The 144179-nt window shown below is 43.4% G+C and overlaps 6 protein-coding genes, 1 long non-coding RNA gene and 1 pseudogene across 13 annotated transcripts in view; 3 read left to right on the top strand and 5 right to left on the bottom strand.

Moving 5' to 3' along the window:
* The window catches only part of LOC129837297 (zinc finger protein 407-like), a 166702-nt gene extending 121996 nt beyond the window's left edge, over nt 1-44706 (bottom strand). The window contains exons 1-3 of one of the 2 annotated variants that reach the window (XM_055903349.1): nt 44618-44706; nt 38230-41911; nt 33092-33206 (exon numbers count right to left, since the gene is read on the bottom strand). In XM_055903349.1, the coding sequence (XP_055759324.1) occupies nt 33092-33206; nt 38230-41830 (3716 nt within the window). In that variant the 5' untranslated portion in view covers nt 41831-41911; nt 44618-44706. Of the gene's footprint in view, nt 1-33091; nt 33207-38229; nt 41912-44613 lie in introns of both variants that reach the window. The other variant, XM_055903348.1, reaches the window with a different exon arrangement.
* An 8324-nt stretch (nt 44707-53030) lies between these two features.
* On the top strand, nt 53031-55972 carry LOC129837445 (nuclear receptor subfamily 0 group B member 2-like). The gene is made up of 2 exons (XM_055903606.1): nt 53031-54003; nt 54295-55972. The coding sequence occupies exons 1-2, from the start codon at nt 53472-53474 to the stop codon at nt 54534-54536; spliced, it is 774 nt and encodes a 257-aa protein (XP_055759581.1). The 5' UTR covers nt 53031-53471; the 3' UTR covers nt 54537-55972.
* A 5453-nt stretch (nt 55973-61425) lies between these two features.
* LOC129837677 (keratinocyte differentiation factor 1-like) lies at nt 61426-68479 on the bottom strand. Its single transcript, XM_055904028.1, has 4 exons — nt 68182-68479; nt 66527-67647; nt 66100-66177; nt 61426-63306 (listed from the first exon to the last, which is right to left on the bottom strand). Exons 2-4 carry the CDS (start codon nt 67626-67628, stop codon nt 63215-63217), a joined length of 1272 nt encoding a protein of 423 aa, XP_055760003.1. The 5' UTR covers nt 67629-67647; nt 68182-68479; the 3' UTR covers nt 61426-63214.
* A 6097-nt stretch (nt 68480-74576) lies between these two features.
* Nucleotides 74577-82296, bottom strand: LOC129837467 (trophoblast glycoprotein-like). Of its 3 annotated transcripts, XM_055903641.1 has the most exons (6): nt 81871-82296; nt 81511-81595; nt 81376-81407; nt 80967-81255; nt 77415-77617; nt 74577-76668 (listed from the first exon to the last, which is right to left on the bottom strand). In XM_055903641.1, exons 4-6 carry the CDS (start codon nt 81000-81002, stop codon nt 75654-75656), a joined length of 1254 nt encoding a protein of 417 aa, XP_055759616.1. In that variant the 5' UTR covers nt 81003-81255; nt 81376-81407; nt 81511-81595; nt 81871-82296; the 3' UTR covers nt 74577-75653. The 3 variants fall into 3 exon arrangements, with proteins under 3 accessions (XP_055759616.1, XP_055759615.1, XP_055759614.1); XM_055903640.1 differs by having other exon boundaries at nt 77415-81255; nt 81511-81633; nt 81871-82290; XM_055903639.1 differs by having other exon boundaries at nt 77415-81255; nt 81871-82289.
* A 2612-nt stretch (nt 82297-84908) lies between these two features.
* Nucleotides 84909-100027, bottom strand: LOC129837077 (WD and tetratricopeptide repeats protein 1-like). 4 transcript variants are annotated; one of them, XM_055902984.1, is made up of 16 exons: nt 99938-100027; nt 96501-96636; nt 96203-96286; nt 96039-96085; nt 95832-95943; nt 95538-95725; nt 94585-94767; nt 94160-94254; nt 93796-93911; nt 93508-93580; nt 93017-93110; nt 92675-92845; nt 92192-92427; nt 91746-91914; nt 87489-87681; nt 84909-87039 (listed from the first exon to the last, which is right to left on the bottom strand). In XM_055902984.1, the coding sequence occupies exons 2-16, from the start codon at nt 96564-96566 to the stop codon at nt 86836-86838; spliced, it is 2031 nt and encodes a 676-aa protein (XP_055758959.1). In that variant the 5' UTR covers nt 96567-96636; nt 99938-100027; the 3' UTR covers nt 84909-86835. The 4 variants fall into 4 exon arrangements, with proteins under 4 accessions (XP_055758959.1, XP_055758958.1, XP_055758957.1 ...); XM_055902983.1 differs by lacking the exon at nt 99938-100027 and adding an exon at nt 97401-97488; XM_055902982.1 differs by lacking the exon at nt 99938-100027 and adding an exon at nt 97128-97467.
* A 671-nt stretch (nt 100028-100698) lies between these two features.
* Nucleotides 100699-116798, top strand: LOC129837076 (centrosomal protein of 85 kDa-like). Its single transcript, XM_055902981.1, has 13 exons — nt 100699-100869; nt 102763-102894; nt 105976-106778; nt 108432-108565; nt 108985-109102; nt 109243-109428; nt 109636-109788; nt 110072-110226; nt 110432-110549; nt 110684-110734; nt 110845-110952; nt 111280-111523; nt 115312-116798. Exons 2-13 carry the CDS (start codon nt 102777-102779, stop codon nt 115473-115475), a joined length of 2352 nt encoding a protein of 783 aa, XP_055758956.1. The 5' UTR covers nt 100699-100869; nt 102763-102776; the 3' UTR covers nt 115476-116798.
* A 3311-nt stretch (nt 116799-120109) lies between these two features.
* Nucleotides 120110-134873, bottom strand: LOC129837573 (UBX domain-containing protein 11-like; annotated as a pseudogene).
* A 2137-nt stretch (nt 134874-137010) lies between these two features.
* Nucleotides 137011-140561, top strand: LOC129837840 (uncharacterized). The gene is made up of 3 exons (XR_008756768.1): nt 137011-137132; nt 137343-137369; nt 140262-140561. It is a non-coding gene; the product is annotated as an uncharacterized LOC129837840 (long non-coding RNA).
* Nucleotides 140562-144179: the final 3618 nt, after the last annotated feature.

The raw sequence follows: 144179 nt of genomic DNA, 5'->3' as shown, positions 1-144179 counted from the left end.
AGTGTATAGTCCATTAGCGAAGAAAAAAAACCTTTAGTCTGGCGTGAGGTAAAGTAATGTCCAACACTGAAACAGTTATTCACAGTTTCTGACCATGACCATAGTATCAGGTTCCACCTTGTCAAAATGCCTCTCCCATGGCTGCATGGGGTGGATATGAATACTTCCCTTTACTATGTCAGCGCATACGGTAAGCCCACGTCATTTACCCCGGTCTAATGCCACGCTGGGGGGGTATAGGTTACATGTTTTGTTTCTCACCCTCTCGCCTCCATGTTGTGTGTGTGTGTGTGTGTGTGTGTGTGTGTGTGTGTGTGTGTGTGTGTGTGTGTGTGTGTGTGTGTGTGTGTGTGTGTGTGTGTGTGTGTGTGTGTGTGTGTGTGTGTGTGTGTGTGTGTGTGTGTGTGTGTGTGCGTGTGTGTGGAAGCAGTGTGGGGATTTCTCTCAGTGTGTTTGGACAGTGTTTAGACATGGTCCCAGTCGAAGAACTGGAGAGGCCGGCCCCAGTGCAGAAACCAAATCCACCCACACACACACACACACGCACGCACGCACACACACACACACACACACACACACACACTATACAGTCCAACCACCCTGCCTGTTAAAGAGTGTAATGACTTGACCTGACAGAGAGTGGGGATTTTATAGTACCTTTACTGCTGCGATAATTTACACCAGCAGCTAATATCTAATATCTCTCAACGATATTTCCCACCAAATCCAAACTCGAGACGCCCAGTAAGTACTGCACTGAAACCTACTGCTCTGTCTGCAATTAAATCGTTGTGCCAATTTTGATACATTTTCAGCTTCAAATAATGATGCCAAGTTATTAAGAAACACGCTTTTTTTTTAACTTTTCTGTGTCTTTTTCACCTGAGATGCTTGCATCACAGTCCTACTTCACCAGAGGCCCTATACGGGCTACCTTCATCTCTACAGCAGGGTTCAAATACTATTGTAAATCTTTCAAACTATTTTGGCATTGGCTTTAGCCTACCTGGAGTGCCAAATGGGCAACATGTGCATATTTGGCACTATTTTCTGATTTCCTTTGCACCAGGCAACCAAGTCCAGCTAGAGTATTTGAAATGATTTCCAATACCATCTGAACCCAGATCTGCTCCACAGCCACTCAGGAAGAAAAGCATGACCTCACACTGGAATAACCGCGGGAGGAAATCCAAGTGAGGGTGTCAGACAACCAGAAATGCGCCTCCAAAGAAAACACTGAAACAAGTGCCCTGTGATTAATTAGCTATTAATTAAGTCGCACGCGGGGTAATATGCATTCTTCAATTAATTAAAGTCGGGCTCGCACCGTAAATCAAGCAAAACTGTCAATGTTTCCACAAATTAAATATATACTGTACATTTCGGGTATTCGGAGATTAGGAATAATAGTGTTGATTGCATAACTAGAGGGCTCATCAGGAGAGAGCGTGACACGGGCTGTGACAGGCTGCGACTCAGTCCAGTGCCCAAAATACTCAGACAGGGGTCGCCCCCCCCCCCCCCCCCCTCTCTTAATGCTGCAGGTCTCCCACATTCACACAGCAGCACACATCATACATCCCTATATGTCAGAGGACTGATATAATTAAGGTGTCCCAATATTCATCGAAGCCTTGAAGCAAAGGCAATGCGTACATTGCATGTAAATATACACTTTGAGTGAGCCACTGTCCGTCTTCTACGTGTTTAATGTGTCACTGTCATGTGAGACAAATTCCATATGCAGGTATTCAAAGTGACTGCTGTAACGATCACTGTTTCGCTGTGGTTTGTTACGTGGCAATCCGTACCCCGTGTTCATGAATAAAGGAACAATATATGAAATTGCAGTCATCATCCAAAATGTAGCGTTTGTCACGGTTAGCAAATGATAGAGTGTGATTTCTCGGATGGTTCAGACATTAATTTGCGGAAATACATTTGTAAAATGACAAACAAACACACGGGCGCGCACACACACTTATTCAAGCTGCTCTCTGACAACAGCCAGATATATAATGAACCAATGACTGCAATCATTATCCTACACAATGTATTTCTTATCTCGGCACCGATAATGAAGTGTCTATTTGATGGTTGGTACAGTCTTTTTACAGAAGTGCCGTTTTGAAATGAAACACACAGAGACAGGACATGCATACACACACACAAACAGTAATCTAGTTGCAATTTAACCAAATTATTAAACACGTACAGTTGAAGTCGGAAGTTTACATACACTTAGGTTGGAGTCATTAAAACTCGTTTTTCAACCACTCCACAATTTCTTGTTAACAAACTATAGTTTTGGCAAGTCGGTTAGGACATCTTCTTTGTGCATGACACAAGTCATTTTTCAGACAATTGTTTACAGACAGATTATTTCACTTATAATAATTCGCTGTATCACAATTCCAGTGGGTCAGAAGTTTACATACACTAAGTTGACTGTGCCTTAAAAGCTTGGAAAATTCCAGAAAATTATGTCATGGCTTTAGAAGCTTCCGATCAGTTAATTGACATCATTTGAGTCAATTGGAGGTGTACCTGTGGATGTATTTCAAGGCCTATCTTCAAACTCAGTGCCTCTTTGCTTGACATCATGGGAAAATCAAAAGAAATCAGCCAAGACCTCAGAAAAAAAAATTGTAGACCTCCACAAGTCTGGTTCATCCTTGGGAGCAATTTACAAACACCTGAAGGCACCACGTTCATCTGTATAAACGATAGTACGCAGTATAAACACCATGGGACCACGCAGTTGTCATACCGCTCAGGAAGGAGACGCGTTCTTTCTCCTAGAGATGAACGTACTTTGGTAAGAAAGTGCAAATCAATCCCAGAATAACAGCAAAGGACCTTGTGAAGATGCTGGAGAAAACAGGTGCAAAAGTATCGACATAACCTGAAAGGCCGCTCAGCAAGGAAGAATCCACTGCTCCAAAACCGCCATAAAGAAGACAGACTACAGTTTGCAACTGCACATGGGGACAAAGATTGTACTTTTTGGAGACATGTCCTCTGGTCTGATGAAACAAAAATAGAACTGTTTGGTCATAATGACCATCGTTATGTTTGGAGGAAAAAGGGTGAGGCTTGCAAGCCGAAGAACACCATCCCAACCGTGAAACACGGGGGTGGCAGCATCATGTTGTTGGGGTACTTTGCTGTAGGAGGGACTGGTGCACTTCACAAAATAGATGGCATCATGAGGCAGGAAAGAAATGTGTGGATATATTGAAGCAACATCTCAAGACACCAGTCAGGAAGTTAAAGCTTGGTCGCAAATGGGTCTTCCAAATGGACAATGACCCCAAAAATACTTCCAAAGTTGTGGCACAATGGCTTAAGGACAACAAAGTCAAGGAATTTGAGTGGCCATCACAAAGCCCTGACCTCAATCCTACAGAAAATGTGTGGGCAGAACTGAAAAAGTGTGTGCGAGCAAGGAGGCCTACAAACCTGACTACACCAGCTCTGTCAGGAGGAATGGGACAAAATTCACCCAATTTATTGTGGAAAGCTTGTGCAAGGCTACCCGAAACGTTTGACCCAAGTTAACCTTTACAGCCCAGGCGTTCCGCTAGCGGAACTCCTCCCACATTCCACTGAAAAGGCAGTGCGCGAAATTCAAAAAATATTTTTTAGAAATATTTAACTTTCACACATTAACAAGTCCAATACAGCAAATGAAAGATACACATCTTGTGATTCCAGTCAACATGTCCAATTTTTTTTATGTTTTACAGCGAAAACAGCACGTATATTTATGTTAGCTCACCACCAAATACAAAGATGGACAGACATTTTTCACAGCACAGGTAGCATGCACAAAGCCAACCTAACTAACCAAGAACCATCCAAACTAACCAAGAAACAACTTCATCAGATCACAGTCTTATAACATGTTACACAATAAATCTATGTTTTGTTCGAAAAATATGCATATTTGAGGTATAAATCAGTTTTACATTGCAGCTACCATCACAGCTACCGTCAAAAATAGCACCGAAGCAGCCAGAGTAATTATAGAGACCAACGTGGAATACCTAAATACTCATCATAAAACATTTCTGAAAAATGCATCGTGTACAGCAAATGAAAGACAAGCATCTTGTGAATCCAGCCAATATTTCAGATTTTTTAATTTTTTTACAGCGAAAACACAATATAGCATTATATTAGCTTACTACAATAGCCTACACACAACCGCATTCATTCATCAAGGCACGTTAGCGATAGCAATAGGCACATTAGCGTTAGCGAATAAACCAGCAAAAGATATCAATTTTCACTAACCTTCATAAACCTTCCTCAGATGACAGTCATATAACATCAGGTTATACATACACTTATGTTTTGTTCGAAAATGTGCATATTTAGAGCTGAAATTAGTGGTTATCCATTATGCTAACGTAGCTTCCTTTTCCCAGAAAGTGCGGATATTTCTATTAGACTCTCACCTATTCTGACCAAATAGCTATTCATAAACATTACAAAAAAATACATGTTGTATAGGAAATGATAGATCCATTAGTTCTTAAACAATTTAAAGGCAATGATACCAAATACTAATTGAGTGCATGTAAACTTCTGACCCACTGGGAATGTGATGAAAGAAATAAAAGCTGAAATAAATCATTCTCTCTACTATTATTCAGACATTTCACATTCTTGAAATAAAGTGGTGATCCTAACTGACCTAAAACAGGGAATTTTTACTAGGATTAATTGTCAGGAATTGTGAAAAACTGAGTTTAAATGTATTTGGCTAAGGTGTATGTAAACTTCCAACTTCCACTGTACGTACTGTATGTGTGTGCATGTGTGTGTGCGCGAGCATACGTGCAAGCGTGTGTGTATGCTTGTATGCTTATGTGTGTGTGTGTGTGCGCGTCTGTGCAAAACAAAAAAACGCTAAACACTTCTCACCGAATACTAACCGTGTTATTTCTCGTTCTTTCTTTTGAGTCGTGTTTAAGTTTTGAGGGAACTTGGTCTTGTCACAGTCACTTTGCCCCCGGCGAGCATACTAATATGGCCCTGGGTGGGGCTAAATTATAGCTCAGATTAGCAGGAAGGATGAAGTGGAGGTTTTATTTTTAGAAATTAGAATATTTGTTACATTATTAACGGGGGTGCGCGGGCATCCTTTGATTCTTCTTATGTCTTGTTTTCCTTACAGAGCCTAGTCCCCAAACTGCCTACCTGTGTAAAAAAAAATACTCTTTAGTGGGACGTGAACATGCCTTCGGACATAAAAGTCTCTCGCTCTCTCTTTCTCTCTCGCTCAGAATCCTCTGGCGCAGCACATTTCTCCCTCACATCCTCCCAAAGCCTTTTCTCGTATTGTATCAAACCTTTTGTTGTATAGGATTATTGCATTTGTTAATAAAGGCAGCCACACATACTGTAGAATACAGGACATACAAGTAATACACACATGCACATCCTCCCTTGACCAATTGTCACTTTGTGCAATTACATTAACGACTAGGCCTAGTACTTCTGAATTATTTTTTTTACACTCAAACTGATTCATTCAGTCGTTCAATGTATTTGTTTCCCTTCAGTTCACAATTGGTTATAAAGTGAGATCATTTTGAAGAATAGGGCACTCCAATGGATCACAATGGATCACATTGGCAGTATGCTGCGACTGACCACACCACAACACACTAAGTGAGCCTATATGGTCAAACTGCACCCCCCCCAAAAAAAAAACTACAACATTTGTTGTTTTCTTAAATTATTTTATGACAAGGGAGCAACAAGACCTAAACAGGATTAGTCCACTGTGTCCAAACCCATTTGGGAAAATGTACCACGTACTGATTTGTTTGAATCGCAAAAGACAGTTTTAATTATTGGAGTAATTAGTCAAATATATGTGCCTTTACATCTATTGATCTTTATTGTCTGTCCAGTTAGTAAGCAGGGGTCTGAGTATTGACCCCCCCCCCCACCACCACCACCACCACCACCTCCCTTCACCCCCCCTCCGCCCCTCAGGGCTTGGGTCAGACGAGAGGCTGCACTACTGGCTGATGGGGCCTGGAGAAGACAGATGAGCAGCCGAGCAGAAGGAACTGCAGAGCAAAATAGCTCACACGTCTCGGGTGGCGTCGGGGAGAATTGGGCGCTGCGCGAGACTCTGGGCCTAAGTGCTCTGACGCCTAATTACCAGCCCACCACCAAACATCACCCAGTGACGAAAGCACAGCTCTCTCTCTCTTGTCCTCCTGCTCTCTCTTTCTCCCTGTCTCTCTCTCTTTCTCTCTCCCACTCTCTCTTTCTCCCTGTCTCAATCTCTCAACTCAATTCAATTCAAAGGGCTTTATTGGCATGGGAAACATATGTTTACATTGCCAAAGCAAATGGAATAGACAATAAACAAAAATTAAATAAACAAGGTAAACATTAGTAAACATTACACTCACAAAAGTTTTTAAAGAATATAGACATTTCAAATGTTATATTATTGGCTATGTACAGTGTTGTAACACTGTGCAAGTAGTTGAAGTATGAAAGGGAAAGTAAATAAACAGATAGATAAATATAGGTTGAATTTACAAAGTTGTTTGTTCTCCACTGGTTGCCCTTTTCTCATGGCAACGGGCCACAAATCTTGCTGCTCTGACTGCACACTGATGTATTTCGCAGATATGGTATTTTATCAATGTTTGATTTGTTTTCAAATTCTTTGTGGGTCTGTGTGATCTGAGGGAAATATGTGTCTCTAATGTGGTCATTCATTTGGCAGGAGGTTAGGAAGTGTCTCTCTCTCTCTCTCTCTCTCTCTCTCTCTCGCTCGCTCAGTCTCTGTCTCTTATTCCTTTCACGCACAGACCGAAATCCCACAAATGTACCATGCTTGCTTCTTTTTGCCTGCTTTGTTGTACATCTGAAAGGGGTAAAGGGGTAGGCGGTACAAAAATAACATGGAGACATAAAACCCACCCATCAGACATTTCCTGAAGTTCAATACCTCGTGCCAATTGTCCAGGACCCTTTGCTGCCGACACGGAGCCCCGTCGATCCATCACGACTGGTCTGCAGACATAGCCGTTCGAGGGGGTTTCAACAGGCTCTCCCGTTGCGACATCCCCATGAGGCCCATCTGCTAGCCTGCTAGCCCCGGCCTGCTAGCTGTCTGAATCGCCGTGTCTCCAGCTCGCCTAGCTACTCACTGGACCCTATGATCACTCGGCTAAGCATGCCTCTCCCTAGTGTCAATATGCCTTGTCTATTGCTGTTTTGGTTAGTGAGTATTGTCTTATTTCACTGTAGAGCCTCCAGCCCTGCTCAACATGCCTTAGCTAGCTCTTTTGTTCCACCCCCCCACACATGTGGTGACTTCACCTGGCTTAAATGGTGCCTCCAGAGACAAAACCGCTCCCATCGTCACTCAATTCCTAGGCTCACCTCCACTGTACTCACATCCTACCATACCCCTGTCTGTACATTATGCCTTGAATCTATTCTTCCACTCCCAGATACCTGCTCCTTTTACTCTCTGTTCCGAACGCACTAGGCGACCAGTTCTTATAGCCTTTAGCCGTACCCTTATCCTACTCTGTTCCTCTGGCGATGTAGAGGTTAACCCTGCAGCCCCCAGCATCACTCCCATTCCCCAGGCGCTCTCATTTGACTTCTGTAACCGTAAAAGCCTTGGTTTCATGCATGTTAACATTAGAAGCCTCCTCCCTAAGTTTGTTTTATTCACTGCTTACCACACTGCGCCAACCCGGATGTCCTAGCCGTGTCTGAATCCTGGCTTAGGAAGGCCACCAAAAATCCTGAAATGTCCATCCCTAACTATAACATTTTCCAGACAAGATAGAACTGCCAAAGGGAGCGGAGTTGCAATCTACTGCAGGGATAGCCTGCAGAGTTGTCATGCTATCCAGGTCTGTGCCCAAACAATTCAAGATTCTACTATTAAAAATCAACCTTTCCAGAAACAAGTCTCTCACCGTTGCCGCTTGCTACAGACCCCCCTCAGCCCCGGCTGTGCCCTGGGCACCATATGAGAATTGATTGCCCCCCATCTATCTGCAGAGTTCGTACTGTTAGGTGACCTAAACTGGGACATGCTTAACACCCCGGCCGTCGTACAATCTAAACTAGATGCCCTCAATCCCCCCCCCCCACCCCACCCCCCCCCCCCCCCCCCCCCCACTTCTCCTTCACCAAAATCCATACAGCTGATGTTCTGAAAGAGCTGCAAAATCTGGATCCCTACAAATCAGCTGGGCTAGACAATCTGGACCCTCTCTTTCTAAAATGATCCGCCAAAATTGTTGCAACCCCTATTATTCAACCTCACTTTCGTGTCGTCTGAGCTCCCCAAGGATTGGAAAGCTGCCGCGGTCATCCCCCTCTTCAAAAGGTGAGACACTCTAGACCCAAACTATTATAGACCTATATCCATCCTGCCCTTTCAAGTAACAAACAGATCACCGACAATTTCGAATCCTACCGTGACTTCTCCACTATGCAATCTGGTTTCCAAGCTGGTCATGGGTGCACCACAACCATGTTCATAGTCCTAAACGATATCATAACCGCCATCGGTAATAGACAGTACTGTGCAGCTGTCTTCATCGACCTGGCCAATGCTTTCGACTCTGTCAATCACCGCATTCTCATCGGCAGACTCAATAGCCTTGGTTTCTCAAATGACTGCCTCGCCTGGTTCACCAACTACTTCTCAGATAGAGTTCAGTGTGTCAAATCAGAGGGCCTGTTGTCCGGACCTCTGGCAGTCTCTATGGGGGTGCAACAGGGTTCAATTCTCGGGCTGACTCTTTTCTCTGTATATATCAATGATGTCGCTCTTGCTGCTGGTTATTCTCTGATCCACCTCTACGCAGACGACACCATTCTGTATACATCTGTCCCTTCTTTGGACACTGTGCTAACAAACCTACAAACGAGCTTCAACGCCATACAACACTCCTTCCGTGGCCTCCAACTGTTTTTAAATGCTAGTAAAACTAAGTGCATGCTCTTCAACCGATTGCTGCAAGGCACCCTCCTGCCTGACTAGCATCACTACTCTGGACGGTTCTGACCTAGAATATGTGGACAACTACAAATACCTAGGTGTCTGGTTAGACTGTAAACTCTCCTTCCAGACTCACATACAAGCATCTCCAATCCAAAATGAAATCTATAATCGGCTTCCTATTTCGCAAAACAAAGCCTCCTTCACTCATGCTGCCAAACATACCCTCGTAAAACAGACTATCCTGCCCATCCTTGACTTCGGCGATGTCATTTACAAAATAGCCTCCAACACTTTACTCAGCAAACTGGATGTAGTCTATCACAGTGCCATCCGTTTTGTCACCAAAGCCCCATATACTACCCACCCCTGTGACCTGTATGCTCTCGTCGCCAAACCCACTGGCTCCAGGTCATCTATAAGTCTCTGCTAGGTAAAGCCCCACCTTATCTCAGCTCACTGGTCACCATAGCAACACCCACCCGTAGCACACGCTCCAGCAGGTATATTTCACTGGTCATCCCCAAAGTTAACACTTCCTTTGACCGCCTTTCCTTCCAGTTCTCTGCTGACAATGACTGGAACGAATTGCAAAAATCACTGAAGCTGGAGTCTTATATCTCCCTCTCTAACTTTAAGCATCAGCAGTAAGAGCAGCTTACACTGTACCTGTACACAGCCAATCTGTAAATAGCACACCCAACTACCTCATCCCCATATTATTACATACCCTCTTGCTCTTTTGCACCCCAGTATCTCTACTTGCACATCAACATCTGCACATCTATCACTCCAGTGTTAATGTTAATTGTAATTATTTCGCCTCTATGGCCTATTTATTGCCTACCTCCCTACTCTTCTACATTTGCACACACTGTACATAGATTTTTCTATTGCGTAATAGACCGTACGTTTGTTTATGTGTAACTCTGTGTTGTTGTTTTTGTCACACTGCTTTGCTTTATCTTGGCCAGGTCGCAGTTGTAAATGAGAACTTGTTCTCAACTGGCCTACCTGGTTAAATAAAGGTTTTCACAGACCCTGTAACCAAAATACAGGTATCAGGTCTGTGTGAATGGTTTTCTGCTACCATTGTTAAACACCTCTCGAATTTGAAATGCAAACATCCCGATGGTTTAACCACACCTCTACGCCCCCACCCATTCTCTACCAATTTGCCAGTTACCCACTGATATTTATAAAAGGGGTATACCTGCAAGAAAGTGGTAAATAAGGGGCTGTTTGCAAGGGTCTCATATAAACATTGGCGTATATTTTTTTACAGGTAATATACCACGCATTCTGTCTAAAATGGGTATCTCTCTCTCCTTTGTACTTCATACACCGTGGTAAACGTGTGCTGGAGTGGGTGACCAGAATGTGAGGTCTGTTTTAATGTTACTTCATTTTTACTCCCAAATTGATTTTCCTGACTCGTCAAAATTACTATACATTTTTATCCGAAAGAAAATATTTCCGTTAATGTGACATCGTCAAAGTTTCCCTAGACAAAGCACATCTATAATCCCAGGCCCCCGTCCCCGCAGGAGGCCTTTTGCCTTTTGGTAGGCCGCCATTGTAAATAAGAATCGCTTCTTTAACTGACTTGCCCAGTTAAATAAAGGTTAAATAAATAACAAATATATATATATCCTACACTGATACGTGTGTTTGGTGATTGAACGTACAGTGCTTCACGGGCCGGTGTGTGGCCACTCCGGCCAATGTGCGTGTCTCTGTCTACACATGGGGTGCTGGACATCACATACAGCACGCATATGTGCTGTGTAAGCGGTCAGACTAACTGGTCAGTCTGAATTAAATGCGAATGAAGCCTTTTCGCTCTAAGGAGTGTTCTCAGTGCAGTGCAGCCCTATGCCATTAGCTGTACAGTAAATGGGATTACACGGCAGCCATTGAGTCCTTCGCCATGGATTTTCTCTGAAGCATCCAAGCAGGCTTTAACATAGAGAACAGAGAGGCCCATCAACAACCGGTACGTCTAATTGAGCGCTGGTATGTTTAACACAATCACACACACATGCCCACAACCAGGCTCTGTCCATTGTGGAGGGGTCGGGCCAAGCCTGGCATTCCACTACGAGCTAATCGGCCTGACAGAAATAAAATAGAGGAGTCGGACTCCGTCAAAACATGTAAAGGGAAAACTCACGCAAGGACCTAAATCCGTGTCTTTTCAACTGAGCCTAGATCAGATCAGTGAACAGTCACATGATCTTATAAAACAAGGGATTTCTCGAAGTAAGTGTCCTCTTGAGCAATGTGTAAAACTGGGAATAAATGATAAATCGGGGTTTGCATATTCGAGGCAGGGCGAGTGTCTGTACGACAAGAAGCACTGTCTGTTTCAATCAGGGATATACAGTGCAGTATGCAATGTGTATCTCTGTTACAGAAATGCTAAAAATACAAAAGCAGAGTAAGCCACTTCATCCTCTCTGCTGGTCAATACCTGGCGGCGCCACGAGAAGAGCACTGACACCAACAAACACATAGTGACAGACCCCCCCCCCCCCCCCCACACACACACACACACACACACACAGAGCACGGATAAAGGGATGCCTTCACGACCAACCATTTGCCCATCAGACTCCACAGATAAAAGTAAAACAAAAAACATGTTCTTTTTTCCCAAGGAGGTGTTCCTCGGCAGGTTTTTAACCCAACACTCTAACCCGTGTGTTAATGCTCAAAGAGACATCATGTCCATTGATCCACTGGTGCCTGTGTGTCTTTAAATGGCCTAGGGACAACAACACTGGGGGTTTTTTTGTGTTTCTGGACCGGTCGGTGCCTCTGTGGATAGAAATACATGTATATGATACGGAAACTTCTATTAGCCCGCTCGCATATTAAATACGGTTAAATTCGATTTATATCTGATCAATTGATCTACAATTACTACTATTATCATCATCATCTTACAATAACTTTATGAAAAATGATTTACCACGTTGATCTGCCTTGAGACTCTCATACACGTTTAACAACAAACCGTATTTGAGATTCAGCACAAAGTTTGGCCAAATGCACCTGTCTGCAACAGAGAGATAGGATAAAGAAACCACTTCACCCTCTGGTGTTGCATATCCTGTGTGCTAATTATTGTAAAAAAAAATAACAATAATGAATAATACATTAAAGGCGAGGAAAAAAGTCCTAGCCATAAAACATATGTATTTTTAATATGAATCTCCCTGAATCAATACCCTCAATTAGCAACTGCAACCAAATGGCTAGGCGAAGCGTAATTACTGTAAGGTCACTAGGTATTATTCACAGTCACTTTAGTTTACCACATTAGGACAAGACAGGACGCCAGGCTAAAAATTATAAATTCTGTCCCCCATAATCTGTTCTTTTCTGATTTAGATGGATGAAGAATAATTAACTGCTAATTATTCAGATCACTTAAGGCACTTTCTGGATCCACAAAAGCGGATGTAGCCGTGTCTGTCAACCTACTTCGTCTAGCCATCATTTATAACAATCCTACTTGACCAGGGATGAGTCTTTAAAATTAAAACAACTGCCTGATTTCCCACCAACCCCGTTCTACCTCAGAGGGTCTTGGGAAGCACACTTCCTTTAAATTCACCCATATGCAAATTTTGAGACGTGATTTGCATTTTAAAGTATTTAACTCCCCATATTTATTGGGCTCTGAGGCCTTGCTGATCATTGATTTATGTGCTTCCGGCAATCATATTTCCATATTTTGTGTGGTTTTAATGACAGTAATAATTCAAATATGCAAAAAGTTGTTCTTTGAACGATATCTTTAATTATATCCTCAAAGCATCATTCCTTTTTATTTTTTTTCAAACCAGGATTGTCCTGAAAAAGGCATAAACTAATAATAATTGCAGTGAGGTCTCAGACATTGATGGGCCAAACATACAGGCCTAGTCGGTTACCGTATGTGTATGAAGACAACTTCTCATGTTTGCCAGTCTAGAAACCCACAAACAGACCGGGTAGAGGACAAGGCATGGTCTGCTGCAGAAGGACCCGTGCGACCTTGTCCCCAAACCCCTTGATTAATGCTGACATTCTTTCACGACAAATCCAATCTCAGATTCCTGAAATTCATCTCCCTGTTCAAAAAACAAGAACACCTTCCCCCTCTGTTTTGCCGGTAACATACAACTTTCTCTGTCGCGTCTGCTTATTAGAGTTCTCATGGTCGCTGTGGGCTCTTATAAAAAGCCATCATGGTCCCGATTATTAAACGTTTTGGCCCATCAGTGGCATGAAGCAGCCGTCAAACGTGTCCAACGTCCTCGCGCAGCCGGAGAGGGTCCTCGCGCATATTCCCTTTGTCACCCCTGCACGCGGTGGAAACTTTTTTAGAATCATTTCTCACTCGTGTACAAACGCGGGTGACTAATATATTAGATGAGACGCGTTCGGTTGCAAAAGGGGGGGTATATTTTATTATCTTTTCAGCTGGGAGGCTGCATACTGTGTCAGTCGACATAAAAATAAATGAAGAGATCATTTATCTAAAGACTGCAATCGCCTACTATACATTACAGATTTATGATTTATGTCAAATAGTTCATCAAACAGGCTATCAATAGAATTAACAACATTTCATATTGCTCCTCTCCTCTGCATTGATTAAAAGATATTGAATAACTATACATCTCCAAATGATACAGTATATAGATGACACAATTTGAATATGTCAGTATTAATTGGCATTTTCAAGATGCATATATAGCGATTCCTTTCATATAGAAATAAAAAATATATGCTATCTTTCTGGATGTCCATATCACATCGTTCTCGTAGTCAAGATGTCTTGTGTATATACACACATTATGTACATCTAGTTATGTATATATACCCCAAAGACAAAACATGACAAAACAGCCTTATTTGTTAACAAGTTAACTTGTTAACCCAATTACGATAATTTGACATTTAATACTGCCAGCAGAAATATTACTGTTATTAAAATACATGGGTAAACAAATTAACATAAACTGCACCAACACTATTTTGTATTATTATTATTATGAATTATTATTATCATTATTAGTAGTATTATTATAAATCTATCCACAATATGTGTGCCATTCAGCACCATTGGACCCTGTGTTATACATAGGGCATTCAGGTTTTAACTGGTGAGGACCGCAGTGGCTGAGTTTAAAACAAACCCAACACATTAACACACAGCCCCTTAGAGGGTACACTTCACCCTAATGTTTAACTATCACTGCTGAGCCTTGCACTGAGTGCACGCAACATATGTTTCAACCCCCTCTGCCCCTGAGAATGCTGGCCTACCACTCTCTCCCTCTCTCCATGCTCACACTTACCAATGTTTTTCAAAAACATGCATATCTTCATCACGGTAAGAAATTCAAGAACAAAACTAAATGGCAAAACAATTATGGATAAAATACCCTAGCTACTGTATTAAGGTGTAATTTCAGTTGTGATACAGGTGCAAGCCAACATGCATGCCCCCCCACACACACACACACACACACACACACACACACACACACACACACACACACACACACACACACACACACACACACACACACACACACACACACACACACACACACACGAGATAAACCATTTACAAAGCAAATTACAAAAAATCACCAGCACGTCTCAGACAGTGATGCCATACAGGAAAACAAACAATATCAACCATCTAAAACATGACCCCCCCCCCCCCCCCCCCCCCCGTGGTCAACGTGGTAATTCTCAGCAAAAGTTTTAAAAAATCTAAAGAGAAGAAATATGTTAGAGGCTATGAAAACTGTTAATGTATTGCACAACGCACCCACTGTGAATCCCACTCAATCAGATTGTAAACTATTCTCTTCTCCTCTACCGGAAAGGTTATCGCATTGTATCTTATTTCTTTTACCTGGTCCTATTCCCTCTGAACATGCACGGATTTGAATAAGCACTGCACCAGCAGCTCGCTTATCTGATCACAGACCTGTGTGCAAACACAGCAGTATCAAGTGCATCTCTCTCTACTGCATCTGGGATCTGTTGCCCTGATAACGGACTCTGAACATAATCAGAAACAGGCTGGAAATGCAAAGTGACCAAGAAACGGAGAAGAGGATGCCTCTCTCTGAAAATGATTCACTTCACTTTCTTCCAATGATTTGTTCATCGCATTCAACAACAACAAAAAATGTATGAGGCAGTATGTGCAATATGTTACATTTATAATTTAGATTAGAAACATTTAGACGGGACTTGTTCGATTTTAAGGGAGAGACGAGGATTAACGAATCCTCGTTAATTAAATGTGTTCACACATAAAATGCATGTATATTGAGCCACATATATTGGCATATGTAATCCATGGTATCTGTTTTTTTGTAAATCTTGGATTGAGATTTTTTCCCCGGCTACGGTCATGGTCAAATGAGTCCCTAACGATTAGCAGGTTTTGAGTTTAACACTGGCAGTGTTTGGCTTCCCTGTATTATAGGGCATAGATCAGGTTAAGGAGGCAACAGTCAGTGAGGTAGGCCTGAATGGTAACAATACGACCTCTGAAAAACTATCCCCAGGAGGGTTACACACACATACACACACACACACGCACCCACGTACACACGCACACACACAACTGACCAATGCTCATTTCCCCACTCCTTGTAGTTGGCTAACCTGCTCTCTTCATTAGGGTGTCCCCATGGGGACTTATCACTGTGTAGTCTTTGTCCTTGCTGTAATTGCCCTCTCGGTACGTCGCCTCCCACCACCCCCATGCAACCCCACCACCCACCCAACGTCAGCCCCCCCCGCGACAGCCCGGCGCGGCGCTCTAGTCGGGGGGGCTCTCCTGAGACCTGCTGATCGGCCCCTGAGGTCCGCCAGCGTAGAGGAGCGTGTCCTAGTTAAAGCAGTACCAGGAGGGACACCCAGACTGAGACAGATACCACGGCCTGCCTGTGTCCAGCCTCTCACCCGCTCTCTCCACCTACACTCACTTCTGTTTCTGTGTATCAGAAAAGTCCAGGGATTGAGTCCATGACAAATGTACCATATTGAAAGTAGGCCCCCTGTTAAGTATTAACGCGTGTTTTTTTAATGCATTTATTTCTATGTTTTTGCATTTCATTATCTTGGTTGATGATTTTTTTGCTGAATTCAATTGTGTATGAAAGCATACTGATATTATCATGTGGGCGTGATATAAAATGGTATCGTAATTTTGGTGGAAAATAAAATATATATAACTAAAAATTGCACGTAAACCATTCAACTGTACACTTATACTAATTATACTGCTAAATTGTACAGCTATTTTACTTCACGTGACTGCAAAAATGTAACAAACATAGAGCGCTATTTTAGTAATCATAAAATGAAGCAAAATCAAGCCGGTACGCACCTTCTTCAACTTTTAGAGGATACATCACATGTATACCTTAAGACCTACACTTACCACACATTATGCATATGGCACAACTCAGACATAACATTAGAGGCTCTCTTGACGTTCTAAAAAGTAAAATGGCTCCATCTACTGTCCATTACAGACTGCATTACAACTCATCGACAGTTTCTCTCTCCTACTGACTCTCAAGAAAAGGATATTTGAGAACACAAAACTCTCAAAGAAAAAATGTGTACATGCTGTCTTTTATCATCGGTGAAAATACATTTTTGGCGGCTGGTGAAATGAGTTTTACCACGTGGAACTTAATTTGGAATGTAACCGTATGAGACAAATAGTTAACAGTGGTCCACTGTAACACTGACCTATGTTAGTTGACTGAATAAACTGAATGAATAAATAAATGGTTCCTCGCAGAGAGCGTGATCCCCCCTCGTCGCCAACCCCGTGCTGCTGCTTTCCAGTTCTGGTAATCGATGTGGCAGCGTTTTCACGGACGACTGCAGGGTTCAGCCCATAGCCTGCTTGGTAAGGGTTAACGCGGCAGGGAAAGAGGAAGACAGTATGGCAGACTCTCGCTGTGGCGGAACTCTGGCAGAACGCGCCACCTCCCTCTGACCCGTGTCTGCCTCTCCCCTACGAGAAGCCAACCAGGTCCGACACTTGTGGATGTCCGAGGGGGAACGTGCGTCTCGGCCACTGTCGCTGACCAGCACCCTCACAGTCTTGACACATCCCCATGTCCCAAATTTAGCCCCCTCGCCCCTTGTGAGGAGCCGGAGGGCAATCTGGTGGCAGTTGTGATGATGGGGAGATTTTAGAGGGAGCCGTAGACAGAGCCTGTTGTAACCTTTCAGTGACCAGGGTCCTCCAACCCGCTAAACTCCCACATCAGCCTTCAGGCTAGACGGGATACAGCCGGACAACAGGCAGGCAAGCGCATGTATAGGACTAGATTATGCCTTTACCACAAAACATACCAAAACACACACAGGCACATAGGAAAACAATGTGTGTGAGATAGTAGTGATGCTTATACGAGCGTGCACAGAGTACACACATCGCGCACACAAGCACACAAACATAGACACATAGGCTATACAAATACACACATAGTACAAAAACAGACATTTCACTGCTGCATCCACATCTACAAGCCGTGGAGGAGTTTTCCTGGGGGTATTTTAGGTCTTCTGAGGGACCTGGAGTGAGGGGGCTGTAGCTATAGCTCACAGAGGATCCCAGTCAAGGACACAAACAACATCACTCACCCGCCATTACTTCCTCGTGTTTAAAAGACGGAGGCTTTGGGGCCACCTGGGGGGCCATATATACCCGTCCAGGGAGCCGCAGCTGGCAGGGAGGCCCGGTGATTTCAGGCTCCGGGGGTGTGTGGAGAGAGCTAAAGGAGAGCTGGGCGGTGGGAGTGACGGAGGGCTTTCTATGTTAGGCACGGCGTTGCTAGGTTTTATGGCGGAATATTTTTGCTGTCAGAGATGGATAAGAAATCGCCATAAGGAGAGGGGCAGGGATACGAGCCTCGAGAGCCAAGGTGTCTACTGATCGTGTTTACGGTTGACTTTCAATCATTTACTGTAGGTACAGTAGAAATACAATAAATCTAAGACTTTAATGAATCAATTAAGTGGGCAACGGAAAGCACTGGGCTAAGATGGTTGTGTAGTCTACCAGCTCTCACAGTCACAGGTCAGAATTAGACGTTAATCCCTTTATCTCAAACGTCAACATTTCAAAGTTGTTCCAAACGTCGAATTTCTAAGTGTTTGAGGTTACGTTCAGGCATTAACTCTGAATGGTTAAGGTTAGGCATTAACTCTGAATGGTTTGGGATAGACTTAAAACAAATATATATTTTTAAAAACGTTCTAATACTAGATTTGAACTTGCAACCTTTGGAATCAGAGGCAGAGGCTTATGCCCATCCACCATCCCCATCAAATACTGAAACTGACTTGAAGATAACAGCACTCACTGCTGCCCCTAGTGGCCAGTTCCCAAGTCCTATCCCACGTCCTCAGACATTGATAGACGTCCAATCCTGACGTGTATCACGGGCGACCTGGCTGGTGTAGGAAATGCATCTCTGATTGGTTGTTTGAGCTGGCGTGTAATCTTCTAATATCGATCCCATTGATCATTATTGAATATTAACGGCCTTTTCAAAGAAAATGGTGGATATTTCCAAACAAAACTGAGGATCGGCTGGATTTCTTGAATGTAAAATATGACCTGAAGCACGTGTCAAACTCATTCCACGGAGGGCCAAGCGTCTGCGGGTTTTCGTTCCTCCCTTGTACTTGATTGATGATTTACGGGCACCGATTAGTACGGAACTCCCCTCGCCTGGTTGTCTAGGTCTTAATCGAAAGGAAGAAAATAAAAATGTACGCAGACACTCGGCCTTCCGTGGAATGAGTTTGACACCCCTGACCTAAAGAATTTGTGAAAACATTCATGTTAAAAGAGAACTAGGGCCTAATGTGGTCTACTGGACTGTCTGACCAACTACCTAGGTTAAGTCCTGATTCACACACTCACCTAAGCAATACCAGCCGAATCCTAACTTGAGAATAGCACACATAACTCTTGATTTTTATGCAAGGTCCTCAAGTTAGGACACAAAACCTGGGCAAAGACGTCAGTTCAACATCTAGTTCTGATTTACATTTGATGAAGTTGTCAATAACGTGAATTCAATGTGAAATCAACATATATTTGAACCACGTCATTGGATTTAAGTAGAAAAATTCCCCAAATTAATTTTGTTGTTGTTGAAATGACGAGAAAACAACGATTCAACCAGTGGGCCCAGTGGGAACTATTGGATGGTTAGTCAACAAAGCACCAGACCGGCTCACGATAACGACAGACTCACTGAACGTCGGTCTCTCCTCACAGACAACAAACTGACATTATGATTCCTGACGAGACAGTTCACCTTCCCCCAGTCAAATAAAAACACTGCAAGTGTACTTTCTGTGAGGGAGGACGAGTCGATTTAGTAAAACGGAGGTCCGTTCCCGAGTGTGACAGACGCGGGGCCAGAGTGTGTGTGACAGACAGAGTGAGAGGGGATCAGACTCTGTCCCATCCTAACCAGGACTACACTCAGACACAAAGCGCTCCACACACACACACACACACACACACACACACACACACACACACACACACACACACACACACACACACACACACACACACACACACACACACACACACACGTCCCATCCACTCCTCTCCCCTGTCAGGGTAGGGCCACCACAGAGCAGGTACATCAGCTCAATTATGATGATGGCAATGAGTGATTGCATTTAGTCTCTCACCCATTTTAATAAGGCTGGGCCATCACAGAAGGAGGTAGAGATGGAGGGAGAGAAGGAGAGAGAGAAAAGGAGAGAGAATTATGAAAGTCCATGGAGAATAAGAGCACCTCCTCCCAGCTGCCCACTGCACTGAGGCTAGGAAACACTGTCACCACGATAAATCCACGATAATCGAGAATTTCAATGAGCATTTCTCTACGGCTGGCCATGCTTTCCTCCTGGCTACCCCAACCCCGGCCAACAGCTCCGCACCCCCCGCAGCAACTTGCCCAAGCCTCCCCAGCTTTTCCTTCACCCAAATCCAGATAGCAGGTGTTCTGAAAGAGCTGCAAAACCTGGACCCCGTACAAATCAGCTGGGCTAGACAGGATCTGGAAATCCTCTTTCTAAAATTATCCTCCGCCATTGTTGCAACCCCTATTATTGGTCTGTTCAACCTCTCTTTCGTATCGTCCAAGATTCCTAAAGATTGGAAAGCTGCCGCGGTCATCCCGCTCTTCAAAAGGGGGTAACACTCTAGACCAGGGGTGTCAAACATACGGCCCGCGGGCCGGAACCGGCCCCCAAGGAGGTTCGATCAGGCCCGCAGGATAATTTGAAAGTGGAAAAAATGCATAAAAGACATGGAATTAATATTTTTAATTCGCTGCAATTCATGGATTATCTGCTAAGGGGCGCACTCTTTCCATCAGAGTAGAAGACAAGCCGCATCACTGAGACAGACTGAAAACAGCAGACGGTATCAATGCGCCATCTGCTGCTTGTTACGACGTTGTTAATACCTTGGTCTCTACCTCTCCGCTACACCCTCATTAGCCAAAATGTCGTTATCCAAAAGGAGAAAAGTAGATAAGGAGTGTAGAATTTTCAAAGAAAAATGGACCACGTCCTATTTATTTACAGAGATGCACGGAAAACCTTCGTGCTTGGTGTGTTTGCAACAAGTTTCGGTATTGAAGGAATATAATATTCGACGCCACTACGAGACTCATCACAGCGAAAAATATGACGGCTTGCAAGGACAACTGAGAAGAGATAAGATTAACGAATTGCTGGCGGGTCTGAGGAAACAGCAGTCAACTTTCATCCAGAGCCGAGAAGTCAGTGAAGCAGCGGTAAAAGCCAGCTACCTAATTGCTAGCGAAATAGCATTAGCATCGAAGCCGTATTCCGACGGTGACTTTGTTAAACGATGCATGATGAAGGCGGCTGAACTTGTATGTCCCGAGAAGCGACAAGCTTTTGCCAATATTAGCCTGACGAGGAATACTATAGCAGAGAGGATTTCGGAACTATCGGCAGATTTAGACAGTCAATTGAAACAGAGAGTCAAGTCATTTATTGCATTTTCCGTGGCAATTGACGAGAGCACTGACATCACAGACGTGGCCCAACTGGCCATATTTATTCGAGGAGTTGATGAGACATTGACTGTTACTGAAGAGTTTCTTGAGTTGGTGCCAATGATGGACACCACAACAGCCGAGGACATTTTCGGCTCTGTCGTTGCTGCATTGGACAGAGTTGGAGTGGACTGGTCCCGCGCTGTCAGCCTGGCTACAGACGGCGCGCCATCCATGGTCGGAAAGAAAGCAGGTGTCGCGACAAAGTTCAAAGACAAAGTACAAGCCCTTAATGGAGGAGATCGTTTCTGGACATTTCACTGTATTTTGCACCAGGAGGCATTGTGTTGCAAGTCGCTGAAAATGGACCACGTCATGGAGGTGGTTGTTCGCACTGTAAATTTCATCCGGTCCAGAGGTCTGAACCATCGTCAGTTTGACAAACTTCTCAGCGACAGCAACATTACCCACAGCCTGCCATACCACACTGAAGTGAGATGGTTAAGCCGAGGCGCTGTGCTGAGGCATTTCTTTGATCTACGAGAGGAAATCGGACAGTTCATGGAGAAAAAAGGAAAACCGGTGTTGGAATTACAATCTCAGGAATGGCTACGGGACCTTGCATTCTTGGTTGATATTACTGAACACTTGAACAATCTGAACAAAATGTTGCAAGGCCGCAAAAAAGTTGTCACACAGTTTTCTGACAACATACATGCATTTAAGTTGAAGCTGACTTTGTGGGAGATGCAACTGGCAACCCTGCTCATTTCCCCTGTCTGAGAGATGTGTGTGTGACCAGACCTGATGCGGACATGAAACGGTACAAAGACAAAATTGCAGGACTACTGCGGGAGTTTGAGAAACGTTTTCAGGTATTTGGTGAACTTGAGACAGAATTTTCAGTTTTTCGCTCACCTTTCACAGTTAAAGCTTCTGATCTGCCGGTCGAAATTCAGCTAGAGATAATTGATTTGCAGTGTGATGCAGATTTGAAGGGCAAATTTGCCTCTGTAGGTCTGGACAGATTTTATCAGTATCTACTACCAGGGTACCCCAAATTAACAGCCCTGGCTGCTAAAATTTTGTGCATGTTTGGGACAACCTACCTTTGTGAACAAATTTTCTCAGTGATGAATATCAATAAAACAAAAATGCGTTCAAGGCTCACAAACAAGCACTTAAATGACATTCTGAAAGTGACAGCTAGTCAGGACATGACACCTGGTGTTGATGCACTTGTACAGGCCAAAAGATGCCAAGTTTCAGGAACAAATACAAGTCCAGACTAGACTAACACCTTTAAAATGCTGCCTTAGATACTGTTTGCATTGAAAGAATACAGCTCTGTGAAGATGAATCCTTACTGTGGTGATTTAAAAAATGTGCACTTTAATGTTAGTCAGCAGCTTCAAAACAAAAGTTGTGTGATGGAATTCTACTGTTCATACAACTCCATAAATTTTCAGTATGTATTGTATGTGTATGTATGTTTCATGTATGAAGTTTACAGATTTACAGGACAGGCGAACACTTTCTTCATTACACATTTAAAATCACTCTCCTTAGTTTGTAAGGTGTACGCAGGGATTACATTTAGATTTTATATGCGTATGTGTAAGTGGTTTAAAAATTCCTTTCTTTAAAAGTCTCATTTAATCTTAAAGTGCATTACTATATTTTTCAGTACCAATTAAAGTTTTGTGCCTTTGTACAATCAGTGGGATCAGTTGCAATGCATATTTGTGAATGATAAAAGTAAATTGCACATTTGTCTAAGGAAATATGAGGTGTTTCATGAAATGTTTTGTAAAAGGATAGTTCATTAAATTTCAATATTTTCCTAATGTTCTTGTGCTTCTTTACACCAAAACAAAGGAAAGACATGATATTTTGGTTATTTATAGCAGAGTATGGTATAATTTTAATGGTCCGGCCCACTTGACATCTCCCTAGGCCGTATGTGGCCCACGATGCGAAATGAGTTTGACACCCCTGCTCTAGACCCAAACTGTTACAGACCTATATCCATCCTGCCCTGCCTTTCTAATGTCTTCGAAAGCCAAGTAAACAAACAGATCACTGACCATCTCGAATCCCACCGTACCTTATCCACTGTGCAATCCGGTTTCCGAGCTGGTCACGGGTGCACCTCAGCCACGCTCAAGGTCCTAAACGATATCATAACCGCCATCGATAAAAGACAGTACTGTGCAGCCGTCGTCATCGACCTGGCCAAGGCTTTCGACTCTGTCAATCATCACATTCTCATCGGCAGACTCAACAGCCTTGGTTTCTCAAATGACTGCCACGCCTGGTTCACCAACTACTTCTCAGATAGAGTTCAGAGTGAAATCGGAGGGCCTGTTGTCCGGACCCCTGACAGTCTCTATGGGGGTGCCACAAGGTCCAACTCTCGGGCCGACTCTTTTCTCTGTATATATCAATGATGTCGCTCTTGCTTTGGGTGATTCCTTGATCCACCTCTATGCAGACGACACCATTCTGTATACATCTGGTCCTTCTTTGGACACTGTGTTAACAAACCTTCAAACAAGCTTCAATGCCATACATCACTCCTTCCGTGGCCTCCAACTGCTCTTAAACGTTAGTAAAACTCAATGCAAGCTCTTCAACCGATCGCTGCCCGCACCCGCCCGCCAGACTAGCATCACTACTCTGGACAGTTCTGACTTAGAATATGTGGACAACTACAAATACCTAGGTGTCTGGCTAGACTGTAAACTCTCCTTCCAGACTCATATTAAGCATCTCCAATCCAAAATGTAATCTAGAATCGGCTTCCTATTTCGCAACAAAGCCTCCTTCACTCACACTGCCAAACATACCCTCGTAAAACTGACTATCCTACCAATCCTCGACTTCGGCGATGTCATTTACAAAATAGCCTCCAACACTCTACTCAGCAAACTGGATGCAGTCTACCCACCACTGCGATCTGTATGCTCTCGTTGGCTGGCCCTTGCTACATATTCATCACCAGACCCACTGGCTCCAGCTCATCTATAAGTCTTTGCTAGGTAAAGCTCTGCCTTCTGGTCACCATAACAACACCAACCGTAGCACTCGCTCCTCTAGGTATATCTCACTGGTCATCCCCAAAGCCAACACCTCATTTGGCCGCCTTTCCTTCCAGTTCTCTGCTGCCAATGACTGGAACGAATTGCAAAAATCGCTGAAGATGGAGACTTATATCTCCCTCACTAAATTTAAGCATCAGCTATCTGAGCAGCTTACCGATCGCTGCAGCTGTATGTAGCCCATCTGTAAATAGCCCATCCAACTACCTACCTCATCCCCATATTGTTTTTATTTACTTTTTTTCTTTTGCACACCAGTATTTCTACTTGCACATCATCATCTGCACATCTATCACTCCAGTGTTCAATTGCTAAACTGTAGTTACTTCGCTACTATGGCCTATTTATTGCCTTACCTCCTTACTCCATTTGCCCACACTGTATATAGATTTTTCTATTGTGTTACTGACTGTACGTTTGTTTATCCCATGTGTAACTCTGTGTTGTTTTTTGTTGCACTGCTTTGCTTTGTCTTGGCCAGGTTGCAGTTGTGAATGAGAACTTGTTCTCCACTGGCCTACCTGGTTAAATAAAGGTGAAATACATTTTTTCATCGTTTAAAAAAAGAGAGAGAGAGAGGGAGAGAGAAGGTGAAAGACAAAGACATAGGGAGAAAGTGAGAAGGAGAGAGAAATAGGAAGGGGAGGAAGAGACAGGCGATGGATGGGTGGCTCATCACTAGCCAGCTAACAGCATCCCAGATGCCTCCTGGATGGTATCAAACATCTTCACAGTGAACTCGCCATGAAATAATCTATACCTACAGGAAGTCAATTAAAAAGTGTCAGGGGAGATTAAAAGCAGCATGACAAGCTTTTCACTGGGCCACGGGTTCACCTGGTGGCACCATGGTGTGTGTGTGTATATATGTGTGTGTGCGCATGGTAGGGGGACCAACCGCACTCCGGCATCACTGAACCCCCTTTTAAAAGCCCCCTCATGCATATTTAAAAGGCCCTCAGCAGCCGGGCAGCTCCGACACAAGTTTGCAAACCAGCGTAATGTGCCTGTTTGTACTGAGAGGGGGGCTCACTCCGGATATCAATTAACTCAAACGCTGTCACTCTGATTGCCCTCTCAATGGAGGGACATCCCATTCCCCTCTACACTTCAACTCAGCTTTGTGTCAACCCACACAGTGCCATCCATCTCTCACACTTCCGCTCATCCTCCCCTCCTCTCTCTCTCCTCCTGGCCTCCCTCCTCCCGACTCTCACTCCCTCTATCTTTATCAACCCATCTCCTTCTTGCCCGCTTTCCCCTCACTCCCACCGCCCTCATTCTCTCCCCCCCCCACTCCCTCTCTGTCTCTCCGTCTCTCAAGCAGCAGTAACTGAATGCACAAATTACTCTCCCCTCCACCTTTAACTCCCACTAAATCTTTCCCCTTTTCCACTTTGCTGAGCCGGGATATTTTATTCCTCCATCAAATATGCATCCCATTAATTAAGTTAAATTACTCCTGACTGCCAAATATCCCCTGCCCCAATGGGTGTCAACACCGAAATGCACGAATGTGAACCTGCAATGACACGGCCGCACACTTAAACATGAGTTACAGCCTTCCTCAGCTTCTATCTGCAGGCATATTACCAGACACTTCAGGAGTGCTGGAATTAAGCACTGTTCTCTCCTTCCCCTCCCGGCGTTTAATAAGTGCACAGTGGATGACACACACACTTTTGACAAAGAGAGGGACTGATATTTTAATTATACACTTTTTTTCTCTCCGTTCTCTCTCCCTCTCCCTCTCTCCTCCTCATCTTTTAATTGCTGTTGTTAATCACTCATTAACTCCCCCCCCCCCCCCCCCGTTGGTGTGCAACTCCTACATCTACCTACGACAGGATTAGCTCAATGGAATCAACCCGCTTGGCTTTTATCTCTCGAACAAGGGATTTCTTCCTTTTTAAACGAGGAGATTTGTTTCTGAGCCACAGCAGAGATGTTTGTTCTTCCTGTGCATTAACTGCATTTAAGATCTTTGATGGAGTTGCAACTAAAACGCACCTTCGTTCAACTTACAGACATCCCCATAATGCCTAAGGGCATGTGTTATTGTGTGCCATTTGCGGTCCCCTGACACCAACACACAAGGAGAGCAATGCACGGGTGATATCTATCTCTTCCTCTCCCTCTCCTCATATTCCTCTCTCTATCTCTCTCGACCCTCTTCATCTTCCTTCCTTCCTTGCTTCCTCTCTCTCTCTATCTCTCTCTATTTTGTCACCATTCTCACCCCAGACATTGCCATAGGAGCTGTTTTGTTGTGTATAAAACTACGTCGAGACAGCAGGTCCACTCGTCTCTTCTGGTGAGATGGAGGTCCTTGTGTGATTGGGAGTGACGTGTGCCGGACAGGCACCAAGCAGGGGGGTGGGGACGTACTCACAAGGGCATTGAGCCTTTGGGATCTAGCCAAGTCTCCCTTTCACTCAGAGCGAAGGCCAGAAGAGAATGACAATCATGGATTGTCTGGATATTTAAAGGATATCTTGAACAGACTTTTCCAAAATGTCTAAGCGAACCAGTAAAGCATGCCATTTCAGAGGGGAGCATTTTGCGCTTACCGTACAACAAGGCTGCGACCAGACAAAGCCTTCCATCAATCTCTCTCATAATCATAACCCAACGCAGCTTTCTACGCAACTTTTCGTTGTACAACACGGTACAGTGTAGCAGGGCCAATTGACTCCAACAGGCCCATCCAAACTCAGCCGGTGACAATGCAGCCTCTTTTGCTGATGTGATGACCAAGCCAGCCCTCCAGAGTGTATGTGCTGAGTTAGCTGCTTTAGCTAAAACACTGATCTTGCCGTTTATGGCGTCTGGCTTTGTTTGTTTTTGTTTGATTAAAAGGGGAATGTTTTGATGTTAAAGCCCCTCAGCCCCCATTTCGAGGCCACTAAAGAGCGAGCAGGACCTCGACCGTTAAGTGTCTGAGGATCTTACTAAGAAGTGGGCCTAATAGGATGGATAAGCTCAGAAAGAGAGAGTACGTATGCTAGATACAAAAAGTTGGGCCCATTCAGCCAATACAAAAACATACTCACAAATATGAGTCTGACACAGCACTTTCCACCTAAAGTGTCACTTGAAGCATACATCTGGTGTTGGAAAAGAGGTTTGGGGTCACATTACTAAGAGTACCATTACTAAGTTTTGATTAACAGGTCTAGACTGATCCCGGCTCACAGAACAAAGATGCTCATGAAATTAGTGAATATTTCCTCAATAACTGCATGCCGAATACCAGCATATAGGTCAGTGGAATATACTGTAGAATCTAACGCAAACTGACTGTGAAATATATACGAACTGAGTTGCACATTGTATACGACTATTACAGATACTGCCCTGTCGTGGCTTTAGTGTGTGTGTGTTTGTGTGTTTGTGTTCCTTTCTGCGAAAACATTCATTTTACAAACATCAGCCCAAGGCTACTAAACACATCCAATCTATTAGGGTGTGCTTTATCATGTTATAGCGGGCTAACGGGCTGTAAAGCTGTCCCGGTCATAAAGAGCGATGGCGGCGCACACAGTGAAGTCAGAAACAGAACCCCGAGCTCTCCGGGCAGACGGACCCCTCCTCGTTATCATCCAAACAGCTCAGTCACATATTTAACCTTTCCAGACCAGCCTTTCTGCATTCTTTTCCAAATGACCTTTAGCGCTACTTATTTCATTTCCGGATAATGCCGCACTAAATAAAGTTAAGCGAATCAAAGCAAAATGTGTTTGTTTTGGTCGATAAGGATCGCGCACGCTAACTGACGTGATGGTGAAGATGGGTAGCAAAACAGTAAACATTGGTACTTCTTTTAGTGTGGATAAATGCCATGTGTGTTTCTGATGGGGGGGAAGGAATTATTTTTCATATAAAAAGGACAACATGACCTAAAAAAGCACACAAAAAAATCCTGAGTTTGGTACAGGCGATTCAATCAAGATACAAGCTCATTTAGAAGCTTTTTCAGAACGGTCGCAAATGAATTATGCAAACCTAACGCGGCTCGTGGTTTCTGGCTTGTTGAGAGTAAATATTCAATGTTTACATCTGTTGTGTGATAATTAATTCAGTATTTTTGCATTTCCATTTCGCTCCGCGTGCACATGGGTGGGTGATCCTTTTCGTTCACACCAACCTATATAATTTACTAAGGCAATGAGCTTTCAAATGTCGTCTCTTCACATAAGTACAGAGCTATAGCCTGGGTGTTGTACTTTCAGACACAATCCAAAGCCTTAACAGTGAGAGAGACTGCTTCACACCAGAGTGGAAATCCGATGAAGTCGCTAATGCACATGATGATTAAGTGTAACTCCAATACCGACTGTGTTGTTCACCGACCTGACAGGCCGTAATTTCCTGTATTATATTCGCCGGTTTTAATTGCACGCCACCAACACCCCTCTGACACGTTATGAAGCGACGATGTACAATTATTTTGGGGGGCGGCGGGGAGAGATCAGGGGGGATTGACGTTGTAACCCTCCTCATCGGGATCCCAACCATTAACACGGAAAAATAGTCTGAGTTAAAACCAGATTCTGTTTGAGGATTAAAGAGTATCACGTCAGGGAGGAAGAGGGGTGGGAGTGGTGGTGGGGGGGGGGGCACACAATGGAGGGGCTGAGTTAAGTGACGGCTTTCTCTGGATAAGCAGAGCGCTAAGATGCTCCTTTCCTGTCAAGGCCCGGACTCTCACACACACACACACACACACACACACACACACACACACACACACACACACACACACACACACACACACACACACACACACACACACACACACACACACACACACACACACACACACACACTGGTACAGGCCTGGGCATTAAGACATATTACAGAGGATGAACTGGGGAAGGGAGGGGAGGGTGGAACTGAACTGATGGGGCTATTCTGGGACCAGCAGAGACACACTCACAGACGGGGAGACACAAAAGCCTGACACGAGCCAGCCCCATCCTGTTCCATTCAAATCACATGACACCAACATGAAACGATGACTAAATATACTCACTCCGGACTCGGCTACTAAGTCAACGGAGGGAGAGGGGGAAAAAGACCTCTCAGATACCGAAAAGACGGACAACTTTTTGGGGGGGAGATGAAGAGAGAAACCGTTAAAGTTTAAACTAGAGCTAGTTGACAGGTAGTTCCAACTATAGTGGCCGCCTGGCCGATATGATATTATAGAACCAGGTCCAATGGGAAGACCATCCAGGATGTTGGTAATACTTCCAACGACTTGGCCCCCAGATATTAAACCAATGCTTCACAGCGTTTAGACTCCTGATGCATAATTTAACACGTACAAACAGCACTGGCCGGCCATGGCATCTTTGGGGAGGGTGGTGGGGCGATGGGGGGGAAGGGGTACGGGTAAGGGATGCTGAAATGCTGAATTCAGAGCCTTTTGGGAGGAGAGAACATGATGGAGGAGAGGAAGGGAGTGCTCATTAAATGGCCGAGGCCCACTGTGGACCCGACACACACCACACACAGAGATAAGACAAGAACCAGCCTTGTGTTTAAAAGGCTTTTTTTTACCAATTAAATACAGTATGAGGAATCTTGCCGTACTGTATGTGCTAGGGAGGCAATTTGTGGTTTTCTGCTGTTTTTGCAGGTTATGTTTTTATGGCCCGCTTCGGACTACATCAATCAGTTAGGAGATGTCATTGCTGCAAGTATTCAGTATTTTAATTCTTAAAAGTCTAAGCCGGTGGTGGTGGGGGGGGGGGGGGGGGGGTCTGAGTTGACATATGGAATTGTTTTAAGTTGGTCATACCATGGATCATTTAGCGATTTCATTTTGTATTTTAGGGCCCCTTTAGGTATCAAAAAAATATATGTAAAAAAAACGATTTGAAAATATTGAATTTGGTCTTTACTACTATAGCCCATAGAAACGCATTGAATAACACTTTCATAAATGGCAAAAAAGTCAGTTGCAGGGGTCTAAGGCACTGCATCAGAGTGTTTGAGGCGTCACTACAGACCCGAGTTCGATCTGGGGCTGCGTCTCAGCCGGCCGCGACCGGGAGACCCATGAAGCGGCGCACAATTGGCCCAACATCGTCCGGGTAAGTGGAGGGCTTGGCCGGCCGGGATGTCCTTGTCCCATCGTGCTCTAGCGACTCCTTATGGTAGGCTAGGTGCAGTGCACGCTGACTCTGGTCGCCAGTTGTACAGTTCCTCCGGCACATTGGTGCGGCTGGCTTCCGGGTTAAGCGAGCAGTGTGTCAAGAAGCAGTTCGGCTTGGCGGGGTCGTGTTTCGAAGGACGCATGGCTCTCGACCTTCGGCCTCTCCTGAGTCCGCACCGGAGTTGCAGCGATGGGACAAAACTAACTACCAATTGGATACCATGAAATTGGGGAGAAAATGGGGTACAAAATAAATAAAATAAATAAATAAAAACTTGCGGTAAAAAGCAGAGGATATCAGCTAAGAGACATGTCACTCTGAAGGACAAGAAAGACACAACGAAAGAGAGAGGAACCGAAGGAGAAAAGAAGAGAGTAACTGTTAGCTAAAAGAAGGGATAGAGAGAGAGAGAGAGAGAGTGTAAAGGCATGGTGTACACACAACACAGCCTACCTATACTGAACAGCCCTCTCCCAGCCTTCTCACGTTTGATTGGCAGCTGGGTCAGAGGTGCCTATCTGTCCTGGCCTTGATTTGCATTTGTTAATTAAATGCCACAACAATATGATCTTTAACTATCAACAACTTCCCAGAGTCCTCTGCGGAGACGAGCAGCCCTCCGCGGCTCTCGGCTCAGCTAAAGTGAGGTGGACAGCAGAGGGGCACCGCATCCATTTGGGGGCGTCTCAATCGTTAGCGTACAGTGTCAAAAGCGGGTAATATTCGCAGCCACAGAGTTCACCGGGTAGGGGAGGCGCCAATCGATGGCGCAGGGAGAAAAACCACACACGTGTTTAGATTGAGTTAAACAACGCTCCTCCTCAACATTCTAACGAGAGCAGGAGGAGCTCGCTCTGTGACAGCAATGGGAAATGAATAAACAGACTACTGGTTAACGTTACATTGGCTTGTCTCGCAAAGCAGCGAAGCCATGTAGAACCATAGAAATAGAATTACTGATGAATGTTCCAGTCAAATTGCCATGGTCTGAGGGGCTTTGTACGTGCCAGGAATTGTATCTCTGGGTGTAAAACCACCCCATTTTGCTTAAACGTATGAATTTCAATTTTGTAGTGCCAGAAACGTCGGTCGAGTGAACTTAAACGAACGCTTCTGCTATTGTAATCAAGATGATAAATCGTAATAACGAGAAACGATTTCATTAGATAAAGAGGGTTTTGTTTCGCAAAATATCACCTCACCCAGTGGGTGTAACAGAATGCCTAATGGCCAGCCTACATTGTAATCTCACTTTCTAGGTCAGCCCAAACCCGAAAAGGGGAAATTGCATTAACTGAGACATGAACAACCATTAGCAACAGCTCTGCATTCAGATTAACCACCAATACGTAGGCCTATATTATCTCATCTGAATAATTTGGGAAGAGAGAGTGTGGTTACTTTGGCCTTAATGAGGGTGTTTCTGGGCTACTCTTTGTTGCTGCTCTTTAGTCAAGAGGAAAGTTGCCCCGGTGATCAGTCAGTAGTTAGTGCGGGCGCACACGCACACACAGGGCCAATTTGTCACCCGTGTCTGGCTCAGGCGGGAGATAGCTCCTCCATCCGCCATGATTTGTGAAACCAGAAGCTGTATTTAGTAGACTCATTTAAAGGCAGTCAGGCACATTGGAGAACTGCGTTCTCTCTGTGTGTGTGTGTGTGTGTGTGTGTGTGTGTGTGTGTGTGTGTGTGTGTGTGTGTGTGTGTGTGTGTGTGTGTGTGTGTGTGTGTGCGTGCGTGCGTGCGTGCGTGCGTGCGTGCGTGCGTGCGTGCGTGCGTGTGTCTGTGTCTGTGTCTGTGTCTGTGTCTGTGTCTGTGTCTGTGTCTGTGTCTGTGTCTGTGTGTGTATATTATCTTGGTCAAAGCCCAAACACATTTATAGCACTCGGGGATAAGGCTTTAGCTGGAGGGCTTGTGAAACACGAGCCTTTTTCCTCATTAGAGGTAGCTGTGTTTAACAAAATCCGTTTGCCTTTCTGTAAAACGTTTGTGAACGGCGGCGACAAATAAACACGTTCATTCCACTCGACCGTGGCGGAAAGAAGAAGAAAAGAAAAAAACATAGCGACCAAACTAAACTGAACACATTTAAACAAACAGTTTACACAGAAGCATGGAGGGGGACGAAATATCTACACGTCTTCGTCTATGTATCACATAGCCGCAGAGAACGTGGTACAAGCTGAAGATCCTGCTCTTTGGTCCATTTCCAAATGACACAGAAACACTCCTACGTGTCCATTTGAACACAGTAAGATGGTAGGAAGATCAAGCATAGGAACGAAACTGACTGAACTGAACTTGGCCTAAACGCAGTGCTTCTTTGGCCGTTGGAAAGAGAAGCAGAAGCAGAGGCATTTTACGTTGAGTTTATGGGCTTAGCCCTACGCTGTTGCGCTAGAATGTTGACTATGGTGAGATATGACAGATTGTATTGAAACGTATCACAATAAGAGAGGAAATAATGGTTTGCCGAGCAAGAGGGTCTTTTTCTTGTGATCCAACCTAAATGGCAAAAAATGACTTAAAAACCCAATAAGACCGTGGCAACGTAAAAGGAAAACAAGCGTTTCTTCTTAAGTTCTGATAGTACCTTGCCGTTTCATTCCGTTTAGGATCTTTTTTCTTCCGTTTGGAACTTAACGAACACAACCCGGGCATCCCCAGTTAAAAAGGTAGTGACTAGTCACTGACTGTGGTACTCACCCACAGATGTGGCACTTGTACTCTCTCATGCCCAGATGTCTCTTCACGTGGTTCCTGGCGTCACCCAGCTGGGCGGTGGCAAAGCTGCAGATTTTGCACTTGAACGGCTTCGATCCTGCAGAACAATAAGTGAAGTCAATTTATCCTACTTTATGTATTGAAAAAAAGACACAAATGATTATAAACAGTATAATAAAAAGAAAGGAGTGGTTGTAGACGTAGGGGTGAAGGTAGAGACGAGCTATATTGCAGGGGGAGGGGACATTCTTTAATAACATTCAAACAGAAAGATCTTTGCACAATTGCAGAGATGGTGACACTGTGAACGATGACGTGGTGAATTCTTGTTGTTAGTCCGGTTGTTGAAATCTGGAATGCTGTTAACAGCTACTGTACCACTTTACTGCCCAAGATTGACTGTAAAACAACCACACGGCCTGAGTCCAGGACATACATCAAAACTATGAAATAAGATGGTTGAGAGAATGCCAAAAGTGTGCAAAGCTGTCATCAAGGCAAAGGGTGGCTACTTTGAAGAATCTAAAATCTAAAATATGTTTTAGGTTACGACATGATTCCATAAGTGTTATTTTATAGTTTTGATGTCTTCACTATTATTCTACAATGGAGAAAATAGTACAAATAAAGAAATACCCTTGAATGAGTAGGTGTGTCCAAACTTTTGACTGGTACTGTAAAAGAAAACAAGCTCCTACAGTGAGTACATGGCTTTTCTCTCCTTCAATCTCCTCTCTATCTTTCCCCGTCACTCTCTCCATCTCTCTCTTACCTACTCTTCCTTCCTTTGCTTCTGGATGCATAAATTGGATACCAAAGGTCAGGCAGAATACGTAAATCAATTTTGTGTGCACTCACTACCACGTTCCATCATTAAAAGCGTTAATCACTCTGCCTGGCTTTGCACGGAGGTTTCCTTCTAATCATTGTCATTAATAAATGGGGAGGGTGGGGTGGCGCTGGCGTTTGAGAGAGGGGCACAGTCTCTGCCCGCCATTTGTCATTTAAGAGCAGCAGAGTGAGAGAGGGGGCTGCTATGGATCGTCAGCGCCCATGATGGCTAGAAGGGACACCACACCCTAGGCTAATAGAACACACTGACTGGGGAAGGCCTATTCAATCAAACAAGCGCTGCAGCATGCCACAGAATAGTACTGCAGACAGACTAGGGCCAGGTCCCATGCAGACAGACTAGGGCCAGGTCCCATGCAGACAGACTAGGGCCAGGTCCCATGCAGACAGACTAGGTCCAGGTCCCATATAGACAGACAAGGGCCAGGTCCCATGCAGACAGACTAGGGCCAGGTCCCATGCAGACAGACTAGAGCCAGGTCCCATGAAGACAGACTAGGGTCAGGTCTCATGCAGACAGACTAGGGCCAGGTCCCATGCAGACAGACTAGGGCCAGGTTCCATGCAGACAGACTAGGGCCAGGTCCCATGCAGACAGACTAGGGCCAGGTCCCATGCAGACAGACTAGAGCTGCAGTTCTCCAGTATGACAAACCAATCTGACTGGGAACCTCCTATAAAATACTCGCTATGCATTTTTTTTTACAATCCTTTCTCCCAGTGAATATCCCAAGACGCATTGCAATATTTATTTCAGGGGCAGCCGCTGATTTGATTAAGCACTTTGTGTAGATTACTAATTCGTTCATACACGGTTCACTTGCCGCGAGCTGGAAGTACGACACGTTGAATTTTAAGCTTGTAACGAAGATGGAAAGGCAAGCGCGTGCTAACAAGGCCTGCAAACAGGCGAGGGTGGGGCGTTAACACATGAGCGCCGGTGAATCGGGCCTCTTCATTTAGCCTCGACACACACAGCCCTATGATGCGCACCCAAAACAAACATACAAATACACACCCTCCCACACACACAGACACGCGCCCAAGCCGAGGTGAAGCAAGAGACAGGCGTAGAGGGAGAGGATCTGGCCAGATGGCTGTGTGAGTGAGTATGAGACATGGCAGGAGGAGAGAGATGTGGTATTCCTCCCTTCCCACATCTCATCAAATGAATACACCACCACTCCACTTAAACAGCCTCCATGAAACTGAAATTGACCATCAATGCAGTGTCATGTTAAATTAATATTGCCAACCACAATGTGGCTCCCTCATCCCAGATGAGATGGGTAATGACTAATTCATTTCCTTGAGAACCCTCCCAATGTTTAACCCTCTCTCTCTCTCTCTCTCTCTCTCTCTCTCTCTCTCTCTCGCTCTATCCACCCTCATCCTCACCTCTCCCATATCTAAAGCCTTACTTGTTAGCCTAATTTTCGGAATGTTAAAGGGATACTTCAGGATTTTGGCAATGCTAGCAGATACCCAGAGACTTCTAGTCATTGCGTCAACGCTAGTTAGCATTAGCTTGCACAACTACCTCTAACTTCCTTCACACTGGACACTGAGACATAAACATGGTATCCACGAGTTCATCTGACTCTGGGGAATTAGATAAAGGTCATTGTTGCCAAAATCCTGAAATACCGCTTTGAAAACGGAAAACCCCGTTTTAAAACATATTCAAAGGGACATATTTTTTCCCCAGAGTTGAATATTCAATCAAATATCGTGGGAACATAATATCCATGTCTGTCTACCACCCCAAGATAAACTTTTTTTTTATCAAGAGAGGCCCGGTCAGACATCATACAGCCAGACCAACACATACAAACCAAGCTCCTGTAACTAGCTTTTATACACCTTCAGAAGCTCATTTTATTTGTGTGTGTGTGTGTGTGTGTGTGTGTGTGTGTGTGTGTGTGTGTGTGTGTGTGTGTGTGTGTGTGTGTGTGTGTGTGTGTGTGTGTGTGTGTGTGTGTGTGTGTGTGTGTGTGTGTGTGTGTGTGTGTGTGTGTGTGTGTGTGTGTGGTGATTATGTGTGTGTGTGCCCATTACTTCAACCCACCCCAGGCCTCAGAAGGTCAGACAGCTCTCTCAAGTGAAAAAGTGACCAATTTAGCTCAAAATGCAAATCCAGTTGCATCCTCATTGGCAAAAAAATCTCTCTTTTTTTCAGGGGACAAATTGACAAATATGCGTGCAGCCTCCCACCATCTCCTGATTTCACTGATTAATCAAGTAAATAAAATCTTGGCTTAATTAAAACCATCTGGACGTGCTCCCAGTCCAAACACTGGCGGACCCCACAGTCCTGCTCCACAGCACTGGAAGAAATGTACACGATAAATGACCACATACAAATAGAGAATAACTCAATATTATGAGGGAACTTAGCAATAATAATAACTAGCATAAGCTGTCAAAATGCTAAGAAATAGGTGCATTCTACAAATAGGCGACAAAAAAAATGAGAAAACTCGTAAATAAAATAGATAATTCAATCGAAAAAGCCACCTTAAAAAAATAACAACGCCAATACTCGATCGAGACCTCCAAATGTGCCCTTGACTTTGATAAACACGTCTTCTTAAAGTGTCACTGTTTTCATTTGCTTAAGTAACACTTTTCCTCAGCTGGACCCAGAGTAATGGTGTTGTTTACATGGCAACATCAAATGCTGTAGTAGGCTCATAAACGGATATTACAGATTCAACAAATATCCCGCAAAGGATACATCAAAATGTTGATCATTGGGCCTCATAATCCTTCTCTTATTCACATTGTCCGTCCTTTCAGACTACTCGACTGTACAACAAACGGAATTGCAATTCAGTCTTACTGTACAGTGTGTGTGTCTCTCCGCATACCACGTTAACACAAAGTGTGGTTTTGTTGAGCCATAGAGACAATGAGGCGAATGCCAAAGTAAAGACAGTTAGTTGCTCTGCTTGTATGCTTTTATTTTGCGGATATAATCAATAGCAGGACGTATCCCAGCAAAACAGACCATTTGCCAACCTGAACCAGTTTGCAATGGTGAGACCATGGTGACTCTTCCCCTATATTAGAAGTTGAGAGGTCATCACAAACAGAAGTAGTCCTAATCATGTCGTCTCGGTGATGGGTGAGGGCACACACTTAGAGAAAGCAGCAGCAGCAGCAGCCTGAGTATGTGAGTATTCTGACCCACATGACCAGACCACCATAGTGCGTAGTGGCAGCACTCTCATTGACTTTGCTACTGGCAACCTCTCCGTCAACTCTCCACACATCTTAACACTCCTCGGCCATTAGTCAGTCACTCCACACACACAGAGAGAGACACAAGACACACACAACCTCAGACACACAGACACATAATCCACCCAGACCCGACCATAGAGCTCTGTCTGTACTCCAATTAAAGTCCCATTAAAGTTTGGGCTGAAAGGGGGACGGACGGGAGGAAGCAGAGAAGGGCATTTATTGATGGCGCCCTCACTTCTCATTCCTACATTAAGTTGATTTTAAAAGCAATTAATACACATGGTCAGGGAAGAGTAATGGAGCGCCCTCTATTCTTAACCCGCCGGACATTCCCCAGTCATAGACCTGACCAGCCGAACCCTGATTTGCATTATAAATGACAAGATAAATCTTAATGGATTGAGGATAATCAGCTCACCATGTAGGCTGACACACACACTCACACACACACAAATTACACATACAAACACACACACACACACACACACAAGGGAAATTAAGAGCTTTGAATACGCCTGCATTGATTATTTTAAATTATTAGCCCACCTCTCTTTGGGTCTCCAATGCTTTTAGCCTGAGCTTTAACACATTTACAGAGACTTATTGACTATAATTACAACTGAGTCTTGGTAATGGACACATCAATTATGAGTCGCACATGTCTTTGACCAGGCGGTGCACAGGGAATCCTAATCCGTAGTCCATTAGCATCTCTCCTAATGCAGCTCAGTCTTTACCTTCTCCTTTTCTCCAACGCGAACCATGTCTCTCCTCTGATACCTGGCCTGGCCCTAATATAGGCTAGACCCCAGTATCTCAAAACCTGATTTCCAACGCATGCAATGATTGACACTGCTGGTAAATTCTAAGTGGGGAATACACTGTATAATAACACCTATGAATAGTAGTGATGCAGTTATCAATAACTTTATAATAACTCATAAAAAAACGAAACATGTATCATTAAAAAAACTATATCAGTGAAGGTTTTCAAATAAGTGTTTTGGGAGACAACGTACCTGTGTGTGTGCGGATGTGCGCCAGGAAGGCCATGGAGTTGCTGCTCTTACACACCTTGCCGCAGTGCTTGCACACGCTGCCCTGGTTCTCCTCGCGCTCGCGGTTGATCTGCTCCGTGTCCTCCAGGACGTACTTGTTGACCTCGCGCAACAGCTCCTCGTGCTTCTCCTTGATGTGCACGAACAGCTCCTGCTCCGTCTCGAACGGGTCCGTGCACTTCACGCACTTGAAGGTGGCGCCGCCCTCCGGAAGCTCCTCGATGCTGGCCTGCTCGTTGCGCAGGTGAGCGGCGCTGGTCAGATGCTGGTGCAGGTTGCTCTCCGTGTAGAAGGACTTGCCGCACAGCATGCAGTGGAAGTGCTTCTCCTTGGACGGGTGCTTCATGGAGATGTGCACATTGAGGCCGCTCATGCCGTCCGCCATGAAGCCACAGTCCTCGCAGCGGATGCGGGGGTTGGGAGTTAACCCCTTGGACAGACCTGAAGCCCCTACAGGTTTGGTTCTTTTGATCTTCTGAAAACTGCCCGCCACGGCCAGGCCACTTACAGCCGGGCCAGAGTGGCCCTCAACAGAGTGAGCCATCCGTTGTCCATGCAGAACCAGCTCGGCTTCAGTCAAGGACTTGAGAGGTACGATGCAAGCGTCAAACGGCAGCGCCCTGGCGAGCTGTTTCTCTGGGTAAGAGATGTCAGGTTTCTCATCTGCCATCTCAACGTCGTCGTCGGAACAGACTGGCTCTGGCGCCGCCTCGGCCCCTTCCTTCTGGCCTTCCTCAGGCGGTGTTATGGTGATTTCTGCTGGTGCTTCCTGAGGCTCAATTGTACCTGGAGCATCGTTGCTGGCTTGTTCCGAGCCACCACCGGACGCCTCACCAGCCACCTGGATCTCCATGTTTTCCTCAACAACAGTGCCACTAACTTCCACAATTGGAGTTGCACGCTCGTTGCTCAAAACGTCAGAAGTCTGTGTGGGGTTAGTGGTAACATGCTCGGTGTATGTGGGCTGGTCTGTAGCTGGGTCTGTGGGTTGCTCTGTATCGGTGATAGGGGGCTGGTCTGTGTCTGTGATGTTGGGCTGGTCTGTGTCTGTGATGTTGGGCTGGTCTATGTATTTGGATTGGTCTGTATCTGTGTCTGTGGGTTGGTCTGTATCAGTGCAAGGGGGCTGGTCTGTGTCTGTGTTGTTGGGCTGGTCTGTGTCTGTAGGTTGCTCTGCATCTGTGTCTGTGGGCTGCTCTGCATCGATGATAGGAGTCTGGTCTGTGTCTGTGTTGTTGGGCTGGTCTGTGTTTGTGGGTTGGTCTGCATCTGTGTCTGTGGGTTGCTCTGCATCGATGATAGGAGGCTGGTCTGTGTCCGTGTTGTTGGGCTGGTCTGTATCTGTGTCTGTGGGTTGGTCTGTGTCTATAATGTTAGGCTGGTCTGTAGTTGTGTCTGTGTTAGTGGGCTGCTCCATGTCTGTGTCAGGGGGCACTGAAGGGGAAGGATCCTCAGTGCGAGCATTGTTGTCGCCATCAGGGTCAGCTCTGTTCCCCAGCTCGGTGGCCTCCTCCTCCGGCTGCGCCAGGTCTTTCACCACGAAGCTCTCCAGGTTCTCTAGGTAGACCTCACTCTTCTGCTTATGCTTGTCCGTGGAGGCGTGGCGAGACATCTCTCGACGCGTGACCGCATAGTAGCTGCACGCCAGGCACACAAACTCAAAGTCCCGGGTGTGTCTCCTCTTCACGTGGAGGTCGAGGGAGGGAATCGAATGAGCTACGAACTTGCAATGGCTGCAGGAGTTGACCAAGTCGTACTTGCTCTTTTTCGGGCTGCTAACTTGTGCTTTGTCGTCGTCTTGCGACAGCTCTCCCTCTTTGTCCGTGGCCCCTCCCTCTCCTTTGGACCCTCCACTGACTGGACTATTCTGATGTAGAGCCTCAACCTCGCTGGCCTGAGAGCCTGACTCTGTACTCACGACCTGCACTGACGTATCCAGGTCCACTTGGCCATCGCTGCTAGCATCCTCCATGCGTTTAAGGTGCTTCTTTGTGACACAGTGGCGGTCCATGTCGCCTTTCGTCACACAGTTGTAAGAACAAAGCCTGCAGGTGAAGCTGTACTGCCGGCTGTGCTTACGACGAATATGCACGTTTAGATTGGTACTATTGGAGGCGAGAAGTCCACAGTATTCACATGTAGTTGCAGCGGGCCCCTTTGGCCTGCCTCTCCTCCTCTTGGGAGGGATTCTCTCGTCCATGTGCTCTTCCATGTTCTCCAACATGGCTTTCGCAGCCTCAACGGCTTCCTCATTAACATCAGGGTGCAGCTCTCCATCATGTCCGATGACCCCTACAGCCACGTCATCGGTCAGCATGTCGTCACCGACCGCATCTATGCTCACCTTCTCAACGCAGTCCTCAAAGGTGGACCCTGCGTTTTTCTCCCCAGCCACACGCCGGTGGCTCTCCGAGGACACATGTGTGTCCATCCACTCGGATGTCGCGGTGTAGTAGCGGCAGACGTTACAGAGGAAGCGATGCTCGCCGTGGCGCTTAAGCCGAGCGTGGCTCTCCAGCAAAGCAGAGTTGCTGACCCTGAATTCGCAACTCCCGCACTGCAGCTGGAACCTGGCACCGAGCGCACGCTTGGACGCCCGGGTCTGAGTCGTCGTGGAGGCAAAGATTTGAGCCTGTTCGGCTGTCTTCTTGTCCATGGGTGACGAGAGGCCAGAGGATTCCCTGCTTTTCGTGACTCGTTTGTTGTGCTTGTTACTAAGACAGTGCTTTTCGTAGTCGCACTTTGCCACACAGGCGTACAAGCAGAATTCACAGAAGTAATTCATCTCCTTGGTGTGGCTTCTCTTGATGTGTGTATCTAGGCTCGGCTTGTCCTTAAACTCGTGACCACAGTAGCTGCAAGCATGTATAGTCTTTGGCTTGGGGCCCCGTTTACCTACCATCTTCTTACCGGGGGTCTTTTCTTGCTCCTCTTCTGCAATCTCCTCTGTAGCTATTGGAGTCACCTTCCTGTCAAAAGTATCTCTCCCTGTCCCTTGTTTCTCAACAATTTCCTCTTTGGCTATTATTGTAGTCACCTCCCCCTCAGAACCTCCTGCCTCTGTGCCCTGACTCTCTGTGGCGTCCTGCTGTCTCTCACTGCTGCTCACTTTCCACTCAGTGTCTCCACCTGTCTTGTAATTTGAACTCCGTGCTGTTGCTCCGGTTGTGGAGCCATCTATTTCAACAAGTACCTCAGCTGAGCTCACAGCCCTGGTCTTTCCTCTACCAGTGTGCTTCCTCTTGGAGTGAATCTTCAAGGAAGTTGGAGTTTTGGCCACAAAGCCACAGATGGGACAGGCACAGCCGTAACATGTCTCCGGGGTAATGTTCACCTCAGCCCGAGGAGGCTGGTCTGACTCCTTCCCATCAGCCACCTCACCGCCGATGTCCTCCTCAATCTCTCCTGTGCTGTCAGCTGTGACATCATCAGGCCTGGGCCTCTTTGCTAGGGAAGGAATTCCTCCACTCTCCATTTCCTCTGTGGAGACACTTCCTGTGTCACCATGATGAGGCACCTTGTCCTCGTTAATTTCCTTCCCTGACCTTAATTCTCTGTCCATGTTAGACACCTCCTGATGCCTTTACATGAGAAGAGGAAATTGGACTCTGTTCCAGCAATCAATTAAGTTATGATCCTGTTCCTGTGAAGTAACATTTAAGATGGGAAATCTTCATTTAATTGACTGTGAAATTAGCTGAACAAAAATAATAATCACATAACAATACTGTTTCGTATAACAAAACTGTGTTTCAAATTGTATAGATGGAGTAGGCTACTCAGAGATCATTCTGCATGTACAAAAATGAAGTAGGCCAAATGTAGCTATCTCTCGCCATCTAGTGCTTTTAGAATGAAACTGTTCAATGATAAGGTGGTTGATGTTGGATATTTGCATGTGATCAAATAACTAAATCTAGATAAAAAAATAATCTAACCCCCAGGGAAAGACAGTGAGTGGTCAGTAGCATAGATTGAAGTAGGTTACAATTAATTAGGCCTAGATTCTATTTACCTCTCCCTTTTAAATCTATTTAACTTCAAAAGAGACCTAATTTATAAACATTCTACAATAGACTTTGTACAGCTGATGGTTGACACAGACGGGTCTCCTAAAAACAACTTAGCCGGCTTAGATATTTCACTCTCCCTTCCAGTGACCTATCTACTGTAGTCTACATTTAGGCACCATCTCTCTGGATGTGGTGCCAATCACTTGTGAGAATTTTGGTCAAAATCTCATTGCTATGCAATATCTTTTTCAACCTGATGCCAAAAATATAATTCCCAATTACATGGGACTTCGCCCCACCTTGACATTACATTAACTCATTTTTTGTTCCCCATTTTATGACTACTCTCCTCAAACTTTTAGATACTACGTCAAATTAATTATATGCGTGGTCAAGTGTGGTTTAAAAGTAGGCAATGATTTATTTAAAAAAAATCTAAATTAACTAAACCTGACCTGAACCTCTTCCCACCTGTTCCAGTAGCCAGTCTAGCCACCCTCTCACATGCCTTGCCAGGACACGTCTTCAAAGTATTGATTTCTCTCAAGATGGTGTCCAAATTGATGAGAGATTACATGGTATGTATACTAAACAAAAATATAAACACAACATTTTGCTGAGTTACAATTCATATAAGGAAATAAGTGAATAGAAATAAACAAATTAGGCCCTAATCTATGGTTTCACATGACTGGGCAGAGCCGCAGCCATGGTTGGGCATAGGCACACTCACTGGGCGCCAGACCCAGTCAATCAGAATTCGTTTTTCCCCACAAAAGAGCTATATTACAGACATAAATACTCCTCTGCACCAACCAATCCCACAGGTGAAGAAACCAGATGTGGAGTACCTGGGCTGCCGTGGTTACACATGGTCTGCGGTTGAGGTCAGGTGGACATACTACAAAATTCTCTAAAACTATGTTGGAGGTAGCTATGTTAGATAAATTAACATGTAATTATTTAGCAACAGCTCTGGTGGACATTCCTGAAGTCAGCATGCCAATTGCACTCCCTCAACTTGAGACATCTGTGGTTTTGTGTTGTGACAAAACTGCTCAATTTAGTGGCCTGTTATTGTCCCCAGCATAAGGTGCACCTATGTAATTATCATGCTGTTTAATCAGCTTGTGATATGCCACACCTGTCAGATGGATGGATTATCTTGACTAAGGATAAAATGCTCACTAACAGGGACGTAAACATGTTTGTCCACAAAATTTGAGAGAAATAAGCTTTATGTGCATATGGAACATTTCTGGTATCTTTTATTTTAGCTCATGAAACCAGCAATTAACATTGTGTTTATGTTTTTGTTCAGTGTAATTTAAAGACTTGAAGAAAGTCAGGTGGTTACTGGAGTGAGAAAATACCGTACTAAAGTAGAATCATTAAGGGCATGTTTAATCAGTCAGGGAGTACAATTATCTGACGAACTGTGTTTATCACTTGACAGCCAACCAGGTACATTTTACATATTACTACACGAATTCAAACTTTATTTTCCTGCTGAAGACTCGTTGTTCAGTCCCTTTCTCCACGTTACCCTGGACAGCGGAATGTTAAGCAAAGCTAGGCTCTTACAACTGGGAGTCCAGCTTTCCTACCTAGTAGCTAACTAGCTTAGCATTAGCTTGCGTTAGCCAGTTACAGCCACGCGGGTCTAACTAGCTAGCTAGCATGGTTGGTCCGGTGGTTATGCATGTACGAGATAGTTAATGTCGACGGTCTGCATATAAATTGGCAGCAAAATGACTAACGTCAGCTAATTTGACGACACTGCTGGTCGGCTATCACACTGGCTAGTTGCTACCAATTCCAGAGTGCTGCCAAAAGTAGCTAAAGTAACCTTAGGTGCGGCAAAACTTCTCAATTTATGGGTCATCCTTCCAAACGTATTTCTAATAATTTCAGAACAAGGGTATCAAGTAATAATCGACTTTTGGGAAATTAGCGTCAAACTCGGTTTGGATGTAGCTATTTGATTTCGACTGGTTCCTATTTGTGTCAAACATCAATCCGATTTATGTTCAAAATATTCATGACATTTCAGAGGAGCCAGTAATTTAAGTTACGTGAAGCCAGTCCTATCAGATAACAATATTTTCACTGTCGTCCAATGAGTGCGGCATAGAGGTGGGACTTGTTTGCTCTTATGCTCTAAAAACGACGGCAGCACAGAGGCCCAAAAAGGAAGCTAATGTCGACCTTTGAAATATAGGTGTTTGTAAGCTAAACAGTTGCTATACATAAATTGTAAATATCCATAATACTTTAGGAATTACAGACTCGTATTTAAGTAATCTATATGATGGTAGTTTTAACAGCTTACCTACAATTTCCCCAGTATTCTCAATGTCCGCGCTTTTCCCCCTTGGTCACAAGTGGCGTACCGTAGCACGTACCATACGTCACTCTAGCAAACTGATGCCGTGTTCAGGACAACTCGGAAAGTTCCGATTTAGAAGGATGATGGACACTTCATTTTGGCATTTCATTCGTCATTATATCTTCTCCCTTTTTGGTGGATTCAATTTTATGTTACTTTTTAACAATAACATTTATAAGATTCCTACAAAAGGATCTGCTGTTCATAGACAATACTTGTTAGCGTGGTCGTTAATATATAAACCATTTTTCCCCGCATAGGTATTTAATTTGGAACAATAAGGATATTTTGTATAGATACCAGTATTTATTTTTTAAGAATTGGTTTAATAATCATATCCTGCCTGTGAGTCAACGTTTTAATGCAGAAGGATTGTTACTCAATTATGAGTATTTAAAAAAAAATCTCCTTACCATATCCCGGCTACACCTAAAGAGTTCGCCATAGTCTTTGATGCTATTCCATCTGGAACTCTCATGTTGTTTAGAGGTGTAACCAGACCTCACCTTCTTGACCTACCCTCGCTTAATCCAGGTGACTCTCCAATAGGGAAAATATGTTTCTCCTTGCTCCCTCAGAACAACAGATCTATACGTCCTTTATTTCAAAGGGATATTGTATCCATTCCTTATGTCACAAGTTACTGGAATACATTGGTTACTAATATATGCTGGGAAAAAGTCTGGTTATTACCACACAAATACCTGCTTGTTAACAAGGTCAAAGAGGTCTCTTTCAGAATGATCCATAAGTATTACCCTGTGAATCATTACCTGAAGAAACTCAAAAAAGACATTAACATTGATTGTACTTTTTGTGTTGAGCATCCAGAAACAGTTTCGCATTTATTTTGGCATTGTCTACATGTAAAGAAATTATGGCAAGATATTCATAGTTTTATAATTGTTCATATTATTTTTTTATAGGAGAATGTGCTGCTCGGTTTCCTTAACTATAATAAGGATAAAGAAAAACAATTTTACCTCAATCTAATTGTGCTAATGGAAAACTGTAATGTTCATAAATGTAAATTCACTAATAAAAAAACACTCTTCCTTGTTTTCTATAAGGAATTCAAGCAGTACATTAAGACCATTCTACAATATTCTAATAAGAAAGCTGTTAAAACAATCAATACGTTTGTATATTTTCATCTTTGTGTAATTTGTTGTACCCCCTAGCCTAGCATGTGTTATCATTGTCTGTTTGTATTTATCCTGTTTTTTGGGATTAAAAAAGAAAGATGATGGATTGGGGTTTAATGCCGCGTTAATATGCTAGTCGGGAACTAGGATATTCAGAAATGTCTGACTTGCTGAGTCGTTAAACGCAGCACGTGTATAACTTCAACGTGTATACCTATTCAGAGTTTCCTAGTTCCGACTAGCACGTAAACGCGACATTATGGTGGGGACCAAAATTCAAAACAACTGGGAGCTCGAAAATTTGCCCTCAAAGACATGATAGCCTGGGGGAAATATGGAGACTGATAACCAGGCTTTCACTTGTAGACCTACGTTCTTACACATAATTGCAGATGAAAGAAATTAGATGGCAGAAAGGAAACTAGCCTACTTTTTAGACGATTTGAGATGCTCAACAACAGGTATCAAATGATCACACCTGTGATCAGGGGATCAGTTCCAGCAAGGCAAGGAAGGCAGAATCACAATCTCATAGTGAGTAGATTTGGGACGCAAGGTGATTTGTAGATCAGTGATTCTGCACGGTCTGACTGCAACGTTGTTGATCTCAAACATGCACTATTTCTCACTGTAATTCACCTTCGACCCTAGACTTCTTTTGCGCTGTCCCTGTATTCCACTGCTCTGTTTCATTGGCAATTGTATACAGCCCACAAGTGGGAGCATCACTCCAGACAGACACACAATGTATCAATTAACATTGGTCAGTGATTAATCACCGTAGCCACGTGACATCCCTGTTCGTTGGTGAAGTTTGAAAATTGATTAATGCATGCGCCTTAATTGATACGGTAGTCTATCAGGTCAGGAGATGATAAATGATGCCCGTGCATTGAGTACACTGTTTACTTTCTCAGTAATTTTGCTTAATTCATCACAGTCAAAATTATGTGACATGGATGGTTAGAAACGCAGCCCCCGTCTCCAATTTTTCATTAGGTTCATTAGTCATTTGTACCTAGCTGTCTTTACTAAGAGAGGAAGGGTTGGCTATGTTGGACACTGACTGAAACTCTGCCCGTCTTCCTTGCGGGATGCCTCGTCATCATCAATAAATAGATTTCACGCAACAAACCAGCATTTGCTCTTTGGTCTTTTTGATTAGTTATCTCAAAGAAGCATGATATAATTGCAAGTAGAAATGCAAATGGTTATTGATTTTAACAACGACGGCTTGATGTACATTTTCATGTAAACCCATTGCAAATAAAAAAAATTAAACACTGCTTGAAAGGCTGACCATATTTCTCCTAGAAAAACACTAGAGGGCGCTAAAATGTTCCCAGGGTTAGTAATACATGTAATAACACAGAACCCATAATACCTGCATTTAGGTATTTGCCTGGATTAGATACAGAATGGGTGGTGTGCAGTATTGCTACCAGGGTTGTGTCGTCTCGTCATTTCTCATTCCTTTGTACTGAAGAGGCCACCAGCTGATTTGCGATCAAATGTCCAGGTGTTTTAGATCAGTGCAGAAATTGAGATGAGAAGAGGACCCCACTTAGGCTTTTAGGCTGCATCCCAAATTCCCTACCCAGAACCCTGAGCAGTCTTGATGAGATGGTCATATTTTACAGGTTTTGTCCCTCCAACGTAGACTTTGAAACAATAGGTTGCTTACTGTATAATAACACAACTATTACAGATTGGCATATTTCTAATAATCCATAAGGTTATTTGAATCCACGAATCAGAACCTTATTTTCCATACAATGCCGTGAAAATCAATTTCTTTCTGAGTTCCTTTGTTACTACTGTCTTGCCCTAGACACAACTATTGTGGAATACCTGTAGGTTATCACAGTTCAGCAACCTGGAGACGACAAAGAGGAAGGCCTCTCCTTGGCCTTGAACTCTGCTTTTATGGCAGTATTTTTGAGTTGGAGACAATAAAATGAGAAATATAGGTGGCTTCTGGGTGGCGGCACCAAGTGACACAAATCCACTTCAGCCTGGAAAGTATAGATAATTGGGCTGATGAAATGTGCTTTTCACAAGGCTCACTCAACTTTGAATTCAGAACCCTTCAGTAAGAGTTTAGAATACAGATCAAATTCAAATAGAGTTTGAGAAATAGGTCTCCAAATGTCACGATCGTCATATGAGAGAGACCAAGGTGCAGCGTGGTATGCGTACATTCTCTTTAATGAGTGAACACTGAACAAAAACAACTAACGAAACGTGAAGCTATACAAATAGTGCAGACAGGCAACTAAACATAGACAAGATCCCACAAACACAAAAGGGAAATGGCTGCCTAAATATGATCCCCAATCAGAGACAACGATTCCTCTGATTGGGAACCATATCAGGCCACCATAGACATACAAATTCACCTAGATAACCCACCCAAGTCACCATCACGCACCAACAAACACAGAGAAAAAACAGCTTACTATGTTCAGGGCGTGACACCAAAAGGAATTGAAACACATGTTTGTATTTTCCCATAAAGCTGAATTAATAGTGAAAATAAGAAAAAGCCAAAAAAGAGCAGTCATCCAATCAGTAAAGCAATGAAAAATCACATCCTTTTGGCAAGCGTCATGATCTACGAATAGACATACTGACACTAGGCGGTGTCAGAGAAAGACTCCAGTTACCCAAGTCATAGACAGTTCTCTCTGCTACGGCACGGCAAGCGGTACCAGAGCGACAAGTCTAGGTCCAAAAGGTTCCTCATCAGCTTCTATCCCCAGATTCTACCCCCCCCCCCCCCCCCCCCTTTTGTTTTTACACTGCTGTTGATTGCTGTTTACATTGACTCGGTACCAGTGCCCCCTGTATATATCCTAATTATTGTTATTTTATTGTGTTCTTTTTATTTTTTTTGTAAATATTTTCTTAACTCTATTGTCTTAGAACTGTATTGTTGGTAAGGTCTACCTACACCTGTTGTATTCAGCGCATGTGACAAATAAAATGTGATTTGATTTGATATTGGCCCACTGTACACGTTTGAGGGAGCTCCACGTCCATAGACGAGATCCTTCAGATAACTAGAGAGCGTGCCGTGTTGGGAGTTCGACATGCTGTCACGAGGAGGCGATGTCACCGACCGGGTCTGGTGCCCACATGAGCGTTGACTCATGTGAACCTTTGTGACATGTATAGTAGATCAAGGCCAATAAGAGTTGTGCCCGTCACACACAGCGTCAGACAGGATGGTATTTCCCGCTCTCGAACTCAATGACCATGGTAGCAGAGAGGAGAGATGCTGCAGTTTACTATCTATCCCTGTGCTTAATAAGTGATATTGTTCAGGGGAAATTGAATATGACAAAGAAATATACCACGACTATTACAGTTGTGTAGTAAGTTCATGACAATAATTTAATTCTTGGTTGAACAGGGCAATAAACTTCCTCGCTAGAAAACGTTCCAGTAATGATTGCTGTTACTATCAAATGTTTCTGTTTTTCCAACACAGTATAAACAGTGTAACAAGCTGAAAGTAGAGGCATTAGACATTGGCTGGGGTGTATTAAAAGCAGTGGGAAAGCAATAAAAGCATGTCAACAACTTGTTGCAAGGACATTCCGCAGGTGACAGCGATGGCCATTGCGTCATACGCCTCAGAGCAAATGTAGCACTTTAGGCCTTGCAACGTTCTTCCAGAATGAAGGACAGTGTTTGCTTTTTTTTTTTTACTATCTCTGCGGTGATAAGCGTCTGTCCTCCGTGCCCGTCTCAGACTGCTCCTCACCTCAATAAAAAACAAGCCTTATCAAAGGCATTTACGACTGCCAGCATGCCTCGCGAGTTACCTGGATGCTTACCCTGGGGAGTGGAGACCTGCATGTCTGACTATTTCACTGCAGAGAATGTATCTGGCAAAATATACCCATGTTTTCGTTAAACTAGCAAGTTAGGCCTGTGAGAATACAGATACATTACAAAAGAGCCCGAGGAGACGACACAATACGGATCTCACACCTCCCTGTGCAGACCGTAACAGGTTATTGCCAGAGAAATGTTGTCTGTCTTAAATTCAGTTGCCTATTTAGCCAGTTTGCCTCTTCGTCCTTACTCAATGAGGGCTTTATGTCTGAAATGATGGATTTCAAGTCAGACGCACACCAATTATGCACACCACTCCACCATTGTATTTCAGCAAACCACATCTTGCATCAACCACATCTTGCGTGAGCGCTGGCCTCCTGTGAGCTACTCAATTTGTTATGGGGGAGAGGTTGAGGTGTTTGGCCTAGTGCGAGTGGCGGAACCAGGGCGGATCCTCTTTCCACACCTTCCTCTAAAATCCTCCCAGCCAAGTCCATGGGCCAAATCCCCTCCCCTTCTGAAATTCCGGTCTAGGTGTACCCCGACAAAATCGTGACTCGTCCAAATAATCAGTGATGCCAAAAAACAGCACACCGGTAGGATATTTCTTCATAACCCTCATATCCCACAGATGTAGCATGTTGATGTTTTTTCATCTGTTAGGATAAACTACTCAAAATACACCAATGGGCACCGTCTCATGACAGAATTATGTGACTAAAAGTGGAAGTCATGCAAGCATTCAGGGGACTGCTGATGCCATCGGCGACCTGCACTTGCAATCTCTTTCTTGCAGTCGTTCAGCTCATCAGCTTGACCTTGACTCCTATCAGCAGGAAATCTCTGATTTAGACATTTTGATAGCTATGAAGCCGTATTTGACAGTTGAAACAGTGTATCAGAGACTCTAGCTTGATAAAATATGATGAAAGTATAAAAGATAATGAAGCAATAGTGTTGTGGTAACCAGGGTTCCCCTACTACGCCTCCTCACCCAAACACATGCAGTGCATTCGGAAAATATTCAGACCCCTTGACATTTTCCTCATTTTTTTACATAACATTTTTTTACCTACACACAATACCCCATAATGGCAAAGCGAGAAAAAAAGGTTCTTAGAAATGGTTGCTTATTTATTAAAAATTAAAAACAGAAATACCTTATTTACATAAGTGTTCAGACCCTTTGCTATGAGACTCAAAATTGAGCACAGGTGCATCCTGTTTTCGTTTATCATACCGGAGATGTTTCTACAACTTGACTGGGGTCTACCTGTGGTAAATTCAATTGATTGGACGTGATTTGGAAAGGCACACACCTGTCTATATAAGGTCCCACAGTTGACAGTGCATGTCTGAGCAAAAACCAAGCCATGAAGTCGAAGGAATTGTCCGTAGAGCTCCGAGACAGGATTGTGTCGAGGCACAGATCTGGGGAAGGGTACCAAAAAAATGTCTGCAGCATTGAAGGTCCTCAAGAACACAGTGTCCTCCATCATTCTTAAATGGAAGAAGTTTGGAACTAAAGCACTGCATCGTGTCGGGAGGAAATCTGGCAACATCCCTACGGTGAATCACGGCGGTGGCAGCATCATGCTGTGGGGATGTTTTTCAGCTGCAGGGACAGGGAGACTAGTCAGGATCGAGGGAAAGATGAACGGAGCAATGTACAGAGAGATCCTTTATGAAACCTGCTCCAGAGGTCTCAAGACCTGAGACTGGGGCGACGGCTCACCTTCCAACAGGACAACAACCCTAAGCACACAGCCAAGACAATGCAGGAGTGGCTTCGGGACAAGTCTCTGAATGTCCTTGAGTGGTCAGCCAGAGCCCGGACTTCAACCCGATCGAACATCTCTGGAGAGACCTGAAAATAGATGTGCAGCGACGCTCCCCATCCAACCTGACAGAGCTAGAGAGGATCTGTAGAGAAGAATGGGAGAAACTCCCCAAATACAGGTGTGCCAAGCTTGTAGCGTCATACCCAATAAAACTTGTGGCTGTAATCGCTACCAAAGATTCTTCAACAAAGTACTGAGTAAAGGGTTTTGAATTTTTAATACATATGCAAACATTTCTAAAAATCTGTTTTTTCTTTGTCATTATGGGGTGTTGTGTGTAGATTGATAAGGAAAAAACAATTGAATCAATTTTAGAACAAGGCTGTAACGTAACAAAATGTAGAAAAATTCAAGGGGTGTGAATACTTTCCAAATGCACTGTATGACACATGCTCACATCCTGTTAATTTATCAGACTAATAAAGTAATAAGCTTATCTGGTTCAAACCTCTGTGCTAGGCACTGCAAAGATAACAAACCATATCCACCAATTTTACACATTTGTGTTTTTTCACTAATTAAATCATGGCATGGAGTTGTTCAATGACAGACATGTATAAAATCGATCACTTGATTGTTTAAGTTCAGAGAGACAAATTTCCCGCTAATCCAGTTTTTTTGCAAAGCTCTTTAAATATATTTACATACTTTAAATGGTTGGGTTAGTTGGAACCAGAGACGGGATCTTGTTGTCTTGGTCTTGAGATCACACAATGCCACGTACGGTAAATGTGGTCATGGTCTTTTCACTGGGTCTGGGTCCCAGCATCAATGTTCAGGTCTAGGTCGGGATCTCAGCTCATGGTCCCACTCCATAGTTTGTCTCTCAACTCGTGTGGTCAAGATATCTCTTGTCGGAGTTATGTGACTAAAAGTAGCGACGCAACACAAACGTGTCAGAGCACCTTGCTTTTTGAGGAAGCTGGATGGGACGCCTTCAGATCTTTTGCTCTGGGTCTCGTTCTGGTCCTTGTTTTTTCACATTTGCACTGGTCTTGGGCTTGTTAGGCTCTCGATACACTTGGTTTCAGTCTCAAGAGTCTGGTTCTTGGTGTGTGTGTCCCAAAAGGTTGTGTATTGGTTTGGTCGGGGTCTGGTATTAATTTGGGTCTGGGTATTGAGAAGTCTACTGGCCAGATTTGCCCAGAAAACACTTATTGATGAGACAAGCTTCTGAGTCAGTGTGGAATAAATGGTGGGGACACATAGGCTGGGATCAGAGTTTAGGGCAGAAGTGCTGTAGCTTCCAAATCCTCACTGAATTACAATATGTTTCACTATTATTTTCCTTCACTAATTCCGTCTGTCATTCTTAGCATTGTACAAAACACATTTTTAAGCTTTTGTTCAATGTAAGATGTAATGTAACATAATTTTTATCCAAGAAATCCACTCGGTTATGCAGGCCTATTGGTTTAGGAATATTTAGCCCTTGTAAGTCTGAACTAAACTTAGTAAAATAAAAAGTTCAGGTTGGGTACATCGCTCAAGGACTTAGCTGACAGGTCAGTGGTCCCTTACCTGTTTGCGTTGGCCCGTGTTCAACTTAGGTGTGAGCTGGCAATGAACGGAGCTATATACAGTGTGCTTGAGTACTCCCACAGTCCTTGGTAGCTTGGTACAGCCTGGGGTAATGACAGAGTCACACAGATTAGGCTCACCCCGCCCAATATGGATATGCTCTTTCCTTTGGTTTCCATTGAGAAAACCTTATCTGCTCTTTAGGAGGACGCCGTCAGTCGAGTTGTCTGCTCTTTAGGGGCACTTTGTTTTTCACCGAGGGAGTATTGACAGGTCAAGGTGCACAAGTTTAGCTCAGTGGGTTGGCCTTAAAAATAGAAGCATGGTGCAAGGCATCCGCACAACCACACGCCACCTCAACAAGAGCCTGTCTTGGTAGGACAAGAACATTTGAATGTATTTCAGCTTTTCATTTTGTTTTTGAGAGTTTGTTCTGTATCTCATCAAAATGGATAACGTATGTCAATGTACAGACTGCAATGATAGGCAGTCAAATGCTCTCCTTTACAACATCCTCAATCGAGAAAATTACAAGTCAAGCCACAACAGCCTGAAATACAACTTTATGCCTCGTCGATGCAACTGTGAGACGCGACGGACAGTGTGCTTGAAAAGTCCGGCAGACATTTGCCAAGGGGCATCGGGAGTGCTGGTGAAAACAATTCACTTCATGAAGAACTTACCTGCTTTCAACCAACTCCCACTGAACGATCAACTGTCGCTCCTTCAAAGTTGCTGGGTGCCACTCTTTATTTTGGGTCTGGCCCAGGAAGGCATGAACTTTGACGTCATCGACACCCCTGTCGATAGCATGCTGAAAAGAATCCTCTTGAACTCTCAAGAGAGCTCAGAGACGGAAAGAGAGCAGCCCACCTTGGCTGGTGTGAACAAACTCAAGTCATGCCTCAAAAAGTTCTGGAGTCTGGATTTAAGTCCAAAGGAGTACGCATACCTCAAGGGCACCATGATATTTAACCCAGGTAAGGTTTGCCTTAAAGCTTCCATATTTCAACCAGTCAATGGAAGTGCATGTTCGGTAGGGATTTTACCTACAAACAGATTTCAAACATTAAATAAGACTTGTTAAGGGCTTGTCCACAATGTCGACTCAACGCAACAAAACATAAAATATCTTCAGTGAATCCAGCTGATCAGTAGCGTTACAAAAAAATCTATTGCAATGTCATAAACAACTGAAAAGTACTGTGCTGTACAACTGGGCATAAAATGTAGCTTGTCCACTCATGATACATGTCTGTCCTCCTCAACAGATGTGAAAGACCTAAAGGCAGCTCTATTCGTGGAGGACTTACAGCAGGAGGCTCAGCATGCTCTGAGGGAGGTGGTCCAATCACTCCACCCTGGGGACCGGAGCCGCTTCGCTGGCATCCTGCTCGCGGCCTCCATGCTCAAGACCATCACACCCAACCTCATCACCGAGCTCTTCTTCCGTCCTGTCATTGGCCAAGCAGATCTACTGGACTTCCTGGTCGATATGCTCTTCAGTAGGTAGCTTACTGTCGAGCTGATGTACAGAGACCTGATATAATTTCCTGCTGTGAGGGATATTGAGCCCCCAGGACTGAGTTGGAGTGCCTGGTCATGTGGTGAAGAGATTGACAAATAAGTGCTCGTCATAAGGGGAATGTGTATTCTTTATTCACAGTAACACTATCCCTGATAGGTTTTCATGTCTGACCAAATAGGAAAATATTTTTCTTCTCAAATATATGAGAACAGTTTGCTATTGTTTACATCCAACTATGAATGAGCAACATTTACTGTATATTAGCAACATTTTTGGTAGAAAATTGAGGTCACAATGGCTGGTAGTTATAACAGACATTTTACTGGTTATATCAGACAGGCTCCAGTCTACAATACACATTCCTTAAAACCATGGATATTGTGCAGAATACTGTTTAGATACATTGTTTGTTTTGTGTAATGTTTGCATGAGTAATGTAAATCATTTCTGGGACTGCCTCCAGAATATCTTTTCGAAATATATTTTTATACAATTACTGTGTTATGTGTCTTTACAATTTGGAATATGGTTTGCGAGATAAGAATACAAACAGCATTAGCCAAGCCAAAGTAGATTAAACGTCCCCGTTCAAGAGGTCTATATTACAGCAGGCATTGCCATTCAAGGAGCCCTTCAAGCTCAATTTAAACACATCTCTTCTAAAGTAACTACTAATATGCAGAGCACTGGGAAAATATGTGTAGAATTTAAAAGCCCACATTCTCCCCCCTAACCATTGGGTTAGAGTGAATCTGTGTTGGGAATTGGGAATGAGTGAAGCATCAGTGATGTTTTCATACATAGACAAGGCTATCACAGTAGTGTGAGAGTGCTCCTCGAGTTTATAACTTCCTGTTGAAGTTCCTGTTGATTCGTAATGTGTTTGAACAGTAAGCTTTATCTGTAGTACCTCACCGGTACAGAGGGCACTTTGGAAGGTGGTTTACCAGCTGGGTACCCTGTTCCCGTCATCTTGCTGCCTCTCTCCTCTCACGAGTGGCTCACAGCAGCAACGAGAGACAGCCTCAATGGAACTGCATAGTGACTGTCTCGACGGTCGATAACAGTCACTAAGCTCCCCTTATCATACCAATAAGATATGAGGAATAATATTTTCAGTCTAATGAAGCCAAGGTCGGGCTTGAATGTAAAATGTCACGGTGTTCTACATATCTAAATAAAGAATACAATATCTACATATGTAGAGTGTCCCACCGTCTAACATTAGGTTGTATTTTAGTTTCCCTAGACTGGACACGTGAACAACTTTTCACAACAACAACAAAAATAAAGGTGAAAATGTGTGATTAAATGTTTTATTTTTTATTCAGACTTTTTTTGTATTTAGGTAAAGTGTTACCGAAAAATAAGTCTCTTACTGCTCTTCGAATACACAGTACAGAGTGTTTATTTATGCTGCAATAAAGACAGATCTATCAGATGTCAAATATACATTCTGCATGGTTTTATTCCTTTGTATTCACAAATTAGTATAGACATTTTTACAGAGCAATTCACAAAAGAAAAACTTTATGTCGAAACCAAGAAAAAGGCTTTGGAGCCTAGGGATACGTCTCCAGAAAACATTTAAAATATATATAATACATGCATGTTCAAATCTTCCTAACATCATTTAATGTAGCTAACAGTAAAAGTAATACAATCAGTAAAGGACTTACACAATCAATACATTGACAGTGGAAAACATGGCATCTTTAAGAGAGAACTGAGAGTGAGGAGGAGCAGGACATCAGCCCAAGACTTGGTGCTCTGTCGCCTCCATGGCTGAAGAAACCTCTGCTTTTAGGAGGTCCCTCATCTTGGTGTAAACACCAACTATGACAACCATTAAGGGCAGTGCCACACAGAGCCCTATGCAACGGATTGACATCACAGAGAGGCGACTTTGGTCTGAGAATGTTGGGGTGAAGTCAAGGAAGGTCGGGAGAGCCTGTAGATCTGCGCTGGTGTTAATGAAGAGATCGAAACGACAAATAGATAAACCAGACCATCCCCATATTCTGGGTCATATTCCATAGGGTAATGTTGACCGGTGTAGCGTCCAGCATCCTCAGCTTTGATATTATGACCAACCAGAGCGCAGCCAGGCCCTACTCAGTCTCTCTGCTCTTTCTGTATTTTCAACATTGATCTTCCCGTAGGAGTCCACTTCAATAACACTCTGAGATCCAGCTCTGTGGAACAGCCACATAGTTGAGGAACGGTCACCTTTAGGATGCAAAGTGGCACATGGCAGACTGACCTTACCTCCCACACTGGAGCGATATTGGGTGTTCCACTCTATACCCAAAGTCACATGTAGGATCAGTCCAAAGAAGAGCAGCGCTGATCAGAAGCACAGTATGTGAAATGTATCCCCGGCCGTGATCTGTCTGTGCTCTGTGAGTGTAGTTGTACCACAGGTCTCTCTCTACAGCCCCCTGGTGTCTTCTAATTAAAGATTGGCATGTGAACTCTTTTGCTTTGACCAATGCAATCTCAACTGGCTAAACACAAACCACATTAACGCATTGTGCTTCATGGACTTAACGCAGCTGTAATTTCGACAGCTCTTGGTGTTGCACGGGGCGGAGCAGGTGAACCCAAGTGCAATCTCAGACGAGTAGACAGGGATAAGATAAGGTGTTTATTGAAAAGCAGGGGGGGTCCAGGGCAGGGAAGCAGGTCTGACGAGACGAGGGACTGGAGACAGGGACCCGAGTCAGAGCGGAGAGAAAAGCAGTGTCAGGCTAGGGAGAAACAGGCACAACAGGATAACAAGCTCTATGCAGGAACAAACACAGACTGACTGAGGAGAGGCTATGAACTGGCAGTGTGAAAGTGGCAGGGCTGAGTATTTGTAGAGGCCTTGATTATGGAACTGGTTGCAGCTGGTGGGGATCTGTTACACCTCCAGCACACCTGTCTCCACTCACACAATCACATATACACAGAGAGAGAGAGGGAGAGAGTACTGGGGGGAGTGGCGGCAGGTTAGGGAGACAGGACGAGAAGTAGAGGGCGTGGCAGGAGCAGATGTAACACTTGGCTGGTGGGCAGTGACATATTTCAAACCTTACTTATTTGAGTCTGATGTTCATGCCATCCATTGTGTGGATCATGCTCAATGCGTTCGGAGGCCACAATTCCAAATGAATGGGAAAGATTGGCAGCATCACTCATTCATTTTGGATTTAGGCCTGCAGATTTCTCCTGCTGCAATAGAGGGATCTATTAAACGAATGGTATGGACTCCGGGTAACTTTTGACTATTAAAACCTGAGCATTATTGAGGTACTACAAGGTTTTCCACAATATAAACTGAAGAAAAATATAAACGCAACATGCAACAATTTCAAAGATATTACTGAGTTACAGTTCATATAAGGAAATCAGTCAATTGAAATAAATTCATTAGGCCCTAATGTATGTATTTCACATGACTGAGAATACAGATATGCATCTGTTGGTCACAGACATCCTTAAAAAAAGGTAGGGGTGTGGATTTGGAAACCAGTCAGTATCTGGTGTGATCACCATTTGCCTCATGCAGTGCGACACATCTCCTTCGCATAGAGTTGATCAGGTTGTTGATTGTGGCCTGTGTAATGTTGTCCCACTCCTCTTCAATGGCTGTGCGAGGTTGGTTAATAATGTATGCTGAAACATGAGGTGATGGTGGCAGATGAATGGCACGACATTGGGCCTTAGGATCTCGTCATGGTATCTCTGTACATTCAAATTGCCATTGATAAAATGCAATTGTGTTTGATGTCCGTAGCTTATGCCTGCCCATACCATAACCCCACCGCCACCATAGGGCACTCTGTTCACAACATTGACATCAGCAAACCGCTCGCCCACACGATGATATACACACTGTCATCTACCCGGTACAGTTGAAAACCGGATTCATCCATGAAGAGCACACTTCTCCAATGTGCCAGGAGCCATTGAAGGTGAGCATTTGCCCACTGAAGTTGGTTACGACGCCAAACTGCAGTCAGGTCAAGACCCTGGTGAGGACGATGAACACACAGATGAGCTTCCCTGAGACGGTTTCTGACAGTTTGTGCAGACATTCTTCAGTTGTGCAAACCCACAGTTTCATCAGGTGTCCGGGTGGCTGGTCTCAGACCATCCCGCAGGTGAAGAAACGGGATGTGGAGGTCCTGGGCTGGCGTGTTTATATGGGGTCTGCAGTTGTGAAGCCAGTTGGACTTACTGATAAATTCTTATTGTCCATTGCACAAGGTGCACCTGTGTAATGATCACACTCTTTAAGCAGCTTCTTGATATGTCACAACTGTCAGGTGGATGGATTATCTCGGCAAAGGAGAAATGCTCACTAACAGGGATGTAAGCAAATTTCTGCACAGAATTTTAGATAAATAAGCTTTTTGTCAGTATGGAACATTTTGAGACATTTTATTTCAGCTCATGAAACATGGGACCAACACTTTACATGTTGCATTTTTATTTTTGTTCAGTGTAATTTTACACACTGATGCCCAAATCCTATGATACAAAATCAACTATTTCATTGACATCAATGTATGATTTTATACAAAATTAAGTTAATGTAGCTTCCTGAGCCCTAGACGTAAAATTACCCCAGACTCAGAAAAGACCTTATCTTCACTGGGTCAGTGGAATTTCCATGCAATCCCACTTGTGGATCTCAAGTTCAGATTTCACCCTGAACAACAGAGCGCTTGAAATAGCCCATTCCCCCATACATAATCTTTCCAGAACCTTGATATCCTCGTCTGCGCTTATGGATTGCCCTCTTCAATTCAAACCACAGGTTTTCAATGGGGTTCAAGTCCAGACACTGAGATGGCCAATGCCAAATGTTGATTTTTGTGGTCAAATAATCATTTCTTTGTGGATTTTGATGTGTGCTTGGGGTTATTTTCTTTCTGGAAGATCCACTTGCTGCCAAATTCCAGCCTCCTGGCCGAGGCAACCAGCTTTTTAGCAGAAATGTCCTGGTACTAAGTAAAGTTCATGATGCCGTTGACCTTAAAAAGAGACCCAGGACCAGTGGAAGCAAAATAGCCCCCCGAAAAACATTGAAGATCCAACACCATATTTTACAGTAGGTATGAGGTTATTTTCTGCATATGCATCTTTCTTTCAATGTCAAATCCACCACTGGTGTGCGTGGCCACGGAGCTCTATTGTCATGTCATCTGAGCATAGCACTGGTTCCAATGTCGTTTAGCAAACTCCAAGCGTTTACATTTGTTGTTTTACCTGAAAGTAGAGCTCTTTGGCCACGCACACCAGTGGTGGGTTTGGCGTCAAAAGAAAGGACGTCACGCTGCCTACTTAGCGAGTACCACTTCCTCCTGATTTGGCTCAAACCGAAGCTCGAACCCAGGACCTCTGATAAAGACCTCACCTCCAGCCTCACCTCTTTTAAAAAAAACTTTTTAAAAATGATAGATTAGATGCATTTATTAGTCACATGCACAGGGTGGCAGATGTAATTGCAACAGTGCAGGTCAAAATGAGAAGTGAATGAAACAATAGTACAAATAATAATATATACACTGAGTATACCAAACATTAGGAACACCTTCCTAATATTGCGTTGCACTGTGTTGTCAAGATATTACCTATCCTAACTGTCATTTTGTATTTATTACGGACCTCTTTTTGGGGTCCATCAAAATGAAGCAGGTTATATACAATTAAAAACATTACATTTCACAGCACATTGGTAATAGAAGTGACTGTGTGTGTGTGTGTTCACAGAAACATCCATGGAGGCAGCACATGGAGACGTCTAAGAGGATTTGACTGACACGCATGTACGGGCGAGACCTGGCATAAACATTTTACTAGACACAACTTTTAATTGTATTGTCTTGTTTTTATTATGGAATTGAATGGTATCAGTCAATATGGGGAGGGAGAAACCCTGTGTGTTCTGCACCAGGATCAGGAAATTCCTGTTGTATATGGGATACCACACAGGAAGGTATGACCACTCCGACATGGTTGCCAAGATAGCCCCATTACCACCTGCCAAAATTGTCGATAGGCACAGTACCTGTAGTGGCTGGGAATGACAACGAAAGATGCACACTTATATTAGCAGAACACTGCTTCTACGGTAATATGTAAAGGGTTGTTATTCTACATGGACCTGTTAATACAGTTGAAAGTTATCAAAACACTTATGTTTAGAATATCGACCTAAATTCAGCAATTGCATTCTTCTCATATTACCCTGTAAGCTACTGACCTCTCCAAAGCTTCCTCCAGCACCTCACCATACATCTGTCTGTATTTATTCAACTCAACCTGCAGGTTTGTTTGCGGTTGCGTGGGGAGAAACGGCTACGGGCAAGGTTCTGACAGATAAGTGTGTCTCGGTGTAGCAAGGACAGACCCGAGAAACACTCACACCAACTGGCGTTTGGCTTGGGTCACGGCCGCCACCACTTCTTGAGGAGCAAGCCAAAAACAAGGCCAGATCAGCAGGTGCATTTCCCCTTTAAGCTGGAGCAGGGAAACGATTTTCAATGATTGTGGTACGCTGCTCCCTCCTGTGGTGGTCATTTAAACTGACACCAGGGCAAGAAGGGTTCGGCTGTAACCTGCATTAGGTTAATGTTAACACAATTCTTCCAAACAATCATGCGCACATGAATCAAGATGATAAACTCCATGACACATAAAATCTGTTGTCCACTGCAAACATGGGCTTTTTGTACGCTTATTGAAATATGTCAACATGGAAGACTTTATTGAAATATGTCAACATGGAAGTCTTTATTGAAATATGTCAACATGGAAGTCTTTATTGAAATATGTCAACATAGAAGTCTTTATTGAAATATGTCAACATAGAAGTCTTTATTGAAATATGTCAACATGGAAGTCTTTATTGAAATATGTCAACATGGAAGTATTTATTGAAATATGTCACCATGCATGTCAACATCCAAGAGAAGAGACATTCTCTGTGCCATTCGGTTTAGAGAAGGTACATATGTCATGTGACCGGGTGTGAGGTGTTAGTTGTGAAACAACTAATTTCACGATGCCTCACACAGGTAGAACTGGAATGCAGAGGGGGCAGAGAGCCAGGGGAAACAGAAATGAATCTCAACAGAGCGTGGGGATACAGAGGAATTCTCAAAAGCAGGTTTTCATAGTGCTCCCCTCTGCGAAGAACTACTCAGGACAGGCAGCAGGATTTGATATCCTTTCTTTTGTCAAAACCAGTCAAACGAGTTCCTCCTTTTTCGCTGAGGGCGGAAATAGACTGACAACACATTGACCGGGGTGGGGGGGGGGCTGATGACAGTAATTTGAGAGACGGGGAGAGAGGGAGAGAGAGAGGTGCTGATAAAGTAGCCCAACAACATTGCACAAACATGTTGCTGTGACAGTGAGAGCAGGCAAAAGAGTGTAGGACTAGTTAGTGTTGAAAGAATATACAGCGATGCCCATTAACATATTACATGGTGAAGGAAAGATTGAAAGCTTGACAATAAATTAACAGTACAGGCTTTTTAAAAATGTAGACTACATTAGATATTTTCCCCCCTTCTGCTGCATAGCTGACCATTAACGTAAATCTGATCAAATGACAAATTAGAGACTAACCCAACATCACAAACACATCATCCCTAGTGTTCCCAAATAACACACATCTGTGTAAACATAAGCAGCACAAAGTAATTGAAAGCTCAATGGACTGAATCCATCCTTGAGATCTGTGTTTAACTCAAGCATTGGTGTCAATGGAAATCGCATGCACAGACCAAGTTAAGATGCAATCCAATGTGCCGAATCCATACTCTATTAGATTTAACTATATTTTAGATCAACAGAGTTGAATTAAAACAGTAGCAAGTTGGCATAAACAGGCAAGGAGATTCATTGCTTTTTAATTTTTTTTATAAAAATGTACCTATACATTGACAAAATGCCACAATTGCAATTTAGAAAGAGATGTTTAGACAAACCAAAAAGCAACGTTCACTTGGGAAAAAAAGTTTTGTACAAAGTAACTCCTTTGACACTGAAAGTAAAGTATGAAGCTAAACCTGCTACTGGGTCCAAATGGTAGGATGTCAAACACAGTCACACGCGCACACACACACACTAAAATAAGGACGGTTATGCGTTAGGGTTCAGTCACTTTACTGAGAACCGAGTTAAAAATGCATGGAGTGATTTTTTAGTGTCTCTGCTAGGAGTGGCAAGGCAACAACATAACTGGTATAAAAACAACTTACAATATAGCATGCAAATACACAATAAAAGTCCATAGTTTTCTTCCCGTAAAAAAAAAATCCTGTTGTTCTTCCAATGTTCAGATATGTGCCAATTGGGCACCCGTAGACTGGTGCCACCATCTCGCACTTCCAAGCAGGCCTCCCTCACAGACGGATCCGTGGTTTGGAAGGACATGCTGAATCCACACCAGAGAGAAGAGCTGGATTCAATAGTCCCACACTTAAGATCCTCTCTGTCATTACAGGATGTCCTATTAGTTCCTGGGAAGCATGACAGTGTTGGAGGAACAATAGGCTGATCAACAAAAACATGTCCCACTACCACACAACAGCCAGCCCCAGTTCGGTTGAGGCCCTTGAGAACGTTGTGCCATGGACGTTGCGTTGACCTTGTCATGGCGTTCAGAGGACGTGCAGCAGTGGGGCCCCTGACGAGTCAGTCTCTGTGTCATGCTGGTAGTGAGAGTAGGCTGTAGCTGAGCTGGAGGAGACAGCTAGAAGGGCCAGAATAGAGAGAGACATTTACCAGCCAGTATTTAAAATGGACAGAGACTATAAGGTATAGAAATATTTGAAGTTACCACTTTAAATGGTTACTGAACCACTCCATACCTTACGGAACAGGTTTCCTGGACACTGGTTAAGCTTAATCGTGGATTTAAAAGCTACAGATTCTCCATTGAGCATTTTTATTTACAGGACTAGGCTTAAGATCTGTGTCCATTAAACTGTCCCTTCATCAAATAAAGAATGTAATTTTTCTTTCGGACAGCTGATATCCTGGCACACTCCCACAGATGTATATGGTGTGAAAACATCGCAATGTTCCTCTATTGAAAAGGCATTGTAACAAGACTCCCCCTCGCCTTCCATTCTCACCACCGTACAACAACAAGCTGTAATCAGGGTTACTACCCAAATTTCATCAAATTTCAATGTCACCTGATATGCTGCCTGAGGGGGGGGGGGGGGTTATGCACCGCCACTACCACCTACCCAGAGCAAATAGGGAAACTGAGATGGGATGCAAGGGGTGTATAGGGTGGCAGAGAGGGGGAGGTGGTATAATAGCCAGCAGAAAACAGCACACAGAAAAAGTCACATCAAAACACAGTATGCCACTGGTGATCAGAGAGAAGGTTACAAAACGCCTGCAGCTGCGTTGAACAGAGCCCCTCAGTTACCATGACTTACCGGAACAGTCAGCCAAGCCCAGAGGTTATGCCTACTACCTCTGCTGCCGCATAGAACCCAGGGTTGTGTTCATTAGGCCACGCAGATAGAAACGTTTTGCAACGGAAAATGAGCGTTTCTAAATTGGACAAGTCTAGCTAGTCCTTCCCTGTTCCAGTCAGTTTTCTGCTGTTTGGTGCCTAAATGAAGACTGCCCAGGACAAGTAAAGAACCATTCCATGAGCCACAACAAGGAAACAATGTGTTATGGTTCTGAAAACATGTATCGGATCAGATATGGGAGAGTATTTCCAGTGTAGAACAATTACACTGAAACGCTACAGAACCCACCAAACTGTAAATAGATGCTGGCTCAGATTCAAGATATACAGTGCATTCAGAAAGTATTCAGACCCCTTGACTTTCCACATTTTGTTACGTTGCAGCCTTATTCTAAAATCGATTTGATTGTTCCCCCTCAATCTACACACAATACTCCAAAAATGACAAAGAAAACAGTTTTTTTTAGAAATGTTTGCCAATTAATTTTTTTACAACTAATCACATTCACATAAGTATTCAGACCTTTTACTCAGTACTGTGTTGAAGCAACTTTGGCAGTGATTACAGATTCGAGTCTTCTAGGGTACGACGCTGAAAGATTGGCACACCTTTATTTGGAGAATAACTCCCATTCCTCTCCGCAGATCCTCTCAAGCTTTGTCAGGTTGGACGGGGAGCGTCGCTGCACAGCTATTTTAAGATCTCTCCAGAGTTGTTCGATCGTGTTGAAGTCCGGGCTCTGGCTGGACCACTCAAGGGCCACTCAAGGACATTCAGAGACTTGTCCCAAAGCTAGTCCTGCGATGTCTTGGCTGTGTGCATAGGGTCGTTTTCCTATTGGAAGGTGAACCGTTGCCCCAGTCTGAGGTCCTAAGCACTCTGGAGCAGGTTTTCATCAAGGATCTCTCTATACTTTACTCCATCTTTCCGTCAAGCCCGACTAGTCTCCCAGTCCCTGCAGCTGAAAAACATCCCCACAGCATTATGCTGCCACCACCATGCTTCACCGTAGGGATGGTGCCACGTTTCCTCCAGATATGACTTGGCATTCAGGCCAAAGAGTTCAATCTTGGATTCATCAGACCACAGAATCTCGTTTTTCATGGTCTGAGAGTCTTCAGATGCCTTTTGGCAAACGCCAAGCGGGCTGTCATGTGCCTTTTACTGAGGAGTAGCTTCTGTCTTGCCAACCTACCATAAAGGCCTGATAGGTGGAGTGCTGCAGAGATGGTTGTCCTTCTGGAAGGTTCTCCCATCTCCACAGAGGAACTCTGGAGCTCTCTCACCTTCACCTTCCTGAGCAAGGCCCTTCACCCCCGATTGCTCAGTTTGGCCAGATCTAGGAAGAGTCTTGGTGATTCCAAACTTCTTCAATTTAGGAATGATGGAGGCCACTGTGTTCTTGGGGACCTTCAATGCTGCAGATATTTTTTGGTACCCTTCCCCAGATCTGTACCTCGACACAATCCTGTCTCATATAGAGGTGTGAGCCTTTTCAAATCATGTCCACAGGTGGACTCCAATCAAGTTGAAGAAACATCTTAAGGATGATCAATCGAAACAGGATGCACCCGAGCTCAATTTTGAGTCAAATAGCAAACGGTCGGAATACTTATGTAAATAAGGTATGTTTTTTGTTTTAATACATTTGCAAAAATGTCTAAAATCGTGTTTTTGCTTCGTCATTGTGGGGTATTGTGTGTAGATTGATGAGGAAAAACATTGTATTTAATCCATTTTAGAACAAGGCCGTAAGGTAACAAAATGTGGAGAAAGGGAAGGGGTCTGAATACTTTCCAAATGCACTGCATCTTATACAGTACAACATCTATGGTATGGGGAAGTACAGGGTCTAGATATAGTTCTAGTCTAATTACTGTAAAATAAGTGTCAAACAATGTTACTGTAGGTGCAGGTTTGGCCAAGACTAGGGCACGTTTTCAAAAAGCATCTCAGAGGAGTGCTGATCTAGGATCAGGTACCCCATGTCCATATAATCTCATTCATTACTCCTACTGTGAGACAGTGAATTCAAGTCCAGAAGTACTTACTTCTTCCACTGTAGTACCTCATCTTCCTGGCTAGTTCGTCCGACTGTGTCAGCTCTGACACTTTCACCTCAGGCTCCACTGTGGTAAAAACACAACTTACAGTTACTCAAACATAGATGTATATGAATGAATAGAAAATGGAGACTCAATGATACCGAAGAGGTGAGACAACAAACACTAACTAGCGCACCAAAAGCATTTTCAGCAGAGTAATCTATGGTTTTGGTATGCGACATAAACAAGAAGTAAGAATAGGGGAAAACTGGGAGGTTAAATGGGAAAGTAATGTGGAATAGAATTCATTGTTGGATTTTCTGACTTAAATTGAAAGACAAAACTGTGTCACCCTTATTCGCTCAAGACCCTCAATACCTGAAATGCACTAGTTATTTTGAATGGATACATAAATGTAGTAACCCTCTCTTACTCTCACTGCTGTTAAAGGTGTACGTCATTGTCTCATTGCCACTGTCAGGAAGGAGGGTCCCTCGGTCGTTCCCCCCGTTTGCTCGCGGCTGCTGGTGCACTGGCTCCTGGGCCTGGGAGTTGGAGTTTTTGTTCTTCTTGCCTTTGCGCGTGCTGATGCGGATGACGCCATGCACCAGCCTGCACTCTGCCTCCCGCTGCTCCAGGTTGTAGTCCTGAGCAATACTGCAGATCAGCTCGCTGATCTCATTGGTCTTCCTTGAGAACGACGAGTCAGACGTGCACTTGGCCAGTTGGTCGATCTGGTGCAGCGCGTAGAGCTCTAGAAGTTTCTTAGTGATGAGCGAGTCAATGTCCGTGCCGCTGTCGCTCAGGTCGTCCAGATCCAGGTCCTCCCGGGAGTAGATGGTGCTGGTGTTGCTGACGGGACGCTGGCTGTCGCCCTTGCCGCCCGTACGCGTCCGTTTGGGGCCCGACGACGAGGTGGGATAGACCACCGTCTGGCCACCGATGCGGACGTCCTTGTAGCGGAAGCTGTCACTGGGAGGCAGCTTGGAGGGCTGTTTGGAAGGCTTGATGCTGGGCTCCAGAGGGATGCCGCAGGTGGGCTTGGACACGGACACGCCGTTGGGGGGGTGGGGCTGCTCAGGGTCGGCCTTGCTGGGGTGGTCCGTGGAGCTCTCGTTGTTGACAGGCAGACAGAGATCCCGGCTGCCACAGAAGCCACAGGTGATGACACAGCAAAGGAGTGCCTTGCAGCCACTCCAGCCCATAGAGGTACAGGAACCACATGCATTTGTGCTCTGGGGAGAGTCTGCTGAGCCAGGGATGAAGCCCAGTGTCTCTGCCCCCCGCCCGTTGACGTGTCGTGTCGAGGGTGCTCCTCTGCGGCCTTGCTGGCCTTCAGAGTGACGGGTGTGGTCGCCATTGTACTGTTCCCGCGTGTTGTGGTCGGCATGAGGGTCCTTGTAGGACTCTTGGCTGGCGGTGCTGTCTCTAGAGATGGTGCGGCCCTGCTTGTAGCCGTCAGCCCTGGTGCTGTGTCCCCTGTGCTGTTTGTCGTGGCGGGACTTCTGAGGAGCCCCTGTGCTGTGGCCAGGCATGGCTCAAACCTCCCGGGACCTTTCAATGTGATGGGAACATGAACACTTTATAATAGTCATATCTAAAACACAGTAATTATTATGCTTACTAATCATCTCTTTGCCAGTCACAGTCACATTAATAATTTCCTGTTGCAACAAGTAGACTATTGACGCCAAACATTGAACTAATACTGTATTTTGAGATACAGCCCATAGTTTGTTGTAGGCTACTTTGCAGATACACGTTTTAACAATCATGCAATTGGAGAGAATGCCATAGGAAAAAGTCAAATTCTGATATCTTTCAAGTCAATCTAAATCGCTTATCAATTTGGCCGGTGGAACTGTCACAAGGACTTTGTTTTGGATACATTTTCCGTGCGTGCATTCGGTCTATTTTGATCGGGTAGGCTACCTTTTTAAGGGTAAAGAAATTGGGAAGTTTTAAATATGACTTTTCAAAACACAAATAACATGTCAACTATAAGATCACTTTGTCAGGCTAGAGTCAAGCTTGTTCGAAATTAGGATAAGCTTCTTCATATGGTGAACACTTGAGAAGTTAACTTACCGCATAAATCGTTTGAATTACTTTTGTTAACTCTTGACGCCGATAAAATTACGGAAGTCCGTACGGAAAACTTTCTTTCTTTGGGTCGAGTTTGTGTGTATCGGTTTCTCAACTCTCCAATTGTGTTTTCTTCACGACAAAGTCAACCGATTTCAAGACAAATAGCTAGCTACCAACCCTAGCCACTGAAGACTAAACTCCTTTTGGTAAATTCCGCAGTGTTCTGTTCCTCCGTCTTCCCGTGTAGGTTATTACCTGCGGCTACAGGTAAATCCAAATTCTACAACACCCACACGCAGGGAAGACGTGACGATCAGAAATGTTCAAAATAAAAGTCCCCACGTAATAATAGAAAAGTGTCAATAACCTGTATTTCTTCATAATATATGAAAAGAATTGACTAAACATGAACAATATTCATAGTGGTTCATATGTAAGTGACATTTGCAATACACGTGTGTTTTAAAACATGTTCCAAGGTCAAATAAAGGTAAATAAATAAAGGTGAAATAAATAAAAAATAAAACCCCAATGCAAAACACTGTGCATGAAATATTATTGCCGTATAAAACAAACTATTCAGTGTGCCACAGTAATAAAATGTTGTAGGGAATACTCAGTAGGGTCTGTAGAATGTAGGCTATATATGGTGTCTTTTCATGGGGCGCTAGATAATACAGAATGTTGCTGGCCTTTTACTCCAGCCATTCCATTGCCCACAATAAGAATCCCTCTGCCCTCAAACTCAACTCTGGACCTCGAAGCCAGTTCCACTGCTTGTTTTCATTGTCCCTCTCTAATCAGGGAACGATTTAGACCTGGTAACAACAGGTGGGTGCAATTAATTATCAGGTAGAACAGAAAACCAGAGCAAAAACTGTTTCTAGATGTCGCAATAAAAGTATTGTAGAGAATACTCCGTAGGGTCTGTAGAATCTATATGTGCTATCATTTCATGGGGAACTGAATAATATGCAGTGTTGCTGGACTTTTACTGTGGTCAAACATTTTAAAATGGGTTGCCTGAACGCTATACGGTACAAATAAAGCGCTGTACGGGAAAAACTATTATTTGTGCCGATGTTTCATTTTTAAGTTTTTATTTCACTAATTGTAGTGACTTAATTTCACCAGAATCCCAAAAGTTATTTGTGCGTTGTTCAGATGTTATGTTTCTCAACACTGGTGTATCTACCACTTTTGTTCTGGGTGGCCAAACAGCGGAGGTGTGCACCTTATATGAGCAGTATTATGAAATGACAACGCAAGTTTCTCCCTCTATGGAGCTAAAATATATGTATATATATATATATATGCCTGAAAATGTATGATTTCGAAAATGTACTACACAGTAAGGATTCTAGTCTTTAATCTTTCCTGCCAATAGGCCTACCCATGAGAACGTTTTGAAATACCTATACCACTTCTCTCCGAATGGACCCTCTCCCATTCACGAGTCAATGTAAACACACCATTATTTGGAGTGGTATGCCTGAACCCTCCATCTGACAAAACACATTTCAGTGTATCCTCGTCTATCTCGACGTCAACCTCTCCAGTTACATGCTGCTCATCTAATTAAGTTTTGTCTTAGAGCTTAATATTTCTTCATCTGATAAACCTCTACCACAACTTTCTGGGTGGGTTGCACCAACATGGATTAACTCTTAAACTGGGTTAAATCAAGATTTATCTATTCATCTTGCTGCACCAAATGTTAAACCTAGTTTTAAATGAATCCTAGTTAAATTAAATCCTTCCACTAATCTAAGTTTAGTTTTCACTTTAAACCTAGATACATTTTAAGCCTGTTGCTCAATGAGTCAAAAAATATATATAAACTTAGATAGGCGATTAATTCTAAACTGCCACTTGAGGTGGTTTAAGCAGCATATCTGCTGTGGAGAGTTCATCGGAGAATAATTAGAGAAAGGTTTATTCCTGTTGAGTTTTATGATAATTAACTCATTATTAATAGGCTATTTACGTGTCCATTTTGTATAACAATTGCATTTTAGTTCATGATATGCCCAGCCTTGGTACGAATTATGATTTTATGCAACATGCTGTAACGGGCCTGATAACGGTAAGATTGTAGTGAAGTAGCATTAACGTGGAATTTTCATTGTTGGACATAGCAGACTGTAAAAACACCACGAAATCTGCTCCAAGTGATTTTAGCATTTGTAAACGCGTGATTGTCTTCAAATGTAAGCTAGGGTTTTCTTCAAATGTAAGCTAGGGTTTGAAATCATGATGTTCTTGCTGTCAATTTGCAGTCTCAAATCAAATATTATTTGTCACATGTGTCGAATACAACAGGTGTTTCACCTTACATTGAAATGCTTACTTACAAGCCCTTAACCAACAATGCAGTTTTAAGAAAAAGAAGTGTTAAGTAAAAAATAGATTTAAAAATATATATATATATATATAATAACAAAAGAGCAGCAGTAAAATAACAATAGCGAGGCTATATACCGGGGGTACCGGGTACAGAGTCAATGTGCGGGGGGCACCGGTTAGTGGAGGTAATTAAGGTAATATGTACATGTAGGTAGAGTTAAAGTGACAATGCATAGATAATAACAACAGAGAGCAGCAGCAGCATAAAAGAGGGGGGTGGGGTCAATGCAAATAGTCTGGGTAGCCATTTGATTAGCTGTTCAGGAGTCTTATGGCTTGGGGGTAGAAGCTGTTAAGAAGACTTTTGGACCTAGACTTGGAGCTGCGGTACCGCTTGCCTTGCGGTAGTTACAAACATATTTGTAATTATGTTCTGGGCCCCCGACCTTCGCTCCAGAAAAAGTCGGCCCGCTCCTGAATCTAGACTATCCCTGACCTACAATATTATGTTTTTCTAAGTAGTGAGAACACTAGGGAGCAGGCAATGTTGGAAAGTCCTCTTTAGACATGTTATACTTTTCTTAAATGTATACTGAACAAAAATATAAACGCAACATACAACAATTTCAAAGATTTCATAAAAGGAAATCAGTCAATTGAAATAAATTCATTAGGACCTAATCTATGGATTTCAATTGACGGGGCAGAGGTGCAGCCATGGATGGGCCTGGGAGGGCATGGGTCCACACACTGGGGAGCCAGGCCCAGCCAATCAGAATTAGTTTTACCCAACAAACGGGCTTTATTACAGAATAAAATACTCCTCATCACCCCCCCCCCCCACCCCACCCCCTCCACTAACAGGAATGTAAACAAATTTGTGCACACAGATTCACTAAGTTGGGATGTCTTGTTTACCCCCAAAACGCATTCCTACTAGATACGATGAGGTATCTGCAGCACTAAAGACATTTACCACAACAACATTGCTCCCCTTTCCATTCTTTTGGACAAAAGTCCACTCATCCTTTTTTCCACCGCCCTCGTATTCAAGCTCCACATCCATTTCCGCCGTGTGTCGGCCACCAGGCGGATATCTATTCATATGACATATTTATCATCCAGTAGTTGGCGCAATTTGCAAAGTATCTGACCAGAGATCTACTGATATGAGTAGCATCAGAGATATGGAATGCCCAGTGTCACTTGAAATAAATACATATCAGTCGAGAAATAATTAAATGTGGAAATAGATAAAAATAGATGAAATAGATAAATAGAAAATGCAACACAAAAATAAATAAATATCCTAGACTGATCAACTGGAAAATAAATGCTGAAATAGAAAATAAAATACTCAAATACATTTATATTTTGAGGATTATACATGGAAATAGACAGTTCAATCATTTTATTAATTTGTATTTTATTATATTGAAGGTTTTCCTTATACTATTCTAATCCTAATGCCTCAAACTATGTTTTTTTTAAAGTAATTTAAAACCTAAAATTTTGCACACAATTTAGTGCAAACAAAAAGTATATTTTTATTATCAAAAGTTGTATTAAAAAAATGTCAAATAAGAATGAATGATGCCCCATATTGGTAATCTGGATAAAATGCTGTCTAGTATAAAAGGTCTTGAAATTCTGACCCTCAATATCTAAGGGTTTTCAATCATCAGTAGTTTGGTGAGTGCCTCCCCTTCTTTGTGGGGCCCATCTTCTTTATGGAGCAATGGGAGGTTGATGCTGGTTTGACTTCCCACTCAACTCTATCCTGCTTCTCCTGTCCATCAAACTCTGACAAGTCCAATATCTTAGGAAGTGAAGAAAAATGCATGGCTTAAGTCTTGGTAGACAACAAAACTATACATAAAGTGCAGTTTTTAATTTATCTTGTTGCCTTTCCACTAATTGAAATTAAGTAGAAACCATGTTGATTCAACCAGTGTGTCCCCAGTGGGTTGCTACCAAAGTATTGTGCTAGCTTATAGCCTTTCGAAGACTTCCTCATACCCCCAGTGCCCTTCACATCACTGTACCTGTAGAAGCCATCTGAAGCTGGTCAGGCCTATGCCACCCAACACACAGAAGATCTGTCCAAACGTATGAACAGAGAGGCCCAAAATACACATCTTTCAGCCTCCTTCCTTCTTTCAGCACTCCCATTGGCCTCTCCAACCTTCCTCCTCCAGACAGGTCTGCTGGATCCTGCGCTCTCCCCACTCCCAAGCTCAGTTAGTCGGGTAAGAGGTTCTCCAAACATGGCTCCAAACCTGGGTGTATTAGCATCTCTGATGGTATGGTGAGATTTTTGTCCGGTGGTGGCCTGTGTCATTGTCCAGTGTTGGTAGATATTTCTCAGAGCTGGCTGTGTGTCTATGTTAATAGGAGGGGTGCTGGCCATTGCTTCAGGATCAAGGGGGGCATCAGGGTATCACAAACTGCCTAAACATCTGTAACGAAAAAAACAACCATCCAGATAACAATACTGACAAACTTCATTTCGGAGGCAAACGTCAAAGTAATTTGTCAATAGCGAAGTACAAATTGAAAAAGTAACCTCCCGTCAGGTGATTTGTGATGTTCCTTTTGTTTGATTGGACTCTTGGAATTGGGTTGTTGTGGCGCTGCAATACAGTGTCACAGAAGGCAACATGCCATCCCTTTGTTAGATATGTCCATAGAATTAGTCATGTCTAACAGAGACACAGTAGACTCGTGCCAGTAGAGGGCACCCTCATACATTTGACTGATTTGACCCAAATGGGTTGGTTTCCTGAAGAGTACATTTTTTAAACCCACTATAGGAGCGAGTCACACAATAATAGCAATGCCTCAGCCTAAAAGTAGCATAACTTCTGTATACTTTTCACTTTACTGCATTAAATAACTGATGAGAGTGGAGCTTGCTGGTGTAAAACAGCTGCCCGGCAATTGTAGTTGGTGTGGTGAGGCGATCTTATTCCTTGGTAAAAGGGTGAAAAGGAACTGTTTATATCACATTCAGTGTCTATGTCATATATTTCTGTTTTCAATTAAAAAAGCATAGAGCAAAACATGGGCTCATCAGTCACGTAAAACCATTGAAACGCTTCCAGGTAGGTCACGTTTGTTTCGAGCATACGAACCTTATATCTCCTCTCCTTTTTTTTGTGCTGACTTTCTGTAGGTTATGCCCCTCTCTTCCAACAAATAATGAGTGAGCCGGGAGGAATGCGCTGCCTCTTCTGCTCCAAGTGCATGTAATCAGAGGACTGGCTTTGACCTTACTCGGTGCATGGTGAATCCCAGCCCATTTACTCTCTTCAGTAGAGTGCATGTAGACCTTGCTGGGGTTATTGATGATAGCCAGCGTTTCCAGGTGTTTTAGAAATTCTGCCCGTGCGCACCACGTCCTCCGTACACCTCCATCATTTTGACAGCAACCGAGGCCTGTGTCACTAGTGTATCAGTGCAATACGTCACCTGCCTTGGGATGACTGAGCATGTGTACTTTTAGCTGAAGATACCACTTCATAAATGACTAATTAAAAGATGGACTTGACATCTTTGAAAAATATGATCATTCTTTACCGGTGTGTAGCACGCAATCAATCTGTAAAACGATTTGCGCTTTACGTTACTCCAACATATCAGGCATCATTTAGTGCTATATCATAAGATCATTCAAATACTGAATAGATAAACTCACACAGACCAGAGCCAGTTGCATTGTAGTGGGGATGAATATCTACTGTCAGTGCTGCTTCGATCAATAGCGATCATTAGTTAGACAATCCTGCAACTAAACTCGCACACGGGATAGAAAGATGCACCGCTGCCTGCAGAGCCAGCAGGTGCAACTCTGTCTAGCATCCTTCATCTTGTCCCACTTTCCCCCTACAGACACACTTAATCATCTCCCTTTCCTCCATCTGCGATAAGCAGGAGAATCACACTAGCCCTACACTTAGTAACAGAACAACGGAGCAGTGGTCATTCCCAAGAGTACCCTGTAGATTTGTAAAGTTAATTTAAGATTAAATGGAAACTTACTGCAAATGTGATTTGGTTAACATTTTGAAAACATTTTTTTATTGAGCAGCACAAAGGGGTTTTACAATTGTTTCATTTCAATTATCTTACATAGCACTGGTAAGTTATGCACATTAGTTTATACACCACACTAGATCCTGTTTTATCACTTCAATACCATATCATTTCTGCACTCTGGAAATATGTGCCCTTTCTTTCTTGCCTGGTCACAACTGGTTACAAAGTCAGTTAAGGACGAAAAGATGACCTAGTGCAGTGTGGAATCATTCAATCTTCCCAAAAGAGTAGACATTCAAGGTTAGTTTTGCAGTCAAGACCCTTCGGATAGGTAATATTGCTTTGGTTCCATCTAGATATGTCAATAAGACCCACAAAGTATAATATAATAATACATACAACACCAAAGACAGATGGCAACTTGGTTAAATCTATGCAAGTCAGTTAAAATGTGGCCACAGTAAAAGAGGTATCAAGGCTATGCAGGTACAACGAGCCCGGCTGTTCACACTTAAAATAGGCTCTCCATTAAATAGCATAACTGTTCTGCAGTTTTATGCTTACATAAGTGATGTAATTATATTCAACACATTGTACAGGAATGTATGATACAGATAAGTCCCTCACAAATGTGAGCAGGGTTGGGCAGAAACTGATATGTAATCTGATTTTTTTAAATGTACTTGTAATCAGTTATGTTACCAGCAAAAAAATATTGTAATCAGATTACAGAAAAAAAAACTAGATGATTACTTGTTGGATTACTTTCAAATTCAGAAAGGATGTTTGCTGTTTTCTCAATGACATTTAATTCAGCATTGATAAAAGCACAGGTTTAAGTTTGTTCCAACTGAGCGAGTGTGACCACAAGTCAGAGACCACGTGTGTGTGTTGATCCTTTTTTGTCTACTTCTAATAATGGGGAAGTAATCCGATTACATTACTGAGTTTGGGTAATCCAAAAGTTACATTACTGATTACAATTTTGGACAGGTAACTAAACTGTAACAGATTACATTTAGAAAGTAACCAACCCAACCCTGAATGCAAGTTCACTCCAGTCCAGTTCCATTCCAGGGAATGAGGAATCACAAATCCACCGAGATGGAGCCTGGCTTGACCTGTGTGTCTGAGGAGATCTGAACTAAACAGGTGTCAGTGGGTAGCTGTGATAAGCGGTTATCGGAGTGAGCCTGTCCAAAACTACCGTTTGTCGGTGGCATCTCTTCGACTCTGACGTCTTTTGAGAGGTATTCCCGGCGTGGGTCAGTGTCGGTCTCATAGCGGTGTTGATACCCCTCCAACACTTCATGGCAGGCATCTCGCGTCTCCACCACCCACTTTTTAATACCTTGCCGGTTGAGGTAGAGCACAAAGAGGAAGACCATGCCCACAAAGCCCAGCACCAGACCCAGGAGGACATAGGAGGTCTGCAGGGAGAGGTTGTCCACCTCGTCTCTGATTCCGACCAGAGGTGGTGAAGTGACATGGCATCCGATAACTTGGACCCCAAGCCCTTGCAGGGGCCTGTCCTGAAACTCCCAGGGTGAGGCGCAGGTCAGGGCTTCTGCATCCCCCACCTGAGCCCGGGAGCTCTTGAGCCACACGGCAAAGTCTTGGATCTCACATGTGCAGACATAGGGGTTGTGGCTCAGCAGGATGCGGGGGGCTTGCACCAGCCTCTCCAGCTCACCCAGAGCATCGCTTCCGAACATCCCGAAAGAGTTGCGGGTCAGGTCGAGCAGCTCCAGGCGGCGCAGGCCAAAGAAGGTGCCGTTGTAGACTGACGCTAGGGAGTTGTTACCCAGGAGGAGGTGCTGCAGGCTGGGGAGGTGGGAGAACATCCCTGGGGGTAGGAAGACCAGGCGGTTCCCGGAGAGGTCTAGGCTGAGCAGCCCACCTAGGCCTCCCCAGCGCAGTGCGGTGGTGAGATCAGTCAGTGAGGTGTAGTTATACAGGGAGCGGCTGAGGTTAAGCTCCTTTAGAGGACTCCCTGGGATGTTGAGGGCTTCAGGGTGGATGAGAGCCAGATTGTTGCAGCTCATGTCCAGGGAGCGCAGGTAAGAAAGGGTAGAGAAGCTGTGGGACGCAACCTCTGTGATCCTGGGAAGACAGATGGACCATGTTTACAGTCCCCAAACCGATTATTGGACTCAGAAGTAATGTTTGCGTAATTATTGTCATGCTCAAATAGAGGTCTCTAAATATTTCATAAGTTGGTGTGATAGCATTCAGGAGAACATGGAATAATCATTTTGTTGTAGTTTAGAATCTTAACTCAAAGCTTCAGAAATGTATAGGCAAGTAAATACAAATGCATATGTCTCAATGGTTGAAAATGTTGAATCTCTGCAATGGCAAGAACACAGTTCTCTTTATTTTATTTATATATATTTTTTCTACCGCTTTTTCTCCCCAATTTTGTGATATCCAATTGGTAGTTACAGTCTTGTCCCATCGCTGCAACTCCCGTACGGACTCGGGAGAGGCTAAGGTCGAGAGCCATGCGTCCTCCAAAACACGACCCTGATAAGCCACACTGCTTCTTGACACACTGCTCGCTTCACCCGGAAGCCAGCCGCACCAATGTGTCGGAGGAAACACTGTACAACTGGCGACCAGAGTCAGCTTGCAGACGCCAGGCCTGCCACCAGCAGTCACTAGAGCGCGATGGGACAAGGATATCCCGGCCCGGCCAAACCCTCCCCTAACCCGGATGACGCTGGGCCAATTGTGCGCCGCCTCATGGTACTCCCGGTAACGGCCGGCTGTGACACAGCCCGGGATTGAATCCGGATCTGTAGTGACGCCTCAGAAAACAATTATCTTTGATGAGAATATTTACTCACCTATTGTTGCTCAAAATGATGGTGGTGACATTTTTCAGGTCTTGAAACGTCTCTGATCCAATTCTGAATATATTATTTCCTGTGATGATCACATTCCTTGTGTATCCTGGAATATCTTGTGGTATGGCGCGAAGGTCCTTGGAGACGCATTTCACTGTGCGCGTGTCAGCAAAGCATCCGCAGCCTGATGGGCACTCCAAGCACTGGTGGAGCGCACAGAGTAGCGCACCAAAAAGTACAATGATCACCAAATTATGCATAACGCAACAGAAAAGTTATAAACTGATAAATACCAGAATATGCAGAAGGTGATGGTGAGTCATATTACGCCGTATCATGCACATCAAGGCGTAAAAAAAAACTCAGATTCCGGTATGAGGTGTTAGCCTTTCTTTAGATGGTGCCAAATGGATAGCCCAATGGTTTGTGTCTGCATTGAGTGAGAGTGAGAAGGATATTTCATCTGCTGATCAACAGGACCGGCGAATTGTTAGCTTGAGTTTAAATACCGGCGCAGAATCAAGGAGAGGAATAACAGTGAACGTCTTTTAAAGGCACAGACGCTAATAATATTATACTACACAGAACAGTCGACCAGTAGACCTCTGTGGTGTCTTTGTGTGATATGATTTAACAGTTTATAAACAATGAACAAGTAGGCTATGCATATTATGTATATTTATTTATATTTGTTCCAATAAATAACAACACAAAACAGGGTAGTGCGCATTGCCCGGTACATATAATAATTTGGGCGGTGCATATATTTGTCCTGCTACACACAAGTGTGTTATATAAATTATTTTTGGGGGGGAGGGGGCATATGCTAACTCCCCTGAGACCCGCAGGGAGTGGGGTGTCACGGCCAGGGTCGCCATTGTCCAGCGCCCCTGGAGCAATTAGGGTTAAGTGACTTGCTCAATGGCACAGCGACAGATTTGTTTTTCACCTTGTGGTTCCGGTATTCGAACCCAACGCTCTAACCTCGAGGCTACGTGCCGCCCTCAATAACAGGCAGTTAAAGACTCCAGCCATCCAAGTCATAGACTGTTCTCTCTGCTACCATAAGGCAAGCGGTACCGATGCATCAAGTCTGGAACCAATAGGACCCTGAACAGCTTCTACCCCAAGCCATAAGACTGTTAAATAGTTTAGCTAAATAGTCTGGGTAGTTATTTGGTTAACTATCTGCATTGACCCATTTTGCACTAACTTTTTTGACTCACATACCCTACTGTTTATTATCTATCCTGTTGCCAAGTCACTTTATTCCTAGTTATATGTACATATCTACCTTAATTACCTCGTACCCCTGCACATCGACTCTGTACTGCTACCCCATGTATATATAGCAAGGTTAGCGTTACTGTGTATTTATTATTACTTTTCTATTATTTCTAAATTTTCTTTCTCTCTGCATTGATGGGAAGCGTTTCACTGTTAGTCTACACCTGTTGTTTACGAAGCAATTTGTTTTAACTTTACTAGCCTATATGGTACAGCCTATTCCCCATCATTTCTGTAATTCTATCAAATGCTTGGTCATGATTATGTACTACTTACTGTACAGTATATTAACATTCCTGAGCATGTTGCTTCAGAGAACTTACACTATTGCATGAACGAATACTGTCTGATAAAATACAGTAAATAATTACAAAGTAAAATGATGTTGAGCTGTTATTACACCGGTTAAATTGGGTTCAGGGGTCAGTAAAAGAGACCCGTATGAATTTATGGCCGTAGACAATATATTTACGTTCAAATTCTTGTCATTTAGCAGACGCTATATCACTTCTATATTTATGGTTATGACTATCCCAAGCTAAACATTCATTTATACCACATTCCTTTCTGTTATCGAGTAAAAGGTACTTCAAAACAAGCAAGAACAACCGGACATAACTGCCCGCATGAGACAGCTTTCTGCTGGATGTCGGAGAGCGCGGATATTAGCACTGCACAAAGAAGTGTCCCATCGGAACATTCCTCTTCTTCATTCACTTTTTCTGATTACAACCGAGCAGGAAAATCCCTTGTATTATCTCTCCACTCCTCCAGCTCCCTGGTGTGGTCAGTGCAGGTTGAGTGTTAGGATGAAGGTGACAAGGGCTCCAGTCAGCATGAGGAAGGGCAGCCAGGTATTTTGTGTGTGAGTGTGTGAGTGAGTGAGAGAGAGAGAACAGGAATGACAGTCATTAAATCTTCACATTTCAGCTGTTGGTCAAAAACACATACTCTTAAGACATTTGTAATCTATACTGCACTACAAAGGCAAAATGCAGGAACTACACTTTTGGTCAGAATTGAGTTAAGACTGAAATCAGGCTTTGTAGTATCTGTTTTATCTTGTGACAAAGTGACCTGGATCAATTATGTTCTGTTTCATAGAAAGTTTGAGTTGGATTTTGTAGTTACTGCACTTTGGTTTTGTTCCACCGTGTTTTGACTGCAGTTACCCACCCTGCCATACAAAGAGCAGTGAAACTCAACGCAACAGTGAAACTGAGAAAAATGGCTTTAAAGTTTAATTTGTTGTCCAGACAAATATGTTTTAGGTAGATAAGTGATAATGCACTGATGTAGTATCTTATTCTGACGTAATTTTTTATGCATTCAACCATGACCACTGATTTGACCTATGACCCCTAAGTCAAATAAATGACCATTCAAAGTCAAACAGAAAAACAAGAGTGTTGGATAAACACATTTAGATTGTAGAATCTACACAGTCAAATATTTTTTATTTAGATATAAACATTCTATGTGATGAAACAATTCTTACTTTATGACTGGAAAAATGCTTGAGCGTTTGCCTTTGTAGGGCAGTATATAGGGACAGGTAAGGACGTGCAGTCGGTTCAATTTCCCCGAAGCCAGGGTAATTTACACAGGGCACTGAGGGTAGACCAACTCCCTTATCTCCCAGAGGTTTACCCCACTCCCTTCCCATCACTCCCTCCCCGTCCTCCTCCCTGTCCTCCACCCCTGTCTCCCCCGATCCAGCAGTGGGTGCCCCAGCAGAGAGTTGATGTGGTGATGAGGGGGCCACATCTGGCAATGATGAATTACACGGCGCCCCACTGTTTAAGAACGTGGTGCCCTCGGACGATAATGTGGATGCTGCACAAAGCAGTGACTCCAGCTCCCTATGTGGGTCGGGGGAGAATAATGAGGGGGTTTCTTAACAGCATATGTTTCCCCGTGTCTGGAGCTCCTCTGTCCCTCCTGCAGAGCGTTGCCTGCTGGTAGGTGCATGCTTGCTTGTTCAGACTCGGTGATGCTGTTTTGCAATACAGACCGGTGTTCCATAGTTTGATTCTGCCCATTTCATCAGCATGTCTGATTCTAGTCCTTCCACACCAGTTAGTCAAATGATCCAGAGGAAACTCACACATAGAGAGTGATTGGTCAGTCAGAAGGATGCTTTGTGAGTGGCAAGTATTGTTGTACAGAAGGTTCAGTGTTCGCGCCTTGGTTAGGACAGAAATGAGCATACTCTGTTACATAAAGTAGAGTACCTCTTCATTGCATGATTGCATGGTATCTCACCTGACATGCCTGCCATGGATAAGGGTCTGCAGGCATAGGTTGACCATGTTCCAGAACGTTCTGTTGTCCTAACGCATGAGGTTGAGGGCCCGGGCCACGTGGGAGGGATGTTCAATAGAACCTAGGAAGGAAATATAATTCCACTACTAGACCTTCCTGTCTGTCTTATTATGACACTGTCGATGTTCATACCGGCCTGCATTTGTACTCCTCCGATGCATTGTGCACTGCTTTGTCCCAGACAGCTGAGCCAGTGCCACACACCTTATCAACATCAAGCTTCCAGTACCTGTTAAGAGACAAGCAATGCTGCAGATACCTTACTGCATAACTGCAATGCCTGCATGTCAATTTTAAACACAATATGCCAGGCCTAGCTCCAAGCATTGAAAGAACAAAGCCAACTTACTTTGTTAATCTTCCAAAGGCCATATTATCTTCCTGAAATGAAAGATGGGAAATGTTGAGGAACTATCACGAAACAGATGGTCCAATAATATTAGGCTTATGCACATAAAGCTGTAGCATGATCTGCATTACTCACAGACACTAAGTATGATCCAGCGAAGTCTCTTATCACGCCTGCAGAAGTACAGATCCCCATGTGACCAATGAAGGGGAGCAAGTACCTGAACAAAACAGAGGTACAGCACTGTATTGGGGGGTCCTGGGAATAAAAAGTGTGCGTATATTATAAGGCATCTAACGGTATGGGCATTTTAATTCCAGCCCACATAGTATTTGGAAATTCACTAGCTATAATGCAAGCTAGTGATTTAAATGTCCAAAAGATGTGAAAGCCTACATGACCATTGATGTTTATCAACATGATCTGTCACGTAAATAGTGTCTCCATTTCAGATGGTGAGAGCAAAAGACAACAACCGGAAAAGTGGCTACTCACGACAGTATTGGAATAGGTGTCCAAACGATACAATAAGGATAACGGCTGTTTTTCCGGTCAATTTTTTAGAATCCGCCGTGATAATTAATCATTATGTCTATTTCGTCCACCTCCTCCGTCATCAGTCATTTTGACACTCTGACGTAGCCTATGGCTACTAAACTCACAGCTCAAAAATGGCGGCCGCGTTCCAGGCCGTCTGCAAAGCAGTCACGCACCAAATATCACAAAGCCAGCCTGGATATTAATCAAATGTCAAATGCAGACGTTTTTATATCAATATCAAATAATTTCTCGGTAACAATTAAGTAACTTAGATTTCCATTAAAATGGGAAAACTCTCTCTTTTTTAGCAAAAAAATACTTCTCAAAGGTCCAATGTTAAGAAGCCGAATGTGGTGGTCCTGGGCTGGCATGGTTACACGTGGTCTGCGGTTGAGGCCGGTTCGACATCCTGCCAAATTGTCTAAAACGACGTTGGAGCAATTTATGGTAGCGAAATGAAGATTCAATTCCATGGCACCAGCTCTGGTGGATATTCCTTTAGTCTGCATGCCAATTGCACACTCCCCTAAAATGTTAGATATTTGTGACATTGTGTTGTGTGACAAAACTGCACATTTTAGAGTGGCCTTTTACTGTCCCCAGCACAAGGTGCATCTTGTCTTATTTGAGCAAAAGGAAATATTCCTTAATAGAAAATGACAAGTGAAAGTCACCCAGTACAATACTTCTTGAGTAAAAGTCAAAGTATTTGGTTTTAAATATACTTAGGTATTGAAAGTCAATGGAATATCTAAAATGTACTTAAGTATCAAAAGTAAAGGTATAAACCATTTCAAATTCCTTATTTTAAGCAAACCAGATGGAACAATGTTATTTTTTTTATTGATGGATAGCCAGGGGTACACTTCAACACTCAGACATAATTTACAAATTAAGCATTTGTGTTTAGTGAGGCCGCCAGATCAGAGGCAGTAGGGATGACCAGGGATGCTCACTAAGTGAATTGGACCATTTTCCTGTCAAAATGAAAATAGTACTTTTGGGAATCAGGGAAATTGTTTGGAGTAAAAAGTACATTATTTTTATGAATGTAGTGAAGTAAAAATTGGCAAAATAGTAAAGTACAGATACCCCCAAACAACTACTTAATTAGTACTTTAAAAAGTATTTTTACTTAAGTACTTTACACCACTGCTGAATGGGTTCCTGTTCCCAAGAAAGCTAAGGTAACTGAGCTAAACGACTACCGCCCCGTAGCACTCACTTCCGTCATCATGAAGTGCTTTGAGAGACTAGTCAAGGACCATATCACCTCCACCCTACCTGACACCCTAGACCCACTCCAATTTGCTTACCGACCCAACAGGTCCACAGACGACGCAATCGCAACCACACTGCACACTGCCCTAACCCATTTGGACAAGAGGAATACCTATGTGAGAATGCTGTTCATCGACTACAGCTCAGCATTTAACACCATAGTACCCTCCAAACTCGTCATCAAGCTCGAGACCCTGGGTCTCGACCCCGCCCTGTGCAACTGGGCCCTGGACTTCCTGACGGGCCGCCCCCAGGTGGTGAGGGTAGGTAACAACATCTCCACCCCGCTGATCCTCAACACTGGGGCCCCACAAGGGTGCGTTCTGAGCCCTCTCTTGTACTCCCTGTTCACCCACAACTGCGTGGCCATGCACGCCTCCAACTCAATCATCAAGTTTGCGGACGACGAGACGGCCTACAGGGAGGAGGTGAGGGCCCTCGGAATGTGGTGTCAGGAAAATAACCTCACACTCAACGTCAAAAAAACAAAGGAGATGATTGTGGACTTCAGGAAACAGCAGAGGGAGCACCCCCCTATCCACATCGACGGGGCAGTAGTGGAGAAGGAGGAAAGTTTTAAGTTCCTCGGTGTACACATCACGGACAAACTGAATTGGTCCACCCACACAGACAGCGTTGTGAAGAAGGCGCAGCAGCGCCTCTTCAACCTCAGGAGGCTGAAGAAATTTGGCTTGTCACCAAAAACACTCACTAACTTTTACAGATGCACAATCGAGAGCATCCTGTCAGGCTGTATCACCGCCTGGTACGGCAACTGCTCCGCCCACAACCGTAAGGCTGTGAGGGTTGTGAGGTCTGCACAACGCATCACCGGGGGCAAACTACCTGCTCTCCAGGACACCTACACCACCCGATGTCACAGGAAGGCCATAAAGATCATCAAGGACAACAACCACCCGAGCCACTGCCTGTTCACCCCGCTATCATCCAGAAGGCGAGGTCAGTACAGGTGCATCAAAGCAGGGACCGAGAGACTGAAAAACAGCTTCTATCTCAAGGCCATCAGACTGTTAAACAGCCACCACTAACATTTAGTGGCCGCTGCCAACATACTGACTCAACTCCAGCCACTTTAATAATGTGAATTGATGGAAATTATGTAAAAATGTATCACTAGCCACTTTAAACAATGCCACTTAATATAATGTTTACATACCCTACATTACTCATCTCATTTGTATATGTATATACTGTACTGTATATCATCCACTGCATCTTGCCATCTTTATGTAATACATGTATCACTAGCCACTTTAAACTATGCCACTTTATGTTTACATACCCTACATTACTCATCTCATATGTATAGACTGTACACTATACCATCTACTGCATCTTGCCTATGCCGTTCTGTACCATCACTCATTCATATATCTTTATGTACATATTCTTTATCCCTTTACACTTGTGTGTATAAGGTAGTAGTTGTGGAATTGTTAGGTTAGATTACTTGTTGGTTATTACTGCATTGTCGGAACTAGAAGCACAAGCATTTCGCTACACTCGCATTAACATCTGCTAACCATGTGTATGTGACAAATAAAATTTGATTTGATTTAGTTGTGGACCTGTGTGTAGCCTATTTCTGCACCTGGAACAGTGTGCAGGTGGAAAACATTAGTAATACAATCCAAATCATCATTACCCTGGTTAAATACAAGTCGGAGGTGAAACAAACTCAAGACACGTGGTTCAACAATATTAGACCTCTTTTATTTTTCTCTTGCAGCAAACTTTGTAGTTGGATTTTTCCCAAAGAAAAATAAACATGAAACATTTCTTAAATACATTTTTTAACAAAGAAATAACACATGGAAGCCTAGTGTTAGAGGACTCCATCCTTAGGTTTTCTTTGAACCCACATGTCATCAGTGAGCTGGTGGTTTGCTGGTCAGCTAAAGGACCAAGAGGCTCATTGTCCAAATTTGCCATTTACAATGTTACCTTTAGACAAAATTTCATAACCTTATAAGTAAAACTCCAACTGCAGCAGAGGACTCATACTGGGTCCAAAGCTACAGGAAGGGAAAAAAATCCCTATTCCATTCAATCCCCAAAATGTTCTGGGGAAAGCTGAAAGTGCTTGTATAGGGATCCTGAACCCCAAAAGCCACCAAATGGATTGCGTCTACAAAATTGTCTCTATGCCATGCATGAGTGATATTAGGACTGGTAGTATTGCCCTAGGATAGTGAAATACCCTTCCCTCTTCATCCCTTTCCCTCTCTGTTCAGAGCATTAGTCCAACATAGGTTAACCTTCCCATAATTCCCAGGTTTTCCAGAATTAATGGTTGGAAGATTCATGATTTCATGCTTATTCCATCCGGATCCTGGTTATCTACCAACCGGGATATCTCCTAAAAACTGGGGATTTTGTGGAAATTACCAGAATCTTGCAACCTTAGTACAACAAAGTTTGACAGATTCTGACCAATCAACACCTGACTATCAATTAAATCAAACCCCCTAAACTTAACCCCACAACCCTTCCGGTTCTACATCGTTATCAACAAACGACAGAGGAGCAAATGTCTAAGTGTTGGAGAAAATGTGAGGAGCTACTGCTTCGGTTTGACAGCTTTGTCTTAACCTACATAATAAAAGTAAAAGGGAAACATTTTGCATACCTGTCAATAAAATAGGCATATAGAGCGACAAGAACTTCTCAACAACAGACAAAGCAAATGCAACATGGATCCTTGGCCATTATTTACTCTTAAAACTAATGAAGAGAAACGTTTCTTTTGTTGCCAGACCGAGTTTAAAAGAAACAAGGTGCACAGCCCTATCAACACATTTCATTTGAGTTGGAGAAACACTTCAAGACTGGGTAACACTTAAAGTCAAGACTTCTTATGCTCCCTTCCTGTTGACCAATATTCCAACTGTAAATCAAAAACTTTAGGTAGAGACTTTCAGAGCTGGAGAGGGGCTGAGAGTGACCTCTTATACTCCAATTGAAAAGCCCACTAGAGATGAAACAAAGCAACTTCCTGTGGCCTCAAGTCTCATCCTCCAATGAGGACACTGACTATTGGGGCCTCGCTTTGACCTCTAACCTCTGAGCCGTCTGCAGGCTACACTACCAGAGGCCTGGGGCTTCTGCTTGTAGTGTTTCCCTCCAACGCGCTCCCTCCTTGAGGAGGGTTTAGAAGTGGTTGACTCCTAGCTCATAGTGAGAGATTAGGGAGTGATGGAATACTCTCTTCTTTACCATATAAGCCCAATAACTCCAGCCTTGGAGCAACGGAGGGAGAGGCCGAGGTGATGTCGTTGGTGTTCTTAAAAGGGGTGAAAGGTCGTCGTCGTCACCCCCGTGGAATCCCCTCGCCAAACTGGTTTCCTCCAATCCTGCCTCGGGACGGGATGTGAAGGAGGAGGGCAGTGCATAGTGCAGAGCTGTGACATGACATTCACTCGATGTTGCTTTCGTTTTAGAGGGGCGAATGAAACCTTGACAAACGGAATATCTATGGTGCTTTTTTCCCCTCCTCACAGACACACACACAGACGTACACACACACACACAGACAGCCTCGGGGTTTGGGAGGGGGTAGGGAAGGAGTGCCTTGCATCCTGCTGCCTCCATACTGTATGTGGTGTTGGGCCTGCTAGTCTAGCTGGGCCGGCACTGCACCTGTCCATCTGAGCTGTCCTCATCGTCTGAGCCCTCTGGCCCGCGGCCGCTGAGGCCCGTGATGCGGTAGCCCATGTTGAGCAACATGACCTCCAGGGGGTCGGCATTCATACGCCGCTGGTTGGCTGCAGCGGCTCCCTCCATGTCCTCCACCACCCGACCGTTCCCACTCTCACTCTCCGTCTGGATGACAGAGGGGAAAAGGATAGAGAGAAAGAAAGGTTAAAAAAAAGGTTAACTTCTGGTGTTTTGTTCAGCCTTTTTTTTTTTTTTTTTTTTTTACATCAGACTACTACAACCGAGGCCATAGGAAAGGATAGGTGCAGCCTCAATTGTGACAATCCAATAATCAGATGTATAATTGTGTTTATCTATTGCATAATCCTTGATAGTTTTTAATGCATGTATTGGCAGTAAACATTTTTTTTATCATCAAATACAGTCAATCAAAGAATCAATCATGTCGGTGATTGAATGGATTGCTTTTTAAATGCATCTCCTCTACGTATAGTGTCCTTGGTGCTGAGGTGTGTTTTTACATCCTGTTTCTTGCTGTATGTAGCCTACTATTCCACACAAAAGAAGTTTGCTCGTGGGGAAAATGAAGTTATTTGAATAATGTTGTTAATGACCTCTGGCCTGGGGTTCCAGAGCCGCACCACAGGGTCGATGCCGCTGGTAGCCAGGAAGCAGTAACTGGGGTGAGGCTGCAGGCAGTTGACTATGGACTCGTCCCCCTGGAGGATCCGCACCAGGTTAGCAGTCTCCTTCTCCCAGATGAAAAAGGAGCCGTCGTCGGAGCCGCTCACAATGTACTGGCCTTTACTGTGGGTGGGGGGGGGATTATATATTCACTGAACAACAATATAAAAACGCAACAATTTCAAAGATTTTACTGAGTTACAGTTCACATAAGGAAAATCAGTCAATTGAAATAAATTCATTAGGCCCTAATCTATAGATTTCACATGACTATAAATACAGATATACATCTGTTGGTCACAACTTTTTTTTAAAGTAGGAGCGTGGATCAGAAAACCGGTCAGTATCTGGTGTGATCACCATTTGCCTCATGAAGCGCGACATCTCCTTCGTATGGAGTTGATCAGGCTGTTGATTGTGGTCTGTGGAATATTGTCCCACTCCTCTTCAATGATTGAGAAATTGATGGATATTGGTAGAAACTGGAACACTGTCGTACACGTCGATCCAGAGCATCCCAAACATGCTCAATGGGTGACATGTCTGGTTATGCAGGCCATGGAAGAACTGGGACATTTTCAGTTTTCAGTAATTGTGTACAGATCCTTGCGACGTGTGGCTGTGCGTTATCATGCTGAAACATGAGGCGATGGCGGTGGATGAATGGCACAACAATGGGCCTCAAGATCTCGTCAATATCTGTGTATTCAAATTGCCATAGATAAAATGCAACTGTATTCGTTATCCGTAGCTTAAGCCTGCCCATACCATAACCCTGCTGCCACCCTGGGGAACTTTGTTCACAACGTTGCCATCAGCAAACCGCTTGCCCACATGACACCATACATATGGTCTGCAGCTGTGAGGCCAGTTGGACATACTGCCAAATTCTCAAAAACGGAGGTGGCTTATGGTAGAAAAATTAACATTAAATTCTCTGGCAACAGCTCTGGTGGACATTCCTGCAGTCAGCATGCCAACTCCACGCTCCCTCAACTTTTGACATCTGTGGCATTGTGTTGTGTGACAAAACTGCATATTTTAGAGTGGCCTTTTATTGTACCCAGCCCAAGTGGCACCTGTGTAATGATCATGCGGTTTAATCAGCTTCTTGATATGCCACACCTGTCAGATGGATGGACTTTCTTGGCAAAGGAGAAACGCTCACTTAGGGATGTAAATACATTCGTGCAATTTTTGGTTTTTGAGAAATACGCTTTTTGTGCGTATGGAACATTTCTGGGATCTTTCATTTCAGCTCATGAAACATGGGAACAACACTTTACATGTTGCGTTCATATATTTTTGTGAGAGTGAAGCAACTATTAGACCTTGTTTGATACTGCACACAGGTGGCAGAGACATTTACGTAACGTTTTAATTTGAAGGGTACTTAAATAAGGACGCCATAATGCATTCACAGTCAAAACGTTCATAAGCAGTACATGAGCATTCTTTCATTCTTACGTCAACTACCCCAATTTGACACCTTATGAACTGCTCATGCGTTGTGAAGTTCTTCAGGAAGCACCGCTGTTTCTATAGAAATTCATCATGTGTTTTTTCTTCAAACGTCTAAAAACAATTATGCTGCACATTTACACTGCCGTTCAAAAGTTTGGGGTCACTTCGAAATGTTCTTGTTTTCCATGAAAACATATGAAATGAGTTGCAAAATGAACCGGAAATAGTCAAGACGTTGACAAGGTTATAAATAATGATTTTTAATTGAAATAATAATAATTGTGTCCTTCAAATTTTGCTTTGGTCAAAGAACCCATTTGCAGCAATTACAGCCTTGCAGACCTTTTGGCATTCTAGTTGCCAATTTGTTGAAGTAATCTGAAGAGATTTCACCCCATGCTTCCTGAAGCACCTCCCACAAGTTGGGTTGGCTTGATGAGCACTTCTTACGTACCATACGGTCAAGCTGCTCCCACAACAGCTCAATATGGTTGAGATCCAGCGACTGTGCTGGCCACTTCAATATAGACAGAATACCAGCTGACTGCTTCTTACCTAAATCGTTCTTGCATAGTTTGGAGCTGCGCTTTGGGTCATAGTCCTGTTGTAGGAGGAAATTGGCTTCAATTAAGCACCGTCCACAGGGTATGGCATGGTGTTGCAAAATGGAGTGAGCCTTCCTTCTTCAAGATACTGTTTACCCTGTACAAATCTCCCACTTTACCACCAACGCACCCCCCAGACCATCACATTGCCTCCAACATGCTTGACAGATGGAGTCAGGCACTCCTCCAGCATCTTTTCATTTTTCTGCGTCTCACAAATGTTCTTCTTTGTGATCCGAACACCTCAAACTTAGATTCTTCTGTTCAATCTTCCTCTGTCCAGTGTCTGTTCTTTTGCCCATCTTAATCTTGTCTTTTTATTGGCCAGTCTGAGATATGGATTTTTCTTTGCAACTCTGCCTAGAAGGCCAGCATCCCGGAGTCTCCTCTTCACTGTTGAGACTGGTGTTTTGCGGGTACTATTTAATGAAGCTGCCAGTTGAGGATTTGTGAGGCGTCTATTTCTCAAACTAGACACGAATGTACTTGTCCTCTTGCTCAGTTGTGCACCAGGGCCTCGCACTCCTCTTTCTATTCTAGTTAGAGCCAGTTTTAGAAGAAAGTTATTTGTTTCTGGCCATTTTGAGCATGTAATCAAACCCACAAATGCTGATTCTCCAGATACTCAACTCATCTAAAGGCCAGTTTTATTGCTTCTTTAACGAGAACAACAGTTTTCAGCTGTGCTAACAATTGCAAAAGGGTTTTCTAATGATCAATTAGCCTTTTAAAATGATAAACTTGGATTAGCTAACACAAAGTGCCATTGGAACACAGGAGTAATGGTTGCTGATCATGGGCCTCTGTACGCCTACATAGATATTCCATTAAAAATCAGCCGTTTCCAGCTACAATAGTCATTTTCAACATTAACAATGTCTACACTGTATTTCTGATCAATTTTATGTTATTTTAAATGGACATAAAATGTGCTTTTCTTTCAAAAACAAGGACATTTCTAAGTGACCCCAAACTTTTGAACAGTAGTGTATATACAGTGCATGTGAAAGTATTCAGACCCCTTTCCTTTTTCATTACAGCCTTATTCTAAAATGGATTAAATAAATAATCCTCACTACACACAATACCCCATAAAGACAAAGCAAAATACCTTATTTACATAAGTATTCAGACCCTTTGTTATGAGACTCGAAATTGAGCTCAGGTGCATCCTGTTTCCATTGATCATCATGTAGATGTGTCTACAACTTGATTGGAGTCCACCTGTGGTATTGATTGGACATGATTTGTAAAGGCACACACCTGTCTATATAAGGTCCCACAGTTGACAGTGCATGTCAGAGCAAAAACCAAGCCATGAAGTCGAAGGAATTGTCCGTAGAGATCCGAGAAAGGATTGTGTCGAGGCACAGATCTGGGGAAGGGTACCAAAACATTTCTGCAGCATTGAAGGTCCAAGAACAGTGGCCTTCATCATTCTTAAATGGAAGAAGTTTGGAACCACCAAAACTCTTCCTAGAGCTGGCCGCCCGGCCAAACTGAGTAATCGGGGGAGAAGGGCCTTGGTCAGGGAGGTGACCAAGAACCCGATGGTCACTCTGACAGAGCTCCAGAGTTCCTCTGTGGAGATGGGAGAACCTTCCAGAAGGACAACCATCTCTGCAGCACTCCACCAATCAGGCCTTTATGGTAGAGTGGCCAGATGGAAGCCACTCTTCAGTAAAAGGCACATGACAGCCCGCTTGCCAAAAGACATCTAAAGCCCTTAGACCACGAGAAACAAGAACATTTCCAAAAACCTGTTTTTGTTTTGTAATTTTGGGGTATTGTGTGTTGATTGCTTAAACCCCCCCCCCCCCCCCCCCCGATTTAATCCATTTTAGAATAAGGCTGTAACGTAACAAAATGTGAAAAGTAAAAGCATCTGAATACTTTCCCGAACGCACTGTACTCTCCCAAAAATGGAATGGGGAAACACAACCAACGTTTCAGAATGCAGTGTCTTCTTCAGGGTTGACTATACGTTTAGTCAGCACCTCGACCAAAAAAATGTGTACGCCAGCTCATGCTTTTTAGTTTTCCCTTACAGGTCAACAACTAATATTAACAGTGTTTTTAGAATGTATGAGATATCCGTGTCCAAAATGCTCCACTGACCTGCCAAAGAAGTTGGCCTCCTTGATGTCTGTGGTGGTGTTGCAATGACCACAGTAGCGGTGTTTGTAGTCGTAGCTGCGCTCTCTCAAGACGACCTCGTCTTCCGGGATGGACTCCTTCCTGTTGAACGCGTGGAAGCGGATTGAGCTGTTGCCCTTTTTGTCCTCAGCTACGAACAGACACGGCATGGAAATAAACACACAAAAAAACGAATTAAACAATGCATTATATCAAATCCATACACTAATTAACACTGTATTCATTTGCATAATTGCCCTGATGGAATATATAAGGTATTTTGAATTGAATCAACATGTAAAAAACATATTGTAAGTCACGTGGAAAGGTGATGGAAAAGTCAGAGGTCAGCCAAAATCAACACTTTATTTTTGGGGGGGAAACAGACGATTACCCAAGCCAACACCACAATTAAAACCCCTTCTCACCAGAGTCCATCTTGGAAAAGAGGGCGGCCTTGATATCCTTATCCAGGGCGTCGCAGGCGCTGCTGTGGGCTTGCTCGGGGAACTTGCCCTTGAAGTCATCCAGGCACTCCAGAGCCTCGGCCACGTACTTCAGCTCAAAGAGGCAGCGCGCCAGCCGGAAGTGGGCCTTCAGGTGCCCAGGGTTGAGGGACAGGGCCTTCAGACAATCCCTCAGCGCATCATAGTGGTCACCGTCCCTGGGGGAGAGAGAGAACACATCACATACACAACCGTATATACCACACAGTCACACACACGTGTACAAGCATAGTGGTAAACTGTTTTAAACGCGATGAAACAAGGACGTTATACCTGAACTCAAATGCTTTGTTTTTCGCTGCAAAACATTTTGCTACAGTATGCCCTACTGAACATGACCATGTTCTGTAATAGGAGAAACACTGAAAAAGAGTGAATGAGGCTAGGGGTTAGCTAGCTGCCTACCACTTGCGCTTCATGTAGGCGGCGGCGCGGTTCCCGTACAGCATGGCGTTGTGGCTGGCCTCGTGGATGCCTAGACTGTAGAACTGGATGGCCTGAGTCCACTGCTGCCGCGCAAACGCGTCGTTGGCCTGCTGCTTTATCCGCTCCAAGTGAGGCGGCAGCTCACCAGAACTAGGGAAGAACGATGAGAGGAGGACACGATGAGAGAGTGATAAGAGAGAAACTAGGGATGTCACTCCCCATAGCGTAGTGTTTTTATAAATACACTAGGGCTAGGCTGTTGCTAAATGTAATATGTGGGTGAAAATGAACGATTAAAATCAAACATGAGAAAAAGGTTACCCAGAGAAGACTTTGCTTTCTGCGAATCGAAGTCGGCTGGCTGGCAAGTGAATTCCATTTGACACACCGTTGGTTGTCTTTCCATTCTGAACATCTGTTGGGATATCACACCATACAGTTCTGGGCATTACAAAGTTGTACTGCAGCACAGTAAAGAACGGTTGCCGCAAAGTGGATGTAACTGCACTGTCAGGAACATTTTTCAAAAACGCATTTCATCACATGGGTGATTGAGTCGAGTGATTGATAATGACCTTGGTGGTTGATGTCACCCTCCGAGAGAGTAATTTGTCACATTGACAATGTACCTTGATGTACATTGCTGCTGCAATTTTTAATGCCCAGATCTGTATATAAACTATGGGCAGACTTTTAGCAAGCAACTTCACCCCTCCATATAACTCATTGGTCATAAATAATACATACTGTATATGTCATTTTAATGACCAAATACTGTAGTAAGCGTTGGGCTATTTCCATAATCATAATACCTGTTGATTGACACTTTTTGGGAAGCAGATAGGTGTACGGCTTCTGTTTGAACGTCAAGTCAAATAGATACACCTGCAGACAAGAGAAAACACATTCCTGGCAATGTTACCCTTTTGAACCAACCACAGGTAATCATCAACTTCAATGATTTGGTTTGAGAGTTAAAGTACTATGCTTGTTGGAATTCAAACCTGACAATCTGAGAAAGAGATGGATTTTTTTGCCTAGTGGGCTGGCCTGGAGGTTTGACCTAAAATAAAGAGTTGAACTTCTAAAGTCGCCTTTACCTGTTCTCCTCCCATGTTAACTAGCAGCTCGGTGCCGTCGGGGCTGAAGGTGACGTAGGTGGCCACTAGGACCCTCAGGCGGTTATTGTAGTCAGGGAGCTTCACTGGCAGGTGCCCTGAGGTAACAGAAACAAGGAGAACAAGTTGGGTGAGAGGCATACAGAATCACCTTACCTGTCCCACTAGTTCAGTTCCATGTATTGTAAATGACTGCGTTATAACGCACATATTGTCCATGTGTGTTTTAACTGTTTATAATACATTATAGATACTGTATGGGCTTCATAGAAAGTGTTCACGGCTGGTTTTTATTAATACATTTGGTGCAATAAGCCAAACGATACGATCACACACACACACACACCTGCAACATAATACTGCCCCGCTCCGTCTGGGATGGGCTTCTGCCTGTCGCAGAATGTGTGCACTCCTGCCGATGTGCTCTGACTCGCAGACTTCCTGTGAATGGGAGTGGAGGTGAGAAACATAAATGATTACCAAAAACTCTCAAAGCTGAGAAAATAACATTGGTATGACTTATGATAGCCCAGAATAGTAGGGAGACATATTGGACGTTCTATCCAGTAGTCCTGCATATTCCTTATGTGATACAAAATGAAAAACTATTCAATTAAAAACTCAAATTTGACAGTCAAGCAGTGAGAGCGAAATCCTAACTTCAGATTTGAGATGTCTTGGACTTTCAGGTAAATTATGTATTGATGCCAATGGAAACATGAGCCACAAGCGTCGATCTCAAGTTAGGATTCGAGCCCGACTACTACACACCTGTGGTTGTGGATCATGCGCATGTCGTAGAGGCGTACAAAGGGCCCGTTGGCCCCCACTGCTAGGTAGTTATTATTTTGCGGGTTGACAGCCAAACACTTGGCCTCCACCAGCTGACCACAGTATTCCGTCAGGTCGATGAGCACTTCTGAACGCTTACTGCTCTCCCGCAGGTCATATTGCCTAAAATAGTAGTAGAAGAAAGCACATCATGAGGGCATCAATCATCTCCAGAGAGTCAGAACTAAGCTCTTTGAAATATTGTTTGTTTTGAATTCTAATCAAATACTAAACTTTTTGGCAAGGTTTAATTGCAAGGTTGAATTAAAACTGCAATTTGTGTCCATAGCCAGCTTGCTCAAAAATAAACAACTAACTACTATACTCTGTACGTGGGAGACATATTTTGAGGTTGTAGACAACTGGTTGGGTTAGTCAAAAAACAAAAACACAAGCCACTAATTCAACATTGGCCCTTTGAGTCATAAGCAGAGGAGGCAGTCAGGCAGTGACGCACTGTAGAGAGAGTAGGATACTAACTGCCTGGGTCTGAGCTGAGCTGAGCTATGGGAACCATCGCCTGAAGCCAACCATGCATCTGCTGTAGTCCACAATGCCCACTGCACACCTGAGCTTTGAAGGGTAGTTAAAGGGTATTCTCTGGAGATACAATAACCTCCCAGACAGGGTGTGTGAGACCAGGGAGAGACCAGGGGGGGCCAAGGAACTGACAGGGAATTCAGCTTGAGGTAAGAAAGGGGCTCATGGCATAACACTTCCATTCCAACCTTACTGTTTCACGTCATCTTTTCACCTTCGATATTCTACTACAAGCCAGTAGAAATAACATGATGCTTCTGACAATGTATCTGACACAGTGTCACCTTAACCAATGAACATCTTTGGATGCGACAAGGATGCTCCAATGGCTAGCTAGCTACTGGGGCTCTGACCTGATGATGCCGTCCTCCGCAGCACTCCAGAAGATGTTAGGCCACATGGGGGCTGTAGCGATGCGCTTGACTCGGTTGGTGTGGTCGGAGAACATGTGGATGGTCTCCTTGACAGACACGTCATGCACGTGAACCTTGGTGTCCGCTGCACCCGTCACGAGGATACGGTCACCTGAGTGAGGGAGAAACTGCAAAGGGGGACGGGAAAAACAAGAGGATAAAATAAGAAACAATAAGAAAGAAGCTTCATTTCTACACACATAGACTTTCCCATCAAGCAGTTTCTGTTCTTACCTTCACAGAGAAGATGTTTGCTGCATGCCCTGTGTGCATAGTGGTGAGCTTCTTGTGTTTGAAGGGGTCCCAGATGATGCAATGTTGGTCATCTGAGCCCGATGCCAGCAGACTGAATAGAATAAATATTACAGATAGGCCAACATAAAATGTAGAAGTGGTAAATACGGTCATTAAATAGAACCCTGCTTTCAGCTCAGGACTTACTCTCCCCGTTCGTTCCATTCCAGGCAGTTCACACACCCAGTGTGGCCCTGTTGACACAACAGATACAGGCTGTCAGATTGGCAAATACGTTAATGCTGTATGTGCGCAGAAACACACACACACACACACACACACACACACACACACACACACACACACATCACCTGCAACTCTGCCTCCAGTCCAAGTCTATTGATGAAGGGGTCTGTGACATGATACTGCCTTTGGAAGCCCAATGCTCTCTTGTCCTGCAGACATTAAGGCAAAACATCACCTGTCTCTCTCCTGAATCTCCTGTCTCACTCTGTCCAACATAAATAAAGCATTTTTGGTGAATAATGGTGTTCATTATTGAATAGATTGCAATGCAGATTGCATTTCAGGGTTGTTAGCTAGGGCAGTTTGTTTGGGTAAAAGAGTACAGTATTTCATAAAAACAAGGTCTTAAAGCGTTGGACCCACCCTGATCTGCCTGTGCAAGATGTCTCTGGTGATGTTCACAGCAGACATGGCCTCACTGCAAGTCATAGAGCACGGACTAGAGGTGCAGGGTCCGAGGGTCAAAGGTCAGATGGCATCTGCAGTCTCTAGGAATGGACTGCAATTTGAAAAATAGAATAGAACTGACATCACACAAAGAACAAGCTTACTTAGATAGGATTAATATGTAAACAGAGATGTTTGTTTCTCTACTAGGTACATCAGTCAATGGACACTGGAGTAATGTACCCCTAAATTGATGAGGGGTTCCCAAGTGTTTGAGGTTTAAATACTGAAACTTAACTGTTAGCTAACTAGAACAACAATTGGTTATATCTCAGCTAGCCAAGTGGTGGTCTTCAGATAGCCATGTACACACAATTCCTTCCTAATACTAGCCATTGCGAATGGTGATGTTTACGTTAGCCAAATAACGTTAACGATAGCTAGCTGGATTAGCTGCTGTGATGCTAGCTACCAATAGCCAATAATAACAAGCCGTATACGCACAGTGACAGCAGGCTGGGTTGGCCTCCCAAAAAGACAGACATACACCTCCGTCACCGTAACTAGATATTTCTGAAATTCCCTAAAAAAAACGCGTTGTACCTGTGTCGTCTGGCATTCAACTCGAAATCGTTCCCAATCTTTGCCCAAGTTTCCAGATAACGATAGAGTCAGCTCAGCTACTGAGCTACAGTAGCTAGCTACCTGAGCTAACGTGAGATGATTTATTCAAGAAACAGGGAATTCTCAATGCTCCAGTTCTTTATCTAGCATTTAAGCTAGTCCTTACCAATGAAAGTCAAACTGTAACAAGAGCGCTTTATATTAAATATTTTGGTAATAATTTACAAGTGTTGACTGTCACTGCTTACTTACATGGGTTTATCAACTGACTGAACCCTCCCACTACCCTTACGTGAACTAGCTGACGTGAACTAGCCTTTGGATATGAATTTTAGGAAGAAAATGATGAGTACACCGCTCTGTGAATTGCACCGCTGTTGTTTTTCGTTGCACGACTGTAGTGTTCAGTGACAGGTCAATTAGACAAATGAAAAAGTTGCAAAGTTCCTTCGAATGTTTTTATTTTTTTCCTGTGGTGTAAAGTATTTAAGTAAAAAATACTTTAAAGTACTACTTAAATATTTTGGGGGGGGATATCTGTACTTTACTATTTATATTTTGGACAACTTTTACTTCACTACATTCCTAAAGAAAATTATAAAATTTCTACTCCATACATTTACGTTACATTTTGAATGCTTAGCAGGACAGAAAAACACCTCTGGTTATCCCGACTGCCTTGAATCTGGTGGACTCGCTAAACACAAATGCTTAATTTGTAAATGATGTCTAAGTGTTTGAGTCTATCCGTTTTCTGTCTATCCGTAAATAGAAAAATCATAAACATTGTACATCTGGTTTGCTTAATATAAGGAATTTGACATTATTTATACTTTTAATTTTGATACTAAAGTATATTTTAGAAACTGCATTTACTTTTGATACTTAAGTATATTTAAAACCAAATACTTTTACTTAAGTAGAATTTTACTGTGTGACTTTTACTTTTTACTTGAGTGATTTTCTATTAAGGTATCTTTACTTTTACTCAAGTATGCAAATTTAATACTTTTTCCATGTCTGTATTTTTCGACTTATTAACCTAATATTAACCTAATATGAGATCACCAGTGACATTCAGCACTGTTTTCCTGGTGAGAGGTATGAACGAGTGTGGACTGTGGGACAAAATAATGAATTAATAATAAATGAATCCTGAAATAATTAATAAAATAATAGATATATCCTGATACATATGTACTTGGTCTTTCATTACTTTCAATCATGATATTACTGCATGTCAGCGAGACTTGTCCAGTGGCATGGACTGGTCCAGTGGTTATTGACTGTACGTTTGTTTATCCCATGTGTAACTCTGTGTTGTTTGTGTCGCACTGCTTTGCTTTATCTTGGCCAGGTCGCAGTTGTAAATGAGAACTTGTTCTCAACTGGCCTACCTGGTTAAATAAAGGTGATGTAAAAAAAATGGACAATTGTCTCAAAGTGGAAAGCACCTGTAGACATTCACCAGTGCTCACTGTTGTATCTACATTATGATATCAGATCAGTGCAGATGAGGAGAGGAAGCTGCTTTCGAGTATTGACTTTTTGAAATAGAGAAGCAAAGAACTCGGCTTTGTGGAAGTCACATGTGAACCTTGCTGCTTGTGCAATTAACATAACAACCAAAGAGGTAGTGATGAATTTCCTCAAACTTCTTTGCAGCTTCTATTTATTACAGCTGATGGTCTGTCTTGGTGAGGCAAAGTGTTCAGTTCACAAGCTGGAGACAGGCATCTAAGGGTAAGCACCCATTCTATGGATGTTCAACTTCTTAGAGAAATTCTGAATGTGTTATTTAACCCTTGGCAAAGCTTGGTACAGTGGCTTCTTCTACACACTCTGAAGAAGGCATAGTAGCCAAAACACATATGTATGTAGTTTTAATTATGCTTGTGGATTGAATGGTATTTCTTCAAATATGAACATTTTTTCACGAATAATCCAAAGACCACCTTCAAAATGTTTGTACACCTGTATTCACACAGGCAGCAACCTCTGCCTCTAATTCTATGATCGATTTGATGTGCCATAAACTGAAACTTATTTTTTTCTTCTTCTGTGCATGTCAAGAAGTCAATGCCATGGTTCTGGAGATTGTGTGGAGACTATTGTCACCAGTGCAGTGGAGTCTATGTCTTTTATTCCTTCTCCTGCTTCTCATAGTATCAATGTTATTATGTGCGATCCGTTCAAAAAGGTAATACTTCCACCTGTATTATGGCAGTTTATGAGCATTTTTAAGGTATTGCTGACATCCTGTCTGCATTTTCCATTAGTAGAAAGGCGTCCAGGTTGTCATTGGCTGAAATGGAACCGATCTCTGGTGAAAGGGTCAGTGTACAAAATACCTGGGAATGTGTCATTCACCTTACCAATTCATTTACATGACCATTTGCTGTTGTTTGTGGATGTCCTGCTCCAGAAAATAGTCAAACTTAATGTAAAGCTGGAATTCAAATGTATGGAATAATCAAACTGAACTGAAACCAATGGCTCCCTCTGCTGGTACTTATATGATTGCTCATTGCAGCCTCCAGATTCAATTGAGGTCACGACCTCAGAACTAAGGAAGAACATCATTGGACCAGCATCCTCAAAAAGAAAGTCAACCCAGTCCCAAAGAGAACACAGAGGTCAGAGTCAGTTGTTCATCACACTTGCAGTTGGACATGTTTCCCCACATCACACTCAGCTCACTGTTTATGTATCACTCTATGCAGGGTCTTTCCCAGGGCAGGATACCCCAAGGCCGGTGAAGAAGGCTTTGAGGCAGTTGCCTCCCTTACCTGAGCTGGAGAAGAGCAGTGTCCGACGACACAGCAGCTACACTGGGTCCGTAGTGTACGACGTTGTGGCCACACAGGTCTGTAACCCATGGCCCACTACAGACAACCAGGCTTCTCAACAACAGACAACAGGCTGCAGCAACCACCTGGAGGAGGAAGATGAAACTGGGGAAATTCCGTTTCCTGTCTATGCCAAAGTCAACAAAACCAAAGTTTGCTCGAACTCATCAAAACGTTCACCACTGTATGCCAAAGTGAACAAGACTACCTCCCGGACTGTGAAATCTGAACTACTGTTCTGCAGTGACTGATAATAAGTCAACACGGTGACTGGCATGTCCTCCAAATGCTAAATAGTCTACTATGTTTTACGCCAAAAGCTTATTTGAGATAATTGCTTCAAATGCCAATCTTATTCGTGTAAACGGATGACACTTAATCCAATAGACACGAAGAGTAAAAAGTAAAAAGTATCACTCAATCACTGAGCCAAATGCATCAAGTTGTTTTGTACTTTCCTAAATGTTTACATGCGTATGTGTTTCGTATGTTGTTTCTCAGGCCCACAATGCTACAAAGACACATAAATGACTTCTGTTGTAATTTACTTGAGTCTCAAGACAAGGAATTACGTTTGTTTGCTCTATGTTCAATAATTCTACTGCACAATCTACCAATTCTATCATAATCAGATCAAAGGACTAGGCCAGACAAATGGAACGTTCCCATGTCTCCCTTCTATTTTAAAATGGGCGGGACTCTGAAGTTGCTAACAGCTTGTAGTGTTGTTTGAGTCAAATCAGAGACGGTTAGCTAGCTAAACTCTAGAACAGCAGCTGGCAAAGGAGAAAGATTTATTGAGAGCGACCGAAATTACACATGTGCTAATCTCGGCACACTCAAGGAGTTAATTTTCAAGTATTGCAGAAAAGGTAGGTTTAGGTGACGAAGTTTTGTTACGCTGTCGCTATGGGATGCTAGCGTTACTGATAGCTAATGTTATGTAATTAACGCAACTTTGTTAGCTAGCTAACGTTGTTTGTATTGAGCTAGCTAGCTAATTTACTAGGCTATGCAGCCGACCAAACTTGGCTTTTTATTAAACAAGATAGATAACTAACAAACACAATTAACATATAAGTTAGCCATCGACTTTATATTACAGTTACGTTAGTTAGGTAACGTTAGTTAGCTAACGTTAACTATCTCGTTAGTTCAAGGGTCCGTGCTATTCTTTCCCCCCAGCATTGAAGTTAACGTTTTAAAATGGTTAAGATAAGGTTTCGGGTAGGGACGTCCCAAGAATCCCGGATTGCACTGACCGTGTTCGCTTGGTAACGTTATTTAGCTGACCAATAGCTAACTGGCATAAGCTATATCTAGGTAGATGGTTACACAGATCTCGCTTTCTAACTTAATCAGAGCGAGAATCATCTGTTTTCCAGTCATTTGGGCTAACTTCAACTGGAATATGGTATCTTCAGCAGATGACATTGAGTGTTTCTGATACAACTGTGTAACATTCCCCTCGCCCCCTTGGCTCTTAAATTGAGTTTAGACTCTGTCACACCCCTCCATTAAACCACTCAAGCTCCCGTTATGTAATCTCGAGGTGTTTGTTGTTGCCAGCACAGTTGATCTGTGTCTGCCCAGAAATACTCCCTGAAATTCCTAATGTTCCTGTGGCTCTACTTTGTGGTCTTTTGAGCAATTGCTGTGATATTTTTTTTAACAAGGGGGAGGGAAGGGCTTGTGTTTTGTATCTTCCTATACTTTTCTCTCACTGTTCTGCAGTTCACATTGCTCAAGGGCTAGAACAATCTGTGCTATTTGTCCACTCAATGAGCACGTTCAGCAGGACACAACATTTTGAAACGTTCAGATATAAATATATTATTTAGAACATATTATGGCATTTCTATCTGCAACTGAATGTGGCCCAGAACTTCACACAGATGTTCATAATATCATTCTCCTTTCTTTGACAGGTGACATTTATTTTATATTTATGTAGGCAAGCCAGTTAAGAACAAATTCTTATTTACAATGACGGTCTAGGAACAGTGGGTTAACTGCCTTGTTCAGGGACAGAACAGCAGATTTTTACCTTGGCAGCATGGAGATTTGATCTAGCAATCTCTCTGTTACTGGCCCAAAGCTCTAACCACTAGGCTACCTGCCTGACGTGAGTGGAATGACCACCTCACAGAGATACCTGAAGACTAAGCTGACACGTAAAGCTTACCGTATGCTTCCCATTCTAAACAGTTTGAGCCTATATTATGACATTTTGGTCTTTGGCAGGTTTCTTCCCCGGCTGTTTGCACACTTTATATATATATATATATATTGTATCAATTTAAGTTTTGTAGCCGAAGTCTACGCCCATTCGTTGGTGATCGGTCAACAGTACTACTCCTAGTAGGAGTGGGAACAGGAAGTGTTTGTCACCCCACAAAAAAATATGACTAAGATGTCCTCTGAAAAATCATCAAAATGAATTACAGTTTTCTTGATTTATCTTAGATTAATAAAGACTATTTTGAGAGTGTTTCTGGCAGTGTTGTTGCTACGGTGGCTCAAGTGGGACAAACAACAATATTGCCTTGTTTTTTTTTTAAGCAGAGGTCTTTAGGGAGTATGAGAACACACTCGCTTCGCCTTACCAAGTTCTGCTAGGAGCAAACAGAACCTATGTAGCTATGAGGATGCCTTTAGCCTCCATCAAAATGAAGTGGGGGGGGGGAATACCTGCTTGTCGTGAAATGCTATTAGTGTCATCTTGTGGATGTTGGTTGTACTTTTCACACATGTTTGTGTTTCAGCTGGGATTCCTGACATGGAGTGGCAGACGCCAGCTGTGTCTGAGAAGTTCCAGAGCCGCTTTGGCCGCCGACCTGGGACAGCGGACAGTGGGGACACGGGGCTAGGCGTCACCCCATCTGACAGCACAGAAGGTGAGAACGTTCCCTCTTGCTCTGACTTCCTGGCGTGTACTACTGTAACACCCATGCTTATTATACAGCACGTGGTATAGCTCAGTTCTGTAACACCCCCCACACAGCCGTACACAGTACACACTGTTCTCTATGTTCACCATGGTGCGTAATGTTAGTTACACTGCTGAGCGCTGACTAGCTCACAATTTGAATGTCTTATTTTTTTTAAATTTTACCTTTTATTTAACTAGGCAAGTCAGTTAAGAACAAATTCTTATTTTCAATGACGGCCTAGGAACAGTTAGCTTATAAAAGTTAGCTTTTTGTTCAGATCGACCTCTGAATATCAATTTGAAATGCCTTAGTTCCAGAGATGCCAGACATTCATAGAGTTGGAAAACGATTATCAGGTGTATGAGGTGATTGTCAGGTTTATTGGCTTATCACAATGCTGTTGTCAGATTAGCACAGGTCAAGGTATGTGTGACTAGCTGGACTTACATTTAAGTCATTTTGCAGATGCTCTTATCCAGAGCGACTTACAGGAACAATTCAGCTGGGGGGGAATCGAACCAGCGGCCTTTTAATTGGCTGGTGCAACACTCTAAACCGCTAGTCTACCTGCCGCCCTACCTACCATATCAACTTGAGAGCAGTCGATGGGAATGAAAAGGAGAAACCCACAGCAGGTTGCTGTTTCTCTCTGCGACTGTTATGTTTGGAACAAGGGGTCGGAGGTCAGCATCCTCTGTTGTTGAGTACAGCCTATTTATAGGCAGGGTGATGTGCTCAGGAGATTTACAGGGGTAGATTATATTCCTTACCAGGTGGCTCTGCCAACCTAATTGGGGGGGGGGGGGGGGGGGGGGGGTGGAATACCAGGGCTGGACAGCTAAATGGAAACACTGAACCTTTGCCCCCTTTGCTGAGTGATACATGTAATGCTCACAGATTAGCTGCACCCGATGGGGTTTAAATGAGAACATCATTTGGGAAGTACTAAGACTGGAGGTGTGTGTACTGTCTATGCCCTATTGAAGGTGAGACTGGAGTGCTTAAGTAGTGTGTGTGTGTGCGCGCGCCTGTGGTAAGCCTACTTTTGATTCTATAGTTCCTAATAATTGGGCGTGAGTCCATTCAACTATTGTAATCACGCCATGCCATCTGCCTTCGCAATTGAACACCTAAAAGGAGAATTGCATTTAACGAGACATTTCTGTTTGGGCCCAACTGTCAAGCAAGCTAGTGCAGCAGATTTTCCCCCGTGCTGTAACTGATAACGGTGCTTAGCAACATGAGTCTTGACTCCTTCAACTCCCTTACTCCAGTCTAAACTGTCAAAGGAAAGGGTCAGTGTGGACATAGTGTCATGTCAGAGAGTTCAAAGGTCAGTCTGACAGGTCATCTTTCATAGGCACTGATGTGTTGTTTTTGAGGCCCTGGATGAAGTTGTTTGGTCTTTGAATGCCCCTGATTGTATCCTACTATCCAATTGTCTATTTCTATTTGTGATACATTTATGTTTTGGTCAGTTATTCCGGTACTGCTGGAGTAGCATTTTATATTAGATCTTTGCCAAATAAGGTTTTGAGGGAGTTTACAAACCATTACCTGCTGGAGAATTAACTCTCAACTTCAATTCCACATAGGCCTAGTTTGTTCTCCCTCAAAGCGTCAGAGCAGTTTGGACTTGTTCTAGCCAGACAGACTCATGAATCAGTCGAGCCTTGAGGGCACCTGAACGTTTAATTTGAAGAATGTTTTCACTGGAAGAGCCTCTCTTTGCCAGTTCCTTCCCGTTTTCGTGCTCACTAATTATTTTCCCCTGCCATTGCTAAGCATGGCTCTGTACAAAATGAGCTGTGTTTTTTGGGGGGAGGTTTTTAGCCTCCCTCACTGTTTTTAGTCTCGCTTCTGGGGTGTACGCATGTGACGTGCGCGGGAAGGTGGGCGAGTACTAGGTGCTTAAATAAGCAGCCAGCACGGATCACTCTGTAACCTGAGAGTGGGGCTATAAATACCCCTAACCTTTCCTGCCTGTGTCTGTTTGTGTGTGGTTGCTCCGAGCGCTGTACAGGGCAGCCTGGCTTGGTTATTCTCTAGGACAATACTCCCTGCTGTACTAGACACTACACTGATGTCAGCCTAGAACCTTCGAGCCTCCAGAAAAATGCATTGGAAGGAATTAGGCAACCGCATTAAACATCTTGCTGCTGCAGCTCACCCCTTCCACTGGGCTGTTAAATGTCACGGTTAATAAGACGTTTCTCCCAGTGTCGGAGTGAGTGCCAGGTGAGCAGTGCTATCTGTTTCTCTTGAAATAGCTGTAATGAAATGGGGCTTGTGTATGGGGTCTGCTGTCACACAGGCCTAGGTGTTTTTTTACTCGTTTCCAGTGCTTTAAACGCTGATGTTTCTTCATTTGAAAACCGATGTGTCTGACGGTTTCCATTTCAAAATATTGCTTTGTAGACGTTATCACACTTTGTAGCCGTTATCTTTGGTGTGTGGTCTCATGATCTGAGGTTAGGCTATTTGCCTGTCTGTTCTTGCATGTGGTAAGGAGGCCGCGATGGGTTTCTCGGTTCGTGCATGAATGGTCTTTCTGTTGGCAATTAAATAAAAGCAAACACGACTGTCTCGTTAAGGTTTATTAGAATTATACGCTGCCCTTTTTTAAAAATGCATAGGGATGGACCAGGGATGACCCCCTAAGATGCATGTTCTAGACCTGTTACTTTTAAGTTGAGTTGGCTACGGTCTACTTACTAGGTCTGTCAGTACTAGCGGTGTCACCTGACAGGCAAAGTGGGCCACCCACTGATGCTTCACATCACCATCTGAAAATAGTGTGGCTGGTATTGAGTAGGTATATCATACCAGCTCATACCAGCTCTCTGTAAAGGAATCTTAGGCCAGAGATTGTTTGGAGAAAGAAAGAGTTGTACTCTAAGGCCATTCACTGAGTTCAATGTCATCCGAGTGGCAGTTTTGTTCACCACTTCCCAGTGAAAGCAATGTACCTTTTTATTGTTACTGAATGAATGCTGCTTCAAATTCGTACCCAAATCCAATGGTCCCTTTCTTTTACCCCTCCAGATTTCTGCAGTTCCAGCAGCAGCCCCTCGTTCCAGCCCATCCGCAGTCAGATTCCCATCCCCACTGCCCATGTCATGCCTTCCACGGCCGGACCACCGGCCTCCAAGCCCCAGCCCTGTTCCCAAGAAGATTGCCAGGCTTCTGCCGAGGCACACAGGCCCTCCTCGGGCTCCCGAACCTCCAGTGGAACCTCCAGCTCAAAGTCGTCCTCCCTCTCCAAATCAGCCTCTTCCCCCAACCTGGACATGGCACAAGACGGCATGGGGGGAGCCGACCCCGCCGGGCCCAAGCCAGACTGCTTGAGCCGCTACCGCAGCCTCGTGAACGGACTAGACCACTCTTTGTTCCCCTCGGGGGACCACTCTTGCATGGAAGAGGGCCAGAGGTTTGACATGCCCGCCATGGAGCCCACAATGAACCAATCTGCCCTGCTGGCGGGCTACTGCCCCGACGTCCGACTCAGGCTCCAGATGACCAGCCTGGGGGCGACTCCCGAGTGCAGCGGAGAAGCCTACAGGGGCGCCATGGAGCACTCGTACAAGGCTCTCCCAGAGACAAGGCCAGGGGTCCCCGGAGCTCCAGACCCCTACAGCCAGAGGAGCAGCCAGCCCGGTGGAACTGTGGCTGGGTCAGCAGGTGTGTACCCCAGCTCTCTGTATCTGCAGACCCAGGCTCTGTTGAGAGAGGCCAAGGCCTATGAACCCATGCTGCAGGAGAGATGCAGCGAGCTGCTCAGTTGGCAGCAGCAACAGCAGCACAAGCAGCAGCTGGAGAGTCTCCGGGTGCAAGTGGAGCAGATGCAGGTGAGCTGAGCATTTAGACGTAAGAACAGCTAGCTTAAGACTGACCCATTTCACTCTGGAGTACACATGTAGTTAACATTAGACCTGCTGAAAATGCCCATGTTAGGACAACGGAAAACATTTTAAGTGAGTAAAGTTGTTGAATGTTGCCAAATTTAGAGAAGATGGCCTCCTTTTTTACATTTTTGTATTTATTGTAGCTTCCATCAGTGTTATTGTCTGCATCACTTCCAATCCCCCATATGCAAAAAAATATATACATACACATACACACACACTACCAGTCAGAAGTTTGGACACACTCATTCAAGGGTTTTTCTTTATTTTCTACATTGTAGAATAATAGTGGTGACATCAAAATGGAATAACACATATGGAATCATGTAGTAACCAAGAATTTGTGTTAAACAAATCAAAATATATTTGAGTTTCTTCAAAGTAGCCACCGTTTGCCTTCATGACAGCTTTGCACACTCTTGGCATTCTCTCAACCAGCTTCACCTGGAATTATTTTCCAACAGTCTTGAAGGACTTCCCACATATGCTGAGCACTTGTTGGCTACTTTTCTTTCACTCTGCGGTCCTACTCATCCCAAACCATCTCAATTGGGTTGAGGTCGGGTGATTGTGGAGGCCAGGTCATCTGATGCAGCACTCCATCATTCTCCTTCTTGGTCAAATAGCCCTTACACAGCCTGGAGGTGTGTTGGGCCATTGTCTTGTTGAAAAATGAAATTATATTCCCTATAAGCGCAAACCAGATGGGATGGTGTATCGCTGCAGAAGGCTGTGGTAGCCATGCTGGTTAAGTGTGCCTTGAATTCTAAATAAATCACTGACAGTGTTACCAGCAAAGCACCTCACACCTCCTCCTCCTCAATGCTTCACAGTGGGAACCACCCATGCGGAGATCATCCATTCACATACTCTGCATCTCACAAAGACACGGGGGTTTGAACCAAAAATCTCAAATTTTGACCAAAGGACAGATTTGGACACACGGACACACTAAACACATGTTTTGTTTGTAAATTAATGTATTGTGCCCCTGGCTATCCATTTAAAAAAAAATAGTGCTGTCTGGTTTGTATAATATAAGGAATTTGAAATTAATACTTTTACTTTTGATACTTAAGTATATTTAGAACCAAATACTTTTACTCAAGTAGTATTTTACCGGGTGACGTTTACTTGAGTCATTTTCTATAAAGGAATCTTTACTTTTACTACAGTGACTTTTGAGTACTTTTTCCACGTGTGTGTTTATTACCTTTACCACCCCTCCCCCAACTGGAGACAACTAGTGAACAACAACACTTAGACCCTGTATTTCCAGCTTATACATACTATATACATTTTATAGACACTAATTCTATTTTGCTTGTTTTTAGTCCTGGCCTTCCCCTCCCATCTATTTGTGATGTCCATCTGGTTTGATTTCTATTTGCCATATCTTTCAAACTGTGCTCTTTCCAAAAAGTTCTTAACCTATATACGTTTTACGGACACAGTATGTTTCACATTTAGTTTTCTTTCTATTAGCTATTAGTCACAACCTTCAGCTCATTCAACCCCTCCTTGGTTATAAGGCTGTTGGGTATTCTTTATAGTTGAGTCAGACATGTCCAATACATCGTGTGTGTGTGTGTGCAGATGATTACTGCTGGAGTGGGCCAGTACCCTGCTCTCTACTCCACCCCCTCCATGCCACCAGAGACCAGGAAGTGGGAGGCGGCGATCAAAGCCAACGAGAGCATTCTGAAGGAGAAGGAGCTCGTCATCGAGAGGTACACACCTATTACTTCAGATTGAAAAGGTTAACCAAACTCACTTCGGCCTTGCTTGAACAAAAGAATCAGCTGCGGGATAATCCAAAGATAGTATTCCTTACCCCAGGACACTGCAACTGGTGACAATCCAGGAATATAAGGAAAAAGGTGCGTGCGTAGATGTGTTTTTTGGGGGGAGGGACAAACAGGCTTACGTTCTGGCGTAGCGCGCCTTCATCAGAGCCTTGGGTAGGCTGAAAATAATCTCTGATCCATGAAAATGCTCCTTTTTAAAGTGTCCTGGGGTAAGAGATATGTAATGACCTACCTGGAAAAACAAAATATTTTTTATACACTTACAGCGGGCTGTATTAGGGGAAGTGTGTGTGGTATCTGACCATGTCACTGGTGTTTTACTCTGGGCTGTGTTGTTGTAGACAGAAGCAGCAGATGTCTCAGCTGGAGCAGCGGCTGCGAGAGAGCGAGCTGCAGGTCCACGGAGCCCTGCTCGGCCGCGGCGCTCCGTACGGCGACGTGTGTCTGCTCCGACTGCAGGTGAGATGAACACACACTCGCCCATCCTTTCACGTGTTGTCACTTAGCAGACTCTCTTATCCAGAGCCCCACACGCACTTCATTGAGCTGAAACTGCACGACCACGGATGACCTCGAAGTCTTCCCTGTGTGTCTTCCAGGAGGCTCAGAGGGAGAATGCCTTCCTGCGGGCCCAGTTTGCAGAGCGCGGTGACTGCGCCGCCCAGGAGAAGGCGGAGGCGGAGCGCCGCCTCGGTGCCGTGGAGGCGGAGACGCGGCGCCTGAACGAGGCGCTGAGGGAGACCAGCGAGCGGCACGCCGAGGAGCTGAAGAAGCAGGAGGAGAGGGTGAGAAGCGGAGCGTCGGGCCACAACATCACACTGCTACATTGGTAGTCCAGTTGCTAATTACATAAACTGATTCCCTTTTCGAATTGCACAACGACACAGTTATTTCATGCGACTTAATAACTGGGTGTGTGGTGTTGCAGTCTGGGAATTTTTCTATTTAGGATAAGTGACCGTTAATCCATACTTAACGTTGCGCGTGTGTAGATTCGCAGCCGGGACAAGCACATCAACAGCCTGAAGAAGAAGTGCCAGAAGGAGGCAGAGCAAAACCGAGAGAAGCAGCAGCGCATCGAGACTCTGGAGCGCTACCTCGCTGACCTGCCCACTATGGAGGACTACCAGGGCCAGAGCAAACAGGTCAAAACCAGCACAGACTGCATTAAACACACACATACCTTCCTCTCACTCAACACAACTACGTCCTACCTCGTCAAAATGACTGGGTGTTTATGGTCAATTTCCAGGTTGTCTTTTTAATGCTGTCTGGCGATTTCTTTTTTTTTTTTTTTTTTTTTTTGTGTTCACTGTCTCAGGAATTGCATTATTGAGATGTATAAATCGTCTGATATGCGCAGCTCCGGCGCAAAAGCCACACACGAGCGTGCCCTGAGTTTAGTGCTGACGTGCGTGTGTGTTTTAGCTGTCGGAGGCGGAGCAGCGGGCGTCCCAGCTGCAGGGCCGAGTCAGAGAGCTGGAGGTGTGTCTGGAGGAGGGTCGCTCACACACCCGGGAGAAGGACTCCCAGCTGGAGGAGCAGAGACGCAGGGAGAGGGAGCTGCTTACCACTGTCACCAGGTACACACACACACGCCAATCTAAGCTCGAGCAAACTCTCTGAGCTAACCAACCAGGGCCAAGTATTTTACTACCCCACACACAGCTATACACTGATCTTATACCAGGTGTGCACGCACACTGATTTTAACATGCACGCATACTCTTATAACCTACGCTGTTTGTATAATGACCCGTTTTGGTCATTCATTTTTGTGTGTGTCAGTTTACAAGAGCGGGTGCAGGAGGGCCTGGAGGACGGGGCAAGGTTACCCTCCCTGGATGTGGAAATACTCAGAGGGGAGAACAGCAGCCTGAGAGAGGAACAGCAGAGACTTAAAAAGGTCAGTCTTTTCATCTTGTTCCTTCCTTACATTGACATTTTCACCCGGTACATTACATTCTGAAATGTTGCTCTGCTTTTTGTGGTCGTCGTCTAGTGCTGGTTCTAAAACGTTCCCGTTCGTCTCTTCTCCAGGTCCTAGAGAAGCAGCTGAGAGTGATGGAGAAACTGGGCGCCCAGATCGTAGTACGTGATATGAATTCAATCAGTTCACACCTCGGATGATATCTCTATGAGTAACCTAGTGGACTTAGTAGCCATGCCTAACCCATGTCCAACCTCTGACCTGTGTGTAGACCCTGGAGGAGCAGCTGTCTCAGGAGGAGAGCAGCTCCCATGCGATGAGAGAGGAGGTTTGTTCTAAAGAGCAGGGTTTGCTCCAGCTCCGCACAGCCATGAAGGAGGTGAGATGGTAGGACAGGGCTACACCGCTACTGGAAATAATGCTCTGCTCCATGTTCTGATGGGAATCCTCTTGAGAGCCCCAGAGCTCATGTTCTGTCCTAATGCATAAAATGATGAACTGGACAGTAGGTTACATTTCAATGCTTATTCATTAACCATGCACATACATATTGAATCTTTTGGAATGCTGTAACTGTCCATTTTATTTTACATGGAGTATCTATGACGAGTCTCCAGCACCCAACAATTTTAGATGTAGAAAAACTGAGTTGAATATGTTGCCTATTTCTGTCATTCCTAACGGTGTGTTTTCTACGTATTCCCAGCTGTCGGCCCAGAACCAGGAACTAATGGAGCAGAACCTGACCCTCCATGAGCGTCTGGAGGACTCGGAGAGGGTGAACCTGGACCGGACGTCGTCCTCGCTGCGGCCGGCCGGGGCCCGCCTCACCCAGCGTCTCCACGGGGAGATGGCCTCGTGCCTCTGTGACCTGCGCTCCCTCTGCAACGTGCTGACCCAGCGGTCACAGGGCCGAGACCCCAACCTCTCGCTGCTGCTTGGCATTACATGTGAGTGATGACTGCACTGCAGGGTTTAGTAGCATTTTTTAAAAGTCTGCTGTTATTTTTCACTTAATCCTGAAACGCTTATCAGTTGTAGCTTGAGCAATGGTAAAGGAAAAGGAAACCGCACACTGCTCTTGATAGTATCACCGATATTTAATAAGCTTACGTATCGGCCACACGGCCTTCGTCAGAGCTTTTGGGATTTTTTGAAAGTTGCACCCTTATGTAGACCTGGCTCCACCCACATCCGTTCTACACATCGAAGGGGGTTGGAAGCAAAGGAAAATAAATAAGTGCTACCAAATATAACAATGTGCATTTCATAACTCTTACAAAAGTGTATAAATAAGGCGTATTGAACACTTCTGTATAATCTCAATGAGGACATAGCAAGTTCATTAGTCATTGGGTACATCATATGAAAAACGTCAGAATAATCTACAAGAGACACACATTTCATGTTCCAATTCACAGCATAACATACAAAGGCATTTCATCATTAAGTCCTTTTGGAAACAATGTCTGGAGGGTGAAAATCCAAAAACATTCTCTTTTACTCAGAGTATTATTAATATCACCTCCCCTGTCTGATATCTTAACTTTCTCTATGCCACAAAATCTAAAGGTGGAAATGTCATGCTTCATGTCATTAAAATGTACAGCGACTGGATACTCCCTGTCGTTTCTCCTGATTGAACTTTTATGTTCACTAATTCTCTGTTTAAGAGAGCGGGTGGTTTTACCGACATAACAGAGCCCACATGGACATTTAATAATGTAAATAACATGGGTGGTGGAACACGTAATAATGTCATTTATTTGGAACCTTTTTCCTGTGTGTGGGTGACAAAAGCATGTGTAGCATGTGTTTTCACACAACACTGATTCGGGCCTAGTAACACATCAAGGAACTGGCACCCATTTTAAGCCCAAAAGCAAATTCTGTCCTATGGTTAACAACTCCTCGATTAATACCTATTGTAGGTTAGTCGAACAAGAAGCCATGTCAGTATATACAAGACAAACAAAACATATTCAGAAGAATCTCACGAGAACAGAAGAACTGGCACTCAAAGAATTAATGAAAGATTCATCTTTGGTTATAAAACCTGCAGTCAAGGGTGGTGCTGTGGTTGTTTTAGACTATGACAAATATAAAGAAGAAATTCAGAGACAACTCAGCAATGAACGTTTCTATAGAAAACTGAGTGTTGATCCCACACAGGTGTTCCAAAGGGATATTTGTTCTAATTTGGAGCAAGCCCTATTAAACAACCTTATCTCAAAACCTGAATATGAATATCTTTGTTGCAAATGTGCCATACGTCCATGCTTATACATTTTACCGAAATTACACAAACCTAAAACACAACAAGGCAACTATCCAGGCAGACCAGTGGTTGCAGGAATAGGCTCAATGCTAGAGCCATTGTCAAACTTTGTAGACTCTTTTATTAAATCTCATGTGCAATCATTGCCATCATATGTAAAGGACTCTATAGACTTCATAAACAAGATCTCACCAATAACGGGTTTAAAAGAAGACTGTATTTTGGTCACATTAGACGTTGAGAGTCTTTATACCAGCATTCCCCATGTGGGGGGGCTGGCAGCACTAGCACACTATTTGGGAGACAGAGATACTAATGAATATCCACCAACAAACTTCATTCTAGAGTTGGCTGAATATGTTTTGACGTACAACTATTTCAGGTTTGATGATGAATACTACCTCCAAACGAATGGAACATCGATGGGCTCTACATTTGCTCCGAGCTATGCCAACCTCTATATGGGTCTTTTTGAAGAACGTTTTGTTAATAATGAAAACGAGAATCCATTTTTGAATAAAGTCCTTAAGTGGTATCGATATATTGATGACATTTTTTGTATATGGGTAGGAACCGAAGAAGAACTGTCAGAGTTTATGGCACTACTCAATGACATTGACCCTAATCTCAAATTCACTATTGAACGTGACACTAAACGTGTTCATTATCTCGATATGTGGATTGAGAAATCAAATGGAACCTTGTTTACAAGTCTATATAGAAAAGAAACGGACAGAAATACTCTATTACAGGGTGACAGCTTCCACCCTGAGCCATTAAAAAGAGGACTTCCAAGAAGCCAATTTTTTAGACTGCGCCGTATATGCCACTCCACAGATGATTATTTAGAAAAAGCAGCGGAGATGCGCATGAGGTTTCTAAAAAGAGGCTATTCGTCACAATGTGTGGATGAAGCTCATAACTTGGCATTGGAAAAAACAAGAGATGAACTGCTACAAAAAAGACCCGCTAAAGCTACAGAACACTCCGTAATGTTCACAACTACATATACTTTGAATTCGCGAAAAGTGGGAGAGGTGGTCAAGAAACACTGGCATATTTTATCATCTGACCCAGCTTTGCCGGCTGAATTTAAATATCCACCACGTATTGTGTATAGGAGAGGTCGCAATTTACGCGATAAATTGGTTCATGCCAACTGCCAGCCACTTAAGAAAATTAGCCAAGCACTTTTACGCCCTCTACCAAATGGTAGCTATAAATGCAGAGGATGCGCACAGTGCAACAACATGATGAAGTGTCAATATTTTTGTCACCCACACACAGGAAAAAGGTTCCAAATAAATGACATTATTACGTGTTCCACCACCCATGTTATTTACATTATTAAATGTCCATGTGGGCTCTGTTATGTCGGTAAAACCACCCGCTCTCTTAAACAGAGAATTAGTGAACATAAAAGTTCAATCAGGAGAAACGACAGGGAGTATCCAGTCGCTGTACATTTTAATGACATGAAGCATGACATTTCCACCTTTAGATTTTGTGGCATAGAGAAAGTTAAGATATCAGACAGGGGAGGTGATATTAATAATACTCTGAGTAAAAGAGAATGTTTTTGGATTTTCACCCTCCAGACATTGTTTCCAAAAGGACTTAATGATGAAATGCCTTTGTATGTTATGCTGTGAATTGGAACATGAAATGTGTGTCTCTTGTAGATTATTCTGACGTTTTTCATATGATGTACCCAATGACTAATGAACTTGCTATGTCCTCATTGAGATTATACAGAAGTGTTCAATACGCCTTATTTATACACTTTTGTAAGAGTTATGAAATGCACATTGTTATATTTGGTAGCACTTATTTATTTTCCTTTGCTTCCAACCCCCTTCGATGTGTAGAACGGATGTGGGTGGAGCCAGGTCTACATAAGGGTGCAACTTTCAAAAAATCCCAAAAGCTCTGACGAAGGCCGTGTGGCCGATACGTAAGCTTATTAAATATCGGTGATACTATCAAGAGCAGTGTGCGGTTTCCTTTTCCTTCATCTTGTTCAATTGATGCCATGCACCTGCAAATAAGATTGCTCAGATGTGCGAGTGCCTTTTTGTATTTCTATAGCTTGAGCAATGGTAAAAGATTAATGTTTGATCCATTTAAGTGCTGTAGCCACAGAATACTTCCAGCGTTGTAATACGTTGTCACCCTACGTCATACTTCCAGGTCTGTCACTTATCTTTTGAATGGGCTTGATGATTGTATCATCAATTTCCTGAAAGTGTTTGGTGATTTAAGGTGTGTGTGTATTTTTTTTATGGTTGATGAATTTACTTCAGCCAGAGGCCTTATGTGTTTGTGCTGAAACCATATGCGCTACATTTTTGCCCGTTGAAGACCATTCAAAAGGTTAAAAAACGACAAGGCTACATTCTGAAGAGAAAGGAAAAAAAGTCACTTTCATAGTGTGTAGTAACTGTTTCTTCTTCTCCCCAGCTCCCCCGCCCATGGCAGAGCAGGTGGAGGATTGGCTGAGTCCTGAGGTCCTCCAGAGGAAGTTGACTGAAGCCCAGCAGCTGCGTCGTGACGTGGAGGAGCTCCGCACCACCGTCTCAGACCGCTACGCCCAGGACATGGGAGAGAACTGCATCACCCAGTAGCCCCAGCTGCTAGCCTGTCTCTAAAACAGACTGAACCATCAGGCTAATTGGTTAAGGGTTCCATGTTGGCCTTGCTTCTTCCATACTCCATTGAGTATGAACTGGAATCTCATGTTGGCCCATTGGGGATGGAATCCTTGATCAGGTCATGCATTTCAGTCAAAGGGCTTATGGTGAAAGAACTGTTCTCAAACCAGTGTGTGTTTTTTTTGTTTTTATAAGTGTTTTACTGATACATTTGTGTCTTTGTGATGTCAGAGGCCCTCCCCTCTTTTTATGACACACATGGATGGGGTTGTGTTGTCTTTTTAAATCTAACACTATTTTATTATTTAAATCTTCCCTCTGGGGAAGTAATGTTGGATGTGGTTGACAATCAACTGAAAATATTTAAATCTGTTTTTGAGTGATTCAACAGGGAATGTTACTAACCCAGTTTTTTTTTTTTTTTTTAATGGCATATTTGTAGCATTGGACTCGGGCGTGTGGGTGGCTTTTAACAGTGGTAGGGCTAATACTGAAATGATATTCTGTCAGCATTATAACTGAGATATTGTTCAGAGACATCTGTCCCGTCTGTAGATTATTATTTGTATGTGAGCAGATATTTCTCTCAGGTAGTGGGCTTGCTTTGATGTCCAATCGTGCCTGTCTGTGTTTTTGCTGTCGTCACCATGCAAGCCAATACACTCCCAGGCAAATTTGCTAGTGGCTTTCTTGCTCTCAACTTGACTTATTTTGGTGTTTCAGCCGACCGATCAACTCAATACATTCCATTCCTCGAAGAAGATATCTGTCACTGCTAGTTATGGGGGAAGCCATTTTACACACTCCTTTTAACAGTGTTTGTACAGACCCTTACCAACAAACCAGACCACAGTCTTGCAGAGCAACATACTGTAACCTAACAGGTGAGTCCCTGTGCCTACTTTGTCCTTATACACTGTTCACTTTGGTGCCCGTATCTGTACTAGCAAAATGCTATCTAATAGCAAGAAATGATTGGTTTCAAATGAATAACTTTAACTAATGGATGTCAGTATTTTGTCATTAAAAAAATGTGCGACATGACTGAGCACTAACTTTATTCTAGTTTGTTTCAGTGGTCGAAGAGCAAAAAGAGTTCATTTATTGATGGAATGTCACGTCAAATGCTTTCCTTCAGTTGACGAACATCATGACACTAAGTTGGGACAGACTTGTCTAGATGAGACGGAGTTCTCATTTGAACTTTAACCAAGTTAGACAATTTGCCTTATGTCATATTTTTATATTGAATTTATCCTTAATTGTATTTACTGAAATAAAGTTTGTTTTCAATAAGTTGGCTTGGCGATCTCCACGTGTTGAATTGTAATTTACTTTAAAATCTTTCCAGCGATGTAATGTAGATGCAGTCGGGCAATTTACCGCAACAACTAAGATCACTGGAGCGCCAGGCTAAACGTCTCTGCTGTTTTGATCCCTTAGCTACCACATAAGATCTCTGCTGTTTTGATCCCTTAGCTACCACATAAGATCTCTGCTGTTTTGATCCCTTGGCTACCACATAAGATCTCTGCTGTTTTGATCCCTTGGCTACCACATAAGATCTCTGCTATTTTGATCCTTTAGCTACCACATAAGATCTCTGCTGTTTTGATCCCTTAGCTACCACATAAGATCTCTGCTGTTTTGATCCCTTGGCTACCACATAAGATCTCTGCTATTTTGATCCTTTAGCTACCACATAAGATCTCTGCTGTTTTGATCCCTTGGCTACCACATAAGATCTCTGCTATTTTGATCCTTTAGCTACCACATAAGATCTATGCTATTTTGATCCCTTAGCTACCACATAAGATCTCTGCTGTTTTGATCCCTTGGCTACCACATAAGATCTCTGCTATTTTGATCCTTTAGCTACCACATAAGATCTCTGCTGTTTTGATCCCTTGGCTACCACATAAGATCTCCGCTATTTTGATCCTTTAGCTACCACATAAGATCTCTGCTGTTTTGATCCCTTAGCTACCACATAAGATCTCTGCTATTTTGATCCTTTAGCTACCACATAAGATCTCTGCTGTTTTGATCCCTTGGCTACCACATAAGATCTCTGCTATTTTGATCCTTTAGCTACCACATAAGATCTCTGCTGTTTTGATCCCTTGGCTACCACATAAGATCTCTGCTATTTTGATCCCTTAGCTACCACATAAGATCTCTGCTATTTTGATCCCTTAGCTACCACATAAGATCTCTGCTATTTTGATCCCTTAGCTACCACATAAGATCTCTGCTATTTTGATCCCTTAGCTACCACATAAGATCTCTGCTATTTTGATCTCTGCTGTTTTGATCCCTTGGCTACCACATAAGATCTCTGCTATTTTGATCCTTTAGCTACCACATAAGATCTCTGCTGTTTTGATCCCTTGGCTACCACATAAGATCTCTGCTATTTTGATCCTTTAGCTACCACATAAGATCTCTGCTGTTTTGATCCCTTAGCTACCACATAAGATCTCTGCTATTTTGATCCTTTAGCTACCACATAAGATCTCTGCTGTTTTGATCCCTTGGCTACCACATAAGATCTCTGCTATTTTGATCCTTTAGCTACCACATAAGATCTCTGCTGTTTTGATCCCTTGGCTACCACATAAGATCTCTGCTATTTTGATCCTTTAGCTACCACATAAGATCTCTGCTGTTTTGATCCCTTAGCTACCACATAAGATCTCTGCTGTTTTGATCCCTTGGCTACCACATAAGATCTCTGCTATTTTGATCCTTTAGCTACCACATAAGATCTCTGCTGTTTTGATCCCTTGGCTACCACATAAGATCTCTGCTATTTTGATCCTTTAGCTACCACATAAGATCTATGCTATTTTGATCCCTTAGCTACCACATAAGATCTCTGCTGTTTTGATCCCTTGGCTACCACATAAGATCTCTGCTATTTTGATCCTTTAGCTACCACATAAGATCTCTGCTGTTTTGATCCCTTGGCTACCACATAAGATCTCCGCTATTTTGATCCTTTAGCTACCACATAAGATCTCTGCTGTTTTGATCCCTTAGCTACCACATAAGATCTCTGCTATTTTGATCCTTTAGCTACCACATAAGATCTCTGCTGTTTTGATCCCTTGGCTACCACATAAGATCTCTGCTATTTTGATCCTTTAGCTACCACATAAGATCTCTGCTGTTTTGATCCCTTGGCTACCACATAAGATCTCTGCTATTTTGATCCCTTAGCTACCACATAAGATCTCTGCTATTTTGATCCCTTAGCTACCACATAAGATCTCTGCTATTTTGATCCCTTAGCTACCACATAAGATCTCTGCTATTTTGATCCCTTAGCTACCACATAAGATCTCTGCTATTTTGATCTCTGCTGTTTTGATCCCTTGGCTACCACATAAGATCTCTGCTATTTTGATCCTTTAGCTACCACATAAGATCTCTGCTGTTTTGATCCCTTGGCTACCACATAAGATCTCTGCTATTTTGATCCTTTAGCTACCACATAAGATCTCTGCTGTTTTGATCCCTTAGCTACCACATAAGATCTCTGCTGTTTTGATCCCTTGGCTACCACATAAGATCTCTGCTGTTTTGATCCCTTGGCTACCACATAAGATCTCTGCTATTTTGATCCTTTAGCTACCACATAAGATCTCTGCTGTTTTGATCCCTTGGCTACCACATAAGATCTCTGCTATTTTGATCCTTTAGCTACCACATAAGATCTCTGCTGTTTTGATCCCTTGGCTACCACATAAGATCTCTGCTATTTTGATCCTTTAGCTACCACATAAGATCTCTGCTGTTTTGATCCCTTGGCTACCACATAAGATCTCTGCTATTTTGATCCTTTAGCTACCACATAAGATCTCTGCTGTTTTGATCCCTTGGCTACCACAAGATCTCTGCTATTTTGATCCCTTGGCTACCACATAAGATCTCTGCTATTTTGATCCTTTAGCTACCACATAAGATCTCTGCTGTTTTGATCCCTTGGCTACCACATAAGATCTCTGCTATTTTGATCCTTTAGCTACCACATAAGATCTCTGCTGTTTTGATCCCTTGGCTACCACATAAGATCTCTGCTATTTTGATCCTTTAGCTACCACATAAGATCTCTGCTGTTTTGATCCCTTGGCTACCACATAAGATCTCTGCTATTTTGATCCTTTAGCTACCACATAAGATCTCTGCTGTTTTGATCCCTTAGCTACCACATAAGATCTCTGCTATTTTGATCCTTTAGCTACCACATAAGATCTCTGCTGTTTTGATCCCTTGGCTACCACATAAGATCTCTGCTATTTTGATCCTTTAGCTACCACATAAGATCTCTGCTGTTTTTATCCCTTGGCTACCACATAAGATCTCTGCTATTTTGATCCCTTAGCTACCACATAAGATCTCTGCTATTTTGATCCCTTAACTACCACATAAGATCTCTGCTATTTTGATCCCTTAGCTACCACATAAGATCTCTGCTATTTTGATCCCTTAGCTACCACATAAGATCTCTGCTATTTTGATCCCTTAGCTACCACATAAGATCTCTGCTATTTTGATCTCTGCTGTTTTGATCCCTTGGCTACCACATAAGATCTCTGCTATTTTGATCCCTTAGCTACCACATAAGATCTCTGCTATTTTGATCCCTTAGCTACCACATAAGATCTCTGCTATTTTGATCCCTTAGCTACCACATAAGCGAGTGAAGCAAACCCATGCCCATACACTGTGTGACTGAGAGCGAAGTCTATTTTATTATTTACCTTTATTTAACTAGGCAAGTCAGTTAAGAACAAATTCTTATTTTCAATTACGGCCTAGGAACAGTGTGTTAACTGCCTTGTTCAGGGGCAGAACGACAGATTTGTACCTTGTCAGCTCGGTGATTCGAACTTGCAACTTTTTGGTTACTAGCCCAACGCTCTAACCACTAGCCTACCCCGCCCTGCCGTCTTGCATCTTGCTCATCTGCGGTGCTGCTCGTGCACCGTTGTTTCGTTAACTACCTTTGTAAGCAGTCATGGTTCAAGGTGAATTATCTGCATCCACATCAATAATTATGCAAGTATTCCTATGGAAATTAGGATTTTTCCCATGTCATGATCCTGAAAAGGATAGTTCTGTATGTAAGTGTTGGCACCCCCTAGTGTGACATCCCTATCAGATCTGAATATACATGCTTATGAAAGTAAATACAGTATTTCATAACCACGAGGAGAGCGACAGGGCGATTGTTGTTCTGTCATTGAGGTGGGCCTGGCTTAGTTCAGAGCAGCATTGGGAGTGAGCCCACAGGAGAGGAGTGTCTGAGAGTCCTCACTGTACCAGCGCTGTGGGAACGCACTGATGTCATGCTGGGGCATCTGTCCATCTGAAATTGTGAGGGGAGAGAGAGAGTTGATAGTGATGGCACAGGACTGGGCTTTCATAACATGTCAAACAGACTGGGATGCGACTTAGTTCTGGTATGCAGATTGTCACTGATCATTTGGACAAATCGCGATTCCCCATTTAGAGGAGTGCATACTTCACTAGCCTCGTTGGTACATTTTCTAGCACGTCTCCCTCGAATTATTATTTTTTCAATGTAGGACGTGGATCAGCTTTAATATTGCAAATAGAAGCCACAATCAATGTAATTGTCTGCATTTACTTTATATAGATATATACATATTACCAGTCGAAAGTTTGGACACTTACTCATTCAAGGGTTTCTTTGTTTTTACTATTTATTTACATTGCAGAATAATAGTGAAGACATCAACTATGAAATCACATATGGAATCATGTAGTAACCAAAAAAGTGTTAAACAAATCAAAATATATTGTAGGTTCTTCAAAGTACCCTTTGCGTTGATTACAGCATTGCACACACTTGGCATTCTTTCAACCAGCGTCACAAATGCTGAGCACTTGTTGATCTGCTTTTCCTTCACTCTGCGGTCCAGCTCATCCCAAACCATCTCAATTGGGTTGAGGTCGGGGGATTGTGGAGGCGAGGTCATCTGATGCAGCACGCCATCACTCTCCTCCTTGGTCATAAATCCCTTACACAGCCTGGAGGTGTGTCGGGTCATTGTCCGGGTTGAAAAACAAAAGATAGTCCCACTAAGAGCGAACCAGAATGGATCATGGCGTATAACTGCAGAATGCTGTGGTAGCTATGCTGGCTGTGTGCCTTGAATTCTAAATAAATCATTGACAATGTCACCAGCAAAGCATCCCCACACCATCACACCACCTCCTCCGTGCTTCACGGTGGGAACCACACATGCGGAGATTATCTGTTCACCTACTCTGTCTCACAAAGACACGGCGGTTAAACCAAAAATCTCAAATTTGGACACGTGAGACCAAAGGATAGATTTCCACTGGTGTAATGTCCATTGCTTGTGTTTCTTGGCCCAAGCAAGTCTCTTCTTATTATTGGTGTCCTTTTTGTAGTGGTTTCTTTGAATCAATTTGACCATGAAGGCCTGATCCTCTGAACAGTTGATGAGATGTGTCTCTTACTTGAACTCTGAAGCATTTATTTGGGCTGCAATTTCTGAGGCTGGTAACTCTAATGAACTTAATCTCTGCAGCAGAGGTAACGCTGGGACTGAGTTTCCTGTGGCGGCCCTCACGAGAGCGAGTTTCATCATAGCGCTTGATGGTTTTTGCGACTGCACTTGAAGAAATGTTCAAAGTTCTTTAATTTTACATATTGACTGATCTTCATGTCTTAAATGATGGAAAGTAATTTTTCTTTGCTCATTTGAGCTGTTTCCATAATATGGACTTGGTCTTTTAACAAATAGTGCTATCTTCTGTATCCCACCCCTACCTTGTCACAACACAACAGATTGTCTCAAACGCATAAAGAAAGAAATTCCACAAATTAACTTTTAACAAGGCACACCTGTTAATTGAAATGCATTCCAGGTGACTGCCTCATGAAGCTGGTTTAGAGAATGCCAAGAGTGTGCAAAGATGTCATCAAGGGAAAGGGTGGCTACTTTGAAGAACCTACAATATATTTTTATTTGTTTAACACGTTTTTGGTTACTACATGATTCCATATGTTATTTCATAGTTTTGATGTCTTCACTATTATTCTACAATGTAGAAAATAGTACAAATATAGAAAACCCATGTCAACATTTGACTGGTACTGTATATGTTATCCTTAAAATATATAAATTATTAATATATGCACACAGTTGAAGTCGGAAGTTTACATACACTTAGGTTGGAGTCATTAAAACTCGTTTTTCAAAATTTCTTGTTAAAAACTATAGTTTTGGCAAGTCGGTTAGGACATTTACTTTGTGCATGGCACAAGTAATTTTACCAACAATTGTTTATGGACAGATTATTACACTTAGAATTCACTGTATCACAATTCCAGCGGGTCAGAAGTTTACATACACTAAGTTGATGGTGCCTGTAAACAGCTTGGAAAATTCCAGAAAATGTCATGGCTTTAGAATCTTCTGATAATCTTATTGACATAATTTGAGTCAATTGGAGGTGTACCTGTGGATGTATTTCAAGGTCTTTCTTCAAACTCAGTGCCTCTTTGCTTGACATCGTGGGAAAATCAAAAGAAATCAGCCCAGACCTCAGAAACAAATGTAGACCTCCACAAGTCTGGTTCATCCTTGGGAGCAATTTCCAAATGCCTGAAGGTAACACGTTCATCTGTACAAATAATAGTATGCGAGTATAAACCCCATGGGACTACAAAGCTGTCATACCGCTCAGGAAGGAGATGCATTCTGTCTCCTAGAGATGAACGTACTTTGGTGTGAAAAGTGCAAATCAATCCTAGAACAACAGCAAAGGACCTTGTGAAGATGCTGGAGGAAACAGGTACAATTATATCTATATCCACAGTAAAAACGAGTCCTTTATCAACATAACCTGAAAGGCCACTCAGCAAGGAAGAAGCCACTGCTCCAAAACCTCCATAAAAAAGCCAGACTACGATTTGCAACTGCACATGGGGACAAATATCGTACTTTTTGGAGAAATGTCCTCTGGTCTGATGAAACAAAAATAGAACTGTTTGGCCATAATGACAATTGCTATGTTTGGAAGAAAAAGGGGGAAGCTTGCAAGCCGAAGAACATCATCCCAACCGTGAAGCACAGGCGTGGCAGCATCATGTTGTGGGGGTGCTTTGCTGCAGGAGGGACTGGTGCACTTCACAAAATAGATGGCATTATGAGGGAGGAAAATTATGTGGATATATTGAAGCAACATCTCAAGACATCAGTCAGGAAGTTAAAGCTTGGTCGCAAATGGGTCTTCCAAATGGACAATGACCCCAAGCATTCTTCCAAAGTTGTGGCAAAATGGCTTAAGGACAACAAAGTCAAGATATTGGAGTGGCCATCACAAAGCCCTGACCTCAACCCTATAGAAAATGTGTGGGCAGAATTGAAAAAGCGTGTGTGAGCAAGGAGGCCTACAAACCTGACTCAGTTACACCAGCTCTGTCAGGAGGAATGGGCCAAAATTCACCCAACCTTTTGTGGGAAGCTTGTGGAAGGCTACCCGAACCATTTGACCCAAGTGAAACAATTTAAAGGCAATACTAATTGAGTGTATGTAAACTTCTGACCCACTGGGAATGCGATGAAAAAAATAAAAGCTGAAATAAACAATTCTCTCTACTATTATTCTGACATTTCACATTCTTAAAATAAAGTGGTGATCCTAACTGACCTAAAACAGGGGATTTTTACTGATTAAATGTCAGGAATTGTGAAAACTGAGTTTAAATGTATTTGGATGAGGTGCATGTAAACTTTCAACTTCAACTGTAGGTGTGTCCAAACTTTTGACTGGTACTGTATATTTTCAACTGTGCTGTTATGTTTCACAAAAATTCTGAACCTACTGTATATACATTTTATGGACACAGTATATTTTACATGAGTTTTCTTGTTTTTTCTGTTATTTTTAGTCCCACCATTCAGCTACCCTCAACCCCTCCCAATATAAATATTTGAACACCATCTAGTTTTGATTTCTATTTGCCATATATTTTTCAATTGTGCTGTGACGTTTCAAAAAAGTACTGAACCTTTCTATTCTCATAGTTTCTACAGATTGTAAATCAAAGAGAAACATTTTTGCTAAGATATTTATATATTTTATACAATTGATCGGTTGTCAATGACTTTTCAGATCACCCAGTAGTGCTATTTGCAGAGTTAACACCAGGTAAATTCCTGAACCTGCGACCAAAAACAAGCTACATATGGACAGTACCAAAATAAATTATGTAATGATTCTGTGTCTTCGCAGCAAAATCTGAAGAGCTGGGATGGTTGTATCCATCATATACAGTGGCTTCAGACCCCTAGACCTTTTTCCACATTTTGTGATGCAATAACCCATAATGACAAAGCAAAAACAGGTTTCAAAATGTTTGCTAATTTATGAAAAATAAACATGTCACATTTACATAAGTATTCAGACCCTTTACTCAGTACTTTGTTGAAGCACCTTTGGCAGCAATTACATTCTTGCGTCTTCTTGGGTATGACGGCACACCTGTATTTGTGGAGTTTCTCCTATCAGGCTGGATGGGGAGTATTACTGCACAGCTATTTTCAGGTCTCTCCAGAGATGTTCGATCGGGTTTAAGTCCGGTCCGGGCTCTGACTGGGCACTCAAGGGCATTCAGAGATTTGTCTCGAAGCCACTCCTGCATTGTCTTGGCTGTGTGCTTAGGGTTGTTTTCCTGTTGGAAGGTGAACCTTCGCCCCAGTCTGAGGTCCTGAGCGCTCTGGAGCAGGTTTTCATCAAGGATCTCTCTGTACTTTGCTTTATTCATCTTTCCCTCAAACCTGACTAGTCTCCCAGTCCCTGCCGCTGAAAAACATCCCCACAGCATGATGCTGCCACCAGCATGCTTCACCGTAGGGATGGTGCCAGGTTTCATCCAGACATGATGCTTGGCATTCATGCCAAAGAGTTGAAACTTGGTTTCATCAGACCAAAGAATCTTGTTTCTCATGTAGTCTTTACGTGCCTTTTGGCAAACTCCAAGCGGGCTGTCATGTGCCTTCTACTGAGGAGTGGCTTCCGTCTGGCCACTCTACCATAAAGGCCTGATAGGTGGAGTGCTGCAGAGATGGTTGTCCTTATGGAAGATTCTCCCATCTCCACAGAGGATATCTGGAGCTCCTTCAGTGACCATCGGGTTCTTAGTCACCTCCCTGACCAAGGCCCTTCTCCCACAATTGCTCAGTTTGGCCAAGTGGCTAGCTATAGGAAGTCTTGGTGGTTCCAAACTTCTTCCATTTAAGAATGATGAAGGCCACTGTGTTCTTGGGGACCTTCAATGCTGCAGAAATGTTTTGGTACCCTTCCGCAGATCTGTGCATCGACACAATCCTTTCTCGGAGCTCTACGGACAATTCCTTCCACCTCATGGCTTGGTTTTTGCTCTGACATGCACTGTCAACTGTGGGACCTTATATAGACAGGTGTGTGCCTTTCCAAATCAAGTCCAATCAAGTTGTAGAAACATCTCAAGGATGATCAATGGAAACAGGATGCACCTGAGCTCAACTTTGAGTCTCATAGCAAAGGGTCTGAATACTTATATTTTTAATACATTTGCAAAACTTTAGAAAAACCTATTTTCGCTTTGTCATTATGGGGTATTGTGTGTACATTTTTTTTTATTCCATTTTAGAATAAGGCTGTAATGTAACAAAATGTGGATAAAGTCAAGGGGTCTGAATACTTTCAGAAGGCACTGTATATACTATTCTATTGGTTGCAAGAATTTTGTATAATTTAAATTGAAAAACTTTTCAGTTTTGAGTCTGGTGACGTTTTGTGTATCAGTTCATAAACCATGTGCCAGGTACATTGAAAATCTCTTTGCAACTATTTTGCAATCCGTATGGCACAGCTGTCAATTTTTTGGTCCTTAAATGAAACTGGTGTACTTTTTTTTATTTATCACAATTTTCTTGAACCTATTTTGGTTTTTAATGCAGGGTCGACAGACAAGTTCCTTGCCTTCTCCCTTTTCCATTTGCCTCTTCCATTTTTGCGGTATGCAAGATTTTAGTTCTGGGTGTCCGAGATTAACATGACCCAAAAGTCACTGTGACTAAGATGAAGTACTGTGAACCTGATGGACTTCCTGGGCAAAATACTCTGCACAGCATTTTGTGGTAATGGCTCCCAACCCACCTGTGCTTGTCCAGATACTGGTGCAGGTGACCTATGGTCTCTGAGAAGTGCATTTTCATGATGTAGGTGTGCTCGCCCTCCTCTGACTTCACCCTCAGTGTGGTGACATCACGGGCCTAGTTGGGGGGAGGGATCAGTCTCATGCAACTCCAACCTGAGTTACAGTAGGAGACAACAGGTTCATAACCCACATTAGCAAATGTGTGTCCCTCTTCCAGGGTCTCCTCTGTCACAAGGTCCCACAAGGCCCCCTAGTGGTGGAAGTGAAAGTATTGTGCATAGGGAGACGGCACAGTAAGGTGTTCTAGACTGTCTGTTGATTTCTCCCCCTCTGTGCATTCAACCACAGCCTGCCCCATCCCAGGGAACTCCGCCCACGGTCGCCTCTCTTGGAACTCCTCCTCTCGCCTGTCGTGTACCTGTGTACACAAAAAGACGACGTGCCACTACTCAACACAAAACAAACAGGAAATACATTGTCCATGTAGTCAGTTTTCCTACCGTAAGCACATTTGAAATTCACTCGTGCACACAAAGCACACACACGCACCTGAAAGGGCACCCCATCTGCAAACCTGTCCTGCAGCTCAGAAGGGAAGTGTCCGTCCATCAGGTCTTGCATGCACTGCTGTAAAGTCATGAGCGGCAGGGTATCAGACACACTGGACTGAGATCCAAACGGATCTTTCTGTACTTAGTTATTCTGTCTGCTACAATCTGAGAGAGAGACAATATATGGAAACATTGAAATCAAAGAATTTCAGTGAAAATGTATTTAAAGCCATGTCTGGTTCAACTATCTAGGCTGTTTCAGGGCCTGGTCTAGGTATGTTGTACTCTCTCGTAATAGCCTTAACAGTAGCTGATTTGGTTCTGGGTGCTGAGACTATGTACTGACTAGCCAGTCAGAGTGTAGCGAGTATTCCCTATACAGCCTCTGTCTGTACCTGTGTGCTGGCTTCCTGGTAAGAGCGGAAGGGCCCATTGAACATGAAGATGCCATTGCTGTAGAGTCTTAGTGGAATGAGGTGCTGCTGGGCCAGCTGTGCCCCTCTGGACGTGACCCTGACGAAGGACTCTCCCTCCCCAGCCAGGATGTTCAACTGCTGGATGTTCTGGAGCACCAGGTCAAAGTTCATCTGGATGTTTCTCCTGGCCACAGAGGTCTCTGCAAAACACAGGCCACCATAATAAGTGAATGCATAATTAAAGATGTTCTGTTTGAAAACCACCCGGCATCACATGAGCACAGCTCTGTAAAACTCTACTGCTGCATTGAAAAAAACATCAAAGTCGTGAAAGAAACCACTCTTCGGTGTTGTTTGGCAGCTGCTTTGTACGGTTGGAAATGACAGTTTGAAGATGTGATTTGATTAGGTTTCACTTCACGTGTATATTGAAAGTCAGGCCTAAGGTGAGGATTAGTGGGTTACTGAGTACTGGGGCTGCCTGTTAAGGAGGGTGTACTGCTACAGCATGTTCAGATAGAAATGTATCACGTAGAAAGAATATGACTGTCAGAATAGGGAATCTTAGCAGCTCTATTAACTGCTTTTTCAGTCACTGCAGGCTTCCCTTTGTGGTCTCAAACTGGTCTTGAATGTACAAAAAACTCAATTCATGACCTTTACCAGCGCTAGAACTCTGCCATAGAAGGTTAGCATTGTCACATCTGGTGGCTTAACCATTGAAAAAGTGTCATCCTACAAATACCTAGGTATTTGGTTGGATGACAAGTTGTCCTTTAAAGTTCATGTGGATAATCTTGTGACAAAGCTTATATTGAAACTGGGTTTTTATTTTCGTAATAAGACTTGCTTCCCGCTTATGGCTAGAAAGAAACTTGTTCAGTCCACTTTTCTCTCTGTAATTGATTATGGTGACTTGTTGTATATGCAACCTCCTCTGTCTTACAGAGACTGGACTCTGTTTATCATGCATCCTTGCACTTTATTACAAATGCCAAGTCACTTACCCACCATTGTACCAAGTGGTAGGTTGGACCTCACTTTATATGCGCAGAAAGATACATTTGTATGTGTTCATCTACAAAGCCCTTTTGGGTAAACTCCCTCTTTACCTCTGTACTCTGGTCTCCTTCACCACCAGCAGTTACCATACCCGGTCTGTTAGGTGGTTGCTACTAAAAGTCCCCAGAACATTCACAGTATTAGGCAAGACTGCCTTCTCTTTTTGTGCACCAGACTCATGGAATAATCTACAATCCATGCTTCATCTAGATATGTTAGTGCCACTGAACGAATGTAAAATATTGACGGGAGACTCTGTTACAGAGGAGTGTAAATGCTTTTTTTTAGGCTGGATCATGTTGTATTGTATATGTTTTTATTATGTAATGTAATAATTGTTGCTGCTTTCTTGGTCAGGTCTCCCTTGAAAAAGAGACACTGGGTCTCAATGGGCTTTTCCTGGTTAAATGTCTATCTGCAACATAAGGTTCAGCATTTAATACGGCCCTGGTTTCTTTACCTGGCTGCCCCCCCCCCCCCCCCTCAGAGCTCTCGGTCTGCTCAGCTTCCTTTACTTCCTGTTGTGTTGAACTCCTTTCTGCACCCTAGATCATGCCGTACTCATCCAGAAACCACTGAGTGGTTAAAAAACCCACTGTGAATTAAATAAAAAAAACTTTTCAGTGACATTGGTTTAAGAGGTGAACTAAACTATTTAGAACAGACTTAAATATGAGTCAACCACCACAACTCAACTTCTATGTTATACTGTATGTAGAAAAGTTCAAGTCTAAATTGGACAAGCACTGACTTCGTAAGATATATTGTGAATCACACAGACACAGGTTCGTGCTTCCATGGCTTTCAATACAGTGCGGCCCATCCATGTCTGTGCAATGTACCAAACTGTTAGCTGAGGACCAAAAAAAACATTGCAACGAAAACATTGTTCCGTTGTATCACCATGGCGATGAGAACACTGTATAGGCCTACATGGGGCTGTGTTTCTATAAATATATGAATACTAGACCTATTTTATTTATTTATTTTATTTATTTTACCGTTATTTTACCAGGTAAGTTGACTGAGAACACGTTCTCATTTGCAGCAACGACCTGGGGAATAGTTACAGGGGAGAGGAGGGGGATGAATGAGCCAATTGTAAACTGGGGATTATTAGGTGACCATGATGGTTTGAGGATCAGATTGGGAATCATGTGTGTTGTGACTGGAGCTCTGTGGTTCCAGAACTGTATGAGATATACGATAGGCTGAAATAACTTTTTCCCCATTTTGTTACGTTACAGCCTTAATCTAAAATAGATTGAATTGCTTTTTTCCCCCTCATCAATCTACACACAAAACCCTATAATTACAAAGCAAAAACAGGTTTTTAGAAATTGTAGAAAATGTATAAATATTTTTTTTTTACTGAAATATCACATTTATGTAAGTATTCAGACTCTTTACTCAGTACTTTGTTGAAGCACCATTGGCAGCGATTACAGCCTTAGTCTTCTTGCGTATGACGCTACAAGCTTGGCACACCTGTATTTGGGGAGTTTCTCCCATTCTTCTCTGCAGATCCTCTGAACCTCTGTCAGGTTGGATGTGGAGCATCGCTGCACATCTATTTTCAGGTCTCTCCAGAGACGTTCGATCGGGTTTAAGTCCGGGCTCTGGCTGGGCCGCTCAAGGACATTCAGAGACTTGTCCCAAAGCCACTCCTGCATTGTCTTGGCTGTGTGCTTAGGGCTGTTGTCCTGTTGGAAGCTGAACCTTCGCCACAGTCTGAGGTCCTGAGCGCTCTGGAGGTTTCATCGAGGATCTCTCTGCTTCGTTCATCTTTCCCTTGATCCTGACTAGTCTCCCAGTCCCTGCCACTGAAAACATCCCCACAGTATGATGCTGCCACCACCATGCTTCACCGTAGGGATGGTGCCAGGTTTCCTCCATACGTGATGCTTGACTTTCAGGCCAAAGAGTTCAAGAGTGATTATCGGATTCTTGGCACCTCCTTGACCAAGGCCCTTCTCCAACGTTTGGCTGGGCAGCCAGCTCTAGGAAGAGTCTTGGTGGTTCCAAACTTCTTCCATTTAAGAATGATGGAGGCCACTGTGTTCTTGGGGACCTTCAATGCTGCAGACATTTGATACCCCTCCCCAGATCTGTGCCTCGACACAATCCTGTCACGGAGCTCTACAGACAATTCCTTCTACCTCATGACATGGTTTTTGCTCTGACATGCACTGTCAACTGTGGGACCTTATATAGACAGGTGTGTGCCTTTCCAAATCAAGTCCAATCAAGTTGTAGAAACATCTCAAGGATGATCAATGGAAACAGGATGCACCTGAGCTCAACTTTGAGTCTCATAGCAAAGGGTCTGAATACTTATATTTTTAATACATTTGCAAAACTTTAGAAATCATTTAGAAAACTTTAGAAATCATTCCAAATCATGTCCAATCAATTGAATTTACCACAGGTGGACTCCAATCAAGTTGTAGAAACATCTCAAGGATGATCAATGGAAACAGGATGCACCTGAGCTCAACTTCGAGTCTCATAGCAAAAGGTCTGAATACTTATGTAAATAAAGTATTTTCTACAAACATTTCGAAAAACCTGTTTTTGCTTTGTCATTATGGGGTATTGTGTGTAGATGAGGGAAAAAAACAATTTAATAAATTTTAGAATAAGGTTGTAACGTAACAAAATGTGAAAAAAGTCAAGGGGTCTGAATACTTTCTGAATGTGCTGTTTAGTTTAGTTTTAGTTTTACCGTTATTTTACCAGGTAAGTTGACTGAGAACACGTTCTCATTTGCAGCAACGACCTGGGGAATAGTTACAGGGGAGAGGAGGGGGATGAATGAGCCAATTGTAAACTCTTCGTCCGAAGAGGAGGAGTAGGGATTGGACCAAAGCGCAGCGTTGTTATATGACATAATGAAGTTTATTAAAGAAAGACGAAACACGAAAACACTTCAACAAACTACAAAACAATATAGACAGACCTGGACTCGAGAACTTACAATATACGAAGAACGCACGAACAGGAACAGACTACATACACGAACGACAAACCGAAACAGTCCCGTGTGGTGCAACATACACAGACACGGAAGACAACCACCCACAACAAACAATGTGAAACAACCTACCTATACATGGTTCTCAATCAGAGGAAAACGTAAAACACCTGCCTCTGATTGAGAGCCATACAAGGTCAATTAAACCTGACACTTAACATAGAACAAACAACACAGACTGCCCACCCAGCTCACGTCCTGACCCACTAAACACAACTATACAAAAGGAAAACAAGGTCAGGAACGTGACATTAACCCCCCCCCCCCCCCCCCCCCCCCCCAAGAGGCGGACTCCGGCTGCAAAACTCAACCTCAAGGGGAGGGTTTGGGTGGGCATCTGTCCACGGTGGCGGCTCCGGACGCTGTCCCCACACCACCATAGTCACTCCCCGCTTCCGTATCCCCCTCCCAATGACCACCCTCCAACTAAACCCACCTAAATTAAGGGGCATCACCGGGATAAGGGGCATCTCCGGACTGAGGGACGGCAGCTCCGGACTGAGGGACGGCGGCTCCGGACTGAGGGACGGCGGCTCCGGACTGAGGGACGGCGGCTCCGGACTGAGGCTCTGGCTGGTCATGGCTGGCTGACGGCTCTGGCTGGTCATGGCTGGCTGACAGCTCTGGCTGGTCATGGCTGGCGGACGGCTCTGGCTGGTCATGGCTAGCTGACGGCTCTGGCTGGTCATGGCTGGCTGACGGCTCTGGCTGTTCATGGCTGGCTGACGGCTCAGTACAGACGGGCAGTTCATGCGGCGCTTGGCAGACGGACAGTTCAGACGGCGTTGGGCAGACGGGCAGTTCAGGCGCCGTTGGGCAGACAGGCAGTTCAGGCGCCGCTGGGCAGACGGCCAGCTCTGACGGCTCGGGACAGACGGGCAGCTCTGACGGCTCGGGACAGACGGGCAGTTCTGGGCAGACTGGCAGTGCAGGCGGCTCTGGGCAGACTGGCACACCTGTAGGGAGGAGACGGAGAGACAGCCTGGTGCGTGGGGCTGCCACAGGACCCACCAGGCTGGAGAGACCTACAGGAGGCTTGATGTTAAGAGGCACCTGAAGGACCGGGCTGTGAGGGAGCACTGGAGCTCTGGTGCGCAGCCTTGGCACCACTCCCCCAGGCTGGAATACTACTCCAGCCCGTACCCTCCAGAGTGCAGGCACAGGTTGAACCGGGCTGTGGATGAGCACTGGAGATCTAGTGCCTACTACGCGCACCTCTCCCTTAGGCTCCACTCCCACATTTGCCCGGTACGAGCGAAGCGTAGGCATAGGACGCACTGCACCCTCCCAGCGCCCTGGAGACACAGCACGCAGAGCCGGCGCAGGATACCCTGGACCGAAACTGCAACGGAGACCAGACGAGCTGAGCAGGCACAACACGCCCCGGCTGGATGCCCACACTCATACGACACTTTCGGGGGGCTGCCCTAAAGCGCACCGGGCTATGGGCACGCACTGGCGACACCATGCGCTTAACCGCATAACACGGTGCCTGACCAGTGACGGGTTGCTTATAATAAGCACGAGGAGTGCGCTCAGGTCTGCTACCTGGCTTAGCCACACTCCTCTCTAGCTCCCCCCCCCCCCAAAAATTAAGGGGCTGCCTCTCGTACCTGTCGCGCTGCCTTGCTGCCTCCTCATATCACCGCCACTCAGCTTTCGCTTCCTTCAGCTCAGCTTTGGGGCGGCGATACTCCCCAGCCTGTGCCCAGGGTCCTTCTGCGTTCAAGATCTCCTCCCATGTCCAGGAGTCCTGGGATTTCTGCTGTTGCTGCCCTTTTCCCTGCTGCTTGATCCTTGTTTGGTGGGTGGTTCTGTAACGATCATTCTCCTCCTCTTCGTCCGAAGAGGAGGAGTAGGGATTGGACCAAAGCGCAGCGTTGTTATATGACATAATGAAGTTTATTAAAGAAAGACGAAACACGAAAACACTTCAACAAACTACAAAACAAATAAACGATGTAGACAGACCTGGACTCGAGAACTTACAATATACGAAGAACGCACAAACAGGAACAGACTACATACACGAACGACAAACCGAAACAGTCCCGTGTGGTGCAACATACACAGACACGGAAGACAACCACCCACAACAAACAATGTGAAACAACCTACCTATTTATGGTTCTCAATCAGAGGAAAACGTAAAACACCTGCCTCTGATTGAGAGCCATACAAGGTCAATTAAACCTGACACTTAACATAGAACAAACAACACAGACTGCCCACCCAGCTCACGTCCTGACCCACTAAACACAACTATACAAAAGGAAAACAAGGTCAGGAACGTGACAGGTCTCTTATTATCTCATCATACAAACTATAATAACTATCTTGTCATTCAATATATGAGAAGTCTCTTAAGCAATCCATAGTATAAGGAATCTCTTGTCAAGCAAACTATAAGGAACAAAGGTCAACTATAGAATACCAATGCAACATCCACACATTCACACGTTTGGCAGACTTTGTGTAGAAAACATTTACCGGCACCGTTTAGCTACTGCTCACACATACTGTAGCAGGAATATGTGTAGACTTAACACTTGTACGACAGGCATCCTGTATGTACAACTTCATCAGCATTCTGTGGTTCAGCTTTCCTTTAAAATGCATGCTTTTGATTGGTTGTTGCGGAGGATCACAGAGGTTGATGTGGTTGAGGTTAATTTCAGATCAAAACCCTTGTCACAGGAGCTCATGCAAAGTTGTTACCGTTTTTTTCCATCGATTGCACCGGAAAGTCGCTCTGGATAAGTGTGTGCTGAATGACTCAAATGTAATGTACAATGTAATTTGTATGTCTGAAGGTGTGTCGTACTTGGCTCCCCTTGTGGTCAACGTCCAGGGCTTGGGTCTTCACCTTGGTGAAGGGTCAGCCTCTGTATCATGGAGGGCATTAGCTCAAAATCACTAAGGGGTGCACCTGTAGGGTTCAGTCAGAATTCACTAGATCAGGCAGCGCACTGCCTGTATAATAAAGGCACTCGGTATGACACTCGGAAGACGTTTTTTTTCTTCCCCCAAAGCGTCTTATGGCACAGTGATGCATACATTGTTATTCATTCTGAGAACACTCTGTTTGTTACTGTCCATTATCAGAAACCCAAGCTGTCTTTTTTGAAACCCACATTTGTGACCACAGTGCTGTATTAGGAAAATGAGACACTTTATTTTGTGGTCCATGCACACAACATACAAATCTAACAACCATGCATGAGATTTCCAGTGTTATCGAAATTGTATGTGTTCACTGCACTTATTTCGAACATGACGGATGTGACGTTGGTTGTGGTTGTGAATATTTCAGCACAGGGAAAGTTGCAAGGACATCAAAGAAACATACAAAAGGAGTTGCTTTTCCTTTGTTTGGCCTTTGATTTGGAAGGACAGGCAATATCAGTGGCTTGAGTCTGAGGCGTAGGGTGATTCAAAGTAGATACATCATTCAGCAGAGTAGCTTCATATTCTAAAGAAAAAATAAGAAAATTTAAAAAAAAAACAGAATGACCCCAGGTTTTTAAAGAACTAAATTCAGAGGCAGCATAGGTTTCAAATCATTGGATATCTCATAGTTAGACTATGGCAGGATTCCCCAACTGGCGGCCCGCTGGACGAATTCGGCCCGTGGGTGATTTTATTTGGCCATCCAAGTTTTATGAGCAATAAATAATACTAAAATGTTTTTTTATTTTTGTTGTTGTTCATAAACGACTAAAAACACCAGCAAATCAGCTCCAAGTGATTTTCATTTGGGAAATCTATTCCAAAGTATTCCCACGCACCATAGAGAGATATGTGATCGTATTGTAACGACCCTGGGTTTATAAGCGCGGAAATCGACTCTGCCGCTTGAGCATGCTTTTGCGGCACAGTCGATAGCGCGCCGGACCTCGGGCTAGAAGGTCGAGGGTTCGAGACCTGCTCCCTGCTGTTTCATTACATTGGTGTCAGAAGTGGGATCGGACCTCGCATCCACGACAGTGCGTGTGCTTGGCCGGTGAGCGCGTTCCTGTAAGACGTAAAGTCGCAAGCTAGCGCGAGGACGCGCTCTTTGAAAGGAGGGAGTAGTGTAACGACCCTGGGTTTGTAAGCGCGGAAATCGACTCTGCCGCTTGAGCATGCTTTTGCGGCACAGTCGATAGCGCGCCGGACCTCGGGCTAGAAGGTCGAGGGTTCGAGACCTGCTCCCTGCTGTTTCATTACAGTATATACAAATGTAAGCAAGGTTTGAAATTATTATGATTAGTAAAATAGTATATCTTCTTGTGGTCAATTTGCAGTCTACAAATGATTTGTAATATGTCCCCCCCCCCCCCCCCCCCCCCCCCTGTCGGGTTTTCCCCAACATTGAAAGTGGTGAGCTCATCTCCTGACATTCATAAAACACTTGGGTTCGATAGGATGCGCAAATGGCTAGCAGACTAGTTTACAGAGGTCATTTTGTGATTCAACAACGAATGTAAAAAAACTCAATATTTATGAGCACCTGGCTGACATTGACATGGTTGACGTGCAAGCACATAGCAGCTAAAAACGCAAAATAAATGTCCTGAGTGTCTACACTTGTTTCAGTTATTAAACTCAATAAACGAAAGTAACTTTTATTTGCCATGCAATGAATTTATGATTACTTACAAGTGAATGGCTCTAGATTCTGTAGGTTGGAATATTATTACTAAATGATTGTTTGGAGTTGATTGCGATTGTTAACGTGGATCGTGACATTTCAGTGGCTCGTTGCTGGTTCCAGATTTCAATACTCCCTCTTTCCAGCCGTGAGGCACCCGCCAAAGGGATACGTTGTAATTCAAAGTGATACATTGCAATTCAAAGTATGACCTTGTAATCAGCCATCGACAAACCTTGACATGAATTGAACGATGTATCCAAACATCAGTCTACTTTTAGTTCAAAAGTTGTCACACACCTAGCCCTAGATCAGACCACATACTAGGCATGCTATACAAACCATAACAGCACAATACAATAACCTACAATACAATGCAACACGATACAATAAATAGGCTATCGACCTATATGGAAAAATAGAAGAATAGAAAAATACCCATCTGTTTCATTCGTGCCAAATAATTTGTAGGCCCTATTAAAGTGAATTTACACTGCTCATTCATGACTGTAAAACAAATGTCTGTTCTTGTGCACATGCAGTCATGGTGCACCCACCCCTTTCAGACCCATCCTCTTCTAGCTGAAATAGACACAGATACACTTTTGCTGTTCAGAGACTCAACCCTCTTCAACATGAACAAAGCTCTGTTCTGTGCTGTCTTCATCTTGCTGGTGCTTGCTGTGTTCACAGAGGCCACGGAAGGGAATCCTCCAAAGGCCAAGGTAAGAACCAACATATCAGTATTAGTAAAGTATTAAGTAGAGATTAAACATTCATTGTAGAGTTCAGCAATGTAGAGGTCAGAAATTGTATACATAGCATCAATAGCACCAACTTGTGGTGATTAGTTTCCAGGTATTGTGTTAACATTTAGGTAACAGCCTAAAGTGTTGTGAAATGTCTAAAATGGTCCTATGTCCTTCATCTTTCAGGTGAATGAAACCAGCGCCTCTGGCAAGGTATTCCCATTTTTTACAAATTGATTGAGCTAATCAGTGAATTGGAGATAGAGAGGAGAATTGTAAACTAAGAAAGTGTCTATAGGCCTACCCACCATAAGGGTTGTTCTTGAATTGCGGTGTTATTTGGGTGTGGCATTTTGGGGGAAAAAAAATAACTTTTCTCTATTTTTTTTAATTAAATGTATTGGGTACATCTTCCCATTGTAAATGAACTAATATGGTACCTTAATGACTTTTAATAATGTTTTACTATTATGGTAACATCGTGCCACCAGCAGGAGTAGTTACACCAGTGACGGTAACTCCAATGGCAACATTTTGGTAATTGAGGATTTTCGAAAATGGAGGGCACAGATGCTCGAATCTAAGGTCATTAAAATGTTAAAAATAATTGACCAAAGTGTTTTTGATTCATAATTTTGCTCACAGTGTAATTTCCCTTCATTTAACATTTGTAACACCAATTACTCTATTTAGACACACCAAATGATCAATGGAATCCTCAAATGTATGAGACACTAAAAGGGTGTGATTAGCTAATAATTGTATTTAATATAGACCTTTCCAGTGCAACACTTTTCCACTGGAGGTCAATGCAAGGTCCTTGTAAATCTTTGTAATGAGTGATTTTCAAGGTGGTTACACCAATGGGGATAAAACTTAAGGACACGTATTATATTTGTAAAAATTGTAATAGCCTGTTTTGTTTTTATTGATAAGTACAATATACAGTTGATGTCGGAAGTTTACATACACCTCAGCCAAATACATTTAAACTCAGTTTTTCACAATTCCTGACATTTAATCCTAGTAAAAATTCCCCTGTCTTAGGCCAGTTAGGATCACCACTTTAATTTAAGAATGTGAAATGTCAGAATAATAGTAGAGAGAAAGATTTATTTCAGCTTTTATTTCTTTCATCACATTCCCATGGTTCAGAAGTTTACATACACTCAATTAGTATTTGGTAGTATTGCCTTTAAATTGTTTAACTAGGGTCAAACGTTTTGGGTAGCCTTCCACAAGCTTCTCACAATAAGTTGGGTGAATTTTGGCCCATTCCTCCTGACAGAGCTGGTGTAACTGAGTCAGGTATGTAGGCCTCCTTGCTCGCACATGCTTTTTCAATTCTGCCCACACATTTTTTATAGGATTGAGGTCAGGGCTTTGTGATGGCCACTCCAATACCTTGACTTTGTTGTCCTTAAGCCATTTTGCCACAACTTTGGAAGTATGCTTTGGGTCATTGTTCATTTGGAAGACCCATTTGCGACCAAGCTTTAACTTCCTGACTGATGTCTTAAGATGTTGCTTCAATATATCCACATAATTTTCCTCCCTCATTATGCCATCTATTTTGTGAAGTGCACCAGTCTGTCATGCAGCAAAGCACCCCTACAACATGATGCTGCCACGCCTGTGCTTCACGGTTGGGATGGTGTTCTTCGGCTTGCAAGCATCCCCCTTTTTCCTCCGAACATAACAATGGTCATTATGGCCAAACAATTCTATTTTTGTTTCATCAGACCAGAGGACATTTGTCCAAAAAGTACAATCTTTGTCCCCATGTGCAGTTGCAAACTGTAGTCAGACTTTTTTATTGCGATTTTGGAGCAGTGGCTTCTTCCTTGCTGAGCGGCCTTTCAGGTTATGTCAATATAGGACTTGTTTTACTGTGGAGATAGATACTTTTGTACCTGTTTCCTCCAGCACCTTTGCTGTTGTTCTGGGATTGATTTGCACTTTTCACACCAAAGTACGTTCAGCTCTAAGAGACAGAACGCGTCTCCTTCCTGAACGGTATGACGGCTGTGTGGTCCCATGGTGTTTATACTTGCGTACTATTGTTTGTACAGATGAAAGTGGTACCTTCAGGCATTTGGAAATTGCTCCCAAGGATGAACCAGACTTGTGGAGGTCTACAATTTTTTTCTGAGGTCTTGGCTGATTTCTTTTGATTTTCCCATGATGTCAAGCAAAGAGGCACTGAGTTTGAAGGTAGGCTTTGAAATACATCCACAGGTGCACCTCCAATTGACTCAAATGATGTCAATTAACCTATCAGAAGCTTCTAAAGCCATGACAACATGTTCTGGAATTTTCCAAGCTGTTTAAAGACACAGTGAATTTCGTGTATGTAAACTTCTGACCCACTGGAATTGTGAGACAGTGAATTATAAGTGAAATAATCTGTCTGTTAACAATTGTTGGAAAAATTACTTGTGTCATGCACAAAGTAGATGTCATAACCGACTTGCCAAAATTATAGTTTGTTAACAAGAAATTTGGGGAGTGGTTGCTAAATGAGTTTTAATGACTCCAACCTAAGTGTATGTAAACTTCCGACTTCAACTGTATGTAATGCTTTTGTTAACTTTCTAGATTTAAAAAATAATACATAGATTGACAGCTTTAAATCCCCCAAAATATGTCATTATAACTGTACATTAAACAATGCATAAACATAACGTTTTGCATTATAAAGCACTTGCAGGGGGTTTTATGACTGATAAACAGTCCAATTTAAACAGAAAACATGTATAATGTGTAACTATTTGTCATTTCAAAGTGTTTTTTCTTTGGATGTGAATGCCACCGCAATTCAAGACCGACCCATAAAGGGTTCTTCGGCTGTCCCAGAGAACCCTGTTTGGTTCCAGGTAGAATCTTATCACCATAGGGTTATTAAAAGGTTATACCATGGTTTGTTGGGTAAGTTGGGTTCTACATTGGTTCTACATCAGTTCTACATGGAGCCAAAAAGGGTTCTCATACAGGGACAGCAAAAGAACCCTTTATGGTTCTAGATAGCCCCTTTTCTAAGAGTGTAGAAATTCAGTTCTTTCTCTCTCTGTCTCTCTCTCTCTCTTCCCTCTATCTTCTCTGTAGGCATCGGGGGCAAGCACGTTGGCACTTCCGTTGTTGCTGCAGTTGGTGCTGATGGTTGCACCTGCTTTACTTCAAACTCTGCTGTAGCCCTTGCTATGCTCTCCTTCCACAAGACTCTGCAGAACTTCTTCAAGAACGGGCGCAACAACAATAACAATAGCTTCAATGACTAGGCCTACTATATTTACCGGTGCTGTAGACCCTAGCTGACCCGTTTCCATGATTGAACACCATGAAGTTCTTAACCCAAATGATCTTGTGATAATCGTACAGATACAGAAATAAATGTGTGTATCTACACTCTTCTTGATATTTTCTTTCTCTGTCTGATAGATGGAGGCGTGTGCAGACTATGCCTATGACATATTGTGGGCTAGGGATAGGCTAGGCCTTGAACAGAAATGACAAAACGTTGATAGTGCCGCAAAACGCACAGCAGGACATAGAAGAGACAAGATGTCAAATGAAAAGCAAAACCTCCACCTGGTTTCAAAAATGCTTTCACCCCCTGAACTTGTATTTATTCATTTGGCATTACATAGTGGGATTGAATTATTTTTTGCCATTGATCTACACAAAATACTCCATAATGTCAAAGTGAAAAGAAAATTCTACACATTTGTACAAATTAATAGAACATGTGTAACTAAACAATAGTTGTCGCATAAGTATTTACCCTCTTTGTTTAGGCAATCCTAAATTAGTTTCAAAGTAAAATTTGGGGCTACTCCCGAGTGGCGCATCTGTCTAAAGCTGCATCGCAGTGCTTGAGGCGTCACTACAGAACCGGGTTCGATCTCAGCCTGTGTCATAACCGGCCGTGACCGACCAGGAATCCCATAGGGTGGCCCCCATACATACAACATCTGTAAGGTCCCTCAGTCAAGTATTGCATTTCAAGCACATATTCAACTAAAAAGACCAGGGGGCTTTTCGAAAGCCTCATAAAGTAGAGCAGTGATTGGTAGATGTGCAAAAATAACAAATCAGACATTAAATATATCTTTCAGCACGGTCCAGTTAATAATTATGCTGTGGATGATGCATTAAACTACTTAGACACATCAAAGATGCAGTCTTCCTTCTGAACTGAGCTGCAGGACAGGAAATAAACTGCTTCGGGATGTCATGAGGCCATTGGTGATTTTAAAACAGCTGCAGAGTTCAATGGCTGTGATGGTAAAAAAAAAAAAAACGAGGATGGATCAGCAGCATTGTATTAACCTAACTGACAGAGTGAAAAGAATAATACAAAATATACAGACAAAAATATTCCAAAACATGCATATGTATGCAACAAGACACTAAAGTAATACTGCGAAAAAAAATACGCTCTAAAGGAATAAACATTTTGGCCTAAATGCAAAGCCTTATGTTTAATGCAAATCCAACACAACACATCACTCAGTAACTGCCTCCTTATTTTCAAGCATGGTGGTGGCTGCATCATGGTATGTGTATGCTTGACATTGACAAAGACTGGAGAGTTTTTCAGGATGAAAATAGATGTGATGGAGCTAAACACAGGCAAACTCCTAGAGAAAAACCCGCTTCAGTCTGCTTTACAGCAGACTGGGAAAGGAATTCACCTTTCAACAGGACAATAACCTACGACACAAAGCCAAATCTACACTGGAGTTGCTTACCAAGAAGACAGTGGATGTTCCTGAGCGGCCAAGTTACAGTTTTGACTTAAATCTACTTGGCAAGACTTAAAAATGGCTGTCTAGCTATGATACCCAAAACCTTGACAAAGCTGGAAGAATTGTGAAAAGAACAATGGGCACATATGGCACAATACAGGTGTGCAAAGCTCTTATGAGACTTACCCAAGAAGACTCAGAGCTCTAATCGCTGCCAAAGGTGATTTTAACATGTATTGACTCAGGGGGTGAATACTTATCTAATCAAGGTATAGTAGTGTTTTATTTTTCATTCATCTTAAAAAATATATCACATTTTTCTTCCACTTGGATATTATAGAGTATTTCATGTAGATAGTTGCCAAAAAGGACAATTAGTCTAAATCTATTTTAATCCTACTTTGTAACACCATAAAATGTGAAGAAATCCAAGGGGGTTGTAGAATTTTATAGGCACTGTACACAAACTAGACATATAAATCAAATCAAATTTTATTGGTCACATACACATGGTTAGCAGATGTTAATGCTTGTGCTTCTAGTTCCGACCGTGCAGTAATATCTAACAAGTAATCTATCAATTTCACAATAACTACCTTATACACACACACGAGTGTAAAGGAATGAATAATAATATGTACATATAAATATATGGATGAGCGATGGCCGAACGGCATAGGCAAGATGCAGTAGATGGTATAGAGTACAGTATATACATATGAGATGAGTAATGTAGGGTATGTAAACATTATATTAAGTGGCATTGTTTAAAGTGACTAGTGATACATTTATTACATCCAATTTTTAATTATTAAAGTGGCTAGAGATTTGAGTCAGTATGTTGGCAGCAGCCACTCAATGTGATGGCAGTGGTGGCTGTATAACAGTCTGATGGCCTTGAGATAGAAGCTGTTTTTCAGTCTCTCGGTCCCTGCTTTGTGCACCTGTACTGACCTCGCTTTCTGGATGATAGCGGGGTGAACAGGCAGTGGCTCGGGTGTTTGTTGTCCTTGATGATCTTTTTGGCCTTCCTGTGACATCGGGTGGTGTAGGTGTCCTGGAGGGCAGGCAGTTTGCCCCCGGTGATGCGTTGTGCAGACCTCACTACCCACTGGAGAGCCTTGCGGTTGTGGGCGGTGCAGTTGCCGTACCAGGCAGTGATACAGCCCGACAGGATGCTCTCGATTGTGCATCTGTAAAAGTTAGTGAGTGTTTTTGGTGACAAGCCAAATTTCTTCAGCCTCCTGAGTTTGAAGAGGCGCTGTTGTGCCTTCTTCACCACGCTGTCTGTGTGGGTGGACCATTTCAGTTTGTCAGTGATGTGTATGCCGAGGAAATCATGTTTACTATGGAAGTTATAACAACTAATTATAACAAATGGTGCATATTGGTGTTATGATTGAGCACTTATTTGTTATTGAATTAAATGGCTATTTAAATATTTTATCTCACAAACTGAATTGTTGAAGACCAAGTCCCATTCTCATACACTGAATATAAATAATGATTAAGTTATAACACCAAACACTATTAGGCTAGAACAAAAGGCACACATTGGCACAGAAATTAAATCTTATCAAAACAGTCACTGGAGGGGAGAAGTGAACGAGGGTAGAAATGAGGGAGCACATTTATTTGAATGAAACGCTGCCTTGATATTTGGATTTAGTAAATTAAGTTCCTCTCCATTCCACCTGGTGTCACTGTAAATCAGAGCAATGTCTGTAACCATCCGGAAGACCAGAGAAGTTAATAAAGCGCCTGTGCTTGTTTGAGATCTACAACATTGCAGTCGGACTGCGCATAATCACTAATCTACAGAAATCATCTTGGGTAAAACAACTACTAATTATGTGATGAAGATTAGCGTATCTGCACAGATCATTGCTGAAATGTATCCCCTCAAACAGGCTATCTACCAGAGGTGGGACCATGCCATTACAAGTCACAAGTAAGTCTCAAGTCTTAGCACTCAAGTCCCAAGTCAAGTCCCAAGTCAAGACCGTCAAGTATCAAGTCAAGTCTCAAGTCCTAAACTTTGAGTTTCGAGTCCTTAACAAGTCATAATGTGCTCTTCACCAAATGTAATACCATTTTATATTTTTAACAAGAGTAATAGTATATTACATTTACGCAAATCATGAATGCTTTTAAGAATATCTATATTTTTATTACTTTCCAAATAAACGTTATATTTCCATGGAAATACATGGGTAGCCATGAGAAATACCCCCCCCCCCCTCTCTCTCTCTCTCTCTCCGTGACAGCGGGAGAG

This window comes from Salvelinus fontinalis, chromosome 38 (genome assembly GCF_029448725.1).
Source record: "Salvelinus fontinalis isolate EN_2023a chromosome 38, ASM2944872v1, whole genome shotgun sequence".
Taxonomy (NCBI): Eukaryota; Metazoa; Chordata; class Actinopteri; order Salmoniformes; family Salmonidae; genus Salvelinus; species Salvelinus fontinalis.
Note: the sequence above shows the minus strand (reverse complement) of the source record. Positions and strands in the feature narration are given on the sequence as shown.

What these genes read in the sequence shown, in the direction of transcription:
- LOC129837445 (XM_055903606.1), top strand. Translation starts at nt 53,472, where the DNA reads ATGGATAACGTATGTCAATGTACAGACTGCAATGATAGGCAGTCAAAT. An exon ending in CACCATGATATTTAACCCAG is followed by an intron (nt 54,004 to 54,294) that starts GTAAGGTTTGCC and finishes CCTCCTCAACAG; the next exon opens with ATGTGAAAGACCTAAAGGCA.
- LOC129837677 (XM_055904028.1), bottom strand. Translation starts at nt 67,628, where the DNA reads ATGCCTGGCCACAGCACAGGGGCTCCTCAGAAGTCCCGCCACGACAAA. An exon ending in CACCTTTAACAGCAGTGAGA is followed by an intron (nt 66,178 to 66,526) that starts GTAAGAGAGGGT and finishes TTTTTACCACAG; the next exon opens with TGGAGCCTGAGGTGAAAGTG. An exon ending in GAGGTACTACAGTGGAAGAA is followed by an intron (nt 63,307 to 66,099) that starts GTAAGTACTTCT and finishes TGGCCCTTCTAG; the next exon opens with CTGTCTCCTCCAGCTCAGCT.
- LOC129837467 (XM_055903640.1), bottom strand. Translation starts at nt 77,674, where the DNA reads ATGCATAATTTGGTGATCATTGTACTTTTTGGTGCGCTACTCTGTGCG. An exon ending in ATCATTTTGAGCAACAATAG is followed by an intron (nt 76,669 to 77,414) that starts GTGAGTAAATAT and finishes CTGTCTTCCCAG; the next exon opens with GATCACAGAGGTTGCGTCCC.
- LOC129837077 (XM_055902984.1), bottom strand. Translation starts at nt 96,566, where the DNA reads ATGACTTGCAGTGAGGCCATGTCTGCTGTGAACATCACCAGAGACATC. An exon ending in GACTGGAGGCAGAGTTGCAG is followed by an intron (nt 96,086 to 96,202) that starts GTGATGTGTGTG and finishes TTGTGTCAACAG; the next exon opens with GGCCACACTGGGTGTGTGAA. An exon ending in TTAACATGGGAGGAGAACAG is followed by an intron (nt 93,581 to 93,795) that starts GTAAAGGCGACT and finishes TCTTGTCTGCAG; the next exon opens with GTGTATCTATTTGACTTGAC.
- LOC129837076 (XM_055902981.1), top strand. Translation starts at nt 102,777, where the DNA reads ATGGAGTGGCAGACGCCAGCTGTGTCTGAGAAGTTCCAGAGCCGCTTT. An exon ending in TGAAGAAGCAGGAGGAGAGG is followed by an intron (nt 109,429 to 109,635) that starts GTGAGAAGCGGA and finishes GCGCGTGTGTAG; the next exon opens with ATTCGCAGCCGGGACAAGCA. An exon ending in GCTGCTGCTTGGCATTACAT is followed by an intron (nt 111,524 to 115,311) that starts GTGAGTGATGAC and finishes TCTTCTCCCCAG; the next exon opens with CTCCCCCGCCCATGGCAGAG.